Source organism: Symphalangus syndactylus, chromosome 7 (assembly GCF_028878055.3).
Source record: "Symphalangus syndactylus isolate Jambi chromosome 7, NHGRI_mSymSyn1-v2.1_pri, whole genome shotgun sequence".
Classification (NCBI taxonomy): domain Eukaryota; kingdom Metazoa; phylum Chordata; class Mammalia; order Primates; family Hylobatidae; genus Symphalangus; species Symphalangus syndactylus.
In genome coordinates this window covers 80,352,292-80,496,470 of record NC_072429.2, presented here as the reverse complement: position 1 = coordinate 80,496,470, position 144,179 = coordinate 80,352,292, and the positions used below count along the sequence as shown (strand labels likewise).

At 36.7% G+C, this 144,179-nt stretch overlaps 1 long non-coding RNA gene across 2 annotated transcripts; it reads right to left on the bottom strand.

The window, feature by feature from the left end:
- Window positions 1-74,290: 74,290 nt before the first annotated feature.
- Window positions 74,291-135,503, bottom strand: LOC129486555 (uncharacterized). Of its 2 annotated transcripts, XR_008659018.2 has the most exons (4): window positions 135,423-135,503; window positions 133,958-134,041; window positions 92,333-92,440; window positions 74,291-74,493 (listed from the first exon to the last, which is right to left on the bottom strand). It is a non-coding gene; the product is annotated as an uncharacterized lncRNA (long non-coding RNA). The 2 variants fall into 2 exon arrangements; XR_010121911.1 differs by lacking the exon at window positions 92,333-92,440.
- Between the last annotated feature and the right edge of the window lie 8,676 nt (window positions 135,504-144,179).

The following is a 144,179-nucleotide window of genomic DNA, read 5'->3' as shown; positions in this document are numbered from 1 at the left end:
ATATCACATATGTTTATGTGATGTGTGCCTGTGAGAGAGTATTTAGATGAAATGAACATTTGAATCAGTAGACTGAGTAAAGAAAATTGCACTCCCCATTGTGGTGGGCCTCATCCAATCCTTTGAATACCTGAATAAAGCAAAAAGGTACAGTAGAGAGAGAAATGTCTCAGGGAAAGAAAATGGTAAGACGAAGTCTCTGAAGTAGGATAGTGAATGAGCTACTGCAGGAGCTGGAAAAGGTCCAGTGGAGCTGTTGCAGAAAATGCTGGGCAAGAAGAACACAGAGATGAGGCTGGAGGAGGCAACTGGAACCAGGCCATGACAGTAAACTGTTTTAATTGTAAGGAAGAGGAGAGCCATTCCTCCTGTTTTAATCAGCAGAGTGACATGATACAAATAACCCCACCTTTATCTGTATCTATGTAAAGTCAGGCAAACCAAATAGGATGATGTTGCAGTAAATGGGTAAATGATGATGGCCTAAGGATGGTTGGACTGTAGGGATGAAGACCAAGGAATAGATTCAGTTAAGAAGGTAGAATTCAGAAGATGCAGTCATTGGGTATGGGAGCTGCTTATGAAGAGGGAGGCATTTGGATGATTCCCAGTAAAAAAAGAAGCTACTACATGAGTGGTGGTGCCTCCTTTCATTAATAAAATATTTGTTTGAAGGAAAAATAACAAGCTCTGCTCTTCATAGCTATAATTTAAATGTCTGTAATGATGAGCAATAAGCAGTTTCGAATGCACCATAGAATTCAGGTGAAACATCTCAATTGGTTGTATAGATCAGGAACTCTGGAAGATTGCAGTTGTAGCCCTTGGTGAGAAAGAGATCTCTCCAGAGAGAGGACTCTTTTAGCATTCTTATATGGAAAATTGACTGAATACTGAAAAATGTAGAAGACTCAATAACACACTTCATATATTGGTTTTCCATTATTAATACTACATTGCTGGTAAGGAGAGGATTTTATAATAGGCTGGAATCAAATGCTGAAAGTAATTCTGTGACAACAGATCATATAGAAAAGAACAATTAGAGAAGGTAACAGCCAGCACTGATATAAGAAGATGTAAGTAATTGTTATAATATTACTTAAAGCAGGTGTTCAAGAATGCTGATATCAAACAAGATTCATTTTTGAAGAAAGTCCTAACCTGTTAACTTCATATAGTTTAACGAAAGCACAAGTGGTCATGGTTTATTCTATTTTCTTCAAAATTTATTTTGAACAATAAACCTACCCATCTCTACTAAAACATCACCACAATTTTTTTCTCCCCATAAAATCTGAAGTTCCAATTTCAAAACATTTCATATCATTCATAAAATAAAAACATATTTTGATGGTAATCACACAGTAGATTTATTGTATCATGTTACTTTCAAATATGATTAAATTGGTCAAATACAAATATGCACTATTAATATAATAGATTACTCAAAAGGCAAAATAATGAATCTAAAAATATCAATATCATAACAATTCATTAGAGCGTGTACATTGCTCTTCAAAAACTGTCTTTCTTAAATACTACTCAAATAAGACAAATGTAGCTTCATTTTTTGCCCTTCCAATTTTTCCTTGCTATTTAATTTGGTATTGTTTCTTCCACTTTACCTGCCTTTTACTTTTTACCTTTAGGAACTCAGCCTACTGAAAGGGACATCAAGAAAAGCTACTTCCTAGACAAGAATACTCCCAGTATTATACTTGGAAGAGAACGATAAATATAGTTTCTACTGAAAGCATAAAAAACTTCATGAGAAATGGAGTAAGAAAAAGTTGGGTGGAAAAGTTAAGGTCATAATTTTAATAATGACTAATAATTGCTAAATGATGCTATATTAATGACACTGTCAAATACTTTATTTGCTAACTCAAACCAAAAATTTGAATAATAATCCATATGTTACAGAAGAAATGGTGTTCAGAAATAAAGAGAAAGGAAATAACATTTGTTGTACAAAATTGTGCCAGAATCTTTGCCTATATTAGATTGGTGCAAAAGTCATTGTGGTTTGTCCCATTAAAAGTAATTGCAGAAACCGCAATTACTTTTGCACCAACCTATATTACTGAATTTATTCTCAACATTTTCAGGTGAAACTGGGATTCGAAGATGGATCTGTTTGGTCACCAAATTCTCATGCTTTTTCCAAAGTATGATACTTCTACCTGAGTCCTGTAGCCTCATGAGGGAAGGGGAGACCCTGGTCCTACCTAAGGTGACTGAAAATCATGCTCCTGGGAAAATAACCAAGAAACAAAAGAGGTTTTGAAATTAAAAAAGGGAGTGTGATTTTTTAAAATAAAGTAAATATATTAGAACTAATGGTTTACTTACTAAAGGAAAACAAAAATATGGCATGGCCAATGATATAGTCACTAGTTATCCAAACTACGAACCAATGAGAAATAATTTTCAATAGTAAAAAATGAGATGCTGTTTTGAACAGACAGAAAATATATTCATGTAACTTGGACATGGAAAGTCATCTTTTTTGAGAAAATCAGGGTTTATAAAAGGAAAATACCTAGGATGCACATTCCTAGCTAGCCACTTTCTAAAAAAGTAAAATATTGTTGATATTATGAAATACTGAACTTTTCAACAAAATCTTCCATAGAGATTTTTAATGATCTGGTTTTTGTTTGAAACATAAACATGCTTATGTCTAGTTGCATTTAAAGACTAAATTATTAGAGAGCTTGGCCTAAAATTTTAAATGTCAGGGAAAGGCCACGTCTTGTCTTACACTCATTCAGAATAGCTATAATTCCAGGATTCTGGGGAAACAGGCCAAATCATAGGATCACTTCTGTTCCATAGATCAAGAAAAACTCAAACCTGAGATCTACTATGTTGTGGTATGACCTCTTAAGAGTATAAATTATACCGATTCTATTAAATGTCATTGGATTTTTTAACAATATTTCATGGCATAAAAGTAGAGGCCAAGACTTCTTCCATAACAAATGTACACAGAAAGTGGTATTGAACATCAGGGCTAGGAAAAGAGAAAATCAGCTCTTCTCATTAATGTTGGATACACAAGTCTGAAATGTTTGTTAGGGTATGTCATTGAAACACAGGCACATTAATGGCATTATTTTTTTCATTTGGCAAGAAACTAAATTGTAAGACTAAACTGCATGTCTCCCATTCCACCCAAAATAGGATTGTCATTGGGATTTAATTTTAAAGGAATAGATATTGACAGATGAAAGGATGAGAAAAGAAATCCTGCTAGCCGTAACATTGAGCTGTAGCACAATGTTAAAGAAGAATCAAAACACAAGACCAGTATGAACTGTTTCTCTCCATTGACTTGTTGGCAAAGACAAAAATCATAGTCACACAGCAATCTGCTACCCCAGATATGTTTGGTTGAAGAAAAGGACGAATGGTGATACCATTAAATTGCAATATACTCTTTTATTATTCCATTAATTTCCCTTAAATTTGTAGGAGTTTAATGTTGCTATCCTTAAATTTATAATCTTATTGAATACTAAAGTTATTTAAAATGCAAAAATAAAGCTCATCTATTTTTTCCAAGGTTACTATCACTTTTTTCTTTAAAGAAACACCAAGGAGAAAGTTACTGAAAATAGAGAACAGAATTTGAATAGCCATACCTATCCACATTTGCACATATCCAGAGCTGCATATATTTTATATAACAAATTGATGTTCACTCTAGCTCTCCCTTGTCTTAATGCTTTTCATGTCTCTTCCGCATCAGCTAATTTGAATGCCCAGACTTCTACTGTTTTTGCAGAAGATCTCTTGATATTGTGCCTTTGGCTGAATGACATGTAAAGCACACACTCATAAAAAAAAAAAAAAAGATGTCAGAGAACATGATATGAAAAAATCAAACAAAGCTTAACATCCTTCTGATAATTTCAAAATTTTAAGCCCCCCAGAATTTCCGTGCCTCTGACAGTTTGACCATGTTAACCAGAGCCTGGTTTCTTTTTTTTTTTTTTTAATGGAAATTTTCAAACTTATACAAATTTAGAAGAAAATAGCATAATGAATACCCATTTTATTTACTACCTTTCTTACAACTGCTAAAATTTGCATTCTGAGAATGTCTTTTAAAGTTGTCTGCTTTTATAAAGGAAAGTAAAACCTGAGCCACAATATAATAAAACCACTACTACATATTACATTATAATTTAGTTTAACTTGAATTCCATAAACCCAGGTGTTTCATGAAAGGAAAATCACATATACATATAAAATTATATATACAATGTATATATATGTATGTATATGTGTGGGTGCATATTATGTATACTATATGTACACAACATGTATTATGTTGTATTATTAATGTATGTGTGTATTTTGTATATATACATTATATATACATATACACACGTACACATTATATATGTATTATATTATATATAGTTATATACATACACACACACATATTCCCTATCCTCTTTCTTAAATAAACTACTTAGCAAATGCTGACTTTCACTGGAAGACGTAATACTGAACTTGTAGTTATAAGCCCACTATCTTGATGTGTACCAAAATTATCAGTATCATTTGAGATCTTGCTCTAGAAATACTGACTTTTTTGTTAAAAGATGGAAACTTAAATTGTTCTTATGTCTATAATGTATGTTAAACTAAAAGCAAAACTTGGTGATAACCAGAAAATATATTGTATACTGCATCAGACATTAAATTTTTTTAAAAAAATTTCAGGGTGTTGTAAGGAGATTTCTTCAGGAATGTGGTAAAAATTTCTGATAAGTCTTTTATTAGTAGTATGGGACTGGAAAGCATATATGAATAAGTAAGCTTGAGATTCAGGCCATGAAAGAAAACATGGAGTGAATGTTCCCAAATGTAAGGACAGTAAAGAGCATTCTCCCCAGATTAAAAGAAAAGACTTCAACTTCAAAGTTCCCATTACGGTATGTTGCAGTAACCATAAATTTAGTGGTTTAAAACAATACAAACTTATAATCTTACAGTTCTGTAGGTAGAAGACTGACATGAATTTCACAGGGCTAATATCACGGTGTCCACAGGGCTTCCAACTCTGTCTTACAAGTCAGAAAGTTTCTCTGATTCTCTGACTCATGTGATAGGATTTGATCCTCCCTGGATAATCCAGGATAATTTTCCCTATCTCAAGGTCCATAACCTTAATCATGTGTGCAAAATCTCTTTTCCTATGGAAGGTAACATATTGACAGGTTTCAGGTATTAGGGTGTGGACAACTTTGGGTGGAGGGCATTGTTCAGCCAACTACAGAATTGCATCTTCAAAAGCAGTAAAATTGCCTGCTCCCCAAATTTTGAACACTGTGGGAGGCTATTTTTAATTTGTGTGACACCTTGCGTTGCAGACAAATTAAAAATAACACGTCCAACGCTTGGGTCTCCAAAGCTTAGAAAATACAAATCGAGAAAAATTCTGATTTCATGGAGAGACTTTCACACATTCACTTGTCTATTTATTTGTTCATTTATTTATCTATTAAATGTTTATTATGTGCCAGCCACTGTACCAGATGATAAAGAAGGAACTAGAAATAAAACAGGCATCATTCCGACTGCCATGAAACTTAAGTATAGTGTTTGGTACATGTGTTAGACAAATAACTATATAAAGTTAAGTGCTAGGAGAATGTGCAATTAAGAAAAATATACTGGGATTTTCTTGAGGCCTGTACAGAAGAAACTAACATAGAATGTGCTTCAAGAAAAGCCTCCTTGCTTAAACAACTCTGTAGGAAAAAAGCTAATAATCCAATCAAAAGATGGGCAAGTGATTTGAATAGACATTTTTCTAAAGAGAACATACAAATGGCAAACAGGCATATGAAAAGGTGTTCAACATCACTGATCATCAGATAAATGAAAATCAAAACTACAATGAGATATCATCTCACCCCAGTTAAAATGGCTTTTATCCAAAAGATAGGCAATAACAAAGCTGGTGAGGATGTGGAGAAAAGGGAACCCTTTACGCTGTTGGTGGGAATGTAAATTAGTACAACCACTATAGAGAAGAGCTTAGAGGTTCCTCAAAAAAAAACAAAAAATTGAGTTACCATATGATACAGCAATCTCGGTGCTGGGTATATACCCAAAAGAAAGAAAATTAGTATATTGAAGAGATATCTACACTCCTGTGTATGTTGCAGCACTATTTATGATAGCTAAGATTTGGAAGCAATCTAAGTGTCCATCAACAGATGAATGGATAAAGAAAACATAGTTCATATGCACAATGGAGTACTATTCAGCCATGAGAAAAATGAGATCCAGTCATTTGCAGCAACAGAGATGGAATTGGTGATCATTATGTTAAGCGAAGTAAGCCAGGCACAGCAAGACAAGCATCACATGTTCTCACTTATTTGTGGGATCTATAAATCAAATCAATTGAACTCATGCACATAGAGAGTAGAAGGATGGTTCCAGAGGCTGGGAAGGGTAGCGAAATTTTAGGGGCAATGTGGGGATGGTTAATGGTCAATCACAAAAAAAAATAGAATGAATAAGACCTACTATTTGATAGCACAATAGGGCAACTATAGTCAATAATAAATTAATTGTGTATTCTAAGATAACTTAGAGTATAATTGGATTGTTTGCCACACAAAGGATAAATGCTTTAGGGGATGGATAACTCATTCTCCATAATGTGCTTATTCCACATTGCATACCTGTCTCAAAACAACTTGGGTAACTTATAAATATTTATATCTACTATGTAACCACAATTTTTTTTGGCGGGGGGATGGAGTCTTGCTCTGTCACCCAAGCTGGAGTGAAATGGTGCATTCTCAGCTCACTGCTACCTCCACCTACCAGGTTCAAGTGATTCTCCTGCCTCAGCCTACTGAGTAGCTGGGATTACAGGCACCCACCACCATGTCCAACTAATTTTTGTATTTTTAGTAGAGATGGGGTTTCACCAGGTTGGCCAGAATGGTTTCTAACTTCTGACCTCGTGATCCGCCCACCTTGGCCTCCCTAAGTGCTGGGATTACAAGCGTGAGCCAAAAGTGTGCTGGGCGGGATTACCACGCCTAGCCAAAAAATTTTTTAATTAAAAAAATTGTTTAATTAAAAATTTTTTAATTAAAAAATTTTAAAAAAGGAAAGCCTCTTTGAGGAGGCAGCATTAAGTTAGGAAATGAAAGATGAGAATTCACCCAAAAGATTGGTGACAGGGGAATTAAGAAATTGATGATAAAAAGCAGCCAAAGAGAACAGCACGTGAACAGGCTCTAAGATGTGAAGAAACATTGCCTATTACAAGAATAAATAAAGGATAAGAGAAAGAATATAAAGACAAAGCCTCCCCTACTATTTGAAGAGTCCAGGGAAAAGTACCAACGCAGACCCGCAATCACCTCTCCCTGACCCTGAACCCATCATCTCCTTTGCAGACCTCACACACATGTGTTGTGGAGACCACAGTCTACCTGTCAAGTTCCATCAACATCCCCCAAACAGCCACTCTTGGCCAACTAGGGCAGAGAGCTGCACCACTGGGTACTTGACCAGTCACCAAAGACAGACTTGGGAATGAGTTCCCAAAAGGAACTTAGAAGTGGGCCTCAGAGAATTTTGGAATCCTAGAAGGAGTACAGTTTCCATATGGGTGCATCCTCTTGTCCCTGAAGATTCTTCACTGCATGAGGAGGGGTAAGGCTAAAGCAAAGTCATCATTTATAATGCACATCACAACACTTGCAAATGAGGAGAATAAGTTTTGAAGAACACATTTAGCATTTTGCTGTTTTCATAAAATGTGATTTCAATAAGCAAAACTTCTATTCTCAACATTGAACATGAAAGACTAAGTTGCTAAATCAAAATTTTACTTCAAATTAATAATAATTTTCTGTGCCAGAGTATATGCTTACTAAATAGCTAGTGATGGATAGTTGATTAATGAAAATAAAATAGACATACGTGAGACTGCATGAAGATAGTATGTTATTATAGTTACTAAGGGGTATGTATCATGTCCTGGCAACCTCTGTATTACCTTAGTACCTAGAAGTGTCTCCAGCAGGCAATATACAAATAATAAATATATGTCAAATACAATTGACTTAAACGATTCAACCAAAGGCAATATTTTCTTTTTTTTTGTTAGTTATTCAACGAAAACTGCTAGATTTAAGTATAGAATCATGACATTTCGAGTTTGCAGTATCTTCTTGCAGTACAGGAATCTCTTCTGCAGCATCACCTGGTTCTAAGTTTTCACTTGTATCATACCTTCATTTTGTCCCTAAAAGCCTCACTGTCAGCTGATTTTACCCTGACCCAACGGCCATACCTTCCTCTTGGTGCTTGAATTCACACAAATTTCCTACTGATAATTCTAAAAATTATTTAATCTTATAGAAAACAGAAAGATGTATGTGAATACTGTCATTATATAACCTGAATTTACTATTCATTCACATTATTATCTACTATCATCTACCTCACATGCTCTTTTCCATAGTTTAAACATGTTTATCCTGAGTCATCTTCACTAGCCATTGTCATGAGGACATTTAGAAATGTTAAGTCTTAATGTGTAACAAGGATTCTATATTTCTTCAACCATGTTAAGCGCCATTTTTCTTATTTCAATCACTTTTCATGAAAATCATCTATGATACATGTTTGTATTTCTCATCATAAAGAATACCACTTGATGTTTTTAAAAAAACACATAAAATAGATAAATATGAATAGTGACTATGACCTATAATAAAATGACATCATCAAAAAAGCTTTTGTTAAACTTTTTAAATATCCTTTCAGAACTTTTCCTTTGCAATTTAAGATAATAGGTTTTATTTTGTTTTAATCAAAATAAGATTATATTAAACATATTTTCCAGGAAGTTGTTTTGCTCCCCTCATCGCCTATGTTAACATATACGAGATTTTTTAGATGCATGTGTATTTATATGTACCTAGAGGTAATATATTTCCACATCAATATGCATAACTTTATCAACACTAATATCTATGATTCATTATTACAAACAATGCTGTTACAAATAATTTTATACAATATAGTAAATAGTTGGGAGCACGAACTCTAAGGTCAGACTCCTTGGATTTAAACATGGTCCTGTTAAATACTAGCTTTGTGGTGCTAGGCATGTTACTCCACATTTCTCTGCATCAATTTCCTTATCTGTGAAATTTGGGTAATTATAGTACCTGCCTCAAAGTTATTATTATGAGAAAGTTATTAATATAGAAAGCATTTTAAAAGTGTGTGGCACATGGTAACACTTTTGCTATCATTTTTTCATCTCCTGGTGTATCCAAGAGTGGAATCGCTGGATCATATGTTATGGACAGCTTCACTTCTATTAGACATGTAAACTTGCTCCCCAAAGCATGTTATAACAATCACGTGCCCACCAGTGGTACATGAGCATTTCTATTGTTCCTCATCTCTGCATATATTTGGTATTATCAGACTTTGAACTTTTGCCAACGTAATGATTTTATTATGTTTGGTATTATTTGCATATACCAGACTATTTGTGCAATGTAGTTGCCTTTTGGATATTTAGACATTTTATTGCCCTTCTTACAAATTATTTTTCTATTATTTGCCCTTTTGTAGGTTGAAGAGAATGAGAACCTCTGGGAAATGACTGATATGTCTCTCAAATTAATACACTGAAAAGGTGGAAAGCCAGGACATTCATCCACTGGTACCTGCCCTCCACTAGTTGAGAGTTGTCAGGACATTACTTCCATGACCTAATTCCCCTGCATCCCTGCACTTCTAAACTGCCTTTTAGAAGCACAAATGCACTTGGGTAGGTAATGCAGTTTGCATGAGCTTGAGCTCACAGTGAACATCCACTATAATTGTGGCTAAAATCAGAGATGCTTGAGGTGCATAATGTAAACTATTAAAAATATTTAATTAAAGAAGGTCCCAGATTTCTAGAATGGCAGCATAAGGAGCTCTATGGAGCCATGCGAAACAGCTATAACTGGTGAAAATTACTTTTAAAAATAAAATCATCATGTAAAATATCTAGAAATAATTCTAAGGGCATATAACAAATGAAGAAACATTTGTTCAAGAAAATCTGCTGCTTCTTGGTAAGAAAAGCAAGAGTCTATGTCATCTGAGTCTCAACCCACTCCTTTCCTCCCACTTTCAGCCTTCAGTACAGGTGAGTGCAGCCCAACAAAGTTTTCCCTATCCCCTTTGCTCCCAGTCAAGGGCTACTGTCCCTCCTGGGGAGGGGTAAGACACCAGCATTTCTCATCTCTCCTGGCACCATATTGCAGAGGTTCTATTCCAGGCAAGAATGGCTCAGAGCTCTAGGGCACTCCTCCTCCACCCAGCCCCATCTTGTGGAGCGGAAGTTCTACACAAGGATCAGCAGGCTTCCAGCTCACTAGTAGGGAAGAAGTTTTACACAGGGTAAAACAAGCCAAGACCAGAGACTGTTGTCAAAATTTACACTCTTCTTGGATAGTGTGAGGCTATCATTCTAAGAGGAGTGGGTCACTCTCCCTTACCCCAGCTCTAGAGAAGTGGCTCAGAGACCTTTTTCCCATGGAAAGAGGCAGGCCATAAGAGCCAAGTTCCATAGCTCTCAGTAAAGGAACTGGCTTTATTTGGAAAACAAAATGTGACAAATTTCAAGCTTAAGGACACTCTTCAAAACAGTAGAGATTGTGGTGGTAAGCAATTAGGAATAGTATGGTAGCTCTATGAAGTAACAAGTTAAACTGTGTAACACCTAGAAGTTTACAAGAGAAAACCACAAAAAGAGACAGTTAAGAAAAGTTCCCCTGGTGTCAGAGCAAACCTGAAAGATTGGTCTCAGAGATTAACCCTGTGAAAAAAAAAATTTGTGTTTAATTTCATAAGACTGTGGAGTATTTTCTATCTTACGGCATTATTAAAAACAACAGAGAAATTAGCCTGCATGTTATCCTAACATTCTAACATCCTCTAATAGCTAGATGTGATACCAACAGAAGTAGGCAGCTTAACAGAAAGATCAGAGAGAGGGACAGTAAAAGACAGCACTGCTAAATTGATTGTTATCTCAGGTGACTGTGCATGTGCCCAAGGATGCACTCTTTGAGGAGGGACATCAGTAACTTCATGTTGTAGGAGAAATAGATCCCATTGACATAGTCTAAGTAACAAATAAATAGACAAATAGCAATAAGCCATGAGGGTTGTGATGGTTAATTTTATGTGTCAACTTGGCCACCGAGTGCCCAGATATTTGGTCAAACATTATTCTGGGTGTTTCTGTAGGATGTTTTTGGATGATTTAATGTTTAAGCCAGTGGACTTTAAGCAGATTACCCTCCACAACATGAGTGGGCCTCATTCAATCAGTTGAGAATCTGAATAGAACTAAAAGACTGGCCTTCCCCAAGCAATAGACAATCCTCCTGAAGCAGATTGCTTTCAGATTTCATCTGCAACATTGGATCTTTCTGAATCTATACCAGACAGCTTTTATACTCTAACCAGAAGGATCTTTCTGAATCTATACCAGACAGCTTTTATACTCTAACCAGAATATCAGCTCTCCTAGGTCTTTAGCCTGCCAGCACACCTTGCAGATTTTGGACTTGCCTTTCCCAATAATCATATGTGCCAATTCCTTTTAATAAATATCTTTCTCTATGTGTATATGTATACACATCCTATTGATTGTGGTTTTTTTAAGAATGCTGACCAACATACAGGTGAAGGTATTTCAGTATCTATGAGTGCTACAGTACATTACCTAAAATGCCCAGTTTTCATCAAAAAATAAACGAAAGGAAAGTATAACCCATTTACAGTGAAAACACAACTTTTTAAAGCAGCCATCAGAAACTACCTTTGAAAGGTCCTATATGTCAAACATAGCAGCAAAGACTTAGAAGAAGACACTAGTATGAACATGTACAAAGAACCAAAACAAGAAACTCTTAGGAAGTAAAGGAAGATATGATGAAAAGTTTCATCAAATAGATAATATTAATAAAGAAATAAAACTGTTTTAAAAAAAGCTGAATGGAAATTTTTAAGTTTAAAAATATTAATAACTAAAGGAGGTCACAAGAGAGACAAAATAGTAGATAGGAGCTGGCAGAAGAAAGAATCCACAAACTTAGAGATCAAAGAGTAGAGGTAAGGCAATCCGAAAAACAGAGAGAACAAAGAATTAAGAAAAATAAACAGAGACTGAGAAAATGCAGAACACCATTAAAGACAGCATCATATACATAATGAGTGTATCAGAAGCAGATGAGAGAGATAAAGGAGCAGAAAACAATATGTGAATAAATAATGGCAATACATTTTAAATTATTTTTAATTCTATTTTTAAAAAAGTAATCTGCATATCAAAAAATCTTAATGAACTCTAAGATAAGTGCAAAGAGATCTATACTCTGACAAATCTCACTAAAATGTTTAAAACTAAAGAAAAATAGAAAATGTTGAAGGCACACGCATAGGAACCACAATAAACTTAATGTCAGAAGCAACTGACATCAGAAGGCAATAAGACAACATTTACAAAATGCTGAAAGAAAAACTTGCAACCAAGAATCTCATATCTGGTACAACTATATTTCAAAAAATGAAGAAAATATAAAAATACAGATAAACAAAAATAAAGTACCCATTGCTAGCAAACTTGCCATACAAAAAATAGTAATAAAAGCAAGTGACCTCAGACAGTAATGCAAATCCACATAAAAAAGAATGCCAGTTCTTTTTATGTTGCTAAGTGATTTTAAAGATAATACGAATGCAAATTTCTTTTCCTTCCTTCACTCGATTGATTTAAAGACAAATTGTATAAAACAACATGTATATAAATGCATTATAGGGTCTATAATGCATAGAAATGTAATATATTTTAAAACAACACAAAGGAGGCAGATGGAACCAACGTTATACCAAAGTAAAAAATGAAAGCAGATCTGAACTCAAGTTCACAAAAATAATAAAAAGGATTAGAAATGGTAAGTAAAAAGTTTCATATAACAAACTCTATAAATACATACTTTCCCTCATTTCTTCTCTCAGCTTCTTTAGTTTGTGCATTAAAACATACATAGGTGTAATATATTTTATAGTAATAGCCCTGGAATTATTTTCTGTAAATATAAAGTAGATTATGACAAGTCATAAAACAAAACAACTATACATGCATACATATATATACATACATATATACTGAAACAGCCATTAAAACCCTCTATATGCTGAGATAGATTGCTAGGCACATGCAGAAGAGTGAAACTTAGACCCCTAACTTTCATCATATACAGAAGTTAACTGAAGATGGATTAAAGATTACAATGTTACATTAGAAAATATTCATTTAATCCCAAAGAAAGTAGTTTAAGAAGAACAGAATAACAAAAAAGATAAGAAATATATAAAACAAAATATAAATGGCAAAGACCTAAAGCCAACTATATCAATAAATGACCAGATTAAGAAAACAATAAGCATTGTCAAGACGGATAAGAAAACAAAATCAAAATATATGTGGTCTATAGAAGACAAACTTTAGATTTAAAGACAAATAGTTTGAAAGTAATAAAATGAAAAACCATTTATTATAAAAACAAAAAAACACAGAAAGCTGAAGTGGCTATAATATCAGGCAAAATACTTAAAACAGAAAAAAAGTCATTAGTGTTAAACATAAAAATTCTTAAATAAGAAAAGTTTTAATCTATTAGGACAACATAACAATATACATTTTATACACCTAGCAACAATATATCAATATACACATATATGTAGCTACCAATAGAGACTTACTATACCTGAAGAAAAATTTGAGAGAAGTGAAGGGAGAATAAACAACTCAACAATAATTAATGAAATAGAGAATGTAAAAATAATAAAGAATATCAATGAAACCAAAAGCTGGCTCTTTAAAAAGATCAACAAAAATGACAAAACTTGAAGTAGACTGATCAAGAAAAAAAGACAGCTGAAATCACTAAAATCAGTAACACAAGAGGGGACAACTTTATGACTTTACAACACTGACCAAAGCAATCCACAGAGTCGACACTACTCCTATCAAGCTACCAACATCATTATTCACAGAACTAAAAAATAAGTGTTCAAAAATTAGTATGAAACCAAAAAGGAGCCAAATAGACAAAACAATCTTAGGCACAAAGCTGCAGGCTTCACATTACGTAACTTCAAACTATACTATAAGGCTATAGTAACCAAAACAGTATGGTACTGATACAAAAATAGACATATAGGCCAATGGAAAAGAATAGAGAACCTAGAAATAAAGCAGCACACCTGCAGCAATCTTATCTCTGACAAAGCCAACAAAAATAAACAAGAGAGAAAAATCCTCTACTAAGTAAATGATGCAGAGATAGACTGCTAGCCACATGCGAAAGAATGAAACTTGGACCCCTACCTTTCACCATACACAGAAGTTAACTCAAGACGGATTAAAGATTTAAATGTAAGACCTCAGCCTATAAGAACTGTAGGAGATAACCTAGGAGATACCACTCTGGACACTGACATTGGCAAATAATTTATGACTAACTCTTCAAAGGGAACTGCAACAAAAATTGACAAATGGGACCTAATTAAACTAAGGAGCTCCTGAACAGCAAAAGAAATTATCAACAGAGTAAACAGACAACATACAGAATGGGAGAAAATATTTGCAAACTGCATCTGACAAAGGTCGAATATCCAGAACCTATAAAATAAAAATATTTGCAAACCACATCTGACAAAGGTCGAATATCCAGAACCTATAAATTCAACAAGCAAAAAACAAATAATGGTGTGTAATTCTTTTCATATCCAGTTTCTGAAAGCTGGATTCAGTTTGCTAACAACTTTTTGAGGACATTTATATATTTGTTTAAGAGAAATATTGATGTGTAATTTTCTTTTCCTGAGATATCTTTGTTTTTTGTATCAGGATAATTCTGACTTCAGGCAATGAAGTGATCCCCCCTCTTCTATTTTTTTTAAATAATTCATTAAAATATTGCTATTCTTTCTTGAATAGAAACAGAAAAAGCATTTCACAAACTTTAACACAAAAACTTTCTCAACCTGAAATGTACCCAAAATAATTTAAACAACCACACCCAAACAGCATCCTTTTTTTTTTTTTCCTTAAGAGACAGGGTCTCTCTCTGTTGCCCAAGCTGGAGTGCAGTACTGCAATGAAAGCTCAGTGCAGCCTAGAACTCTTGCAATCAAGGGATCCTCCTGCCTCAGCCTCTCTGAATAGCTGAAACTACAAGTGTACATCAGCACACCCAGCTTATTATATTTATGTTTTATTTTTTAGAGATGGGATCTCACTATGTTGCAGGCTGATCTCAAACTCCTGGCCACAAGCAATCCTCATGGTTGAGCCTCCCAAGTAGCTAGGATTATAGGCGAGAACCACTGCAACCTGCTATAATTAACATCACATTTAATAGTGAAAGACTGAATGCCTTCTCCCTGTGATTGGAAGCAAAAAAAAAAAAATCTGCTCTCACTACAGAACAGAACAGCGGAGCTTCCACATTGTACCATATATTCTAACTAGAATAATTGAGTAAAAAAGAGAAATTTAAAATACCCAGAGTAGAAAGGAAAAAAGTAAAAAAGTCACCATGTTCTTAGATATAGAAATCTTGAGGAATCCAATACAAATTATTAGAAATAATAAATGAGGTTGGGGGCGGTGGTTCACGCCTGTAATCCCAGCACTTTGGGAGGCCAAGGCGGGTGGATCACAAGGTCAGGAGTTTGAGACCAGCCTGGCCAATATGGTGAAACCCTGTCTCTACTAAAAATACAAAAATTAGCTGGCCATGGTGGCATGCAGCTGTAGTCCCAGCTACTCCAGAGGCTGAGGCAGAAGAATCGCTTGAACCTGGGAGGCAAAGGTTACAGTGAACCGAGATCATGCCACTGCACTCCAGCCTGGATGACAGAGTGAGACTCCATCTTAAAAAAAAAAAAGAAATAATAAATGAGGCCAGGCGCAGTGGCTCATGCCTGTAATCCCAGCATTTTGGGAGGCCAAGGCGGGCTCATCACGAGGTCAGGAGATCGAGACCACCCTGGCCAAAATGGTGAAACCCCGCCTCTATTTAAAAATACAAAAAATTAGCCAGGTGTGGTGGCACCTGCCTGTAGTCCGAGCTGCTAGGGAGGCTGAGGCAGAAGAATCGCTTGAACCTGGGAGGCAGAGGTTGCAGTTAGCTGAGATCACGCCACTGACTGCGTTCCAGCCTGGTGACAGGGCGAGACTCCATCTCAAAAAAAAAAAAAAAAAAAAAAAAAAAAGAAGAGAAAAAAATGAATTAATTGGGTTTACAGGACAAAAGATCAAATTAAAAATCAATTGTATTTATATACACAAGCAATAGAGAATTCAAGAGTGAAATTAAGAAAACATTTCCATTAACAACAGCATCAAAAACTAAAATACTTAGGAATAAATTTAATAAAAAAATGCAAACTCATACTCTGAAAGCTATAAGACATAGAAGAAATAAAGACAATATAAATAAATTAAAAGATATCCATGTCTAATGATCACAAAGAAAACTTAACGTTATTAAATGACAGTGCTCCCCACATTGATCTTTAAATTTAATATAATCCATATCAAAATGCCAACTGGCAGTTTTTACAGGAATTAGCAAGTTGATACTAAAATTTACATGGAAATTCAAGGGTACAGAATAGCCAAATCAAAAAGGAAAAGTTAGAGGACTCACACGTCCAAATTTCACAATTTTCAACAAAGCTTCAGTTATCAAGATACTGTGGTATTGCCATAAGGTAGACATTTAGATCAATGAAAAAATTGTAAGTCCAGAAATAAACCCACACATTTATGGTCAACTGATTTTTGAAAATGATGCCAGAACAATTTGATGTCTTTTAAATAAATGGTGCTGGGACAACTGGATATCCATATGCAAAATAATGACTTTGGACACCTCCCTCACACCATATACAAAAATTAACTCAAAATGAATCATAGAACTAACTGTGAGAGCTAAAACATTTAAAATTCTTAGAAGAAAACATTGAAGTAAATATTCATGACTTTGAATTAGGCAATAGGTTTTCAGAATGACCCAGAAACCCAGCCACAAAAAAGTAAATAAACTGGATTTTCTGGCTGGGCATGGTGGCTCACACCTGTAATCCTAGCACTTTGGGAAGCCAACGTGGGCAGATCATCTGATGTCAGGAGTTCGAGACCAGCCTGGCCAATATAGTGAAACCTGTCTCTACTAAATATACAAAAATTAGCCGGGCATGGTGGTGTGTGCTTTTACTCCCAGCTACTTAGCAGGCTGAGGCAGGAGAATTGCTTAAACCAGGAGACAGGCTGCAGTGAGCCAAGATGGCACCACTGTACTCCAGCTTGGATGACAGAGCAAGATGTCATCTCAAAAAAAAAAAAAAAAGGACTTTCAACATTTTTAAATTTTTTTACCTTTAAGGAACACCATCAAGACAGTGAAAGTACAACACCAACACACAGGATGAGAGAAAATATTTGCAAATCATACATCAGATAAAGGACTTGTATCCAGAATATATAAAGAACTCAATAACATTTAAAAACCCATTTATAATAAATAAAAATTATCCATTTACCAGGTACAATTGACCATATACAAAATGGCCAGTAGGTACGGGAAAAGATGTGTCACCATTATTAGTCATCAGAGAAATACAAATCAAAACCAAAACAAGGCTCCATTTCACATCTACTAGATAAACTGCGATTAAAAAGACAGATAATTACAAGTGCTGGTGAGAATGTATAGAAATTGGAAACCTCATATATTGATGATGGGTATGTAAAACATTTCAGCCACTTTGGTAAACAGTCTGGCAGTTCCTCAAATGGTTAAACCATTTGCATTAAAGTAATCACAGAATTACCAAACAGAGTAACCTTATGACTCAGTAATTGCACTGCTAGCCAAAAGAAATAAATGCATGCATCTATAAAAATACTTGTACATGAATGTTCACAGCAACATTATTCATAATGGCCAACATGTTGAAACAATTCAGATGTCCATCAACTAATGAATAGGCTATAAAATATGGCTTATCCATGTAATAAAATATTATTTTCCAATAAAAAGTTATGATGTATTGATATATACTACTGCACAGATGAAGCTCAAAAACATTACCCTTAGTGGAAGAAGTGACTGTGACTTCTTCTTCTATTGTGACTACAATAGACAACATATTGTACAATTCCATTTACATGAAATGCCCATAATAGGTAAATTTTAAAAACAAAAATATGTTAATGGTTGCCTAAGGCTAATGGTATATGAGATGATGGTGACTATTAATGGTGTAAGGTTTCTTTTTGGACAAAAGAAAATGTTCTAAAATTAAATTATGATGATAGTTGCACAACTATGTATATACTAAAATTAATGGAATTGTACATTTTAACAGGTGAATTGTATGACATGTAAATTGTCTTATTAAAGCTATTTCAAAAAATGTCTACTCCAGATTAATGTCCAGCAACATGGCTTTTTTGTATATTGCTTTCTAATTCTAATTCCTTTTATTACTTTTATCTTACTATGTTTGCTAGGATTACTAGCCTGATGTTAAATAATGGCGTGATGGGCATACCAGTTTCATTCCACACTTTAAAGGAAAGTTTCTAACACTTCATCATTAAGTATTACATCTGCCATAGATTTGGGGACATATCTAACTCATGTATTACCAACTCCATAAAGCATTTTTATACCACCCAGCCTTGAATCATGTTTTTCTCTTGGAGTGCCTTTAGTATTTACTGTCCGCCTCAGCAATGCAAAAAGAATAATTTTTGTTGTTGTTGTTCTAGCATTGCTTAACACTAAACAACTTTCAAAGAGTAAACTGAATGCCCAGAAAAATTATCAGGACACAAGAACATAGAAATACCCACACCAGTCATTTAGCTATCATTTTTGTATGGCTATCAATAGCTATAAAACAACTTTTGCATGATTATTAGTTTATATTTTATGTATCTTTTGTGACCAGATCTTATTTATCTGACTAATCTCTCAATGGACATGAAACATGTTTATTTGTATTTCCATGAAGTTTTATAAGTAAGTCCTCAATAAATATAGGTCAGATTAAGCCCTTTCAAGGCTTTTACTATCATTACCACCCATGTTTTACATTGTATCTAGCACTTCTTTTGGATCTCTATAGAACATAAATCATTTGCAAAGGTGAAGGAATATGAATGGAGAGCACTGGATTAGTTAGCATGAGCTTGAGATGGGAGATTCTACTGTACTTACAAATTAGTACAACTGCAAAGTTAGCAGCAAAGTAGTCTAGGGAGTGAGGGCATGCAGAACACCAGGCCATCTGGGAATGAGGCATGTCCTTACATCCTTTGTTTTCTTTCCATTTTTTCTTAATTTGACCATTCTGTTTTAACGGCCGACTGCTTCAGCTCCAATTTTGTGCAACTACAGAATCAAAGCAATTTTTAGAAGCTATTCTTGAGGTAATTCAGGACTACACTTCTCATTTTGAAGGTGAACAAAGAAAAGAGTAAATCATCCACCAAGTTATCGTAGTGAACTGGTGTTAGTACAGTAGTTAAACCTTCCCAATTGTGTTCTATTGATTCGGCAAAGGAACTATGAGCTACTCGCTTTCCTTTTCCTTTCTCACCCAAAACTTTCATTTAATGAACTGGTCCGTGAGACTTGAATTGTTAGCATTCTGTGGGCTGCTGAGTTAAAAATATCCAGGCTTTATCAATAGGAATTATAGGGCTAGATTTTTTCAAATCTGTCAGTGTCATCATAAAAATGTGAATAACATCTTTAGATCAAAAAGTACATAAAAGAAGCTTTGGCAATAAAAAATTAATAGTATATCCGTTTACTGCCTTATGGTCTGCTGCTTATTGAATTAGTCCAGTTGCCGAGAGTAAAATCATAAAGCTTACTAAAGAAAAATAACATGAAAACGTATTTGTTTATGATCTTTCAATACCAAGAGAGGAATCAAAGCCGTGATTTAAAAACCGTTTTTCAAAAATATAACAGAATACACAATAAAAAACAACTTACCTTTACTCAGCAGGATATGTTAAGACTGCAGGAATAAGGCAAAGAAACTCTTGACTATGTGCAGTTTTTCAAGGTAAAAGAAAAGCCTTGACAATCCCAGCAGTGAAGGGAAATGAGGAAGGATGATTAATAACTCTGCTGGCAGGACAAAATAAATCTTGAAATCTAAACAATCTTCCATCACACAGGAAGAATATGAATCTATTATCTCTCTGCATTTTAATTGTCAGTTTGTTATTTTATAAGTACTGAGGAACTCTGCTCAAATGTGTGAATACTTTTTAATATTAACGTAGAATTATGGAAATCTTTAGTAAGTCATATAAATACCTAATATCTCCTATTGCTCATAAGTACGTATAAATCTTTAAGCTTCCCCACTAGACATTTAGCAATTCCACATTGCTCACATACTGTGTTGTATAGTTGTAGGTATAAGTAAAGTTTCTTGCTCTTAATATATAAATTAAATATCATTGCTGCTTGGAATGCCTATCTTGGATTATTATGCCTGTCCTTAAACCAACAACAACCAAACAAAATCACATATATCCTCCCCTGGAATTTTTCACCTGATAACAAACTCTTAAGTATATTTTTCTTTTTTATCTTTGATTTGTTGGTTTGGGGGATGATAAATTATGTTCCCTCTGCAATAGGATACTTCTGTTCTGTTGGGATTGCTCAAATTTGAACATTCATTTTTCTTAATAAGAAAATTATATTAGCATTAAGAGAGAACTTTTACCCTGCTTGATTGTACAAATGAAAGTGACACGAGTTATTATTAACAAATGATCCAATCATATTAGATTATTTTGTTTTTCAAACAGTATTATTGGACAGGTGAATGTGTTGGCAGAGTAACTCTCATTCATGCAAGGAACCCAGGCTCATAGCAGCTCTGCAACCTCAAAGGTCACCATTGATTGTCTCAACCCCAGCCAGCCTGAAGGGGAATAAAACCTCGAAGACTGCATACAAGAGGTTGTTAGAAACTTGGACTAGAAGTGGCATTCAATGCTTCCTCTCATGTTACACTGGATGTAGTCACTGGCTACAAGAACCCCTAAGGGAGGCTGGGAAATAAAGTCTTGCTCTATACTCAGAAGGCAAAGGGAATACCTATTTTAATGAACAATTAGTTAATTCTCCCACAGTTATACTTAAAATTTGATTATTTTCTAGCTTGATGAAAAATTACTGTTTATATTCTATTAAAGTCTAATTTAGTCATTTACGAATTAGGCATAAATTCAGAATACTTTATCTGTTGTAATGTATTTTTATGATGCATTATACCCATATTTTAGGTAAGAGAATTTGAGCACAAGTACGTCATGACTTCATCTAAAGTCACAAGTTTACCACATCTTTAAGTCTAGCCTTTCCATGAAAAGATTTTAACTTCCTCAGTGAAATAGAAAACTAACAAAGTAGTGTCTATTTTACATCAAATCTACTAATTGATCTTTCCTCCCATCAATATCTTATGCTAACCTAAGTCAAAATTTTTTGTAGAAATAGTAAATATATTATGAAAATAATTGAGAAAATGTGTGAGAAAGTGGCCTATACCTCAGATACATAATAGTTACTCAATTATATTCTTTAAACATTACTCTGACATTTAACAAACAAAAGTGCAAGCTCAAATGTATCAATGGTGAACTTTTTCAAACATTTAAGGAAAAATGATACCAATTATACACAATATCTTTCCAAAAAAACTATAAGAGAGGACACTTTCCATCTCATATTTTGAAGTCAGCAATGACAAAAGCAGACACTACAAGAATAGTAAACTACGAACCAATATCCCTCACGAACACAGACACAAAAGTTATCAACAAAATATAACAAATAATATACAGCAATATATTAAAAAGATAACACCTTACAACCAAGTGGGTTTATCTTAGAACTGTAAGTCTGGCTTAACGTTTGAAAATCAATACAATTCCTCAAATAAACAGACTAAACAAGAAAAAACACAGGATCTTTCAAAAGATGCAGAAAGAAAGCATTTAAAAAGATTCCACATCCATTCATATTTTTTAAAATTCAGCAAACTAGGAACAGAAAAGAAACTTTCATTAGCCAGATAAGTAGCATTTTTTGAACACTGCAGCAAGTATCACAGTTAACGGTGAAAGATCAGATGTTCCCCCTGTAACTGGGGAAAAGCAAGGATGTTCACTTGCACCATTCCTATTCAGCATCATACAGATAAGGCAAGGAAAAGAAATAGGCATACAGATTGGAAAGAAAGAAATAAAATGATCACTTTTCATAAGCTACATAATTGTCTACTTAGAGAATCCTATGGTATGGAAAATAAAATGGGGAAAGGGATTCTAGAACCATAAGTGAGTTTACAAAGTCACAGGTTATAGGGTCAATGTATAAAATTCAAATATTTTCCTATGTGCTAACAATAAACTATTGGACATTGATACTTAGAAAGCAATACTGTTTACAATAGAAACAATGAAACACATAGACATGTACTTAACAAAATATATGTAGGATCTATATGATGAAAACACAAAAAATGAATGAAAGAAATGAAAGGGAACATAAATAAAGTGATAAAATATGTTCATGAATTAGAAAACTTTATATTATAAAAATGTCGATTATCCAAAATAGATTCAAAGACTCAATACAATCCCAATCAAAATTCCAGAATTTTTGTCAACATGCTAATTCATAAATTTGTATGAAAAAACAGAGTAATTTAAATTGCCAAAACAATTTTGAAAAGAGCATAGTTGGAGTACTCATACTACCTCATTGCAAGGCTTACTATAAAGCTACACTATTCAGGAAATGTGGTACTCAAGAAAAGAAAGACATACAGAACAATGGAACAGAATACAGTCCAGAAATGGGCCCACACAAAGGTGGTTAATTTATATTTTATAAAGATGCAAGGACAATTCAATAGAGAAATAATAGTCTTTTCAACAAATGGTTAAGAAACAATGAGACATTTATTTATCTGTCTATCTATCTAGCTATCTATCTACCTTCAACCTATATCTCACATCTTTCATAAAGATTAACTCAAAATGTTTCATAGACCTAAATGTAAAATTATAGAATTTCTAAAATGAACCATAAAAGAAAATCTGCATGACTTTAGGCTAGCCAAAGAGATTTTAGGTAAAACACCACAAAAAAGTGACCCATAAAAATAAATAATTAGATTTTATCAAAATTTCAAACATTTGCTCTGTCAAAGATACTCTAAAGAGAATGAAAACCCAAGGCACACCCTAGGAGAAAACATCTGGAAATCACATATCTGACAAAGGATTTATATCCAGAATGTAGAAAGAACTCTCAAAACTCAGCAAGAAGAAATCAAACAACCCAGTTTTTAATAAATGAGTAAAATGTTTGAACAGAAATACCTTCCCCAGTGAAGATACAAGGGTGGTAAATAAGTAGGTGGAAAAATATGTTCTGCATCATCACTCATTATAGAAACATAAATTACATCATAATGAGATACCACTATATACCTATTAGAATAGCTCAAGTCAGAGAAGCTGACAGCACTAATTGCTATTGAGGGAGTGGGCCACTGGAACTCTCTGAGGTTGCTAGTGAGAATGCAAAATGGTACAACTACTTTAAAAACAGTTTGGCATTTTCTCATGGAGTTAAATACATGCTTACCATATTATCCAATAATACAATCAATCTTTATTATTCATAAATTCCATATTAGTGAATTTGCCTACTTGCTAAAATTTATTCGTGACCCCCAAAATCAACAGTCACCAGCAGTTTTGCAGTGGCTCACCAACATGTGCAGAGCGGCCAAAAATTTCAGTCATGCAACATGCTCTTTCCCAGCTGGGACTGAACAAGGTGTTGCTCTGACTTTGAGTTTTAGTTCTTATACCGTAAATAAGTGTGCTTTCTGTAGTCTAGTTAGTTTTTGGCATTTTTGTGCTTTCAGTGAGTGATTCTGAAGTTTAAAATGGCCCCCATGTGTGTAGCGCTGGAGTGCTGTCTAGTGTTTCTAAGCACAAGAAGGCTATGCTGTGCCTTACAGAGAAAATTTGTGTGTTGGGTAAGTTTTGTTCAGATGTGAGTTACAGTGCAGTTGGCTGTGAGTTAAATGTTAATTAACCAATAATATATATTAAATAAGGCATCGTTAAACAGAAACACAGAAAACAGTTATGTATCAGTTGACAAAAACATTGTCACCAAAGGCTCACAGGAACTTGACCCCATATTTCCCCCAGGAGCAATGTCTCATTACTCACCGATTTAGTCTTCAAGAAGACCTCACAGTACATAACTACCACAAATAATGAAAATTGACTGTGACACTCCTAGGTATTTACTCAAGATTAATGAAAACTTATATTTAAATAAAGGCATTTATATTTGGCTTCATAGCAGGTTTTTTCATAATTGTCCAAAACTGAAACCTATCTAGTTTTCTATTAGTGTCACAACAAATTACCATAAAGGTAGCCACTTTAAACAACACAAAACTATTATCTCACAATTTCCTTAGGCCAGAAGTTTGACAAGCTCAGCTTAGTTTCTACTCAAACTCTCACAAGGCTGAAATCAAGGTGTTAATATGGCTATGTTCCTTTCTGGAGGCCCTAGGGAAGAATCCATGTTTCTGCTCATTCAGGTTGTTGGCAGAATTTTCATTGCAACTGTAGGACTGAGAGTTTTGTCTTCTTTTTGACTGTCAGCTGAGAGCTCTTATCAGAATCTAGAGGCTACCACATTCCCTGGCTTGCATCCCCTGTCCTCCATCTTCAAAGCCAACACAGCCAGTTGCTTTCTTCTCATATTGCCTCTCTTCCACAGACTCTTCTGTCCTCCTCATCTCCCACCCTTCAGTCCCATGCTATGCCTTCCTAACAAACTGTTCACATTTTTTTTGAGATAGAGTCTCGCACTGTCACCTGGGCTGGAGTGCAATGGTGCGATCTCGGCTCACTGCAACCTTCGCCTTCTGGGTTCAAGTGATTCCCCTGCCTCAGCCTCCGGAGTAGCTGGGATTACAGGTGCCCGCCACCACGCCCAGCTAATTTTTTGTATTTTTAGTAGAGACGGGGTTTCACTATGTTGGCCAGGCTGGTCTCAAACTCCTTACCTCCTGATCTGCCCGCCTTGGCCTCCCAAAGTGCTGGGATTACAGGCGTGAGCCACTGTGCCCGGCCCAAACTGTTCACATTTTAATGCCAAGGTCCTGCCAACAATCTGCATAAAATTTTAATTCTAATCAACTTTGGTCTTCTCTACTTTTCCTTCTTTTTGACCCAAACAACACTTACCTATGCTTGACCAGGAATGATACTTTGCGACCAGTCTGCAAGTACTTCCTGAAACTCAGAAGAAGTATGTAGCAGCCTAGCTGACAGTGTGTTGAAGTCCACAGCCACCAATGAGAGGTGACAGCATGCTGGCAGTCCTCACAGCCCTCACTTGCTCTCGGAGCCTCCTCTGCCTGGGCTCCCACTTTGGCGGCACTTGAGGAGCCCTTCAGCCCACCGCTGCATTGTGGAGCCCCTTTCTGGGCTGGCCAAGGCGGGAGCCGGCTCCCTCAGCTTGCAGGGAGGTGTGGAGGGAGAGGCACCAGCGGGAACCCGGGCTGCCTACAGCGCTTGCGGGCCGGCTGGAGTTCCTGGTGGGCGTGGGCTTGGCAGGCTCCCCGCCCCCCTTCTCAGAGCAGCCGGCCGGCCCGGGCAATGAGGGGCTTAGCACCCGGACCAACGGCTGTGGAGGGTGTACTGGGTCCCTCAGCAGTGCCAGCCCACCGGCACTGCGCTCAATTTCTCACGGGGCCTTAGCTGCCTTCCCGCGGGGCAGGGCTTGGGACCTGCAGCCCGCCATGCCTGAGCCTCCCACCCCCTCCATGGGCTCCTGTGCGGCCGGAGCCTCCCTGACGAACGCCACCCCCTGCTCCACGGTGCCCAGTCCCATCGACCACCCAAGGGCTGGGGAGTGTGAGCGCACGGCAGGGGACTGGCAGGCAGCTCCACCTGCAGCCCCGGTGCGGGATCCACTGGGTGAAGCCAGCTGGGCTCCTGAGTCTGGTGGAGATGTGGAGAACCTTTATGTCTAGCTCAGGGATTGTAAACACACCAATCAGCACCATGTGTCTTGCTCTAGGTTTGTGGATGCTCCAGTCGACACTCTTGTCTGGCTGCTCTGGTGGGGCCTTGGAGAACCTTTGTGTCGATACTCTGTATCTAACTGATCTGATGGGGACGTGGAGAACATTTATGTGTAGCTCAGGGATGGTAAACGCACCAGTCAGCGCCCTGTCAAAACAGACCACTTGGCTCTACCAATCAGCAGGACGTGGGTGGGGCCAGACAAGAGAATAAAAGCAGGCTGCCCGAGCCCGCAGTGGCAACCCCTCAGTCCCCTTCCACACTGTGGAAGCTTTGTTCTTTCGCTCTTTGCAATAAATCTTGCTACTGCTCACTCTTTGGGTCCACACTGCTTTTATGAGCTGTAACACTCACCACGAAGGTCTGCAGCTTCACTCCTGAAGCCAGCGAGACCACGAGCCCACCGGGAGGAACGAACAACTCCAGACGCGCCGCCTTAAGAACTGTAACACCTCGAAGGTCTGCAGCTTCACTCCTGAGCCAGCGAGACCACGAACCCACCAGAAGGAAGAAACTCAGAACACATCCGAACATCAGAAGGAACAAACTCCAGACGCGCCACCTTTAGAACTATAACACTCACCGCAAGGGTCCGCGGCTTCATTCTTGAAGTCAGTGAGACCAAGAACCCACCAATTCCGGACACACCAAGAACCTTTCTGAAAAGTTTCTTCTAAAAGTAAATAAGTCCTTGAGATAATTTTTTAAATCAGTTCTGAAAATTCCCATGCTGGGTTATTCTCCAGGTCTATAACAGATAGGGTGACTACTGAGACGCAGACGTTGTCAAATTTTGGTCAAGAATTAAAACAAATTTCTATGATGTGATCCAACAGTTAACTCAGATTCTCACTGGGTAAGGAGGGCACCGCTACCCTGACAGCACAAACTTCTATGTGGGTGGTGTATGCTATTTGCTAGAGACAGGATTTCTATTCTCGATGTCATTTGAGAAATCATGTTTGACTTAATGAGGAAAATAAACATATAAATAAAATACTCAGTTACAAAGCGCCATGATTGAAATGTCATTGTTATTAAAAATCCTCACGAGGAGAGGGAGCTGAAATAGAGTTCTGGGGTTACAGTGTGTACATATTTTTGGCTGCCAGAGGAAGTTTATCTGAAACCTCCTAAATCTTGGGTGTAATATTCCTCCATTCAAAGTTGATTAACTCATTTTAAAATTTTTTATATTTTCCCTAGCACTTTCTGTACTAATATAAGAGACAGAGATATTGGGTCTCTAATTAGCTGCTGCTTCAAAATTCATACTGGGAACTTGAAAGATCCAGACTGGTTTCTAGCTTCCACATTCCTCCTCATTCCCAAATGAGAGGCCAAAGCTTCTGCCGAGGAACAGTCTTTAATTAGCTCCAGCTTCATTACTTAGGTGTTAGCATCATCATTGTTGCTCTTGAAATAACCTAAATGCTACAGCTCAGTTCTGATCACTATGTGTCTCTTTTGTTCCTAAACATCATTTTAATTAGTTTGTCTGCACTTTGTATCTATGTCTTTTTATCTTGATTGCTATTCCTGGATTCTTCTTCTGGTTATCTGCCCCATATCCTAATAATCAACTAAGATAAGGGTATTTTCATCAGAGTCAGTCTGGTGTTAGAGAACTCTTTAGCCAGTGACATATTTTTGGATGGTGTTGCAAGGACTTCTGGATATTGGTCTTGCCAGGTTTTCATCTCTAAAACTTACCATCCCTCCTAATGGACTATCCCTGTTCTTCATTGTGCTCCCTTTTCTATTTCCTTTTCCAACTGCTTATCTGAAATTTACTATTATCATTACACTTTTTCCAAGGGAAAATTAGGGCAGCTTAAAATTGGCATTCGTTGAGAATCCATGGGATATTATGAACCCAATAAGGTCACTAAGAGAGTGAAGATGGGCCTCTATGTGCCGAGTCTGGATGAGATGGTGACCAAAGTGCAGAAAGTTGACATGACACTGAGCTAAGAATCCAATCAGAAGACATGGATAAGGCAGCTTTTCCTCTGGCCCCAGGAAATTTCATACATAGCTGCAGCTCCCAGTTCGGTAGAAAACAACTGAGAACAATGAGATCTCACCTCTCTCTTCTTAAGTTCCTTTCCATCTCTTAAAAACATTAACATAAAAACACCCCTTTTCCTATCCCTTTTTCTCCAAATCCTCTAAACTTCTGTACGAACTTAGTATCTACTTAGACAATTCCATTTTCCCCACTCTAAAGAAAAAGAAAAGAAGCACTGTAGAATTGCAGTTTTTCCTTCTCTTATAGATCTGTTTTACTAAACAAACTCCAGGAGCTCAGAAAGGGAAGTGCTCAATCCAAACTCTGGGAGGGGTAGAAACTTTGCCTCTTAGGTAAGATAAACCTTTGCCTCATACCTGCAAGCATAGCAAACTTGACCTCCAAGTATGGTACTAAAATAAATCATAGAAAACTAAAGTGAAAGGTTCATGTGATGGTATATATCCATTTATGTGTATGTAAAGTACTAAACCCTGGTAGCCTCACTAAATTTCCAGATAATTACCACAATATGATAATAGTTGTGATACAGTAGTTCTTGAATATAGGATACTTCATTAAAAATTCATGCTTATCAACTAGAACTAGGTAGAAAATATTCAATTTTCCTGCCCTCTTTCTTCCTCTATACAACTAGGCAATCCCCTGGCTATTGTATCAATCTGCCTGTTCCTCTGCATAGCCCCAACTGCCAACCAACATGTTCAACTGAAAGTCTACTCCATAAGCTCCATATTTTTAGAAATCAAAATTTTGGCCTTTCCCACTGACTATTTGCCCCTTTGGAATATATTATTTCTAGCAATGTTACAATTATTCATTTAATGAGACAACTTAAAATTCTTTGTAGGGGGATTATTCATTTCAACTATTATTTCGATAGTTTTTCAGGAACAGGTGGTGTTTTGTTACATTTTTAAGTTCTTTAGGTGTGATTTCTGAGATTTTGGTGCACTCGTCACCCGAGCAGTGTACACTGACCCCAATGTGTATTCTTTTATCCCTCACCCCGGTCCTACCTGTCCCCTCAAGTCTACAGAGTCCATTACATCATTCTTATGCTTTTGCATCCTCATAGCTTAGCTTCCACTTATAAATGAGAACATGCGATGTTTTCCATTGCTGAGTTACTTCACTTAGAATAATGGTCTCCAACTCCATCCAGGTTGCTGGAATGCCATTATTTCATTTCTTTTTATGGCTGAGTAATATTCCATGGCACATATATCTATATCTCTATATATATAGTATATCAAATTTTCTTTATCCATTCATTGGTTAATGGGCATTTAGACTGGTTCCATATTATTGCGATTCTGAATTGTGCTGCTATAAACATGCATGTGCAAGTGTCTTTTTCATATAATGACTTCTTCTCCTCTAGGTAGATACCCAGTGGTGGGATGGCAGGATCAAATGGTAGATCTACTTTCAGTTCTTAAAGGAATCTCCACACTGTTTTGCATAGTGGTTGTACCGGTTTACATTCCCACCAGCAGAGTTAAAAATGTTCCCTTTTCACAACATCCACATCAACACCTATTAGTCTTGGATTTTTTTTTTTTTTTTTTTTTTTTTTTTTTAAGACAGAGTCTTGCCCTTTGCTCTGTCGCCAGGCTGGAGTGCAGTGGTGCAATCTATGGTCACTGCAATCTCCACCTTCCTGGCTCAAGTGATTCTCCTGCCTCAGCCTCCCTAGTACCTGGGATTACAGGCACGCACCACAATGCGCAGGTAATTTTTGTATTTTTAGTAGAGACAGGGTTTCACCATGTTGGCCAGGATGGTCTCAATCTCCTGACCTCGTGATCCACCCGCCTCGACCTCCCAAAGTGCTGGGATTACAGGCATGAGCCACCGCGTCTGGCCTGGATTTTTAAATTATTGCTATTCTTGCAGGCATAAGGTGGTATTGCATTGCAATTTTGATTTGCATTTCCCTGATAATTAGTGACGTTGAGTATTTTTTCATATGTTTGTTGGCCATTTGTATATCTACTTTTGAGAATTGTTTATCCATGTTCTTAGTCAACTTTTTTATGGGATTATTTGTTTTTTTCTTGCCAATTTGTTTGAGTTTGTTGTAGATTCTGGATATTAGTCCGTTGTCAGATGTATAGATTATGAAGATTTTCTCCCATTCTGTGGGCTGTTTGTTTACTCTGCTGACTGTTCCTTTTCCCACACGACAGCTCCTTAATTAAGTCCCACCTATTTATCTTTGTTTTTGGGTTTTGTTTTTCTTTGTTTTGTTTGTGTGTTTTTGAGACAGAGTCTCACTCTGTAGCCCAGGCTGGAGTGCAGTGCTGTGATCTCAGCTCACTGCAACCTCCACCTCCTGGGTAAAAGTGATTCTCCTGCCTCAACCTCCCAAGCAGCTGGGATTACAGTTGCACACCACCATGCCTGGCTAATTTTTGTAGCTTTTAGTAGAGACGTGGTTTCGCCGTGTTGCCCAGGCTGGTCTCAACTCATGGGCCCAAGTGATCTGCCTGCCTCAGCCTCCCAAAGTGCTGGTATTACAGGCATGAGCCACCACACCCAGCTTATCTTTGTTTTTATTTCATTTGTTTCAGGGTTCTTGGTCATGAAATCTTTGCCTAAGCCAATGTCTAGAATGGTTTTCCCAATGTTATCTTCTAGAATTTTTAGTTTCAGGTCTTAGATTTAAGTCCTTGATCCATCTTGAGTTGATTTTTTTTTTTTTTTTTTTTTTTTTGAGATGGAGTCTCGCTCTTTCACCCAGGCTGGAGTGCAGTGGCACGATCTCGGCTCACTGCAGGCTCCGCCGCCCGGGGTTCCGCCATTCTCCTGCCTCAGCCTCCCACGTAGCTGGGACTACAGGCGCCTGCCACCTCGCCCGGCTAATTTTTTTGTGTTTTTAGTAGAGACAGGGTTTCACCGTGTTAGCCAGGATGGTCTCGATCTCCTGACCTCGTGATCCACCCGCCTCGGCCTCCCAAAGTGCTGGGATTACAGGCGTGAGCCACCGCGCCCGGCCTGATTTTTATATAAGATGAGAGATGAAGATCCAGTTTCATTCTTCTACAGGTAGCTTGCCAATTTTCCCAGCATCATTTGTTGAATAGGCTGTCCTTTCCCCACTTTATGTTTTTGTTTGCTTTGTCAAAGATCAGTTGGCTGTAATTATTCGGCTTTATTACTAGGTTCTCTATTCTGTTCCATTGGTCTATATGCCTGTTTTTATACCAGTACCATGCTGTTCTGGTGACTGTAGCCTTGTAGTATAGTTTGAAGTTGCATAATGTGATGTCTCCAGATTTGTTTTATTTGCTTAGTCTTTCTTTGGCTATATGGGCTCTTTTTTGGTTCCATATGAATTTTAGGATTGTTTTTTCTAGTTCTGTGAAGAATGATGGTGGTATTTTGATAGGAATTGTATTGAATTTGTAAATTACTTTTGACAGTATGGTCATGTTCACAATATTGATTTTGCCCATCCATGAGCATAGGACATGTTTCCATTTTTTTGTGTTGTCTATGATTTCTTTCAGCAGTGTTTTGTAATTTTCCTTATAGAAGACTTTCACGTCCTTGGTTAGGTATATTCCTAAATATTTTATTTTATTTTATTTTATTTTGTAGTTATCATAAAAGGGGTTGAGTTCTTGATTTGATTCTCAGCTTGGTTGCTACTGGTGTATAGCAGTGCTACTAATTTGTGTATATTAATTTTGTATCTTGAAACTTTACTGAATTCATTTATCAGATTTAGGAGCTTTTTTCTTTTGCCTATCCCACCTAAAAACTCTCAGTCAACTTTTAAAAAATGTTTCTCCATCTATCACGTTATTTTTATTCCTATTGTCACTGCCCTGGTCTAGGTGCTTTCCATTACATTCTTCGGCTACTGAACTACCTCCAAATAAATCTCCCTGGCTGCAGTTTTATTTTACTCCCCCATCAATCATCCTAATTTATCACAGTCAGAATGGCCTTCCTAAAAATAGAAGAGTTTTAGACTTTACCACAAAGCTTTTCCAGTGCTTCACACACTGCATTTTCACAATAGAAACTGTTCAACATATACTTGTAAAACAAAAAAATGCATGTTATTCAGAATATCTTTTTCACATGAGAGACACTTTTCACATGAGAGGCACTCAATAATTAGAATAAATTTTCTAGTTGATGTTAATTTTTAATAGATCTTGAAGTAGAAGGCCTGAAAACTGAGAAATATGAATATATTGCTCATAAAGACGGTAATCAGATTTAGCTTCCAAAATGTACCTGAACAATGTTCCAGCAATGCTCCTGGGATGCTAAAAGGGTCCTTTTATCAGCTTAAGTTCTAACTTCATCATTTTCAATTAGTTAATTATTTGTTTAGTTTCATCTAAGTGAAGTTTCCCATAGATCCAAATGTCTCCTCCAAATTCCTGATATTTTTCTGTAATATTTTAGGTATGTCACTGTCATTGTCTTTGTTAAATAGAAATACACACATGTATGCACATACACATATGGGCACACATACACACATACATTTAACAAATGAATTAATTTCAAAAACACAAAATCAAGCTTTATGCTCATTATAATATTTTATTTCTTAAGATGCATATTTCTAAAAATTCAAGAAGTAGAATGTCCTTGAGTAGCTTCACTTGTTTTCAGTGTAAATTAGAACAACTAAAATCCCCTCTTAGAATTCTAAACACCCTAAAGTCAAACCATAGAAAAATGACTCTAAACAATTTTACCTAGTAGGCAATTTGATACCCAAAGGAAATTAGACAGCCAGTTACTCGAGTTATATAAACCCCTGCTGCAAAGAAGAAAAATCCAAAAAAGCTAGTCTCAAATAAAATAGAGGAAACGATAATATTACATAACAAGGATGAAGGTGATGTTTTTTAATTCCTTTTTCTTTTTTTGTGGTTCAAGCTATACCAGTCATGTATGACAGTTGCATAATTTTATCTCTCTAATCAGCAATGACCACTTTTGCAAAGGAGAATGACTTCTATACCAGGTCAAAAACAGTGTGAATGGTTCTATAGGAAAAAATTCTTTGAAAAAAAGTTCATTTAAGACTGTTTACTATCACAGAGGCAGAAAACTGTTTCTATTATCCACATGAACCAGCATTACTGCTTTAAGTCCAAAGCACAGTTGCCAAGAGTGATGTGAGTCATTAAGCTGCAAGCAGATACTAAGACTTGAAAGGTCCAAGGCATTGCACACCATTCCAGTATACTGCAGCCCATAATGTCTAGGCAATCAAAGGTCAAATGAAGACAGCACAAGTCTACTATTACGGAAGATTATTTGGCACACACTCTCAATTTCACTGTCTTCCCTGGTGGTCAACAGTATTAACCTGAAATGCTATAAATTTTATACAAAACTTGCCACAGGAAGCATGATCCCTTTAGATAAAACTTGAAAGTGAATTGCCTATAACATGAGTAACTTGTTATTGCATGCCAATTCACTCCTTTTGGACACCCTATTTTGAGTGAAAAGAGACCTAACAATGTCACTACTTCCAATTTTTACATCCCCACACTCTGATCTCTGGACAATCAAATCAAAGTCCAGTCAGGAAGAAGCACAGCACCTAGCATCATCTCCTCATGCACACAGCCAGAAGGAATGGGATACAAAAGAGAGAACCACATCTTATTATATATGAGCCAGAGGAATGCATATTTATTGCTCTAACTTTCAAAAGGAAATATTTAAAAATTAGGAAGAAATAGACCTGTGAATATACTAAAATTCCTCACATAATTTAATGGTTTTCTAGTATCCTCAGTCTCTCCCTTTATAACTTCCTCTCCCATTAGGCCTTCAAACTTGTTAGTTACTACATTATTTTTTAATCAAGTCATGCTACCAGTAGTACAAACCACTGTTCTCTCTGTTTCCAACACTCAAATTTCAGCTTCTTTTATACCTTCATCCCTTACTGTTCACTCTTGGAACTCTATGCTCCAGTTGTCCCCAATTTGGGCCAATTTCCCAATGGAAACTATTTATTCATTCATTCATTCATTTCATCATTCCTGGACTTTGCAAATGCTGCTTTTCACCTGAAAAGTCTTCATGTTTGCCCTTATTACTTAACTAACCCTTAATCTAATTACTTTCTCTTCCAGATCTATTGATATCCAGTTAGGTGCAACTTCTGTATGCTCTTGTTGTACCTTATTCTTATTTCTATATTATCACGTTTTATGTTCTATTTTGTCACATTATTTGACTGAAGTCCACACTCTCCTTAAAGAAAGGGACTGTTTTTTACTTCTCTATCCCTGGCCTAGGCAGTCCCCAGCACACAACAGGTACTGAATAAAAAGTTATTGAATAAATAAGTCCAAATAAATAAGATGTATTTTTAAAAATTATTTAACTGTGCTTTCGACCCAGAAATTCATTCTCCAGGAATGAGGTAGTGCATTAGACAATCAGGTGTGTGTTCTGTTTCTTTTCTAAAATGGCAGAATAGAGGATTTTCAGCATGCTTCTGCCACTTGGGAATAGCAAGACAGTGCATAAAGATCAACTCTGTGAGCTTTAAATCAAGAAGGAAAATGTGAATCCACTGGAATCATGGACACTCCAGTTGCCAGGGAGAACACTGACAGCTCCTGTGACACCATCCAACTCATAAAAGTGAGTGAAGCCCCAGGAAAAGCTGCAGGCATTTTCCCAGACCTGGGACCTAGGCATTGAGGGAACATACCTCAAAATAATAAAAGCCATCTATGACAAACATACAGCCAATATCCTACTAAATAGGCAAAAGCTGGAAGCATTGCCCTTGACAATGCCAAGACAAGGATGCCTATTCTCATCTCTCCTATTCAGCATAGTACTGGAAGTCCTAGCCAGAGCAATTGGGCAAGAGAAAAAACTAAAAGGCATCCAAATAGGAAAAGAAGAAGTCAAACTATCTCTCTTCACTGACAATATGAGTCTGTACTTAGAAAAGTCCATAGTTTCCATCCAAAGACTGATAGATCTAGTAAACAACTTCAGCAAAGTTTCAGGATACAAAATCAATGTCCGAAAATCAGTAGCATTTCTATACACCAATAATTTTCAAGCTGAGAGCCAAATCAAGAACATAATCCCAGTTACAATAGTCACACACAAAAATAAAATACATCAAAATACATCCAACCCAAGGAGGTGAAAGATCTCTACAAGGAGAACTTCAAAACGCTGCTCAAAGAAACCATCATAGATGGGCCGGGTGGGGTGGCTCAGGCCTGTAATCCTAGCACTTTGGGATGACAAGGCAGGTGGAGTGCTAGAGGCCAGAAGTTCAAAAACCAGCCTGGCCAACATGGTGAAACCTCGTCTCTACAAAAAATTAGCTGGACGTGGTGGCAGGCACCTGTAATCCCAGCTACTTGGGAGGCTGAGACAGGAGAATCACTTGAACCCGGGAGGTGGAGGTTGCAGTGAGTAGAGATCGCACCACTGCACTCCAGCCTGGGCAACAAGAGTGAAACTCTGTCTCAAAATAAATAAATAAATAAGGAATTATCATAGACAACAAAAATAAATGAAAAACATTCCATGCTCATGTATTGAAAGAATCAATATCACTAAAATGGCCATATTGCCCAAAACAATCTACAGATTCAATGCTATTCTCATCAAACTACGAATGTAAATTTTCACAAAATTAGAAAAAACCTGTTCTATTAATAAATTTCACGTGGAACCACAAAATAGCCCGAATAGCAAAAACAATTCTAAGCAAAAAGAGCAAAATTGGAGATACCACATTACCTGACTTCAAACTATACTGTAAGGCTACATTGACCAAAATAGCATGAAACTGGTACAAAAATAGACCCGTAGACCAATGAAACAGGACAGCGAACCAAAATATAAAGCCACACATCTACAACCATCTGATATTTGACAAAGTCAACAATGAGGAAAGATGTCTACTAAATAAACGATGCTGAGAGAGCTGGCTAGATTCATTCAAAAGAATGAAACTAGACCCCTACCTTTCATCATATACAAAAATTAACTCAAGAGGGATTAAAGATTTAAATTCAAACTATAAGAATCCTAGAAAAAAAAATGTAGGAAAAATTATTCTGGATCTGGGCCTTGGCAAATAATTTGTGACTCAGTCCCCAAAAGCAATCGCAACAAAAACAAAAATCGACAAATGGGACCTAATTAAACTAAAGAGCTTCTGCACAGCAAAAGAAACTATCAACAGCATAAACAGACAACCCACAGAATGGAAGAAAATATTTGCAAACTACACATTTTCCCTTCCATGGAAAATTAAGGTACACGTTTTATTATGACCTTAATTATGTGAAATTATGTGTTTATATGAAAGATTTACCTTAAAAATGTTTTCTAAAAGGTTCATTGTGATTAATTCTGTGAGACAAGATTTTAGGATCTATATTTATTCTACTTTTCATATGATTTAAATGTTTTTTTATTTATTATTTTAATTTTTTAATGTTTGTATTGAAAAGCTATTTCCTCAAAATATTAATTATTCTTATATTTCTTTTCAAGATCAAAAGAAATGCAGAGGGTATTATGTTGCTGTTTTTATTTATTGTGATTTTTTCTTTGCTTTAAAATAGCTAATGACCTATAGGTAAATAATAAACCAAGGAATACATAACACAAAAACTTTATAATTTAAAGTAAAACATAAATTTCTCATTCTTTTCTTTTAATGATATGATCAGAAAGCAAAGACTGTCTATGCTCTTACAGATTTGCTTCCTAACCATATTAGGAAGGAGAAAAAAAAGTGAAGAGAAAAGCAAAAAAAAAAATGAAGAATTGATGAGACAAAAATAAGGCTGACATATAAAGATGGAACAAGTGCTTTCAAATTTATTCAATCTCATTCCTCTTTGAAAACCTATCGAAAAATATGGATAGTTGCCAGAAAAGAAAAATGTTTATTAATACAGCATCTGCAAACTTTAGTAAGTTTATAGATTCCATGAAACACATGCATAGTATTAAAGAAAAACATATTCAATGACACTTGACAAAGTATAGTAAGGCAGACTTTATTCAAGTTCATTTTAATAGGTATAGGAACCTCTGCAATGAGATTTTTCATCAGAGAGAGATACTGGGTTTGAACTCAAATACAGCACGAGCAAGTGAAAATGTATAAACAAGAAGTAGGGCAGGCGTAAGTTAATGGAAAATTACTAAAAGGAAACATCAGGGAGACGGGAGATTCTGGCTAAGCTGACCTAACAGAATTCTTGCTGAAAACAGGCCCGGGTGATAAGATATCACCTGAGGGATGGTAGAGGAAGGAACCTGACCAGATATTTGGGGTGATCAGATATTGAGGGTGGGAGGTTCTTGCTAAAATGACTTGGCAAGTTTTTTGCAAAAACTAGATTTTAGAAGTAAGTGCACAGATGGGTTTATAAGGTTCAGGAGCCTGACTAAAATTTGGTCAAGCACAGAATCTGTGTCAATACATCAGAACAAAAACAACCAAAGATCTAAAGGACAAAAGAACTGATAACTACACAGAGTTAGACACAAAAATAAGAAGAAACAGAACCCAGTTGCAGATTGCCTGTAACAAATCTTTCATGTATCCTTTAAATATAGTTACTACCAACAGATTTTTAAACCAAGAAAGTCTTTACAACTTCAGACAGGATTAGGAAGTAACATTTCTTTCCACTTGCCTAGGAAGAATATTAAAAAAAAAAAAAAAGTGAACTCCACATCCAGATGTAAAAATGCAGATGTGAATTCCTGTGCCTATGCCTTAACATTTACAAAAGATAACAACCCATTTATTTCACAACAGGTGAAGTACTTTGAATGGTATGTCTTAAAGCCAAGCATTGTGATTTTGGAAGCATAGTTCCCTTAATTCAGTGCTATAAACTTTGGAAGGTTGGGAGGTAAACAAAATATAGAGAAACAAAGGAAAAAGCTCTCATCAAAATTTAATTTTTTTAAGTTAAAAGAGAAACTAGAAAATTTTGCAGAATGACATCTGAGAACTAACTTAAATCATTTATATCTGAAGAGCAGTTTGCCAATTTTTACTTATGCTGTAACCCAAAAAACTAAGTTTGTTATATAACCAACTTTTACAGAGAGAGTTTGTTATTTTGTCTGTAACTAATCTGTTCTTCCTACTGTGCCCCCCACTATTTGTATAAGTAAATACCCAATCTAATCTAAAGTTTAGTCTCCAAAAATGAGACCTTCAGGATATGTCTGGTTTCTGAGATAAAAATTCTGTCACAGATAACTTTCCTCCAGCAGCTTCTCTCCTTAGGATGGAAGCAGTAGTGCTGCTCACATGCTCTAGACTAGAAACAGAGGCAAACAATTTAGGGTTTTTGAATGCTAATTCCTTGACAATCCCGGTCTCCAGTAGGTAAGTCTCCCCTTGGTAAGCTTTTGGTCCATTCTTCTTCAGTTGAAGCCATGTTTCTGCTCAGAGTCCAGGCCTAGAAGGTCTTGCTGTGTTTCCCACTGATACTACAGATTACTTGTAAGTTCTGACTTTGATTCTACTCCTTCCTGGAACAGATAATCCATCTGTGGCTGCTAAACAGCCAGACTGCTAATAGTGCTTTCTGTCAGGTTCTTTCTGTCAAATGCTTTCTCTCACACATATTATTGGGGATGTGGTAATGTCCCCAGCTGGTATGAATCATTCTGCAGGGTCCAAATCTAGCTTCCTCCTGGCGTCTCAAACAGAAGTATGAGGAGGACTCCTCTCTGCACTTCATGATACTCTCGTTTATTGGACACACTATCTCTCCAAGTTGAAGTGTGAGGAACAGAAGTTGAGACCCCTGCATTTGATCACTTTACACATCACTTTCTGTTTCTCCTTTCTATAATCCCTCAAGAGTGGAAAGGGGAGTTTTCCCTTTTTGTTCTCCCCTTCTATCTCCCTAGAGTTCCCCTACTTAGAAATTCAGTGATCTAGCCTGGTGAGCAAGATTTCTCCAAATAGGCATAAAGTAAACCTTCAGCAAACAATAACCTGGCTTGCAAAGGTAAAGTATAGATGCAAAAGCTCTCCTTTTAAATTTCAGAATCTGAAGCCTCTTTGTGTGTTCATGGATTCCTAGGAGGACAAGAATGAATAAAGGCTCAGAAGGTCAAAAAGACAATCACATTTCTAAAATTAAGCACTTAACATTGTTCTATTTGTTCTCTATCCTATGTCAACTCTTCTTGTCCCTGTGCATAAAGCAATTAGGCACCCCTTAACAGTAAACATTATAGGAAACATTGACAAAAGGCTATAGATAGAAATGATATCAATGCCTGCCTCCTTCTCTACTTTCCTACTCCTAACTTCAGTGCATGCTAGGATGGCTGCAATGCACAGCTAAAGCAAAGTTCATTGTTTTTCCTCAACCAGAGTGCAGCTTCTAACACCTCTATTCGGATGCTGGAGGTGAGATTCAGTGGAATTGTGTTGAGTCTCAGGGCATCACCTTGACTGGTAGCAGGAGAGCGACTAACACTATTTGAATTAGCTCAGACAATGTACAAAATTGTATAGGTCCTCTCTCAATGTTTGCCAATCAGACAGCAGAACCAGTTTTTATACTTCTCTTTCTCTCAAGGCTCCTAGATTTCCTTCTGAGATTCAAGAAGAGGAGACACAGGTTGTCTATTAGCTCAACTACACTATTTTACTTTAAATGGCAAGTTTAACAAATCAGAATATTCTATTTGAATCCTGTCTACCAATACTAGGTTGTCTTTAATTCATGAGTATATATGCTATCTAAATTTTGAACAGTAGCATGGCCTTGCCTCTTTTTTTTTAAGCTCTAGGGCAGGGGTGTCCAATCTTGGTATTTTTTTTTTTTTTGAGACAGAGTCTCGCTCTGTTGCCAGGTTGGAGCGCAGTGGCACGATCTCGGCTCACTGCAACCTCTGCCTCCCGTGTTCAAGCAATCCTCCTGCCTCAGCCTCCCAAGTAGTTAGGACTACAGGTTTGTGCCACCACACCCAGCTAATTTTTGTATTTTAGTTGAGATGAGGTTTCACCATGTTGGCCAGGATGGTCTCAATCTCTTGACCTTGTGATCCAACTGCCTCGGTCTCCCAAAGTGCTGGGATTACAGGCATGAGCCATCGCACCCGGCCTGGGGTGTCCAATCTTTTGGCCTCCTTGGGCCATATTGGAAGAAGAATAATTTTCTTGGGCCACATGTACAATACACTAACACTAACAATAGCTGATAAGCGAAAAAGAAAGAGAATATCATAATGTTTCAAGGAAGATTATGAATTTGTGTTGGGCTGTATTCAAAGCTGCCCTGGGCTGCATGCGACCCATGCAGGTTGGACAAAGTTGCCCTAGGGGAAAATTCCCATACACAAATGAAACTCTTATTTTTCTTTTTTCATCCCAACTCTCAAGTTGGGAGTCTTTAGAAATTAAAGATGGTAAAGAGATTAATGGTGGGAAGCAGCAGAAAAGAGGGCAAAGTCCAAGTCTAATTTTCTAACCTCCTTGGAAAAACAAGATGTTCTATTAGGGATGACATTTGAGAGCATAGTGAGAATTAAATAACAGTTTGCAGCTGTGGAGGATTGGGATTCCTAGATGTTCCTATATATAGTGAATAGTGAATTGAAAGAAGTTTATCCCTGGTCAGAGTATACTGGAAAGAACTTCCAGCAGATATTTGGAGAAAAGAGATCCAATCTGCTAGGACAGGGTTTGCAAAGTCATTGTCATGCCAAGAGGTTTGCTCCACAGTAATCACAGTAATAGGGCTGTCACATGGTAAGGCAAGTTGCCAATGCTACTGTAGAAGTTGTCAAAACATTTCAGCTTCTTGACAACTTTCTCACTAAATCCTTGTGAGAATTAGTGCAAAGTATTATTTCATAAAAGTTCTGAAAACACAAAATACTTCAATGGCAAATTTTACTTTACATTCTAAGCATTCCCCACTGAGGCTCATTTAAGGTGCATACAAGGGTTTGTTCATCTCTGGCCAACCCCAAGTGTTACACCAGATGGATGAATGGAAGGAAGGAAGGAAGAAAGGAAGGAAGGAAGGAAGGAAGGAAGGAAGGAAGGAAGGAAGGAAGGAAGGGAGGGAGGGAGGAAGGAAGGAACGGAAGGAGGGAGGGAGGGAGGGAGGGAGGATGAGTATGCAATGTTAGACATAGCACTGCCGTTTTCTTGACTGATATAAAATATAATAATAAATCATATCAATCACTAACAGAGAACTCCCAAAGGAGTAAATGATGGAAAGATGAAACAAAATAAGTATTTGGTTACAAATCCCATAATAGAATTAAGAAGTACATATTAGTAAGCCTAGAATTAACCATAATTATTTCTAGCCCTAAGACCCACTTTTGTTCCTCATTCTGTGTATGTGTTTTCTCTATTTTAGTTGATTTTTAATTATGAAGCTTTGTCTATTTTGTTAGATTTTTTTTATAAAAGCAATTTTTCATATTAATCTATCACTTATATGTATGTTTCTCAAGTTACTCAATTCTGCCTTTACCTTACTATTTATGCCTATGTTCTTCTTAATTTTGATTTTCTGGACATTTCAGAAGATATTTTCAATAGAACCATAAAATAGCAGCCTGCTTGGTTTGCAACTTTATCAAGTTCCTTTCTGTGCTGGACATTACACTGGTAGCTCCTAATGAATCATGTCTCCCCATATTCATGCCTTGGGTAGTTCTCTCTCATATTAATTCTAGGCTTGGACAGAGGGCTTGCCTTGGCCATGGATGACCAGATATGAAGTCAGCAGAGGACTGGTAAGCATTTGGAGGTTATTCTCTTGGAAGCCAGGCTCCATGTTGTAAAGAATTGTAGGCTCTTTTCTTGCAGATAAAGTGTATGTGGAAAGACCCTGAAGGACAAGATGCCACATGGAGAAGCAAGGTGCCCTGGCCAAGCTCCTGCCCTTACACAGTCACCTGAGTGACCCCCAGATGGCAAGACATGAAGAAGGAAAACATGCAATAACCTACAGCATCATGAGAAATAATAAATATCATTTTTACGGCACTGAGTCTTGGAAATGTTTGCTATGCAACAAAAGAAAACTGAGAAGTTTTCTGTTTCAACTTGGTTTGATTCAATGATTTTTCTATTTAGCCAAGTTTCAGAGAAAGCTATCGAGCAGAAAGATATTTAATTCCCCATGTATCAAATATGTTAACTCACAAATAAGGCAGGAATGGCTCTAACCAAATGTGGATTCAAATAACATTCTTTTCTCTTTTTTCCCCCAACAATAATGAATTATTGCATCATTTCAGTATCCTTTTTTAGTGCTTCAATAGAAACTTAGGGGATGATTTATCAGCTATAAACAGTCTCAAAGTTCTTCTATGTCATTTCTAAATCAGATCTGCTTTTGAAAATTCAAGCTGTCACATGTAACCTATGACTGATGGTGATTAATTCATTATGACTTACAAACTTTTTAAATAAATAAAAAATGTGTGTGTGTATCTTCTCCTCAGAAAAATATCACTACATGAAGAAACAAATTATCACACACAATTTCAGCAGTTTCATGAATCATCTGAAGCAAATTCATGGACTTATTAAGGATAATATGTAGTAAACTTGGAACACATTTTAGCCAACTAATCTGTTCCAAGATAAAAGCTTCTTGGGAAAAATAAAAATAAATAAAATAAATAAAACAGAGCTGCCATAGTTGAAGCAAAGGCAGAGCTTGAAAACCCACACTTTGCCTCCAGCCCTTCTTTAACCAGCCCTCACATCACACCTCTCCACAGAATCGCTTGTTAATCACTGCTTTAAAATGACACGATAAATTTATACACATAGAGAAAAAGAAAGACAAAGTGAGGGAACTGGAGTCAGAAAAGTGCTAACCTAAGCTAAGAGTAGATATATAATAGAACAAAGGAAGATGGGATTCAGGCAAGTAAGGTACAAGAAAACAACAGATCAATCAATGTGGATGGAGGTTCAACGTGAGACAGCAAATGATCTGCTGCTTTGAAATAAGTTGGATGACCATACATCCCAGTGTGTCGAGAACAGACCAGGTTTATGCCTGTGGCCCAGTTGTAATTATTAAAAGCTCCCCCTTTTACTCTCAAAAAGATCCCAGTGCAGGAGATAAAGTATATGTTCCTCCAAAGAGGGCCCCAGTTCTCACCATGTTTGTTTGTGGGCACAGCAGTATTGAGATGTCCTTGTTTATCCTAAAGTAGGGACTTTCCATCTTAATCAGTCCCTGCAGTACCAGCAACCCAAGAAAAGAGCCACCAGTGTGATGAATATATGTTACTTAAATAAGCAAAAAAGGCCGGGCGTGGTGGCTCACGCCTGTAATCCCAGCACTTTGGGAGGCCGAGGCGGGCGGATCACTAGGTCAGGAGATGGAGACCATCTTGGCTCACACGGTGAAACTCCGTCTCTACTAAAAATACAGAAAATTAGCCGGGCATGGGGGCAGGCGCCTGTAGTCCCAGCTTCTCGGGAGGCTGAGGCAGGAGAATGGCGTGAACCCGGGAGGCAGAGCTTGCAGTGAGCCGAGATCGCGCCACTGCACTCCAGCCTGGACGACAGAGTGAGACTCCGTCTCAAAAAAAAAAAAAAAAAAGCAAAAAAGAAGTATTAAATCAAGAGAAGAATTCTTGCTAAATTGACAAAGTTTTCAAAAATTATTGCTTTCTCAATGTTAGGTTACCATAGCAGTTTAATAGAAATGCTTTACCTTAGACGGAGGAAAAAACAAATTATGTTTCACATTCACCTTTTCTTCCACATAAGTGAATTGAAAGTTCTAAAGCCTTAAAATATATCACCATTTTAAGTTCCATCCTATAGGATTATATCTTCACACTTTGGTTCTTTTTTCAATTAATGATCCATTTGTGGAATGCATATGTAGTTATTTCAGTTCTATATGGCTCATTAGAGAGCCTTCTCAGTGACGTGTTTCATTCCTCTTGGTCTAATATGAATGTATTCACTAGGAATATACTATAAAATAACTAATAAAGCAATTTTTGAACATTTAAGAAGAAGTAATAAAGCACAACTTATCTTCCTTAAAAATAATTTAATCTGTTGTGGCTGTTTTAAAGATTTGAAATCAGGAGAAAATCCTTTACAAGTAGTTTTTATTATAACCTGGAACCTGACACCTCATTCAAATGTGCATATTAATGTATAATATATATCAGAGTGACTCCAGTGGGAAGAATAAATGTGTTAGATCGTGCAAGTATAAAGAATGTAAGAATAAACATGAAAACTGTCAGTGGGTCAGATAAGAGGAACCTCCATTCTATTTATCCTTTCCTGAGTAATTTCCAAGTTTGCATAAAACCATGGTCCCATTTAAATAGTGGAGCTGATTGTGATTTAATCTGACTTGTGGATAAAATCCTTTGTAAATGTGTTGCTCTTGCTATTCTATTTAATTATGTTTTACTTGTCCTTTTCTATTGCTTCAAGGAGGGTCCAGATTGCACCTTCTTGATTAAGAAGCAATTTCTTCAGCAAAACTCTACTACTTCAGAAATAGTGACAGTTTTACATTGAGAAACCAAATCCTGAATTTTTCATTGGCAAGAAAAACCAAAATTTTTTTCTGTAGGAATGTGAGTTATTGCTAATATTATCAACTATTCCTATGGAATATATCAGAAATAAATCATGTAAATAAAATATTAGATGAAAAAGTTTACAAGTCAAAAAACAGATATTTTTCTCTTCTGCTGACTTAAAAGGAAATCAACAGTAATTAACAAGAAAGTATTGAATAGAAAAATAAATATTCTAGATGCAACCTATAAATGTGAATTATAATATGACATACATGAAAAGCAAGACAAAGTACTTTGTTCATTGACAAATTGTGAGACTTCATTTGATCATCAGCACGATCACTTATAAGGACATACTTCAACTGTTTACTAAGATCTAGAGCTCCCCTTCACTGCTTTAGACCAAACACATGTCACTTGTGGGGTAAGTTCCCTCAAATTCACATACATGCTGTTAGATCCAGCTCTATTTTAATCTAGTTACATATCATATTTAATATTCAAGTTCAAAAATCATATAGGCAACAGTAAATAAAGCCTTCACTTGCAATGCTAACAACCTTTTGAGGAAACACCATTTTCAATTTATCTCTTACTGGTGTATTTCCACTGAGTTAAGGTACATATAGTTAAATGAATATTTGGGTATTGATGGCTCTCTTGTTTTCAATATTGCTCAACTCATACGTAATTGAAAGACAGACATCAGACATGCATAAAAAATATTATTCTTAGCCATATATTATGATTATATATAACTGTAATAACAAAATCTCAAAACATATTAAGAGTTCCACGCTTTTTATAAACTATACATCCAAACTTGACTTCAAAAGGACTGAAACAGAGTCTAAATAAATGACATAAAACATTTTAATAAGGAACATTTAAATTTGGTTAAATTAGATTAGGTCTCTAATTGTCAGGATGGAGAGTTATAAAGTCCATATAGGATGGAGGCAAATCAGCCATTTAAGACCTTTCTCATTCTTTTGAATCTCTAAGACTGTGAGTTCTTTCTGTCTCACCTCCCCCTTCTCTTCCTTCAGCAGCTGTTTACAGTAGGCACCCAGCCTTAAACAGGCTGGCCTGTTATGAATAAATCATACTCCCAGAAATGCATTACATGACTCTTGTATGGAGCCATACTTGTTAAATATTTAAGACGTTTATATTCTTTTCCAGAAAGAAGGCCAATTCATGGATATAAGGGTTGAATTACTTCTTGAAATGAGGTCATTCCTATCGTTAGCCAGCTGAGACAACTCAAATGCAATGGAAAGGGCCTTTGTTAAAATATTAAGATACTACATACTAAGTTACTTTGCTTGTAGAAGCAGGAAGAGAGTGGCAAAAAATAAAAAGGAAAATAGGCAAAGAAAAGGATAGGAAATGAAAGAAAAAAGTAAGGAAAGAAAAGAAAAAGGAAAGGAAAGAAAGAAAAAAGGGAAAGTAAGGAGAAAAGGGAAAGAAAAAAAGAAGAAAGAAATGGGAGAGAAAAAAGGAAAGAAAATAGAAAAGGAAAGGAAAGGAAAGTGAAGGGGAGATGGGGGAAGGGCGATTTTTAAAAAAGAAAACAGAAAGAAAAGTGAAGGGAGGTGAGGGGAGGGAAGGGAAGGGAGAGAAAGGAAGGGGATGGAAGAGATGGGATGAAGAATTTGGCTTTGGAGTGGAACAAACAGGATACCTCATGTGGCTTCATTGTCTGCAAGCTGTGTGACATCTCAAAGCTTCCTTTTTATATAAAATGTGCCTACCAAATGGGTATATAGCTACTAATAACCAAGCTTACCCTTGTTAAGTTATTAATATTAAATGAGGTAAGACAAGTGTGATATTTCACATTGATCCCACCAGAGAAAGTCTCAAGGTGATTCTATTTAAGTGTCCCAAGCAGAGAGATATGGCTAGGGATATGGCTAGCCTAGATATGGCTAGGTTTGAATCCTAACATTTTTTACTTACAAATGCCATGGGGATTTGCACCAGGCAGAGTCAGGGAGGGCAAGAATAAATACTCAAACAGGAGCAAAGCAAGTCTTTGGGCAAGGTCAGGTATGTTTCCTACTGGGCAAAAACCCCAAAGGACCCTGAAGGATGAAGAAGTGAGGTCCTTAAAGACACTGACAGGAGGAACTGCTAGGACAGATTCTAGGTGGATGCAGTCCATGCAAGGTGTGTGCTCAACTGAAGGTGGGGCAGTCGGCAACGGCTCAGTTCCTGCGTGGAGCCAGGAAACCCAACAATGACTCTGCATTGATCATTTGCAAGTCCTCACATTTGGCTCTTCCCAGACACCAGCCTTTCCTTCCTGGGAAACTTTCCTGAGATCAGCTATTAGAGAATATGCTCTTTCTGAAAACCATCTTTTTTATCTCTCCTTTTTATTTCTTCTTATCAAGGCTTTTTTTATTTCTTTTTAATTTCAGGGTTTATTTCCGATACAGGTGGTACATGTGCAAGTTTATTACATGGGAATACTGTGTGATGCTGAGGTTTGGGGTATGGGTCCCATCACCCAAGTAGTGAGCATAGTACCCAGTAGGTAGTTTTACAAGCCATGCTCCCCCGCTCCCTCTCCCTTTTAGTAATCCACAGTGTCCATGTGTGCTGTTGTTCTCATGTTCATGTCCATGTGTGTTCATTGTTTAGTTCCCACTTATAAGTGAGAACAAAAGTTATTTGGTTTTCTGTTCCTCCTGCATTAATTCACTTAGGATTATGGCCTTCAACTGCATCCATGTTGCAGCAAAGAACATGATTGCATTCTCTTTTATGGCTGCATAGTATTCAATGGCATATACATATCGCATTTTCTTTAGCCAATCTATCATTGTTGGGCACCTGAGTTAATTCCATGTCTTTGCTATTGGGCATAGCAAATAGTGCTGTGATGAACAGATGAGTGCATGTGTCTTTTTAGTAAAATAATTTATTTTCCTTTGGCTATATATCCAGGGATAAGGATTGCTGGGTCAAATGGTAGCTCTGTTTCCTTCTCTATGTATATGTGAGAAAATATTTTCTTCTGCCAAAGAAATGTACTATCTTCTGTCTCTTCAGAAAACCTCTTCTCTTTTCTAATATCTAAGCAAAACTTTTCTTATATCCTTTAATGACAGTGATTAGTGGCTTTTAAAAATTGAGGATGTAAATGAAGGAAAATAAATTTCCTTTTGGCTTAATCTTCAAATCCAACTAGATAGTGAGGTGAAGAAGTCGTATTATTTTAATGCAATCAAAAAGAAGATGGAGAGAAAAAAATTAAACACCTATATCCTGCTACTTATTTAGGGAATTCTCCATGGTACCTGTAAATTTATTAAGCATTCAAAAAATATTAAAATATTAGGTAATAATTCCATGTTTGTGAACTCAAGCCTTGTTTCACTGGGCTGTCATGTAGAATAGAGTAGTGCTTAAAGATTTGAAGAGTAAGTCTTGGGTAAGTGAACAATGTTAATTTCAGATTACTATTGTTCATAAGTAAATATATGTTTCTCTGTTTGCATATCTTTTATCTCTCCATCTGTTCCATATCCGCTGTAACAAAGTGAACCACACTTCAAACATTACATTGTAATTGTAAGAACTAAAAGTGTCCTTGAGTCCTTCACATAGAGTTGTAGAGACAATGATAATTCAGGATTTTAAAACCTGCACAGGGCAAATGAAACATAGCGGCCTCAAGTAGGGACTGCTGGAGTCCCTCTAACCTGTGCTTTGACTCTATGCATTTGTTTCTTAGCCAAAGTCAAAGAGATGCCACTAAGACAACTTACCAAAGCCTTTGATATGGTTTGGCTGTGTCCCCACCCAAATCTCACCTTGAATTGTAGCTCCCATAATTCCTGTGCGTTGTGGGAGATACAGGTGAGAGATGATTTAATCATGGGGTCAGTTTCCCCTATACTGTTCTCCTGGTAGTAAGTCTCATAAGATCTGACAGTTTTATAAGGAGAAACCCCTTTCACTTGGCTCTCATTCTCTCTTGTCTGCCACCACATAAGAAGTGCCTTTCGCCTTCTGCCATGATTGTGAGGCCTCCCCAGCCATGTGGAACTGCAAATCCATTAAACCTCTTTTCCTTTATAAATTACCTAGTCTCAGGTATGTCTTTATCAGTAGTGTGAAAATGTACTAATACAGCCTTGCATCAACAAATGGCAAGTTTGGGGAAAACCTTTGTGTCTCCAAGATACTATTCCTCTAAATATCTAAACCCATTTGTATGGGGAAGGCATCACTTATTTGATTCCTACTTTCTATGCTTCCTAGATTTTCAAGGCTTTTTTTTTTTTTTTTTTTTTGACCCTCAGCAGCTTGAACTGCTAATGCTCTGTGTCTCTACTAGTGGCTGAAGCCAATTTGCTGTAAATTTCATTTCTCCTACCATATCATCTTCGATGAATTTTCCTAGATTTAAAAAGCTTTGTCATCTTACAGAGCTGTATTATTTTCTGTCCTACCTATTGCATCCCTCTGGAATGTCAATATCCAGAAGAAAAGACCTAGTTTTGAGAAACCACTGACAACTTGGTCTGTGAAAATTTTGGCTGATGAAGAATGCTGCTTCTCCCTATCTCTCTTGTATAATTTCTGTTGCTTTCCATTAACTCTCATACCTTACTTAGTCCACATTTGTTTCCACAACAGGAGTTAGTCCTGACATAATGTCTCACTAATAAAAGAGATGTAACAGAGCTGACAGTTCTTTGGTTTATATTTATGCTTTCTTCTCTCCAGTGGTTTAGTTGTGTCTGAAAATACTTCTTCAAAACCTAAAACTCACACCTATAGTCTGAATGCCTGGGACACTTGAAAAATATATGAAAATTAAAATCCAAAATATATGATCCATAGATTAATGCTTAACCAGTTTTCCATATCAACTTATTACAAATATTTTTATTGACTTATTTTTTTAACAATTTATTGACAAAAGTATTCCCTTTTTATTCACCATGAATCCTACCTTTGTATAAGTGTTCTCCTACATTTTAACAGAGTTACCTTTTCTTCAGGAACCTGTGGCTTTATGTCCCTTTTACAGATAGTTTTCTGTCAATAAATATACCTTGTGGGTGTTCTTTAAGCTCTATGATGTTGCTATTCTAAGAGAGATTAAGAATATGAATATGCAATTATAAAGACGGTTATAGATAAAGGCAAGTATCGTAAAGAAAACCAAAAAGACTAAGAATATATTAGAAGGCAACAGTGGCTCAAGAGAAGCAAGGTGCAAAAACATCGTGGGGGAAGGTCTCCCTTCGGTACTGAAATTAAAGCTGCAGCATTAATTTGGAGGACATAGCCATGCAAATATGCAGAAGAATAGATTTCAAGGCAGACAGAAGGCTTTGAGGAGGAAAGGAGTTTGTTGCATTCCAGGACAATTGAGTCATAGTGCATGATAAGGAAAGTAGTAAATCATTACACGGATGGAGGCAAGGAGCCTAGTTAGGAGACTAATCAAATATTCCATGAGAAAGGATGGTGATGGGCTCAGATCACAGCTGTGGAGATGTCAGGACGTATCTATAATAGAGTCAGGATCTCTTCTAGAGGTAGAGCTGATAGCACTCCTGAGTGGATTAAATTTGGAATGCAAGAGAATGAGAGGTGTCAAAAATGACAACTAGATTTTGCTCTAACTAGGTGGATGGATTATAGCACCATTTACTGACATGAGAAAAGCGTATTTGGGGGTGAAAAACAAAAATCTGTTTGGTTTTGCAACATTTTGATATCTGAGACATCTGGTAGACATCTAAGTGAAGGCTGCCAGGAAAACAAATCTGAGCTATGAAGACAGTAAAGAATAAGATGAGCTGGCCGTTCTCTGCTGCAAGTACCCCTTTCTGTACCTGGCTCTGTGAGGCCAGGACTAGTTTTCTATACATTACATTTTCCATTTGCCCTTGCATTCTGGCTTTCATTTAGGTTGTATTTTTTATTTTAAAGAGATTGGAAAGAAAAATAAAGGTATGAGGGACTATTTTCATGTTTTCTAGTTGCTTCCAGGATTATTCTAGCAGCAGCAGAATAGTGGCCTCCAGCTTCAAGCTTCTTCTGCAAAAGAAACATCCCCCTGCTTCCTCACACCCCTCGGAAGTACCCAAGACCCCAGGCCTCACTCTCTCGGAGCCAGAGCACCAGCCACTTGCCTGAGTCCCTGGGAGCTGCAAGCATGTACTAGGCCACACTTCCACCTCAGAGGCCTGAGCATCAGCCCTGCAGGGACCATTCTTTCAATCTTCCAGTTTCTAGTAGCATACCCTCTTTTCTAAGGGTAGTTGTTCCTTCCTACAGTTACAAATTTATGGGATACCACAGCTTTCTCTCTTTACTCTTTGAGCCCTATAATATATGTGTACACAATTCCATAAATTAGGTCATCTTTATTGGAAATTCTAAATGTAGTTTTTGTTTTCTTGACAAGACCCTGACAGATCCATGAGATAGATCATAGATTATATTGACGATAGATATGGTAGATGATAGAGATGAGAGAGAGTGAGAGAGATAGACCAGATAGATAGGTAGGTAGGTGGGTAGATAGATAGATAGATAGATAGATAGATAGATAGATAGATAGATGATAGATAGGCCAGATAGATAGATAGATAGATAGATGATAGATGATAGATAGATAGATAGACAGAGAGACAGACAGACAGACATATATTTTTTTTCCTTTCTCTCAATACTGATTGTCTATCATCCCTGAATTGGCTGCTTAAACTAATCAGGAGAGTCTTAGATTGCCACTCTTGGATCACAGCTAGGAAACATACTAACAACAAATTATCTCTATTACCTATTCACATCTCCTTCTTCTAATACTTTTTTCTTGTTCATCAATGAGTATATATCAAAACAGCTTACTGTTAAGCTAGAAAATTATTCTTCCCTTGCAAGAAAGTTTCTCTGCCATTTTATATCTGCAATTTTGGATGCAGAGGAGAAGACACAAGACTCACTTAAATAATTAATTAAAGATATCTTAAGTGATGTACCTTATCCATAAGAAAAATATAATATTTAAATAACTATACTTATAGCAGTGCCTCATTTGTCTTCATTTGTCACTGAAAATGCAAGATTTGGGAGGAAATAATATTTGGCATATTTAAATTATTTTCAAGTTCCACTTAAGAAACCATTACAATCATCACTAGTGTAATATAAAATTTAAAGCTACATAAACATACAACACATGCCACAGTGGAAAGTATAAAGAGTGCATAATCAAAATATAAATGATAAATTTAAAATAATTTTTTCAGGATCTAATCATTAAAATAATCCTGAAGCACGATTTTTCTACTTTTGTCTTCCAGCTGATTTATATACATATACACAAACACACACATACATATACACATAAAAAGGGAAGTTAAAGTTCTTTTATAACATATTTTTGTTTTTATTGTTAACATTCTCTACCCTATAGGATTATGCTCAGAAAACTGTAAAGTACAATCAGGATATACTTAAGTTTTTAAAAACTATCACCATACTTCCCTTTTGATGAGGGATTGAATAGAGAGTTTGGCAATTTGACAGCCACAAACAATTGTCATAAAAACACAGATGTTACCAAACATTAGTGCTGCAAAATCATTTTTTATTAGTATCACTTGCAGCCCTATGAGTGATATCACTTCCTAGTAAGCAAATATTTTTCAGTTAATCCCATATTGGATCATACCTCTGTCAATGTTTGTAGTGAAGGTAAGCAGTTAGTTTTTGGCCCCAGGACATGCTGTTAGAAATAAAATGTGCATCTTCCACTGTGCCTTGGGAAAGGGTTTAGATATTGGTACATTTTACATAGTCTTCCCCACACTGGCACAGAAAGCATCATCTTTTCTTCTTTGGCAGCTCTGGGGTAACATATAAAGCTGGTTGGTACCGAGCTATGGGATGCCAACTGAAGACACCACAAAAAAGTGTTCTGAGGCACAATTCATTTCCTTTGGAAATAAGAATTGTCAGTTCTTCCAAAATGTGATTTAATTATGCACTTACATAAAATGTCATCATCCTAGTACACTTGACATTTTGGTACATATTCTGTTCCTGTCATCTATATCAATGACAAATGACAGAATAAAAGCCTAGTTAAAAATTATATCATCCAAGAAATTTTATATAATTGTGGGCAATTAGAATTTGTAAAACATTTAAATGAATTTAGCTTTTCTTTTAAAAATCAGTCAGCTCATAAGAAAGCTTAAACAAGCACTCAATACTAAACCTATCGATCAAGAGACATGGTAGAGAACCAGGCACCAGGCTGAGTCATGGCAGCAGCACTACCTTGCCTTTGACCTTGGATGAGCACCTCATCCTCCCCCAGATTTCTTCATCACTAGAGGACAAAAAGTAGAAGCTTTCTAAAATTATTCCAAGCAACAAATTCATAGTCTTTTAATATTTTGAGAGTATCCATACTTGCTAGATGCTGTAAGAGATCTAGACATAGTTTTTTAACCTAAGACGCATATAGTCTATTTTTGTAAGACAGGGAAAACGTTTAGGGCAAAATAAAAGACAATTAAGAAACACTTACCAGGTTATTTACCAGATACCCTGTGGCAGCTAACCAGCATTATAGGAACAGGAGAAAAGAAGAGGTAAGTAATGGAAATCTCTGTTTAAGTTTAACAAGAATATCCAGATTATCTTCAGGTTGACTACAACTTACTTTCCTTAGAAAACCTACCATTCAATGGAATTACATACAAAGGAATGTATATTTATTGTATACTTTCTATATAACTAGTTAACAATGTATTTTACCACATGATTTTCCATTCCTATTTCATTCCATCACTGTTGGCTCTTCTTCCAAGCTTTGAATCTCTAAACTCTTTGGAATTCTTTTTAATCATTGGTCCAGGAAGTCACTCAATGTTACCCAGCAACAGAGTGGGATAGGGAAAGTTAGAATGCAGGTTTGCTGACTATTAGTTCAATTCTTCGCTATGCCAATTGCTTCAATTACAGCACTCTTCCTGGGTGAGCTCCCTCTCAGCAGTGTATCCTGCACACACTGCCAGATTAAGTTTCATATCACGCTCTTCTAAAGACCCCATTAGACTATACTAAGCAACACAGGCAGTAGGAAACCTTAGAAATCATCTAGTCCTATTTCTCTATACCACCCACAGACATACCCTTTAGCAACTACAGAATGATCTGGTCCAGTGCTGCAAGGTGATTACTTAGTGCAGTAATAATGCATGTCTTACCATACCTGATTAAAGCAAACCCTGGGTACCCTTAAAACAAATACATACTGGTTTTCTGTTTCATGAGCCTCTCCAAAGGATGGATATCATATCTTTAAACTTCAGCATTCCCAACTGTGACTCCTAGAATTCTCTCCAGCCTAGTGAACTGACAACCAAGATATATTATGTTTTATTTACCTATTGCCTGGCTTTCTGCCCTGTCCCTTTTGCAATATATACATTCAGTCTTGAATAGAGTTCCACATTTGCAAATGCTTTTGCTATATCTCAAGTCCTTTCTCTCCTTGGCCTGATGTTCTAGCCTACTTTCTGGCTTTTTTCATGTGTGTGTATGTGTGTTTTCTGGAATAAGTAAAACTTGGCTTTGGTCTCAAGTCTAGAAATTTTAACTATATAGCTACTCCAGAACCCTTAGCTTTCCAAATCTAACCTGTCAACACACCCAAATATGATGAGGAACAATTGTGTTGAGTGAGAACGATGGATTAAGAAATATTTGATTTTAAAAATAACTCTGACACTATCTGCAGGTTTTGAACAAATTGCTTAACTTCTATGAGCCTCAATTTTTATCTATAAAGTGGAAATCATAATTATGCCTATATTATAGCTATAAAGATTAAATGAGATTATACATATAAAGTATCTGATATGTAATATGCCCTAAAAGTGGTAGCTATTTTTGCTGTGATTTCAAATGTGGTTGTAAGGATGGTGATGTTGGTAGAAATGGTTAGTTTTTTTTAATGAAAGATAATCTCCAAAAATAAACTTTTGAGCACCTTTAAAATGTTTATATGTGTCACCTGTGTAAGAGTTAGGATTATGTTAAGGTTAGGTCACCTTGGAAAATTATGTTTCAATATTTGTTTTTAAAACAATGTAAATTTTTTGCATATCTCCATATATATTTAAAGGCAAGTCCAACTATTTAAATACCTATGATTTCAGAGACAATTTTTATTTATGAAACTTGTTTTTAAAGGAATGAACATCCATTCATCAGAGACATATGCTGAATGTGAATTTTCTTAAAACATGCCTACCTGCAATTATATAAAAATATACATATATATATATTAAGCATACATTTATGTAACTCTGCATAGCTTAATTTTTGTCATGGATTGCCATTTAATCCTCTTAGAAATCTAGTGATATGAGCACAAAAAGCATGATACAGACATAAAAGCATTACTATCACCATTTTACACATTAAGAAACTGAGGAAGGGAAAAGTAATTAAAATTAGAATGCCTAACTTCATATATTAATAAGTTTCACAATAACCCTGGCAACCTTCCTAAAACTACTTTTGTCAAGGCCACTTAATAATTCCAAATTACCAAACTCAGCACTCAGTTTTTTGTCTTTTATTTTACTAAGACATTCGACAAAGTTGATCATTTGCCCCTTCTTAAAATATTTCTTGCACTTAGCTTCTTTGACACTGAATTACCTGATTTTTGCTTAGTTCAATCTAACTACTTCTTCTGGATCTCCCTTTGCTAGATGCATCTCCTACTCCTAATGTTAAAATTATGGAGTAGCTCACAATTTTCTCTACTCTTTCAGTGCTTTCCCCTCAGATGATGTCTTGCAGTCCCACTGCCTTACATATCATCTGAATGTTGGTGACACCCTATTACACAATAGCCTCAGCCCTTAACCCCATGAACTCCAGAATTGATTATTTACTATTGATAGTACATCTCCACAGATCTCTGCAGACACCTCAAAATTTAACCTTTCCAAAACAAATATAATTATTTCTGACCCCAATTCTAAAACACTCTTCTCTCTCAATCTCCTTCATCTCTAAAATGGCTCCTGTCATCTGGCCAAAATCAGAAACAGAGTCCTTATCTTTCCTAACTTCACAAAGCCAATTCAGAAAATCTTGCCTGCTTAAACTGCTAAATATGCCTTCAATCTACAACCTCATCTTTTTTCACAGCTGCCTATCAAGTTCAAGTTTTATTATTTCCTACCTGGACAGCAGAAATGGCCTTTTAACTGGTATTCCAGCTTCTATTATTGCTCTTCTACATGGCATTCTCTACAAAAAAGCTAGAGTAATCTTTATAAAACATATGTGGATTGTATCCCTTATCTGCTTAAACTTTCTAAGGCTTCCCATTCCATGCAGAATAAAACTAAATTCGTTATTGTGCCCCAAAAGCCCCTGAATAGTCAGCTTCTTGCCTGCCTCTCTGATCACTTCGGGATGATGCACCTTCACATTTACAATGTTCCAACCGCATTGCCCATCTTCTTCAGTTCCTTGATCTTCTCTAGATATTTTTTTACCTCAGGGATCTTTTTAATAGAGTGTACATTTTTCCTGAAATGGTATTGCTCCATATTTTCAAATAGTTGGGTCTCTCTCATCATTCAGGTTTTTGCTCAAATGTATCCCCAGGACCTAGTAAGAGCTCAATAAATATGGGCTGAATCAATAGAAAGAAATAATGAAATTCCATGTCCTCAGAGAGACCTTCCCTAAGTATCTGAAGCATAGTCATCTAAGTCCCCGGCTCAGTCATTATCCTCATTACTCTGTTTCATTTTTTCATAGAACTTATCACTGTCTTGCAGAATTATTTTTTGATTGCCTGTTGATTATCTGTGTAAAGAAATGAAGGGTCAGGAGAGCAAGAATCTTACTTGTCTTGTACTCCACTGCATTCCCAGTACCTGGAACAGTGCCCCGTCTTGAGTAAGGTCTCAATGACAGATATTTTATTGAATCATAACAAGTGAATGAATAAATAAGTTAATTCTATTTTACAGATGAGGAAAAGGAGGCTTAAAGAAGTTACATAAATTTCTTACAAGTCATACAGATTAGTGGATGAACCAGCATTCCAAGCTGGTTTGACCTCAAATTCCCTTCTTTTTTCGATATGACATGGCAGATGACAAACTGAGGTCTAGACAAGATGCCAGAGACTCATTTCTCCCACTCCTCCCCACTTAGTATAACTATAAACCCTGGAAATAGCATAAAAGGCAACATAGAAAAACTCTGAAATATGATAAAGGGGAGGAAAGATGATTTGAGACACTAAGACTAGAAAAATATCACGAGGTCAAGAGATCGAGACCACGGTGAAACCCCGTCTCTACTAAAAATACAAAAAATTAGCCGGGCGCGGTGGCGGGCGTCTGTAGTCCCAGCTACTCGGAGAGGCTGAGGCAGGAGAATGGCGTGAACCCGGGAGGCGGAGCTTGCAGTGAGCCGAGATTGCGCCACTGCACTCCAGCCTGGGCGACAGAGCGAGACTCCGTCTCAGGAAAAAAAAAAAAAAAAAAAAAAAAAAAAAAAAAAAAAAAGAAAAATAACACAATAGGGTATTGTACACGTCCTCCCTTCCCAATGCACAGAGAAAGGCAACCCTGGTTCCCTGACCCTCAACCTAGCAACAGAAGGCAGCTGAGAGAGGTTATTACTTTCCCTGGAAAGAATCGTAGTTCCCCTGACAATGCCAGGTGAGCTCAGCACCACTAGCAAAGGGAAAAGATAGGAAACCAACTCCACTACTGATAATCTGTCATAGAAAGTTCTCTCCTTTTACTTAGGGCCTGAAACTCCCCTCCTCCATCAAAAGGTACCAGGCAGCTGGGTGACACTGCAAGTGGGATCTTGCCACAAACCCACCTGGCCTGGAAAGCCTCATAGTCCCAGTGGGCTGAGACCTCTCCCCTGCACCTGGAGATATGGGTTCCCTAGCTTCATGAAACCCCTTATCTCCCCTAGGTCAGCATTAATGGGGACCAGTAACAGCGACACTAGCACTTGACAGAAGTGCAGGAAGACCAAAATAACTTTGCAAATGCTCTGAAAATTAAGCTGTTTTTGGAACCACAGCTCAAAACAATAGGTCAGAACCTGTGTACTAAACCTAAGCAGAAAAACTATCTGCTAAATATATGATTTAAATAGATTCCAGAGTCCCCTATGATAATAAATATTTAGGATAAAATAAAAAAAAACACCTATCATGCCAAGAATCAAGAAATTACAACTTGAATAAGAAAAGACAATGGATGCTAACAATAAGATCAAACAGATATTGAAATTATCTGACAAGGATTTTAAAGCAGCCTTCATAAAAATGGTTAAAAATCAGTTACAAATTCTCTTGAAACAAATGAAAAAAATAGAAAATCTCAGCCAAGAAATGGAAATAATAACAGTAAACTAAATAAAAATCACAGAAGTTAAAAATATAATAATAGAAATAATAAATTTGCTGAATGGTCTCAATAGTGGTGAAGATAACAGAGAAATGAATCAGAAAGCTTGAGGAAAGGTCTATAGAATTTACTCAGTCTGAAAAATAGAGGCAAATCGATGGGGAAAAAGTGAACAGAGACTCAGAGACCTATGGGATGAAAACAAAAAGATTAAACATTCATATCATAGGAGTTCCAGAAAGCAAGGAAAAAGAGTGGGACTGAAAGGGTCTTCCAAGACATAATGGCTGAAAACATCCAAATTTGGCAAAAGACACAAACCTACAGATTCAAAAAACTAAGTGCACCTTGAACAGGATGAACCCAAATAAATCCTTCCAAAATTCATCATAATTAAACTTCTGAAAATCAAGAAAAAGAAAAACTCTTGAAAGCCATCAGAAAAAAAGTGATGTATCACTTACAGAACACCCAATCTCTTAACAGTGGATTGCTCATATGAAACGGTAAAGGCTGCAAGAAAGTAGTTAAATAAATCAATATTATAATTTTTTCCCAATAAACAGGAAGAATCATTAACCGTCACTAAATAAACAGTAAATCCCTGATGCTACTTACCTAGAAGCAAACTGGATGCAGTTGCAATGTGAGAGCAGCTCTATGCAGATCAATGCTTTAAATTCCACTGAAGGCACCTCTTTAAGGGGTTTCCTGGGTCTTCTCTAAGTGAATTTCTTACTTGATAAATAGCCTACATTTTAAATCAAATTATCCTAAGAAGGCTTCCTAAATTTAAGAGCAGCTATGCAGTCATTTTTACTAGATGCAGCAACTATCAACGAGAAACTTAACTTTATTTATGTAGATTAGTCAGAAAAGCAAATTAAGCTTGATGTTCAATGCATTTTATAGACGCATGTTCAGTTTTCATTGTTGCACTAAAATCTTAAGCTTAGGTTTACCAGGCATTGCTTCTAAAAAAGGACAGTCATGCTGAAACATGCTCAGTATTTTCTTTTTGCGGATATACATCAAATATAGGTTTCAGACTTCCTTATAAGATTAAAATCCCCACTGAAAGACAGCAAATGTTCAGCATTTAAATGGTAGGGAACTATGTGGAGAGACTGGGGAGAAAGTAAGATTGCTGATTATAGCATCTTTAAAAGTTACTGCCATTATTTGATCTTGGCATTTCATTTTATTTAAAATATGCTTATTTCATACATACAAAAATGTTTAAATGATTATTAAGCAGTTGATAAGTCTTTTGAGGACCAAAGGCAGTCTTTTAAGTATGTAAGGCATTCCAGCTTTGCCTCTGATAGCATACTCTCAAATAAATGTATAACTCGAAAATGGATTTTCTTATCATCATGAAAAAGTATAAACTTAATCTAGTTTCTATTTCTTTATCTCAATACCCTTTTAATTGACACTTTGCCTCACCTAATGAAAAACCACCCTCTCCACAATCACAACTATTAGAATCTTATTCTGGCCTTGTCAGACTAACTGACAGCAAGTTAAAGCTTAAACATTGATAGTTGAAAATCTTCTAATCCAAAAGCCAGTAAAAATCTTCAGTATCCTGACTGAATACATATCTATTATTCTCTATAGCTAACTTCAAGAGGATTTAGAATGACAGATAACAAGATTTAAGAAAGCCTTAACGCACTTTAATTCTAGCTTTAAAAGTATTAGGTACTATGATTTTTTCTCTAAAATATATTTAAATATAGAAAAAGAGCTAAAGGTAAGTTATACAGACTTCTTAAAGTATACCATTTCCTTCCTTTTCTAAAATAATTCTATTTATCCACCAAACATGAAAAAAATTATGAGCCCAAAGCTATGCTTTACTATATCAAAATCCCATATCAAAGAGAATCTGTACTCAAAATATGAAGTATATTCAGTGGGCTATAGCTGATCATAACTCTACATTAGCAGCCGAAAGCAAAGTGAATCCACAAATGAGTGAGTCTACGCGTTTCTGAAATTCTCAACCCTACTTTAACTAGCAGAAAACTGTGATACTGGTAGTGATATCAGGGTTCTATTAGAGATTGGAGAATTTATTAAATAACTCATGACTCATTCATATAAAGTAATACCATACAAATATTGCAAATCAGGTCCTCACAGTACATACAAAGGTAGGAAAATGTTTATTCTATATTTTTAAGAAAAAAAATTATGTAATTGTAATCACAAAAATATCCAGTTAACTGATTTTTGACAAGGATGCCAAAAAGACATAATGGGGAAAAGCTAGTCTCTTCAATAAATGATGCTGAGAAGTCTATATATAGATATGCAAAAAAATGAAATTGGACCCTTGACCTTACTCCATACACAAAAATCAACTCGAAACGTATAAAACATCTAAATGTAAGACCCAAAACTGTAAAAGTCTTAGGAAAAAACACAGAAAAAAAAGTGCCTTGACATAGGCCTTGGCAATGATTTTTTTGGATATCACACCAAAAGTTCAGGCTACAAAAGAAAAATAAATAAATGGGAACATATCACACACACCAAAAAGCTTCTGCACAGAAAGGAAACAACCAAAAAGATAAAAAGACAGCCTATATATTAGTAGAAAATTTGCAAGCCATTTATGTGATAAGGGTTAATATTCAAAATTTATAGAGAACTCACAAAATTCAATGGCAGAAAAACAAATAACCCAAAGAAAAAATGGGTGAAGGACCTGAATAGACATTTCTTCAAAGAATACATAAAAATGGCCAACAGGTGTATGAAAAGTGCCCAATATCACTAATTACCAAGGAATTACAAATCGAAACCACAATAACGCTTCACAACTGTTAGGATGCTATTCCCTAACAAGAGATCAGTGTTGGCAAGGGTGTGGAGGAAAGGGAAACCTTTTATGCTATTGGTGGAAATGTAGATGGGTGCAGCCACTGAGGAAAACAGTATGGAGGTTCCTAAAGAAATTAAAAATAAAACTATCATATGATCCAGCTGGGCGTGGTGGCTCACACCTGTAATCCCAGCACTTTGGGAGGCCGAGGTGGGTGGATCATGAGGTCAGGAGTTCGAGACAAGCCTGGCCAACATGGTGAAACCCCATCTCTACTAAAAATACAAAAATTAGCTGGGCATGGTAGTGGGCACCTGTAATCCCAGCTACTCAGGAGGCTGAGACAGGAGAATCGCTTGAACCTGGGAGGCGAAGGTTGCAGTGAGCCAAGATCACCCCACTGCACCCCAGCCTGGGGGACAGAGAGAGACTCCATCTCAAAAAAAAGAAAAAGAAATTAAAAATAGAACTATCATACAATCCAACAATAACTCTTCTGTGTATACCCAAAGGAAATGAAATTACCACCTTGTAAAGATATCTGCACTCACAGCAGCATTATTCACGACAGCCAAGATAAAGGAACAACCAAAGTGTTCCTCAACAAGAAACTGCATTAAAAAATGTGTTTAAAAAACAAAAATAAAACGTAAATTAGCCAGATGAGGTGGCATGTGCATGTAGTCCCAGCTACTCAGGAGGCTGAGGTGGGAGAATCACTTTGGCCCAGAAAGTTGAGGCTGCAGTAAGCTTGATCCCACCACTGCACTCCGCCCTGGGCAACATAAAAAGACCTTGTCTCAAGAAGAAAAAACAAAGCAAAAAAAATGTGATGTCTATGTGTATATACATATATATATATATATATATATATATACATTTTTTTCTTTTTACACCCATACACATAGATATAAATATAGATATAATGGAATATTATTTAGCCTTAAAAAAGGAGAGCCTGCCATTTGCTACAACATGAGTAAACCTGGAGGACATTACGCTAAGTGAAATAAGCCAGACATGAAAAGAAAAATACTGCATGATCTCATTATATGTGGAATCAAAAACATTTAAAACAGAAATAGAGAATGAAACAGTGGTTACTGGGGTGGGTGTGGAGGGATGGGTGAAAATGGGCAAAAATTACACAGTAGCAGATATGCAGGAGGAACAAGTCTAGAGATCTAAGGTACAACATAAGGACTACAGTTAATACTGTATTCAGAATTTTTGCTAAAAGAGTAGATTTTGGATGCTCCTGACACACACAAAAGATTCGGGTAACTGTGATATAATGGATATGTTACTTTGTTTGACTATAGTAACCATTTCACTACTTATATGTATATCAAAACATCATGTCATACACCTTAAAAAACAGAATAGGCCAGGCACAGTGGCTCACCCCTGTAATCCCAGCCCTTTGGGAGGCCAAGGCGGGTGGATCACGAGGTCAGGAGTTTGAAACCAGCCTGACCAACATGGTGAAACCCCATCTCCACTAAAAATACAAAAAAATTAGCCAGGCATGGCAGCACATGCTTGTAATCCCAGCTACTCAGGAGGCTGAGGCAGGAGAATCACTTGAACCCAGGAGGAGGAGGTTGCAGTGAGCCAAGATTGCACCACTGCACTCCAGCCTAGGCGACAGAGCGAGACTCCATCTCAAAAAAATAAAAATAAAAATAAAAATAAAATTTTAATGAGTTATAGAGATGGTCATATAGTGGTGTTGGTTGTACAATATTATAAATGTATTTAATACCACAGAACTATATATGTAAAAATGGTAAATTTTACTTTATGTGTATTTTAACACAATTTTAAAAATTGTGAAAAGAAACTATTTCTAGTAGCATCTAGACTTGTATATCTCTCATTCTGGTTTATTACTTTGTATTTACATATGATTCAAACATACATATGTAAACATACATGTAAACTTTGATAGTGAGTCATAGCTGAGTTTTCATCAGTTTACCCAATTGACCAGCTGTCTCATTTTCATGGAGCTTATCTGACACTACTTTGGCCTCTAGGTGTGATAATTTGCTTTTAGGCAATTAAGAAGACACATAGCCTTTCAAGGTCAGAAGAATAATATAGTTTGTCCAGTATGATCATGATGCTGTGAGTTAATAAACTAGAGAAATGATTGGTCCTGCAAAGTAAATTCAAATGGTAATTATAGTTCAGGATAGGTCTATCTTCAGATAGATGGAAAGAACTTCAGAGTCCTCCATCATTTCAGATAAAATTCACTAAAATGACTATAAGTGATAACCATGATTAGTGGTACCTAATCATGAGAATTGTATTCTGTGGTGACAGAATAGAATATCGTTGGGAAATGTTTGGATTTTTATGTAAAGACTTAGACTCTTTTTCTGTACAGCCCCCTCCTATGCACATTCATGATCTCATCCAATGCTGAGATTACAAATTAGAAATTTGACATTACAAAATCTTGCAAATTTCCCAACAGCCCAAAGCTGGTGGGGGGCAGAGCTTAGATGTTTTTAAAACTTTTTTCACTATATGAGACTGATTGTGGGGTCTCACATAAAAACACCTGAGAAAATTATAAAGGACAAGTAGGGAGGTGATAGGTTGTTGCCCAGTCATGCACCTCCAAGTAAATAGCACTACTATTCCCTCAGTTACTCAAGACCTACTTTTGTGGGCTTCTCATTCTCTCAATATCCTTACGAATCTATAAGTAAGTCTTGTGCACCCTACCTTGAAATCACATTTCAAAATCCTTACACTTCTTTCTGTCTCTACTAACATCACTCAAATCCAAGGCACAACCATGCCTTGCTTTGCCAATGCAATAGGCTCCCATCTGAGTTTTCTAATTTCACTTTGGCCCCTTTTAGTACGTTCCTCACATGGCACTCAAAAATGCAAACTAAATAAAATAATGTCACTATCTTCTTTTGGCTTATACATAACCCTTTCAGCACCTTACAAGATTTAGCTGCTGTTCTGCTACTTCCCAATACTCTCTCCTATAATCCACTACTCTCCTAACACATTGGCCTTGTTCTGGCTCCTCAAAGGAACCAAGCTTGTCCTCAGATTTAAGATCTCTACACTAAGCTTCTCCTTTTTCTTGGAATATTTTCCCCCGATCTTTGCATAGTTGCCTCTGATCACTCAATTTCATGCTTAAATGTTATCTTTTCAGAGAGGACCCATTCCTAGCCTCATAATACAAAGTAACCACATAGTTACTTTCCATCACACCAGCCCATTAAAATTTTCTTTGTACCACTTATCATTATTTAAATATTAGCATTTACTTAATAAATTATCAATTGATTATTGATTGTCTCTCTGTCTCCCCACCAATACAATTCTAATATAGATGAGCAAGGATGTTGTCTGTTATTCACCCCTGCATCACCAGGACAGTCTGATATAGAATAAGTACACCATAAAAAACTGATAAGTTATTCAATGGCCCCCATTACCCGTCAACAACAATGCCTTCTTTTCTTCTCATTCTGTAGTCCTCTTAAAACATGCAAAATTCAGAGGCAATTCTTTCTGACTTCAAATATTTTATCTGTCATGGTGTTTCCTGTTGTTAGAGTGAGCCAATCTACAATAGTTTTATTCCTTTTTAGCATTTGTAAACCAAAGGTATCTGAGACAGGTTTCAATCAATTTAGAGGCTTATTTTGCAAAAGTTAAGGATCATGGCCCATGACACAGTCTCAGGAGGTCTTGGGAACATGTGCCCAAAGTGGTTGGGTTACAGCTTGATTTTATACATTTTAGGAAGACAAAAGTTACAGGCAAAGACATAAATCAATACATGCAAGGTATACATTGGTTGAGTCAGGTTAGAGTTTTATCTTATTGCTCCAAACAGTCTGTTCTGTCAGTTTCAGGATCTCTATTTTAATGTTAATGTTAGTCAGTTTTGTCTAGCCTCCAAAAGAAAGGGGGTACAATAAGGCCTATTGGACCTGCCCTTCCTGTCATGGCATGCACTAGTTTTTCAGGTTTCTTTGGAATGCCCTTGGCCAAGAAGGGAATCCAGTTAGCTGGGGGCTTAGAATTTTAATTTTAGTTTATACATTTTAGTAATCTGTCTTCTATATTTGTTCAGGAAATTCATTCAATTTGTGTTACGAAAAAAAGTCCAGATCAAAGTAGATATAGCTAATAATTCAAGCACAGAAATTAAATAAAGAGTTACAATAGGCCGGGCGTGGTGGCTCATGCCTGTAATCCCAGCACTTTGGGAGGCCGAGGCGGGCAGATCACAAGGTTAAGAGATGGAGACCATCCTGGCCAACATGGTGAAACCCCGTCTCTACTAAAAATACAAAAATTAGCCAGACGTGGTGGTGGATGCCTGTAGTCCCAGCTATTCAGGAGGCTGAGGCAGGAGAATCACTTGAACCCGGGAGGCGGAAGTTGCAGTGAGCCGAGATTGCGCCACTGCACTCCAGCCTGGCAACAGAGCAAGACTCCGTCTCAAAAAAAAAAAAAAAAAAAAAAAAAAAGAAGAGTTACAACAGAGTTGCAAAAGTGGGAAGCAGACATATGGTAAAATAACTCAAGGCATAACACATGCTATCAATATACTAACACTGCATTTCTGACTTAAAATAAATTAGCAAGCTGAACAAATAGCAAGCAAAATGCAAACTAATGAGGTGCGGGGCGGGAAGTGCAGAGAAAAAGGAAGCAAGGTATCCCAAAAAACTCAAATGTAGATGAAAAAATTTCATCATGGGCACTTGTATGTGTAAAAGTATCATAATTCCTGTTCCAATGGTTCCCAAGTCCCAATCACCTGGGAAGCATGTCAGGAATACATTGTCTTGGGTCTGAGGCCCTGAAATTTCAAAATCCTGGAGTGGAGACTTTGAATCTGTATTTTTAACAATGTCTTGTACTATTGTGAGTTTAAAAACCTCCAGTATAGTATCACGACCTTCATTTTACAGATAAGGAAGCAAAGATCCACAAAAATTCTTTAATACCCAACCCAATAACCAGAGAAGATTAAGTTTCCATGGATTTTTTTTCAGACACTAAAAGATCTCTTTAGAAGAATTTTAACTACTTTAGAAAAACAGATAAGAAAAATGGGCTGCAGTGAAATTAATAAGGAAGCCTGAGCGTGTCCGATGGATCTATTCCCCCAGGGGTATTTCAGTGTTTAAAGCACTTCCTATCAACCAACTGCCATTACATAACTTAAATTTTTGTCTACTTTCTTGAATGTGAAGTAGAAAACCAAGTAGAGGGAATTAATAGAGACCAGTTATGGCACTATTGTAGAAATTAAGAAGTAGCCAAATCTGGGATTCATGGGACTGCTGGGGACGGGGCAGTCCACAATGGTTGAGCACAGCATAACTCCTGGGGGACACAGTCACATAAACCACAGTAGAAATCACCTGAGTAGTGCAATAAGATGAATCTATGAGTTAAGGTGGTATAGAGAAGGAAGGAAGAAAGGAGGGAAAGAGAGACAGAGAGAGAAAGAGAGAGGAAAACAGCTGAAATTAAGATATATTTAGGACATAAAATGTGTATAATTTAGATATACAAGTGAACAATGAATTTATGTGAATTTGTAGTTACATAGCTGTTTTAATATTGTATTTTCTTAGAATTACATTCTTTATATTTTCATTGAAATTTATGTTAACCTTTATACAGATCATATCCTATACACCTAATCCATATGATGAAAATAAAGAAGGAAGAAATCTTCTACTTATTAAAAAAAATACTGTGCTCCTTTTTAATGTGTCGCCCTATACATTTTCCAGGGATTCCTACAGAAATAAATAAAGATAACCAAAAGAACCCATAGTCTATCTCCTTAAATTCTAAAATAGCTCAAAAAAATTAAAAAAGCTCTTGGTAATTAACTAATAAATTAATGAATAGATAATATGATCAAATATTTTAAATATTTTAAAGACTCTTTCTCAAAACAGAAGTATTTGCCATTTAGTCTCTTTGCTTAATTCCAAATCACTACGGGTATTTTTCTACTTAACAAAGGAAAATAATACTAATAATGTGAAACTAATAATGTGAATAACAGTCTCCCTTTTAAAGAAATATTTCAGAATATGTTTTCAGTGTGCAAAATGTCAGAAAAGCAAGAGAAAAGTTGTTACATTGAAGTTGTCACCATTAAATTGGTTTATGATCCATCTATTCACGTAGACTAGCTCCAAATTTAGTATACACAATGCAGTCTTGCAGTCTCTAATTTAGTATCTCAAGGATAAACAACCATCAGGTCTGCATGCATTGATTTTTTTTTCCACTAGAATCTCTTAGTTTATTGTTCATGACTTAATTATCCATAGTTCTATAACTTTAATAAAACCTAATTCAATTAAGGAAGTTTACATTTATTCCAAAGCAGCCTGCAACAATTGCAAAAAGAAGAAAAAAGTTTAGTAGAAAAAACGCTTAACAGGGCAAAAGTTATGCTGTAAGAAGACCTTCTGGTAGTTCACTTAAAATTTTTAAAGAGGTACATTAAAGGTCATTTGGAAAATAAATGACCAAGTAAAACTTTTTTATGCTTGTGAGAATTAGCATGCCATATAAGAAGACACACAAGCAGCCAACAAATGTATGAAATGCTCATCATCACTTATCAGAGAAATGCAAATCAAAACCACAATGAGATACCATCTCATATCAGTGAGAATGGCTTTTGTTAAAAATTCAAAAACTAACAGATGTTGGTGAGGCTGCAGAGAAAAGGGGACGCTAATACACTGTTGGTGGGAATGTAAATTAATCCAGCCACTGTGGAGAGCAGTTTAGAGATTTCTCAGGGGACAGTTGAACTACTATTAGACTCAGCAATCCCATGACTTGGCATATATCCAAAGGAAAATAAATCATCCTACCAAAAGGACACATGCATTGTGTGTTCATCACAGTGTTATTCACAATAGCAAAAATATGAAATCAACCCAGGTGCCCATCATTGGTGGATTGGATAAAGAAAAATGTTTACATATATACCATGTACACATACAACCACAAAAAAAGAATGAAATCATGTCCTTTGCAGAAACACAGATATAGCTGGAGGCCATTATACTTGGCGAGTTAATGCCATGACAGAAAACCAAATACTTCATGTTCTCACTTATAAGTGGGAGCTAACCCTAGTATACACATGGACATAATGATGGAAACAATGAACACTGGGGACTTCCAGAGGGAGAAGAGAGGGCAACGGGCAAGGATTGAATACCTGTTTGGCACGATGCTTACTACCTGGGTGACAGCTTCAGTTACACCACAAGCCTCAGCATCACTGAATATATCTTTGTAACAAAAATGCACAAGTATCTCCTGATTCTAAAATAGAAGGTGAAAAAGATAAAAAGGGACTCTGGTCTGGTGCAGTGGCTCACGCCTATAATCCCAACACTTTGGGAGGGCAAGGTGGGCAGATCACTTGAGGCCAGAATGTTCGAAACCAGCCTGGCCAACATGATGAAACCCTGTCTCTACTAAAAATACAAAAATTAGTCGGTGTGGTGGTGCCTGCCTGCAGTCCCAGCTACTCGAGAGGCTGAGCCATGAGAATCGCTTGAACCCAGCAGGCAGAGGTTGCAGTGAGCCAAGATTAAAGCCACTGCACTCTAGCCTGGGAGACAGAGCAAGACTCTGTGAAAGAAAGAAAGAAAAGAAAAGAAGAGAAGAGAAGAGAAGAGAAGAGAAGAGAAGAGAAGAGAAGAGAAGAGAAGAGAAGAGTAGAGAAGAGAAAAGAGAAAAGAAAAGAGAAAAGAAAGAAGAGAGAAAAAAGAAAGAAAGAAAGAAAGAAAGAAAGAAAGAAAGAAGAAAGAAAGAAAGAAAGAAAGAAAGAAAGAAAGAAAGAAAGAAAGAAAGAAAGAAAGAGAAAGAAAGAAACTCATGGAACATGAATTGACTTACCCTTTCCTCCAGATCCCATCGGTATTAGGATGCTAGGGCTGCTAACTAAGTACCACAGACTGGATATCTTAAACATCAAGAATTTATTTCCTCATAATTCTGGTGGCTGGAATCCAAGACTAAGGAGTCAATGGCTTGGTGTCATTCTGAGGCCGCCTTCCTTGGCCTCTAGATGGCTGTCTTCTGGTGTCCTTATGTGGTCTTCCTTCTGTATGTGTCTGTGTCCTAATTTGCTTTTCTTATGTGGACATCAGTCATATTGGATTAGGGGCCACCCCAATGACCTCATTTAACCTTAATTATCTTGTTAAAGATCCTATCTCTGAATATAGTCACACTCTGAGATACTGGGAGTTAGGATTTCAACATATGAATTTTGGAAGAAACACAATTCAGCCATAACACTGTCTGATCCTCTCTTCCACATTCTTACTTCCTCAGTCCTAGTTGAGAATCTGTCTCATCATGTCTGTCTTGAATTTCAATCCCGGTCTAACTACTTCCACCCTCTCCTCTATACTGCCCTCATACCTGCCTCATATCTACCAGGATTGTAAAACAGGAGAAAACTTAGAGCCCTTAGAATATTCTGCCCAAGTGTAAGCTCCTGCTTCGAAAATAAATAGGTTGATAAACCATGCTATGAAAGCTTATAAATGTCCACCAGCCAAAACCAAACAAAATCTTTAGTACTAGGGGTTCAGGAAAACATAATAAATTTACTTTTATTAAATGCTAGTTGAATCACTGGAAAGCTTTCATATATACGAAAGACCACACGAATTTTCCCAAGTGCTTATGTTGGTACTTTGTGCTCAGAAGACATTTCATTTCTTACTTATCCAATTTGTAAAACTTTAAACAAATTATATTTCCTGATACAGTTAAAACTGCAGCTCCTCTATTTTCCTTACTCCTATATCCCAGGGCTCAGAATCTATATAAGCTTATCAAATGCTCTTATACATTCCTGATGGAAGTGGTAATGATATAGCCCTTTAAAAAGTAATTTCCTAACATAAATTCAAAGCTTTAAAAATGTCCATTGAGCCAGTAATTCCAGGAGGATTCTAATCTAAGGACATTATTCTAAATATGGAAAGCTTTTGTATAAAGATACTTTTTGCTGCAGAAAAGTATAACTCTGAAGAAAGAGTTTACCTGTGTTTATAAGCAGGTCAAATACTGTATAAAATAACAATTAAAACAACAATTTAATAATGGACTACTTACTATATGTCAGACATTAAGCTAAGTATGTTACCTGATTTAATCATCACAACAACACCATGAATTAAATATTATTATTCCTCTCTTATAGATGGGGAATCTGAGAGTTAGAAAGATCAAGAAACTGATCCAAATTTAAGACACTGTTAATTAATGGAGCCAGTTTGCATACTGCAAATGAAATTAATATTGATTCATTGCCCCCATGTTCCATACTCTCCAAGGCCACATTCCCTTCAAGTCTACATTGCTTTTATCCTTTCCATCTCTCCCACTCAGAAGGACTCAGGAATTTAATAAATTCACCCCAAGTTGTTGAGTAAATATACCTTGCTTACCAAGGGTCTTTGAATTCAAAAAATACAGCTGAAAGCAACAATGATTAACCTATATCAGTGCTTCTCAAAATGTGGGCCAGGAACCCACAAGAGACCCTGAAATATTTTCAGGAAGCTCATGAGGTCAAGATTTATTTCATAACAAATCTAAGACATCAATTTCCTTTTTCACTCTCATACTTTTATAAGTATATAGTAGAGTTTTCCAGGGCTACATGACAGGTGATATCGCAACAGATTGAATGCAGAGGCAAATATGAAAATCTAGCTGTCTTAAGTCAAACTTTAGTCAAATTGGCAAAAATGGGGGATTGGGGGAAATACCACTCTTCTTATTTTGTTTTTAGTTTTGAAAAATGTAGTTCTTTTTTATGAAAATATTATTTATCTTAACAGGTAATGGTCTAATTATAATACTTTTTGTTTCTCAGTTCTAGTTTTAATACAGCAATTTCAATAGATATAATCAAATAAGAGTTCTGGGGTCATCAGTTATTATTAAGACAAAAAAACTTTAGGAATTACTAACCAAAGTAAATTATTAAGTAACAATGAAGTTTCTATTAGTGGCTGCAGGTCGGCTTAAAAAATTTTTTTGGAGAATGTGATCATATATTCGAGGCAGGGCCTTGCTCTCTCGCCCAGGCTAAAGTGCAGTGGCATGATCATGGCTCACTACAGCCTCAACCTCCTGGGCTCCAGTGATCCTCACCTCAGCCTCCTGAATAGCTGGGACTACAAGGGAAAGTCACCACCCCTGGTTAATATTTTCTTTTAATTTCTTGCAGAGATAGGGTCTTGCTTTCTTGTCCAGGCTGGTCCCAAACTTCTGGGATCAACCAATCCTCCCTTCTCAATCTCCAAAGAAGTGCGGGGATTATAGACAAGAGCCACTGCACCTGACCTGGAAGATGTGACATTTTTATCAGCCTCCATCAGTTTCACAGACATGGACACCCACTTGACCTCAGCTTATTTTCAGGTTCTCATCACTCTGTCATGATCTTTAAAAGAGGCAAATATTGTAGCCCACTGAAGTTACATCCAACCCTGATATTCCAGGACTAACAACTCATTTGTCTTTAAATCTAAAAAACAGTTGTTAGGCACCTATGCAAATCAAGTATTTAATATAATCAAAGTTGACAGTGCTGAGATAGAAACCTAAGTTTTCTTGTTCCAAGTTCATTGCTCTTTGCATTACACTGCCACTAAAGAATGTTTAAATAGTCCATTTAAGAATACCCGAGATGGAACACATCACTACCCACTCTGCCAGTTCTTTCTCTCTCTCCTTAACACACACACACACCTTTCTAATAACACAAACTGATAGAGCTTCACATTTTCTGAAATACAAAAGAAATCACTATTTTGAACTTTGCTCCATTATGCCAAAATAGTCCCTTGATTATAACAATGACAGAAAAAATGTTCTTGTTTGGTTTCCATTGACAATAGCATTACTGAGTTATTGAGCTATCATCGTGTGCCATTTATTATTTCTGATGTTCTACATTCAGTGTCTCGGTTGTAAATAACTTGTTCCAAGTCACATAGTCATTAGATTACAGAGCTGGGATTCATACCCAAATTTCTCTATGTGCAAATCCTCATGTTCTTAACCATTTCAGTATCCTCTTTTGTAATGTTTAATTCTAATTAATTCTCTATGTGGTATGTGGAATGTAATTACTTGCTTGGTTATTACATGATTTGATGACCTACTTGAAAGACAGTGCCTAGCTGTGGTGCATGAAGGCATGGAAAAAAATCAAGTTTTATTCCTATTACCTACTAGCTGACTTTTCTTTCAAGACAGTTTTAGTTTCTACTGTGTTATGGTTCCTCAAAAGTTTAAACAACAGGTCACGAAGCAAATGAAATGATTAGTAGTGGTATTTATTCACTAGCTGTTCTAAGTTCAGTAAAAAATAATAAATTGGGTCTCTTTTCTTAATGTTAACTGAGCCATGGGAGAGACCTCATGCAATCTAAAGTATATGAAAAGAAATATGGACAGTGGCAAGTACAATTAATTGAACATTTTATAGAACATTGAGAGAGTTCAGGGAAAGTGCATTTCCCATTTTTTATCTTCCCATGTTTAATGAAAATCCACCTATTATGACTGCATAGAAAAAGAAGAAATAAAAGAGAATTATCATTTTTATTTCTACTTAGCAGTTCATCCAAGCATTTGAGTTTGCTGGGTCTAGAGGCAAAACATGTGGAGAATTGGTTGAAAGAGATAAGACAGAGCAGAGATAATTGTCTTCAACCTCTCTCTCCAAAACTAAAACCTTAATTAAAACATTCACACTGCTATAAAGACATACCTGAGACTGGGTAATTTATAAAGAAAATAGGTTTGTTTGACTCACAGTTCTGCACGGCTGGGGAAGCCTCAGGAAACTTATAATCATGACAGAAGTGGAAGAGCCACGTCTTACATGTCAACAGGTGAGAAAGAGCATCTGAAAGAAGCTAAGGGGGAGCAGCCCCTTATAAAGCCATCAAAACTCATGAGTACTCACTCACTATCATGAGAACAGCACAGGCGAAACTGCCCCCATGATCCTATCACCTCCCACCAGGTCTCTCCCTCAACACTTGGGGATTACAATTCAAGATGACATTTGGGTGGGGACACAAAGCCTAATCACATGATCCAGTCATAGTTACTATCTTTTTAACTTAACCATTACTTCTTAAAGCCAAATTATCAGTACGGAAGTGTGTATAAATCCTATTACTGATTTCATTTTCGACATATTCACTTGCTCGTAAAAGATACCTCTTTCATGAAACCTTTTAGAGGACATTTTATTTAAATTATTTTCATAACGCATACATATTAGACTCTAAAAACATATTAGCAAGGAAAAAGAGAGGAAGGGAGGAACAAGAGGAGTTGTGATGGAAGAAGAAAGAAAATACGAGCTTTTGAAAATAAATGATGCTTCCAAGGGATTTCACTTTTAAAAATACTCAAAGCTACCACCCTCTCCCCAGGAGTTCCAAGTCTTATAAGAATAACAAGGGCAAATTCCCAACAGGCAGAGCTCCTTTTGGCTATAATCAATTTCTGGAAGTCAGACCATAAAGCAGAGGCATATGGATAAAACCGTGGAAAAGACATATTTTCCTGAAAACATAGGTTATGTTGCCTTTAAAGTAAATTTTGAAATAGACAAATGCACTTTGGAGTATTTGTCTCATGGGTCTTCCTCTAAAATAATGAATATTCATGCCATGAGATTTAAAGAAGGTGTTCTGGAACAATTGAAATGCCCTGAAGTCCAGAAAACAAAGATAAGACCTGCAAACCAGAATCCCAACACCCCATTAGAAACGTGCTTCCTCCTCACACAGGAGGCAGTCAGAAGATAGAATTCATCTTCCCACTACAATAAATCTCTGGAAACCCTCACAAAACTTTTGTCAAGTCTGATGAATCTGCATTAATTTACTGAGAGTATCAGAAATAAATAAGGGGAGGAGGCAGTATATGGAAATGTAGACCACTTACTTTTACCTCTCTCTTGGCTCTGCTGAGAAGTGAGCAGCATTGCATCCTATTGAGTGACTTTATCCAGGAATATTCAGCAAGGAACAGCACCAAGGTAAACAGGCTCAAAGTAGGGCTGGGAAAGACTCCAGGGAGTAGCTTCAGTGGGAATGACTCCAAACAGGACAAGACCTTTTCTCCCAATAAATCCTAAAGCATAGTAAGCTGCAGAAGTCTGAGGGGAGAGGAAACAGAAGAGAGAATAGGGTAGGAAGGCTGGCAATTGAGTGACATTAGGTTTTATCATATTTGTGCATAAACATATTCTATCTACAGTATTCTATTTTTCCATACTGAGCAATCCATGATTTTCCATGAAAACAGTTTGTAGTAGAATATTTTCAAGTGTAATAAATGACTATAAATTGCTGTCCATTTCCTTTATGAGAAAAATTAAAGGTATGCCTATTTGAGATATGTTCAAAAGGGAAAGAGCCATGGCTGGCAGAACACATTATTCTAATGTCACTGGGCCAGTAGAGGAGATGAGCTTGTGGTATTATGACTCACAAGTCTGTGGAGACATGCAGAGTTGTATGTTCTTTTCTCCTCTTCTTTTTTTTTTTAATGATTTTGTAACATTATGGACTACACAGTGTTTAATAGTTTGAAATTCACACACACACACACACACACACACACACACAAATTGACTTCTATAAATCAATTTTCATCAGTTCAACTCTCTGATAAAATTGGCCTAGATAAAATTTGATTTATAAAATACAAGAACATATAATTTTATCTCTTATTGCTTTTACTTCTCTGCCAATATTTAAGTACTAAAAATTCTGATTTGGGTTATTTCTGTATCATTTTTTATTTACTTTACAAAGGTTAATAACTTTATTAAAGTACCTTCAAACAGACAGATGCAGTGCTAAAAATAGCTAAGTTAGAGAGCCATCTTGGAACATAAAGATATTCATGATGATGACAGAAATTCATTCATTATTTGGTTTTATCCCTGTAGCTCCATCAAATAAACTTAACAGCAAAAGTGATAATCATCCTAACCCAACCACAATTTGCAAATTAGTAGTAAGTAAATTTAAGCCTAGTAGAATATCCACACATGCTTATTTATGGAACTGGTTTTATTGCCAGGGCAGGTCAAATGATCCTAAATCTCGTTGTATCTTTTATGTAAACGTCCTGCACCATAACTTCAGGTGGCCACCTTACATCATTTAAAATCTAATATTAAGGAAATTTTTAAATCAAATCACCAGAGTACTGATTTGACAAGCTATGGACTAAGAAGGGGAGGGGTTGTGGAATAATATAATGAAAATTACAGTCAAGTAAATACAGTTGCTTAAAGTTTCCTTCAAAGTCAACTTCGAAATTATCTTGGAAAGTAAAACTCATGTGGAAGGAGACAACAGAGTGAAGATCTCAGATGAGGAATAGCCAACTGTGTACATCACGGTACACTATTTCTCTTGTTGATGTCTATGATCTATGAATATGTGTAGAATGTTAAAGTGATTAATGATAACATAACTGTTGAACAAGTTTTTAACAATCTACCTGAGGGTTTTTATAAGAAGAAATTCTATTGACTGGAATAAAATAAGTGAATGGGTGAATATGAATGGAGTCAAATGTTGACAGTAACAAGCACAGGGAAGTTAGCTTGCACCAAATTAATCAGACCTTCAGCAGCTATAAGAACTACAAAGAATTTAACTCAAATGATATGCTTCTAGATCATCTCAGTGTGTTCAATAGGTATTAGAGATGGTAAATATGAGAATAAAGAATTGGTTTATCCACCTGAAAAGAAGCCTAGGAAAAAAACATACAATAAAAAAATTTAAAAAAATAGTTTAAATACTGTATGAATGCTAATCTATATATAAAACATAATCACATGAAAGATAAATATGAAGGATTATTCTACTACACAGATTTTTTTCTGTGAATGTGAGTTTTACTGTCCTTTGACAAGTTTTCCAAATTAGTAAAAGACCCAGAGCTCAGATAATCTTTCAGCACACTTGATGAAAAGTGGCTTGCTATCTCAATAAGATGATAAGTATACAGAAATTTTCACCTAGGTTAGCTTAAAAATTTTGCACCATACAACTTTACAGTAGCATTTGGGTACCTCTGTTCAGTGACTGAAGAAGTCAACCCTGCTGTTATTTATATTTATGCCCCAATGGGAGCCTGAATTAATATAAAAAAGAAATTACCTCAATGCTCAATTTAAAATATGGCTTCATTTCTTTGCAATTTAGTCTAACAATGGTAATATGATAGACTCATCTTAGAATAACATTTACAGTTAACTATTAAGTCCAGGTAAAAGATTACTATTTTTCATAATGGAGAATAAAAAATATTGCTTTATATTAAAATACATATGACTACATATTTGAGTAGAACTAAACTAATGACACAATATGGAATATGGAAGTACTTTAAATGAGTATTGTGCTGGTATTGGACTATTTCAAGCTAAACCAGCAGACACTGCTCTTCATCTATTTTCTTTGGCCATAAGGAAATACTTTTGTCAAAACTTGTGAACATAAGTGAAGTCGATATAAATTTGAGTTATTCTATCTATGTTATTGACTAGTCTGTGACTTTGAAAATATTAACTTCTCTGAATCACAATTTCTTAATTTTCATAAATTAAGAACATCAAGTTCATCAATTATTTTGATGATTAATTGTAATGGTGATATAAAAGTCAAGACTTGTTCTCTATTCTTATCAACAGCCAACTGTGGGAGACAAAAATGGAGGCACATATGCCCATAGAGCATGGTGAGCGCTGGATCACATAGCTCTAAAACTCTAGACAGTACCCAGGAGAGATGGATGGATTGTTGATGGGGATAAAGGAGAAGTTACACAAAAGGCACTACACATAATAAAGCATGTGGCCAGAGAAGTAGAGTAAGAGTATTAGAGCAACCAAATAAAGGCAGCCACATAATGGGAGTAAGAAGTAGATTTTCAGGAGGTGATGGGATCAAAAGGGCAGATGAGGATTACACATGAAGGTTAGGGCTAAATTACAGAGGGCCCAATGTGTCTTCTAAGGTCTTTGACTTTACATCATATAGAATGGAGAGTCAGTGGATACACTTAATTAGAAAAAATAGAGTGTATTGCTTTTTAAAAGGTCCTCCTAGCAGCAGTCCAGAGCACAGTGTGACAGGGAGACTCACAGATAAAGAAACTTCCACAGTAACCAAGAGCCAAGACAAGAAATAATGAGAAAATTGTAAACAGCAGTATAAAACATTAGGACAAAAAAAAAAAACACTTTTAAAATTTATGAGCATATGAGAAAATGACAGAAAAAAATTAATTTATAGCAAGATGTACTAAATGCAAGCAAAGCAATATTCAGAGGCAAATTTATGATGAAAACAGTGTCATAATACTCACAATAATTACTTGAGCTAGTCAATTATCTGCAGAAACTTAAAAAATAATTAAGTTTTAAAAATAAGAGTAAAAATAAAATTGAAACAGAGAAAACAATCAAATAAATCCAGGAACTTATATTTTTTTAAATAATAATGTTAATAAATCTCTAGAAAACCTAGCCAAGAATAAAAGATTAAATAATGGGCAAATAAAATTAAATATAAAAAGTGGCTCTAGCCAGGCGCAGTGGCTCACGCCTGTAATCCCAGCACTTTGGGAGGCCAAGGCAGGTAGATCACCTGAGGTTGGGAGTTCGAGATCAGCCTGACCAACATGGAGAAACCCCATCTCTACTAAAAATACAAACTTAGCTGGGTGTGCTGGTGCATGCCTGTAATCCCAGCTACTCAGGAGGCTGAGGCAGGAGAATTGCTTGAACCTGAGAGGCAGAGGTTGCGGTGAGCCAAGACGGCACCATTACACTCCAGCCTGGACAACAAGAGTGAAACTCCGTCTCAAAAAAAAAAAAAAGTAGCTCTGATAACAAATAATTTTTCACTACCTGTGCATTAAATGCAAAATTGTACGTTAAGATATTTGAAAAAATTGATGAAATAGATGATTTTCTGGAAAAACACATGTGAAATCGAAAATTGACTCAAAGGAAAACAGAAATCTAAAAATAACAATAATCAGGTTAAAAAAGGCTAAAATCTATAAAAATATTAATTTTTGAAAGGACTAGAAACAGACTATTTTACCAAGAGGCTCCTTATGTCATTAAAGCAATATTCAATTTCAAGTATTACTAAAAGTTTAGCAAATTGCTGGATAGGATCAATTTCTAGAAATCAATAACTGGCTTACAAACAACAAGCAATTGGAAAATGCAATAAAGAGATACGCGGTGGTTCACGCCTGTAATCCCAGCACTTTGGGAGGCCGAGGCGGGCGGATCATGACGTCAGGAGATCGAGACCACCCTGGCCAAGACGGTGAAACCCCATCTCTACTAAAAATACAAAAAAATTAGCCGGGAGTGGTGGCAGGTGCCTGTAGTCCCAGTTACTCGGGAGGCTGAAGCAGAAGAATGGCGTGAACCCAGGAGGCGGAGTTTGCGGTGAGCCGAGATCACGCCACTGCACTCCAGCCTGGGCGAGAGTGCGAGACTCCATCTCAAAAAAAAAAAAAAAAAAAGGTAATATTTCATTCAGAATAGCCACCAAATATAATATAAAGCATTTAACAATAACTTTAACAATAAATATGTGGCCCCATAGAAAATAAACTCCCAAACCTTTCTAATATAGAATTAAAGATGTAAATAAATTATTCTAGAGGCATCTTGTATGATGAAGGACTATAGGAAATAAGTTAATTTTGCTAATTTAAGTAGAAATATGCAAAATGTATAAATTACTGAAAATAGAAAATAATTGGAAATATCATAGTTAATTTGTATGTAGTGCTAACTATGTGCTATGACACCTTTACATACATTAACCATTTAAGCCTCATATCTATTCCATGAGGTGCAAACTGTGCTTTTCTGCATCTTATGCAGGGGGAAACAAAAGCTCAGAAAAAGAAATTGTCCAAGATCATGTGGTTAGTAGATTTTGGAAATAAGACTTAAAATCCAGATAGCATGATTTCAAAACCTGACTCTTTGCTCCTATGGTATTTAGCTTCTCAATCCCAAATGTCCAAAAATTAGAAACCAGTCAAATAAATTAGGATACATACGTATGTCTTCGAAAAGAGGAAATGCTTAAATATAATGTTAAGTTAAAAAGGAATAAATAAAACATTATAAATAATACAATCCTAATTTTATTATTTTTGCCTGTGGGTATATGTGTGTCTGTGTGTATAAAGAGTGCTTTAAAAAATGGACAGAAATATAAAAAAAAATGTTAACTGTGGTTTAAGGTAATATTACATATAATTTTGATTTTTTATACATTCCAAGTTTTCTGTATGCAACAGATATTATAACAACAAACAGATAATAAAAGCTAATTTTTTTTTTTTTTTTTTTTAGACGGAGTCTCGCTCTGTCGCCCAGGCTGGAGTGCAGTGGCGCGATCTTGGCTCACTGCAAGCTCCGGCTCCCGGGTTCACGCCATTCTCCTGCCTCAGCCTCCCGAGTAGCTGGGACTACAGGCGCCCGCCAACACGCCCGGCTAATTTTTTGTATTTTTAGTAGAGACGGGGTTTCACCGTGTTAGCCAGGATGGTCTCGATCTCCTGACCTCGTGATCCGCCCGCCTCGGCCTCCCAAAGTGCTGGGATTACAGGCTTGAGCCACCGCACCCGGCCATAAAAGCTAATTTTTAAAAAGTATGAGTTAAGTTAGTGATCACAAGATAGAAAGTTATTTAAAATAATATTTTATTCAAGTGAAATATAGTAAAATATTCAGACTCAGAAAATGCTCTTCCTTTAATCTTCCAAAAATATATGAAATCAATGAAGGGTTAATTATGGAGCAAAGCTAAAATACCCTCCTATGAATCCAACTCCCTGATGTATCTTTCCTGTTTCCCAAAACACGTAATACTATGAGCTAATAGGAATTAAAAATTGGCTATCCAGGCCAGACATGGTGGCTCACGCCTGTAATCCCAACACTTTGGGAGGCCAAGGTGGGTGGATCACCTGAGGTCAGGAGTTCCAGGCCAGGCTGGCCAACATGGTGAAACCCTGTCTCTACTAAAAATACAGAAATCAGCCTGGTGAGGCGGCATGTGCCTATTATCCCAGCTACTCGGGAGGCTGAGGCAGGAGAGTCGGCTTGAACCCAGGAGGCGGAGGTTGTAGTGAGCCGAGATCGCGTCATTGCACTCCAGCCTGGGTGACAGAGTGAGACTCTGTCTCAAAAAAAAAAAAAAAAAAAAAAAAAAAAAAAAAAAAAAAAAAAAAAAAAAAATTGGATATCTAACATTTATTTTTAAAGGAAAATCCCAGAAAGTCACATATTTGCACATTTCATATAGTATGAAACGTTTATTTTAGTCTTTTATTATTCAGTTAGTATGCAAGAATCAGCAAACTGTACACCACTCTGTCCAATTACAGACTATATAATCCTAGGCTCCATGGCAGGCTTTTTCTAGCACATTTCTCTAATGCAAGAAATAAAGGAAAATAAAGCCAAAACTTTTAAATTATTTTATACCAAAATGAAAATAACAAATAAGCTAGAATATTTTATCAATTTGTTTAAATACTTGAATCTTTTATTTGTATTGTTAAAAATGCATTATTACTGAAATTTTTTATCTAGTGAACCTATCACTACAAAAAGAATTGATCTAAGATCTCCTTCAGTACCTCTCTTGCCTCAAAAACAAAGACCCCCAAAAAACACGGATGTTTAACTGCATAATTGTCTGCTTGAGTAGCTTTGCCAAGATCCACTTCTCTTAACTCACAGGTCTCAAATTGAACCCATCAACCACAAATTTTCCTGTAGTAATAGTATCCTCCATAGTGAACATGTCAGTGCCAGCCTCTATCTGCAACCGCAGCCACTTTCAGCTTTCAGTTTTTATTTAAAAGACTTAATTGGAAGTTTTTATTACTCCCAATTAGGCTTTTTAATTAAAAGGAAAAGTTGAAAGAGGCTGCAGGCAAATACTGCTGAAACCCATATCAGCATAAAATCGAAGGAAATAAAAACAAAATTACGCTACTGTAAAACAGCAGTAACAGGCTCAGCTTTCAATAATGTTTACCTCTGGTCATATTTAATGTTATGGTAGCACATTGACAGTGATGAAGTGGACATGACTGATTGGAAAAACCAGACTGCCTCTAATGTAACAATAAAATTCATCAAAATGATACTTAAAAGACCACATTAGCATTCAAGGCAAAAATCTACCAAAATGCACAGTTGACAATTCAAGCAGTTAGCAACTCTAATTCACCAACACGGCACTAACTCTACACACTAATGCAGACTCTTAAAGCCTCTTTGACAAGCAGAATACTACATATAAAAAATGTGGGTAAGTGCTTATTGTTGTAAGATGATTGGCTTTTTAATTCCTTGAAGAATTTTTTTTCTGTATAAAGCCTTAACTTGTCATCATTGTCAAGTTTTGCACTAGAACTACTGATGGTTTTTTAATTTAAAATGAAATTAGAAGAAATTTAAATTCCATGTAATGTCTTCAGAGCAAAATAGAGCTTCTTATATAAAGGTGAGATCATCATCAAAGGTAATAGGAATATGTAGAGATACTAGATCTATACCGGAGATAATTTCATACCCAATAAGCTTGGCTATTTATCTTGAATTTTATTTATTATACTGAGAGTCAGAAGATGTTTAAAATGGCTCACATGTAAATTGTGATGCTAAAGAAGTTATTCGTTTGTATCTTCACTTTCCATCTCACATACTTAATTGATATTTGCCCCCAAATCATACTACCAAATTTGGGGTAAAAACACAGAGGTCTATGTAGAGATGATAAATTTCAGTAGGACCAGGCTGCAAAAATCTTTGTTGTTTATGTCCAGTCATGTGAGGAGTTCATATTTTGCAATTTGCATTCTTGATAAAAGATAATACAAATATATGCAGCCCCTCTGTCGTTTTCTAAAGACAATAATCTGGCATTTTCTCTTTCAAAAGGAGACACTCACTACAGTGCAGACTAGGGGGACAGGGGCAGGTTGGAAATCCTTTTATGTCATGGATTACAGTCTTTTTAGTCTCCTTGCCTTGACTCCTGACTCTACAATTCATTCGCTGCATAACAAGCTTTCATAAGGCATAAATCAATTCGCATCATTCCCTTGCTTTACAAACCCTATTACGGCTTCTTACTGTGACTAGAATAAAACCTGAACTCTTATGCATGGCCTATCAAAGCACTGCCTGGTCTAGCTCATGACTCCAACCTCATCTTGAGTCCTCTCCCTAGCTCACTCTCTCCAGCAACTAGGATCTGTGGACACATTAATATGCCCTTGCCTGCATTGGGGCATTTGCAAATGCCCTATTCTGTGTCTAACACTCTTCCTACTTTCCCAGAGGCCCACTTTTTCTATGCTTCTCAATTTAAACATAGTATCAATGTAAACATTACCTCTTCAGAGACGCCTTCCCTAACCACTTAAAGTGTGTTCATCACAGTTAACATCATAAGTCTACCACAATTCATAAATGTATATGCCCCATAACCCTTAACACAATCATAATTACAATACTTAGGTGACCATTTATATGTTTTCTTTTTTTTAGAATGTCTTCAACAAGAGTACATCCCTCAGCCAAAAAAAATCAAGAACCACGACTGTTTGTTTCAACATATTCCACCATGTACCCAACACCTAGCTTCATACTGGGCAGACAGTAGGCAATCAATAAATTTTTTATGAATAAATGAATAAATAAAGAATATATGAATGCAAGTGTTAAAGAATTCCTTTCAAGTTGCTAGTACCAAAGGCACCTCATGTGTTATAAAATTATTATAATAAGGTAGTAGGGAATAGAAACACCGTTCAGTTGTATTAAGATCAGCCAAGAATGTATTCGTGACCCCTCTAGCCAGACCCATCTCAATCTAAACAAGAAGTGAGCTCTTGTACCTTCTGTGTGGTTTGGGATTTGGTTGAGGGGGGGGGGTTTGTTTTTGCTGTTTGTTTATTTCCTAATCATACAGTATTTTTTCCCCCTTCTCCCACCTCCCACTTAAAAGGTCAGCCCATAGGTTTACTCTGAGGTGTAAGTATAAGAAGTGTCACTTATTTCCATAGAGTATATGTCCCACAGTTAAAAGTATGGTAGTATTCCACTTATCAAAGCTAATTTCCCACCAACTCACATTATGAAATGTGAAACAAAGTAGAAGAAAGTAGGAATTTTATAATAATATCAAGAGAAAAATGTAGAAGGAAAAAGAGTTGGAGGAGAGGAAGGAACCAAGTCAATATTGTAGCCCTTGAGATAAACAACTGGGGGTGAAAGTGTTAGGGAGCATATTGCTCATCAACTATCTTCACTTAAAGTTCACTTAGGAAGAAGAAAGAAAAAAGACAAGTTTCATGGCACCACCAGCCTATGCTTTCATACCTCCAGGTGGTGGGTGTATAGAAACTATCTGGAGATGCATCCAAGCACCTGCAGCCTCTAGGAAGATTGCTTTCCAAAATGGAAAGGTGAGCTGGGATTAGACCTAGGAGACTGAAAGAAGCACAGAACTAAACATTAAAGCTTGAACAATCATATAAATATTCTCCTACCTTAGGAGAGAAAGCCGAAAGAAAGAAAAATATAACCAGGCATGTGCAGCATTTTTGTCATCTTAGTCATTACATAAAACTACATGGTAACATCTGTATCATTTTCTTTATTTTGAACAGAATAGACAGCTCAGATAGGATAAATGATTTGCCATGAGCAAGACAGTTAATAAGGGTCATAGCCTGGATGAACACAGACTTCTCTGTCTCCAAAGCCTAATGAGTTATCTTCAATTCAGGCAGAAAGACCCTTCAGACCATTTGCTTTTTACTTGTTCCTTTGGTTTGCAATGTTTCATTTTCTGTTTTGTTTTACTTTGTTTCATGTTTCAACCGACATGCCTGTGCCACCTACTTCAGAATACTTGCAGATTTTCCAGAGCCAAACTTTAACATCATTGCTTATGTTTAAAGGGACCTGGAACTTTTGTTGCAATTCTAGGTTCTACACTGTGTTTGAAGAAGAGAGAAATCATGGGTAGTTTCACAAGAAGAAAATTTCACAGAGGTAAAGGGCTCTATCTTCTGAGCCAGTTAAATCTGAGCTTTTTTCATAGCTCTGCCACCAGGTATCTGTACTCTGAAATAAAGACCATTGCTGCATTATTTTTATTGTTGTCATAAGAAATTATTATAAATGTAGTGGTTGAAAACAACACATATTTATTATCTTACAGTTCTGGAGGTCAGAAGTCAGACATGGGTCTCACTGAACACAAATCAAGGTGTTTGCAGGGCTGTATTCCTTTCTGAAGGCTCTAAAATAGAATTCATTTTCTTGCCTTTTTCAGCTTCTAGAGGCTTCCTGCATTCCTCGGCCCTGGCCCCATTTCTCCATCTTCATAACCAGCAACATTGCATCTTTCTCACTTTTTTCCATCATCACATCTGTATCACTGATCATAGACAGGAATGATTCTCCTCCTTTTAATGACCCATGTGATTCAATGAAACCCACCCACATAAGCCAAGATAATCCCCTCACCACAAAGTCCTTAAACTTAATCACATCTGCCAATTCCCCATTGCTAGGTAAGATAACATGTTCACAGATTCCAGGGATTAGAATATGAATATCTTTGGAGAGGTTATTATTTTGCCTATCACAGTTATCTGAGTCTCAATTCTCCCACCAGTGTAACAGGAAAAATAGCTCCTACTTTATAGAATTTTGAGGTTGATAAGTGAGTATACACACAAAATGGTTAGCTTAGTATCTAACATATAATTATGGGCCTGAAAATGTTGGCTATTGTCATAAGTAATAACCTGTTCTTGCTCTTCTCATTTGCTTCTAGCAAAACCCACTTCCTACTACCACAAAACCATCAGGGTCATTGATTTCAAACCATCCTCTATCCCAGATTCTTCTCTATATTTCTTGGAGGACAATGTTTTCTTAAACCTTTCATAAGCATTTGTCTCCCCTTCGAATAAGCTGGAGAGGTGACACGAGGGGTTATTCCTGTACACTTGAAATTTTCAAAACTGCCACTCAATAATGGGCCCTAAATCCCTGCAAAACTTCTCTTATGACCATGCATGTTACTTTTCAATCTAAATAAACCCCTCACTGAAATTCATTATAAACACTCCCATGTCTCTCTCTCTGAGGCCCAGGGCTGCAAGTGGTGAGGAAGCCAGCCAATCACCTGCTACTTTCAGAGGTCCTGGCGTCACAGTATAACCAGATTGTCAAGGTACACCTGGAGGATTACCTGCTAAATCACAAGTTTAAAGAAAACAATTTGGAGTTACCCAAGAGGAAACAACACACTTACTTATCTCCAGACTCTCCACACAGACTGTATTAAATTTTCCATAACCAAATTTACTGCAGGGCTGAGAACAAGCATGAGATATTTCTGCTGAAAGTTTTTGATATTTCAAACTGCCTTTTAAAAAGAAGCTTAAAACGCAAGTGCAATTCCTCTCTTCAGCAAAACTCCTATTTTTTTTCATTTGGGAAAATGCTTGGCTGTCTAATTGTTCCATAGTACAAAGTAAAAACAAGTTCAAAACACAGGACATAAATTAAACCAGGTAATAATGCCCTTCACTGTCAAGATTTTGTAAACACCATATTTGACATCATCAAACTGTCCAGAAGTTCTTTCAGCACCCATTTCTGTGACATTTATAAATCAATAAAACACAAGTATTCACACTAGTGGAGGGAAAAAGAAATGAAAGATGGCAGAAAAGTTACTTTTTAAATTTCTAAACTAAATGTATATTCAAGTATAGCAACTCTTGAGCCAAACAGGTAATGAACTCTTAGAGAACTATTTAGCATTTTTCCCAATGCTTGGTAGTCACTGCATTAAGTGTACAATGTAGGAATATAGAAAACAAGTAGAATTCAGCCAAATAGATTTGTTGTAGTCAATATTCAGCAATACTAAAAGGAAAGGCATGTTTTGTTTGAAAAGAGCACCTCAATTCCCATCCCTGCCCATCAAGTGAAAAGGAAAATATATGAGGATATCAACTGTGAAATGTCAGCATACTAAGTAGGGTATATAGCTTGTGTTTCCTGATATGAAAGGGAAAGATCTTGGTGAATGCTATTTGAAAGTCCATCTGCCACAGAGCTATACGATGCTTTCTCGTGTTCTATAAAGCTGCTCAGAAGGGATGCTCAGAGTGCTGAAGCACTATCTCAGTACATCGCCCCATCACCACCCACAGCTGTTCATGGGAGTGCCGGAGAGAATTGGATGTACTAAAGAAAATGAATTTGGAAATAAAATAGAAGAGCCTCAGAATTTAAACAAGAAAAGGAAAAGAACTGAAGCAAATGATACGGTTACCTTATCCCATGAGACAAGCATGTGTGAATGAATGTTATAAGATTTTTTACTAAGCCTAAACATAACTATGAAATATAAAAAGGGCCTAGGTCTTTTGTTGTCGCTATCAAAGGGGGGGAAATGAGCTAGTCCAGAGTGACAGTGCTGGAGGCAGATAATGAAAGCTTGAAATTGAAATGGTGATAAACTCTGTGTACAAGTCCTGCAGATTAGATGAATATTTATTAGAGTTACATTTCACATTCTCTTATAGAGTATGTAGCATCTTAAAGAATAATTTTAAAAGCTCTCATCTCTATTTCAAAAAAAAAGGGTGGGGGGAAGAAAAAAGGGTGCAATCTACATGGAGTAATGTGAATTCACAAATGGCAATGCTCACAATATCTTAACATGTTTCTCAAACCAAAGAACCCCATAATCACTTCTCAGATTTAACAAGCTGACATCAAACTATAAACAGGATCATTTCACACCAACGATAACATAGTCACCTCTCAAGAGAAAGGGAAGCCACATTTCACAGTTTAAAAGTGCATATGAAAAGCAAAAGTGCAACCAAACTACCCAGAGTCTATGAGGGAACATCGTCAGATTAATAATGTGTGAAATGTAGTCAAAACCCTGCTGCCCATAGCAGGTATTTCAGCTTTTCTTAGACTGTTAAGATAACTGGAAACTTTTATAGACAGGATACTGTCATTTAAAATGGATTCTGCTTTTAAAGAGATAGTTTTGATATATCACTACACAGCTTCAGAAGTAAATGGGCACCGAAGTGCAACAAGGGCTCTCAGGAAGACACATTTCAGTACTCACCTGGCCAAGTGCAAGACAGTGGAAGATATATTGGGGTTTGATTTTGTGTCCGGAATTGGTGGGTTCTTGGTCTCACTGACTTCAAGAATGAAGCCGCGGACCCCCGCGGTGAGTGTTACAGTTCTAAAGGCGGCGTGTCCACAGTTTGTTCCTTCTGATGTTCGGATGTGTTCTGAGTTTCTTCCTTCCGGTGGGTTCGTGGTCTCGCTGGCTCAGGAGTGAAGCTGCCGACCTTCGCAGTGAGTGTTACAGTTCTTAAGGCGGTACGTCTGGAGTTGTTCGTTCCTCCCGGTGGGCTCGTGGGCTCGCTGTCTTCAGGAGTGAAGCTGTAGACCTTCGCGGTGACTGTTACAGCTCATAAAAACAGTGTGAACCCAAAGAGTGAGCAGTAGCAAGATTTATTGCAAAGAGCGAAAGAACAAAGCTTCCACAGTGTGGAAGGGGACCGAGGTGTTGCCACTGCTGGCTCGGGCAGCCTGCTTTTATTCTTATCTGGCCCCACCCACGTCCTGCTGATTGGTAGATCCCAGTGGTCTGTTTTGACAGGGCGCTGACTGGTGAGTTTACCATCCCTGAGCTAGACATAAAAGTTCTCCACGTCCCCATCAGATCAGTTAGATACAGAGTATCCACACAAAGGTTCTCCAAGGCCCCACCAGAGCAGCCAGACAGAGTGTCGGCTGGAGCATCCACAAACCTCGAGCTAGACACAGGGTGCTGATTGGTGTGTTTACAATCCCTGAGCTAGACATAAAGGTTCTCCACATCTCCACCAGACTCAGGAGCCCAGCTGGCTTCACCCAGTGGATCCCGCACCGGGGCTGCAGGTGGAGCTGCTTGCCAGTCCCCCGCCGTGCGCTCGCACTCCTCAGCCCTTGGGTGGTTGAAGGGACTGGGCGCCGTGGAGCAGGGGGCGGCGCTCGTCCGGGAGGCTCCGGCGGCACAGGAGCCCATGGAGGAGGGTGGGAGGCTCAGGCATGGCGGGCTGCAGGTCCCGAGCCCTGCCCCGCGGGAAGGCAGCTAAGGTCCAGTGAGAAATCGAGCGCAGTGCCGGTGGGTTGGCACTGCTGGGGGACCCACTATACCCTCTGCAGCTGCTGGCCTGGGTACTAAGCCCCTCATTGCCCGGGCGGCAGGGCCAGCCGACTGCTCTGAGTGGGGGGGACCCGCCAAGCCCACCCCCACCCAGAACTCCAGCTGGCCCGCAAGCGCCGCGCGCAGCCCCGGTTCCGGCTCGCGCCTCTCCCTCCACACCTCCCTGCAAGCTGAGGGAGCCGACTCCCGCCTTCGCCAGCCCAAAAAGGGGCTCCCACAATGCAGTGGTGGGCTGAAGGGCTCCTCAAGTGCCACCAAAGTGGGAGCCCAGGCAGAGGAGGCTCCGAGAGCAAGCGAGGGCCGTGAGGACCGCCAGCAGACTGTCACCTCTCAATTTGATGGTTGTCTCAAAAAAGAAAAAAGAAACAAAACAAAATCCTCTCCCGTTGTATCAATAACAAGATAGGGACATTTGTTTTCACATACCCAAGGAAGAAATTACTTGTATTGTAGCATATATATCATTAATTTTTTTTTTTTTTTTTGGACAGAATCTCACTCTGTGCCCAGGCTGGAGTGCAGTGGCATGATCTCAGCTCACTGGAACCTCCACCGCTGAAGTTGAAGCAATTCCACCGCTGAAGTTGAAGCAATTCTCCTGCCTCAGCCTCCCAAGTAGCTAGGATTACAGGCAAGCACTACACGCCTGGCTAATTCTTGTATTTTTAGTAGAGACAGGGGGTTTTGCCATTTTGACCAGGCTGGTCTCAAACTACTGACCTTAAGTGATCCACCAGACTCAGACACCCAAAGTGTCATTAATCTCTTTTATTAGACCAATTATAATTTGGACTAAAATTTACAGACCACAAGGTATGGTGATTTAAAACAGTATTAAAAATCCACCTAGTTAATGAAATCCAAAATTTTCATTTGTTTTCCCTTAATCATCTGAATAATTTGTCAAAAATATTGCCCCCATCTACTACGTCTTTTTAAAAAATTCAAATGAATAAAGTTGATTCATTTTAAAATTGTGCCTCCTCCACCATGACACATTAATATATCATCCTATTTATCAGAACAAAGACATTAAAATGACATACCACATTTTAATATAAAATGATAGTAGAAAATATCAGAAGACAAAATATACTTTTCTTTTATTTTAGCTAGTTTAGGGAAAGAAAACAAAATATATCTGTCTTGCTTGAGCTTTTAATTAGTTAATCCTCCAAACAGGTAAGTCAGTGCTGTGAAGTGCTCCTCTGGTTTCAAATAATTACCTGAAAATGAGTGCCTGGAGTTGCATTAACTATTGCCTCATCAGCATTCATCACTATTGCTATAGCATGAAGAGAATAAAAAAATAAAATAAATGAAGAGAGGAAATAAAACTATGACAAAAAAGGACAATTTTTTTTTAATCTTGCCATTGATCATATCTCCATAAGTGTTATTTCACTGTACATGTCGTGATGGTTGCATAACAGCCACATTCTTGAAGCACATAACTTACCTGAAACAAATTTTGTAGTTTCTTCTGCTTTCCAGGCAGAGACTTTCACACTTAGTTGGCACCAGAACCACTTGGGAGCTTGTTAAAAGTTGAGATTCCCAGGACTCTATATATAAAGATTCTGAGGCAGCCAGTATAGTTTGGGGCCTGGGCATTTTCAAGCACTCCAGGTTGATTATCATGCAGTAGGTTTACGGATCATACCTGGAGAAACATCGCCCTGCACATTGTGTTCTACATCCCTTCCACATCCCCAAAGAAAACAAGATTCCCTGCATATGCTCTGCACCCTAAGGAGGCAGAAAATCACCACATTTCTGTCTCATTGCCCATGGTATGAATGAGGCTGTTGCCACTTATTAGTCAGCTGTTCCAAACTGAACCTCTGGCAACAGGTCCTCGTATCTTCACAAGTACATCATTCCATCTTTGAACAACTCTGACTTTTCTCTTCTTATATTTGAATACAAGTTTTTTTTCTAACCTTTGGAACCATATTCTGTAACCGCTGTTTTGCTCCCTCATACCGACAGTGTAGGCACGGGTAGATGGTTCCACCCAAAGATTGGCAGGGGGAACAAATTCAGTGAAAATGCACTGGAGCTCATATGACATGACATTCTTAGAAAGGGCTGGGGGAATTTAAGTGATTTGAGATTTTGGTAAAGCTGTAAATGATTATAAAAGGTATAGATGATGAGAACAGAGAATGGAATTGCCAAAGGAGAGATTATTTTCCTTCCAGCAATATAGGATACACATGAAAAATATAAATTTAAACAATATGGAAGTTTAGATTAAAAAGGTAAAATCTCTTTTCCCCAAGCTGACCCTTCTAGTCTCCTAAAACAAGTATCTCAACATCTTTTATTTTCAGTTATTTTACTGGCTTTCATTACCACAATATATTTATATCTCTCTTTACCTGACAGTGCCCATTGCCTTCTCACCTAGAGAGATTAGGAGTTTATGAACATGCTCTACCCTCTTCCTCTTCTCTCTCCTCTACCTTGTATTATTAATTTAAGCTATTCTAGTGGTTGCCTTTATGACTAACTTTTGTGGTTAAGTTTCTAGCTCTGAATTAGTCATCTTGGGCAGCATATAAAGATGCTATAAAAAATAGGATATTCACACATTTATGCTTTCTAAAGGTAAAATGTTAAAAATGCTTTCTTAATCACTAACCTATGTGTTAGATGACTGACTTAAGGCAAAGCTACTGAAATCATTCTCTCTTCTATCCATAGTCAGTAGTATTGTTGACACGTATACTGTAGAGAATTGTTTGAAACTTTCTAAAGCCTTGTGTTCAACATAAATACAAATTTGTGTAACATATACACTAGATTGACTGTCCCCATGCACCTTCTTATAACTTTGATACATGATTTTAACTCATGTTAAAAAAAAAAAAAAAAAAAAAACATTGGGAGCAGTGGCTCATGCCTTTAATCATAGCACTTTGGGAGGCCGAGGAGGGTGGATCACTGGAGGTTAGGAGTTGGACACCAGCCTGGCCAACATAGCAAGACCCTGTCTCTACGAAAAATACAAAAATTAGCCTGGCAGGGTGGCACATGCCTGTAATCCAGGCTATTCGGGAGGCTGAGGTAGAAGAATCACTTGAACCTGAGAGGCAAAGTTTGCAGTGAGCCAAAACTGTGCCACCGCACTCCAGCCTCCAGCCTGGGTGACAGAGTAAGACACCATCTCAAAGAAAAACAAACAACAACAACAAAAGAAACACATATTTTTAACTAGTACAACATAATTTGTCCCAGAAGAGTTGATCCTCTATCTTGAGGATTCTTTAGTTCCACACTCTATTTCAGCCCCATAAAAAAAACCCTTCTTTATTTGACAGGCCCCTGGATTTCTAATCAAGCTACATTTGCATTATCCAAGAGTAATAAAACATCTACTGACAAAAAAAAAAAAAGTCACTAACTAATATCCTAGAACAAAGCTAAGCTATCAGTTCTGAAAGAACGTTGCTTCCAAACAACCTCACTGTGTTAGTCTTGGCTGGAGAACAAACGACAGAAAGTTATTTAAAAGCTGACATACAAAGAAAGAAATGGCAGTGCCATAAACAGGTAGTTAATGAATCACAAAAGTAAAAGATAATGGCATTGTTGTGACATGGTAACAAACCACAATGGCCAACTCACTTGTCCATCAGAGTACAATTATGCTCAGTGGGAATATGGCTGTTTTTGTTGTTGTTTTGAACAATGATATAGACAGTGAATCAAAGACGCAGAGAAATAATGCTGCAACTGCAAACCAAAAAACAACTTTTATGAGATTTCTATGTCCTACATAACCAGAGATGTAAATGTTGATTTTTCTATGACATTACTACTACACAGGAAATTAGCGCTTCCAATATCCTTGTGAAGGCTAACTTATGTAGGCCAATCCTTAATTTTGCTGGGATTGATTCTTTACTTTTTCTACTAGGAAGTTACTGTCTCTTGGAAAACATACAGCATTAACTCATTGCACAGTGCCTTTAAAGAACTAAAGGTAAGGTTTTTTGGGAAAGTGAAAACCTTTATACATATTTACAAAAATATGCAGTTACAATGATATCCATAAATAAATACATCCTAAAGGAATACACTATGCAATGTCAAAGTGATTGTTAAAAAATCAATATGATATAATGTAGCATGCTATTATAATATAAAACTTTAATAGATGTGCTTATTAACCAAGGAAAATTTGTCTACAGAATGCCCAGTGTGAGATTAAAAATAAAATCCAACAACAAAATTTAAAATTTCGTAAGAGCCCATCCAATGGGTATAGTAGAGAGAGGAAAAGATATTAACAAACAGCAACCAAGACATGTAGGGTAGGAAAGACTGAAGTAAAACTATTGTTTAATTTTAAAATCATAACAAAAAAGATAAATGCTTTTTAATAGACCAATTAGATGGAGTATGTTATACATACTATTTAATGGGAAACAAAGCAGAAATTAAGAAGCAGATTTAAAGTTTTCATAAATTGTTTGCTATGTAGGAATAACATGGGATTACAATAATCGAATTTTTGAAGTTAAATAATAGTGACTTTAAATGTGAAAATCCATTTTTAAAACCATACTCTACATCCTGATGGTTTGGAATCAGCTACTATGCACAGAAGAATGTCTTGATTATAGATAAAAGTTCTTAAATTCTAGCCTTTTCTTGGATTATAGATATTTCCAAAAGGGAGGAAAAATCATGGCCAACAAAATTCAAAATCCTAATCCTAATTAATTTTTTCACTTCCTAATCTATTCACAACTCAGAAATATATTTGAAGAATTTATTCCAGTAGAAAAATACTGCCTAGTTCCAAAGACTATTTAATACAGTGGTTTTTCATTATTCATAGCACCAACCAATACCAAGTGGTAAAGAATTCCACAGTGGCATATGTCATTATCAAATGTACCAAGAAATCACAGTTCATAAATATTAATGTTTGTGGCTGAGTCAATACTTTATCAGACCAATTATTATAAATGTGAAAGTGCTAACAATCCCCTTGTTTACCACAGCAGAATTTATACTAGTCCCTGGTGAACAACATTTAATTTTTTAAATGCTAATATTCTTGGCTTCAGCTATTTTCACTGCATATTCTATATACTTTTAATGTGTACAAAGTATGGTAACTGTAGCTACTGTTTACTGTGTAATATAACCCTAAAGATTAGGTTACAGTTACCACTTAGCAGTTACTACAAATATGTTCAAGTTAACGGTAATAAGGATTATCTATAACTGCTTTATGAGAATTGAAGTTCCCACAGAGGTAACTATTCCAATTGCTACAACTACTCAGATTCGATTTTCCAATTCTTACCATTTTCACTATAGACAGGAAAGCATACAAGAGCTAAAGAACAGAAGGAGAAAATCAGAATTATTAGAATGATGAAGGTGCTGAACTGAATTTCCTCACTCCAGCTCTGGAGGTGCACAATATGCAGCCCAAACTTATCCTAAGAAGAAAACCCAAGAATCAGACTAGTGTTCTAATCTGAGATGTGCCACTATCTCTGAGAATGCACATAATTAAGTTCTCTGAGCCTCAGATACTGCTGCATCTTTGTTATGCTATTTCCCTTTTGATCCACAGCCTGTCAAATTGTATCCATTTTTCATTGGTCAAAGAATATATGGATTTCCTCATTAAGTCCGTTTTTATTACTTAAGCCAATTAATATATCCTTATTTTGAATATTTAGAGCTTAGATAACCCAATTTAGTGCAGAATTATGTATATTCCACTTATTTTTTTTTTTAAATTATCTCCTTTGGGCCGGGCACAGTGGCTCACACCTGTAATCCCAGCACTTTGGGAGGCTGAGGAGGGTGGATCACCTGAGGTCAGGAGTTCGAGACCAGCCTGGCCAACATGGTGAAATCCCATTTCTACTAAAATACAAAAATTAGCCGGGCATGGTGGTGCATGCCTGTAATTCCAGCTACTTGGGAGGCTGAGGCAGGAGAATCACTTGAACCCTAGAGGCGGAGGTTGCAGTGAGTGGAGATTGCGCCATTACACTCCAGCCTAGGCAACAAGAGCAAAACTCCATCTCAAAAAAAAAAAAAGAAAAAATTACCTCCTTTGTACACAATAATAATAATAATAATAATAATAGCTTCCTGTTTTGATTACCTACTATATGCCAAAAATCATAATTGAACATTTGGATACACTATGACTTCTTTGCTCAACTAGGGAACTCCATTCAGTCATTTATTAACACAGTGTAAACATGTAGCTCAGTCACATGGCAGTGAGTTCACTAAACAAATGTATAGTTCATGGCAGAAAAAGAAAACAATGCATTTATCAGCAAGAATGAAATAAAGGTATGATAGCAAGATTTCCACTTATTTTTATGAATGCTCTAAATCTCCAATTGCTAAAAGGCAAAGCTTAGTTTTAATTAGAAGGGCTGCTCTATGAGTTAACTAGTTGGTAAATGTGGAAAGAATGACAGGACATGCTCTGCTTAACCCCACTCACTTCCTCTAGAGAGGGAGCTTTCCTGCAGAGAACACAAATTTTCTTCTCTTTCATGCTGTACATCTTACCCAGGCAGGCTTCTGGCATAGGCAAGCCCTGGTTTAGAGCCACCTAGAAGTAGATGGGGCAGTTTCTGTGATTCTGGAGTTTTTTATTTGCAATCCTATAAGGCAAACAGATAAAAAGCTACTCTCTACCTAACCTCTGTTAGTGATAAAGGTGGTATTTTGGCCCCTACATTTTTTGGCTCTTGTTGTTTTCTAATTTTTCAGATGTAGAAAGAGGGTGCTGTTTATTGGTATTTCCTTGAAAAACTCATAAACCCAATTTTGTAAAATTCTGCATGTATGCTTACTTAAAAATCTGAAAAATAATTAAACCAAAGTGATACAATGGAAGACAATTTTTTTATCTTTGCATATTCTACATTTTTACTTTATGAAGATATACCATAGCTAGGAAAATGGTTAAATATACATTATATATATATACATATATTCATACAAACAGGCATATATATGTTTTTAAATAGAATGCTAATTTCTCAGAAAAAAAAGAATATTGGTTATGTGTAGTCCTCACAATAGGTGTTGTCTTAAAATGCTCAATATTCATATCATAAGTATTTAACAGTATTTTAATGATAAGCCCCCAAATGGATTGCACAGTTGGGATAAGCTTGCAGGAAGTCTTGAGCCTCCTATATTATTAAGAACTCTTTCTAATCAGTTAACAGACCCTTGGAGCAATCAAAGAAAATTACCTCCTTTTAGCCGTTACAGATCCACATGGCTTTTCAAAAACATATCACTGCATTACACGCCCATGGTAGACACAGAATCCCTTTCGTCCAGTAGAAGCTATAGTATGCTTTTATGGTGACATTTTCCTCCAAATATCACTAACTTTCATAGAAGCCAGCAGTTTCAAAGTGCTGGAGGCAGCAGGCTTGTAATTAGGAGACATTTATTCCCTCCTCTGTCACTATATTTCTGCTCACTTAGCCTCGCTTCATTTTGCCCATGCACAAAATAAGAAAAACAACTTTTGCTTTTTTCTTAATAGTGCTAGTTAAGAAAATAAATGGACATATCTTCATGAATGCTATAACTCTATATTCTTACAAAGAAAGCTATATACATATATACATTCTTTAATTAACTTTATTACAGTAATTGCTATTACCATAATTAACTTTAGCAGTCCATCAATGATGAGGCTATGTAATTTTTCTTTTGTTCCTTAACTCAAGATGCATTTAAGTATGTGACATTTTTTCTCCCGATACCACTATTATCACAAAAGTCCATCACTTCAAGGTGCTAGAGGCTGGGAAGGTATCAAAACGGCAGAGGAACAAGCTTTGTCTGTAGGAGGAAAGCTGGTATTCTCCGAATCGACAAGAAAAATATCACCCTTGAGAGTTGCTTTCCCCAATCAAGATATGAAAAATCACTTGTATGTGGCAAGTTAACCAAATAATAGTGGAAGAATGCCAGTTTCAGGAAAAGTCATTTTGATGGATGTGAAAGGAATGAAATGAGATGCCTGCTTTATTAAACAGCAGCTGATCTGTTTTCTGCCCACAAGAGGAAGTTTACAAAAGAGTTGGACAGTTGTGTCAGGGAACTGAAGCCCACAATCACCCGTGGTAGTTTGAAAAGGACAAAAGCACAAAGTACATCCAAAGAATAAAGACAAGTGACATCTGATAAAACACAAGAGACTCAGTGGAACGGCATTACAGCTTGAAGATAGAAAGCAGCAAATTAGGGTCAAAGAAAAAGCTTGTTTTTATGAATCTGAAAACACTGAAAAGACTAAGGAGACAGAGAAAATCCCTTACAACCTAGCAGGGCTATAGATGTCAAATAGCCAGGAAAGGTCATCTTAAGTAGTTCCACTGCCAGAGTTTTGTTTTGTTTTGCTTTTTAATGAACTGAATTAATGAGCTGGATTTCACTGCCCTTTTAAAAAGAAGGCAAAGGAAATAAGCCAGTGTTGACAAACAGCATTAAAAGATGGCTAAAATATTCTGCAATAGTTATGCTTGCAGCCTGCAGCTAAACCCAGCTGTTGACTAAGGGTGACAGCTGCAGAAAACACTGAGGATTAAAAGTATCACTTGAAATTGGGGTGATAGGTTTTGAGGTTTGTTGTTCTCTTTTCGAAGTGATGATTTTGCCTGATTACATCAGAGGCTTAAAAGAGATCAAAAGCTCCAGATGTTGTAACCTGCTTTGTTGGAAAGACTTCTAATTTAATCAAACATAAACAGAATATAATTACATAAAAAGTAATAAAGTCTCTGATCAAGGTTTGAAGTTGCAATGTTTGGACTGCTCAAATACCCTTACTAACTCTTTTTAAGAGACATTGGTAATTAGAGATATGCATTATTTCTAAAAATCCAATAACTCCTGTTTGGTATGGGAGAAAAGATCACAAAAAAATCTTAGAGACTATTAATGTTTTTGATATGAAAATTATATGCACATTAGTAAAAAGTGGGTAGAGCATGGATATATGGTTATAACGAAGAGGGATAAACACGGCTTCATATCTGAAATTATAACGGAGCACTTGGGCAGAGCTGGCAAAGTCTAATCCCCAACAAAACCAGATGGATCAACATATCACAGAGAGAAACTCAGAATTCAAAAACAAATACCTATTCCTGAATATGTTTTAGACAGTATGTCTACATATTTGTTCTTCATATCTTGGCCAACACTCTCCAGGTAACTTCTGTGCTCCAATTTTGAAAAACATAAAACGATAAAGCGGGTGGGATGTTTACTTCCAACTCAGTATTGACAGTCAAAAATACTCCTTAATACTCACAAGGCTTTTAACATTACAGTGAGTACATGGAGGTACACATTAAAGAAGTTAGATAACGTTTTTGAACCAAAGAAAATGTACAATAATGATTTCAATGATACAGGGCATGTATGTTCTGGGATTCAAACTAGAAACTGGCATTAGAGAAAGAAACCAAATGCAGAAGATGCAAGAAGACATTTCTGACAGGAAACTGATTTTTTTTTTTCCTTTTTACTTTTTGTTGTTGTTCAGAGGTCCTCCTATGCAGTAACTAGCACAGCCAGCCTCTCCTTACTTCATACTGCCACCTAAAGGATAGCAGGCAATTGCTACATAATAATGTGTTTTCTTTCTCATGGCTGAAAATAAATGTCCTAATTAATTTCATGATGCCCCTATTTTTCATGCAGTATTAAAGTTAAGTACGCAAGTGCACATTGGATCTTATGTCTATAATCATAAAATAAAAATGCTGCCTGGAGTTCGAGATTAGTTTAGGGAAGCTGAAAAAGTCCCTCCCTGCCCATGACATTTAATAGCAAGGCACATTTTCATTCCTGTTCCATTTCATTTCAGAAAGGAAGCAGATTATCAGGATAGGTGGTCAAAAGATTCTAAATAAGGATCCCAGTTCTGCTAATGGAGATAAATGTAATGTTCATATGCAGTGTTTAACGAATGCTTTTGGTGGCAGTTGTGGTTGGCTACATGTTTCATTAACTGTGATACAACTAGCCACTCTTTCTCAAAGAATACACTTCCAAAATTTATATTTTAAAATGATTTGGATTTTTTAAAATAACCTTTCTGAGAAGCATAAAACAATTGAAATTAAAAGTAAAATGAAATTTAGTGACATGAATAATGTCATGACAGGAATAAATAAATTCAAGTATTAGTGTCCAGTGAATGTAAATAAAAGGACCAAAATATCATGGTTATTAGAAAGAGACCATTATGAATTAAAAGAAACAATTTGGTTCTTTCAATTTCGTAACAAGAACATTATGACATTTTCTGTCTGAAAAGAATTATCAAATTACTTGCTTGAAAAAAATTGATCAAACCAGGCCAGAAGAGCAGCTTCCATGGCAACCAATGCATTAGAAGATCATGGATGTTCTATATCCTCATTTAGCATCTTGACTGATAAAATTCAGAGAAATTCAGTAGGCCCTAGATGAACTGAAAGATAAATTTGACTATGCTGATTGGTGAAAGCTACAATAAGATTACCGGTGAAAGTAATCAACAGATTCCCAAGATGGATTCAGATATTTGCTAAATGATTTAAATTCCTCCTGCACACAAATGAATCAGAAACAGCCTTATATTGAAAAAAATCTCTCTTTTTGTTCTATGATAGATGTGTAACTGAAAAGTTCTGCACATGTCATGTTTCTGTTATTCAATTCAGTCTCTTAAATGAACTGAAGAAGCTCCCTGATTGAAGGAATCATATGTTGCATCATTTTGTAAAATAGAATCCTTTTATAGTACAAATAGTAACAATTTTCTCTCCTCCATGTATTTCGTAAATAACAATCCTCAGATATTGAATTTTCTTAAAGTAATACAGTCATAATTTGCAAATAACAAAATGCCAGGAGATACAGAAATTACTCCTGGAGAGTTCAGAATTCAAAGGCACAGCATTACCAGAAGAAGTTTTGAAAGATGATTATCATTTATTTTCATGTACTACAGGTAGTAAGCATTTGTGAATTAATCAAGACTATTGTCAAACAAGTTTCCTGCAATTCAGGGTCTCAGGTTGAGTTTAACTCGGTTGCCCCAAAAGAGAGAAAATAATATATCAATGTTTTTCTTAGTTAATAAACTTCATGATAGCTAAATTAATTTAGTTTTCTCTTTAATACTAATTCAAACCTGCAATGTGATGTATCATTTGGATTGGTATATATATTTTTGTGTGACGCTTTTTGCAGTTAACCATAGACCGTCTGAAAATCTTTCAAAAGAAACAAAGACCTCATTTTAAAAACTGCAGATTGAGAGTTCATTTTGGGATAAAGATGTTTCTGTATACATTTTCAAAATTTGTTTTTGAACAAATTTTGGGAGGCCAAGGAGGGTAGATCACTTGAGGTCAGGAGTACAAGAACAGCCTGGCTAACATGATGAAACTCCATCTCTACTATATATATATAGTGTATGTGTGTATACATATATACTATATATATATATAAAATTTGTGTGTATACATACTGTGTGTGTGTGTGTGTGTGTGTGTGTATACACTCCCAAAAAATTAGCCGGGCATGGTGGCAGGTGCCTGTAATCCCAGCTACTTAGGAGGCTGAGGCAGGAGAATCACTTGAACCCAGGAGGTGGAGGCTGCAGTGAGCCAAGAGGGTGCCACTGCACCCCAGCCTGGGTGACAGAGCAAGATTCAAAAAAATAAAAAATAAAAAATAAAGCTAACCTGGATTGTTTATTCCTTCAATACTACTGTGTGAACTTAAGAAGGGCCAAAAACTTCTCTATTCTATTTCTTAAGAGGGTAATGCTGTTTTACCCAAAATTATTTTAAATATTTAAAAATATTATATGTAAGACTTTGCAAGCCAAAAACCATTTTTGCTTGAAATACAGCCATAAAGGGAGAAAAGGATTTGACCCCTTTTTGCATTAATTAGCAAATTATTTCCATTTTTCCACTTAGGTTCATATTTGTAAGAAAAGCCTCATAATCATTGTGATTGCATTAGAAACTTTTATACTTATGTTACAAGGGGAAAATATACACAGTTTGTGTGATAACATCGGATAATTACCATGCCTATGACAGGCTTTTCATATTGTAATAAGATATTTATATATCACATTACTTTTGAATAGATCACAGGGCTACAAAAATCATCTCCCTAATTTTCACTTCATCCATTTGGCAGATAGGATCTCCATCAGAAGCTAGTAGGTAAGAGGTAAGGGAAAATGGAATGATGGCTGGAGGTCAGGTCTGTTCTAAGACGAATAATTACTATAAGCTCCTTGAGGGTGAGCATAATATCTGATGGTCTCATTTCCCCGACTGAGGACATTGCTTTGTACAAGTTTTAAAAACTAAAATGAATTTGTGCCCTTTGTGCTACCATAACCCCTTTTTCTTTGTACAGCATCACCTAATTCCACTATAATACAACCCATTTTCACATATTTGCTTACAGGTAAATTTCTGAAATAGAATGAAATGTGGTGAAGATCATATACATCAGTTTATCTTCCAGGTGGCAATTCTCTATATTTAACATGAGAAATAATTCTCCTTAATCTTTGAAAAGTATGAGATGAAATAATTTGGAAACTAAGGTACAATTTAGATCACCATCTGAAAGTTATTATAAGGCTAATTAGAGTATGCTAAATTAATGATAATTTATCTGAAATTAGCCAGAGGACTTATAAAGGCTCATATTCCCAGTCCACTACCACTACTTAATTAATTTATGTGGAAATTACTAATTCCCTGGGAAGAATCCTAAAATGCTTCCATTTGAAGACTAGGATGGGAAACGGAAAGCATTGGACAATGGTAACTAGTCTTCAAGATGGCCTCAATGATCTGCACCTCTTGTGTTTCGCTTTCTTGTATAGTCTCCTCCCACTTTGTACCAGGGATGATCTGGTACAAAGTGATCAATACCATGTGGCAGAAATAATGGTGTCACTTCTGAGATTAGGTTATTGATAACTGCTGCTTCCATCCTCAGTACTCACTCCTTCGTGCGCTCTCTCTTCCTCTCTCAATCTCTCTTTCTTTCCTTTTTTTTTTCTCTCTCTCTCTCTCCTTAAAGTCTCCAACTAAAAGCTAGTAAGGAACCAAAGTTTCTCAAGTGAGTTAGCTTCAAAGTGATTCTGTAGCCCTAATAGAGCCTTGAGATGACTTCAGCCAAGCCTACACATTGGCTGCAACTTGAGAGACCCTCATCCAGAATCACTCAGCTAGGCTGCCAAGTTCCTGACCCTCAGAAACTGTGTGAGATAATAAATACTTGTTTTAGACTGCTATGTTTGGAGGTAATTTGTTGCACAGAATAGATAACTAGTATAGGCCTGGAGACATATACAGAGATTTCATATTTTCTCAAGTTGAAGAGTATGACTATAGAAGTAAAATCTTAAAAATACAGAAAGTGAACAACTAACTACCTAAAAGATGATTACTATGATTTGGTTTTCCAGATGGAGGTTTATTGACTCCTAAATCATGGGCTATTTGGAAAAGAGATAAATTGTTAAAAGCCTGTGAAGAATATATTTTGCTATGATGAAGATTTGTAAGACATGAGGAAGGAAAGATAGTGACCAGTTTAAAAGATTAAACAATACAAAAATAAATTCAACCTAAAAAGGGTAATGATGAAAGTGATGTTTATTGATTCACAGGAGACAAGTTTGGTAATAAAACCAAGGCCTTATGTGTTTGGTTATGGTCTGTATCTAGAATAGTTAAGAATATGGGTGCTTTACAAAACAAAATTTAAAATGCCACCTAAAGAAGTAAGTTGATGTTGCAGATATCAGGGACAACTAGTGGGAGATGGAACACACGCCCAAAAAAGCAACAGATCTATACCACAGATACCGTCGAAGAGGAGAGTAGGGTCATATTTAAAGAATATATACCTTCCTGTGATACAGGATGGGGGCAAGGAAGTGCTGAGTAGAGATGGGTGGGTTCCTGGCGAGGGCTCCACCCCCCGGTCTGTGCCCATGGACCTAGGTGAGGACAGGCATTTCTGCTTTCATGCCCAAATGTTGAATTTCCCAGGACCAACCTGGCCTGCCAAACCCCCATCCTGTGCGTATCAAAACCCAAGACCCTAGCAGGCAGGGACACAAGCAGCTGGACATTGAGAGGAACACACTGGTGGAAGAGCACACTGACAGGCCCCAGCAGACACCGACAGGCCAGTAGGCCATCGACCAGCAGAACAATGGGGAGTTTGGCCCCGGGCGGTGGGAGGGGAGCCTGGCTGCTGAGCAGCCCGACTCTGGGAGAAAACTACCTTCCCACTCCATCTCCCTTCTGGCTTCCCCATCTGCTGAGAGCTACTTCCACTCAATAAAACCTTGCACTCATTCTCCAGGCCCCATGTGATCCAATTCTTCAAGTACACCAAGGCAAGAAGCCCCAGGATACAGAAAGCCCTCTGTCTTTGTGATAAGGTAGGGGATCTACTTGAGCTGAATAACACGAGCCACCTATGGACAGCTACACTGAAAGATCACATAGCAACAAACACCCACTGGGGCCTCGGGAGCTGTAAACATTCACCCCTAGATGCTACCATGGGGTTGCAGCCCCACAACCTGCCCATTCCCATGCTCTCCCTAGAGGCTTAAGCAGTGGGGCACTGAAGAAGCAAGCCACACCCCCATCACACACTGCAAGGGGGACAAGGGAAATTTTCCCATTTCACCTGTAGAAAAATCCACAGACCTAAAAGCAGAAACACAACTGGGTATCAAGAGGCAAGATTAGGAAGAAAGTGTAAAAGAAACAACATTGTGGAGTCCGTTCCAAGATGGCCGACTACGAACAGCTCCAGTCTGCAGCTCCCAGCATGATCAACGCAGAAGACGGGTGATTTCTGCATTTCCAACTGAGGTGCCTGGTTTATCTCATTGGGACTGATCAGAAAGTGGGTGCAGCCCACAGAGGATGAGCTGAAGCAGGGCGGGGCATCGCCTCACCTGGGAAGTGCAAGGGGTTGGGGGATTTCCCTTTCCTAGCCAAGGGAAGTCGTGACAGACTGTACCGGGAAAATTGGGACACTGCCACCTAAACACTGCACTTTTCCAACAGTCTTAGCAAACAGCACACCAGGAAATAGTATCCCGTGCCTGGCTCAGTGGGTTGCACGCCCATGGAGCCTTGCTCACTGCTAGTCTGAGATCGAACCATGAGGCCGCAAGCCTGGCTGGGGGAGGGGCGTCTGCCATTGCTGAGGCTCGAATAGGTAAAGCGGCTAGGAAGCTGGAACTGGGTGTAGCCCACCACAGCTCAACAAGGCCCACCTGTCTCTGTAGACACCACCTCTGGGGGCAGGGCATTGCAGAACAAAAGGCAGCAGAAACTTCTGCAGGCTTAAATGTCCCTGTCTGACAGCTCTGAAGAGAGCAGTGGTTCTCCCAGCATGGTGTTTAAGTTCTGAAAATGGACAGACTGCCTCCTCAAGTGGGTCCCTGACCCCCGTGTAGCCTAACTTGGAGATACCTCCCAGTAGGGGCCAACTGATGCCTCATGCAGCTGGATGCCCCTCTGACACGAAGCTTCCAGAGGAAGGATCAGGCAGCAATATTTGCTATTCTGCAATATTTGCTATTCTAGCAGCCTCCACTGGTGATACCCAGACAAACAGGTTCTGGAGTGCACCTCCAGCAAACTCCAATAGACCCGCAGCTAAGGGACCTGACTGTTAGAAGGAAAACTAACAAACAGAAAGGAATAGCATCAACATCAATAAAAAGGACATCCACACCAAAACCCTATCTGTAGGTCACCATCATCAAAGACCAAAGGTAGATAAAACCACAAAGATGGGGAGAAACCAAAGCTGATAATTCTAAAAACCAGAGCACCCCTTCTTCTCCAAAGGATCACAGCTCCTCACCAGCAATGGAACAAAACATGATGGAGAATGACTTTGACAAGTTGACAGAAGTAGGCTTCAGAAAGTCGGTAATAACAAACTTCTCCGAGCTAAAGGAGGATGTTTGAACCCTTTGCAAGGAAGCTAAAAACTTTGAAAAAAGACTAGACGAATGGCTAACTAGAATAAACAGTGTAGAGAAGTCCTTAAATGACCTGATGCAGCTGCAAATCATGGCACGAGAACTACGTGATGCATGCACAAGTTTCAGTACCTGATTCGATCAAGTGGAAGAAAGGATATCAGTGATTGAAGATCAAATTAATGAAATGAAGTGAGAAGAGAAGTTTAGAGGAAAAAGGCTAAAAAGAAGCGAACAAATCCTCCAAGAAACATGGGACTATGTGAAAAGACCAAATCTATGTCTGATTGGTGTGCCTGAGGGTGAAAAGGAGAATGGAACAAAGTTGGAAAACACTCTGCAGGATATTATCCAGGAAAGCTTCTCCAACCTAGCAAGGCAGGCCAACATTCAAATTCAGGAAATACAGAGAACACCACAAAGATACTCCTCGAGAAGAGCAACTCCAAGACACACAATTGTCAGATTCACCAATGTTGAAATGAAGGAAAAAATGTTAAGAGCAGCCAGAGAGAAAGGTCAGGTTACCGACAAAGGGAAGCCCGTAAGACTAACAGTGGATCTCTCGGCAGAAACTCTACAAGCCAGAAGAGAGTGGGGCCAATATTCAACATTCTTAAAGAAAAGAATTTTCAACCCAGAATTTCATATCCAGCCAAAATAAGCTTCATAAGTGAAGGAGAAAAAAATCCTTTACAGACAAGCAAATGCTGAGAGATTTTGTCACCACCAGGCCTGCCCTAAAAGAGCTCCTGAAGGAAGCAGTAAACAGGGAAAGGAACAACTGGTAACAGACACTGCAAAAACATACCAAATTGTAAAGACCGTCAGTGCTAGGAAGAAACTGCATCAAATAATGGACAAAATAACCAGCTAACATCATAATGACAGGATCAAATTCACACATAACAATATTAACCTTAAATGTAAATGGGCTAAATGCCCCCAATTAAAAGACACAGACTGGCAAATTGGATAAAGAGTCAAGACCCATCAGTGTGCTGTACTCAGGAGACCCATCTCATGTGCAGAGAAACACATAGGCTCAAAACAGAGGGATGAAGGAAGATCTACCAAGAAAATGGAAAGCAAAAAAAAGCAGGGGTTGCAATCCTAGTCTCTGATAAAACAGACGTTAAACCAACAAAGATCAAAAGAGACAAAGAAGGCCATTACATAATGGTAAAGGGATCAATTCAACAAGAAGAGCTAACAATCCTAAATATATATGCACCCAACACAGGAGCACCCAGATTCATAAAGCAAGTCCTGAGAGACCTACAAAGACACGTAGACTCCCACACAATAATAATAGGCATCTTTAACACCCCACTGTCAATATTAGACAGATCAATGAGACAGAAAGTTAACAAGGATATACAGGAATTGAACTCAGCTCTGCACCAAGCAGACCTAATAGACACCTACAGAAATCTCCACCCCAAATCAACAGAATATACATTCTTCTCAGCACCACATCACACTTATTCCAAAATTGACCACATAGTTGCAAGTAAAGCACTCCTCAGCAAATGTAAATGAACAGAAATCATAACAAACTGTCTCTCAGACCACAGTGCAATCAAACTAGAACTCAGGATTCAGAAACTCACTCAAAACCGCTCAACTACATGGAAACTGAACAACCTGCTTCTGAATGACTACTGGGTACATAACAAAATGAAGGCAGAAATGAAGATGTTCTTTGAAACCAATGAGAACAAAGACACAATGTACCAGAATCTCTGGGACACCTTTAAAGCAGTGTGTAGAGGGAAATTTATAGCACTAAATGCCCACAAGAGAAAGCAGGAAAGATCTAAAATCGACACCCTAGCATCACAATTAAAAGAACTAGAGAAGCAAGAGCAAACAAATTCAAAAGCTAGCAGAAGGCAAGAAATACTAAGATCAGAGGAGTACTGAAGGAGATAGAGACACAAAAATCCTTTCAAAAAATTAATGAATCCAGGAGATGGATTTTGAAAAGATCAACAAAATTGATAGACCACTAGCAAGACTAATAAAGAAGAAAAGAGAGAAGAATCAAATAGATACAATAAAAAATGATAAAGGGGATATCACCACTGACCCTACAGAAATACAAACTACCATCAGAGAATACTATAAACACCTCTACGCAAATAAACTAGAAAATCTAGAAGAAATGGATAAATTCCTGGACACATACACCCTCCCAAGACAAAACCAGGAAGAAGTTGAATTGCTGAGTTGACCAATAACAGGCTCTGAAATTGATGCAATAATTAATAGCCTACCAACCAGAAAAAGTCCAGGACCAGACGGATTCACAGCCAAATTCTGCCAGAGGTACATGGAGGGGCTGGTACCATTCCTTCTGAAACTATTCCAATCAATAGAAAAAGAGGGAATCCCCTCTAACTCATTTTATGAGGCCAGCATCATCCTGATACCAAAGCTGGGCAGAGACACAACAAAAAAAAAAAAAGGGAATTTTAGACCAATATCCCTGATGAACATCAACGCGAAAATCCTCAATAAAATACTGGCAAAACGAATCCAGCAGCACATCAAAAAGCTTATCCACCAAGATCAAGTTGGCTTCATCCCTGGGATGCAAGACTGGTTCAACACATGCAAATCAATAAATATAATCCATCACATAAACAGAACCAAAGACAAAAACCACATGATTATCTCAATAGATGCAGAAAAGGCATTCGACAAAATTCAACAGCCCTTCATGCTAAAAACTTTCAATAGGCTAGGTATTGATGGAACGTATCTCAAAATAATAAGAGCTGTTTATGACAAACCCACAGCCAATATCATACTGAATGGGCAAAAACTGGAAGCATTCCCTTTGAAAACTGGCACAAGACAGGGAGGCCCTCTCTCACCACTCCCATTCAACATAGTGTTGGAAGTTCTGACCAGGACAATCAGGCAAGAGAAAGAAAGAAAGGGTGTTCAATTAGGAAAAGAAGAAGTCAAATTGTTCCTGTTTGCAGATGACATGATTGTATATTTAGAAAATCCCATTGTCTCGGCTCAAAATCTCCTTAAGCTGATAAGCAACTTCAACAAAGTCTCAGGATACAAAATCAATGTGCAAAAATTGGTGCATTCTTATACACCAATAACAGACAAACAGAGAGCCAAATCATGAGTGAATTACCATTCACAATTGCTACAAAGAGAATAAAATACCTAGGAATCCAACTTACAAGGGATGTGAAGGACCTCTTTAAGCAGAACTACAAACCACCACTCAACAAAATAAAAGAGAACACAAACAAATGGAAGAACATTCTATGCTCATGGATAGGAAGAATCAGTATCGTGAAAATGACCATACTGCCCAAGGTAATTTATAGATTCAGTGCCATCCCCATCAAGCTACCAATGACTTTCTTCACAGAATTGGAAAAAACTACTTTAAAGTTCATATGGAACCAAAAAGGAGCCCACATTGCCAAGTCAATCCTAAGCCAAAAGAACAAAGCTGGAGGCATCATGCTACCTGACTTCAAACTAACTACTAGGCTACAGTAACCAAAACAGCATGGTACTGGTACCAAAACACAGATATAGACCAATGGAGCAGAAAAGAGCCCTCAGAAGTAACACCACACACCTATATCCATCTGATCTTTGACAAACCTGCCAAAAACAAGAAATGGGGACAGGATTCCCTATTTAATAAATGGTGCTGGGAAAACTGGCTAGCCATATGTAGAAAGCTGAAACTGAATCCCTTCCTTACACCTTATACAAAAAAATTAATTCAAGATGGATTAAAGACTTAAATGTTAGACCTAAAACCATAAAAACTCTAGAAGAAAACCCAGGCAATACCATTCAGGACATAGGCATGGGCAAGGACTTCATGTCTAAAACACCAAAAGCAATGGCAATAAAAGCCAAAGTTGACAAATGGTATCTAATTAAACTAAAGAGCTTCTGCACAGCAAAAGAAACTACCATCAGAGTGAACAGGCAACCTACACAATGGGAGAAAATTTTTGCAATCCACCCATCTGACAAAGTGCTAATATCCAGAATCTACAAATAACTTAAACAAATTTACAAGAAAAAATCAAACCACACCATCAAACAGTGGGCAAAGGATATGAACAGACACTTTTCAAAAGAAGACATTTATGCAGCCAATAGACACATGAAAAAATGCTTGTCATCACTGGTCATCAGAGAAATGCAAATCAAAACCACAATGAGATAAGATCTCACACCAGTTAGAATGGCGATCATTAAAATGTCAGGAAACAACAGATGCTTGAGAGGATGTGGAGAAATAGGAATGCTTTTACACTGTTGGTGAGAGTGTAAACTACTTCAACCATTGTGGAAGACAGTATGGTGATTCCTCAAGGAACTAGAACTAGAAATTCCATTTGACCCAGCCATCCCATTACTGGGTATATAGCCAAAGGATTATAAATCATTCTACTATAAAGACACATGCACATATATATTTATTGCAGCACTATTCACAATAGCAAAGACTTGGAACCAACCCAAATGTCCATCAGTGATAGATTTGATTAAGAAAATGTGGCACCTATACACCATGGAATACTATGCAACCATAAAAAAGAATGAGTTCATGTCCTTTGTAGCAACATGGATGAAGCTGGAAACCATCATTCTGAGCAAACTATCTCAAGGACAGAAAACCAAACACCACATGTTCTCACTCATAGGTGGGAATTGAACAATGAGAATGCTTGGACACAGGGCAGGGAACATCACACACCGGGGCCTGTCATGGGGTAGGGATATGGGGGAGGGATAGCATTAGGAGAAATACTTAATGTAAATGACGAGCTAATGGGTGCAGCAAACAAACATGGCACTTGTATACATATGTAACAAACCTGCACGTTGTGCACATGTACCCTAGAACTTAAAGTATAATAATAATAAAAAAAAATTGTTAGGCATGTGACTTACAGAGCAACTAGCCACATCAAAGTTAGAGATTCAAAACTGCATAGGTAACAAAAGAGAAAAGGTAAAAGTACTTCCGGTATAACGATATCTTGTAAAGCTTTTTTTCTTTTAAACCAAAGTGCAGAATATCTGATGATAAATTCTAGGCATTCTTTGTTGAAAATGTCATGTTTCATGCTTCACAATACCCAGAGCACTGAAAAGATTAAGAAAGGTCCCCATTCTAGAATCTTGAAGAAATTGATGGAGGGGAAGAAATTCTAGCATATATACTAGTTCCCAAACTATTAAAGATAGATATCGCCAGTTATTTTCCAAACAGAGGGAAAATATTATTCAATGAATAAACTAATGGCACAAATCCCTGTAAGAATTTTAGAATCATGTATAAATACTTTAAAAAGCAAAGAAGTTATCTCCAGAAACCAGCCCAGTCACCAAGAACAGATTCTAACACCCTAATCTCCTTATCTGATAGACTTACAAGACAAATAATTTTGATGTTACTTTTTAAAGAGTATATTTTGATTTAACATATGTTTTGATAAAGCCTCAACTGAAATACTTGTGAAAACACTAAAGAACAGAGAACAGCATAATTAGGTGAGATGTTAATTATAACTAAAATATGTTGATTGTTAGATTGATGAAAAATTACAATAAGTTTCTAGTGATCTATTGTCCTCTCATTTGGAGGGATAGATTAAAGATGGGTTTACACTATTTATTGATAACAAATAGCCAGGAAAAATAAATTTGATGGCAGAACTATAATTTTGTATAAGAAGTGTAAATTTAACAGAAAGCATTTAAGGTCTTAGATTTAATCAATTGCATACATAGAAATTGGGAGACAAAGGCTAATGGCTAATTTGGAAAACATTCTGGTGTATTTAATGGACTATAATCTCAATGTTAGCCCATAGAGTAAAATATAAAAAAAAAAACTTATAATCCAATATTAAGTCTAAAATGTGTATTGTCCAGATCTAAAATGTAATAATAACTCTGTATTCTGTATTGACCAGATAATTTTAGGGCTATGATATGTAGTTTTGGGCAATACTCTCAATAGAAATATTGAAAAACTATAGAAAGTTCAATGCTGGCTGGTTATTCATTCTTTTAACAGACAAATCTTATACTATTTGGAAATTAATTTTTAATTTTCTATTCTGTTTCCGGCATTATCTGACACTGGTAAAAGAAAAAAAATTTAAATACCCTGTCCCTGTCCACAAAGAGCAGATGACACAGTAAAGGAATAAAACAAATACACAAGACGGTGTGTATCTGCAAACTCTGTGATGTAAGAGATATTTGAGATAATTGGAATGCTCTGCCTGGAGGACAGACTTGGGGAAATATGATGGATGTCTGCAAACGGCTGAAGGGAAGCATTAGATGCGTGTCTAGATGTATCGTATCATACCAGAAAGTAAGGAGGAAAATTACGGGAAGGCAAGTCTTGGCCTAAGAACTTGACAACATTTAGAAATGCAGAGCAAGAGACTTAATCATGAAGTAGTGAGCCCTATTTTAGAAATGTCTGATCATAGGGTAGATGAAACCTGGAAGAAGTACTGTAAGAAGGATTTTCGCTTTGAGGTATGGCTGCGGCTGCCCCTACTGTTCCTAGTGTGAAGGGGATGGGGTGTTCAAATGTGTTTAACAAGGAACAGAGAAGTGGGGTAAAAATGTTTGCTCTGTCTCCAATATTTATGATTCCATGTTTCACATTCGTCCATGTGAAGAGACCACCAAACAGGCTTTGTGTGAGCAATAGAGCTTTTTAATCATCTTGGTGCAGGCGGGCTTAGTCCGAAAAGAGAGTCAGTGAAGGGAGATAGGGGTGGGGCTGTTTTATAGGATTTGGGTAGGTAGCGGAAAATTACAATCAAAGGGGGTTGTTCTCTGGCTGGCAGGGGTGGGGGTCGCAAGGTGCTCAGTGGGGGAGTTTTTGAGCCAGGATAAGCCAGGAGAAGGAATTTCACAAGGTAATGTCATCAGTTAAGGCAGGAACTGACCATTTTCACTTCTTTTATGATTCTTCACTTGCTTCAGGCCATCTGGATGAATACTTGCAAGCTTGGGGTCAGAGGCCTGACACCGTGCATAATAACTATCATTCTCTATCTTCATGAACACGATTTTTTTTTTTTTTTTTTTTGGAGACAGTGTTCCGCTTTGCCGCCCAGGCTGGAGTGCAGTGGTGTGAACAGAGCTCACTTGCAGCCTTGAGCTCCCAGGCTCATGTGGTCCTCCCACATCAGCCTCTCAAGTAGACAAGACTACAGGCGCATACCACCACATCTGACTAATTTTTTTCAATTAGGTTCTTGCCATGTTGCCCAGTCCGGTCTGGAATTCCTAGGCTCAGGCAATCTTCCTGACTCAGCCTCCCAAAGTGCTAGAATTACAGGCGTGATCCACTGCACCTGGCCAAAACACTGTTTTTATTTTAGATCCCATGTCAAAATTTGTCATGCTTCAAGAACCAACATAATTAGGCAGCACATTTATCTTAAGAAAAAGATTGTCCCCTGATCAAGAGATTAATTCTAGTGTGCCATGCCTAATGTGTTTGAGAACATAGAGCAACTTTTAGAAAACACGTAGTTAATAGATCCACATGCAGGAGGCTTAAACACTTAACTTAGATTTAGGATTATTTGGCTTCATATTTATATAAAAATTGAAAGAAGTTATGCTATCTAGGAAACATTCGTTCTTTTGTATAACTCTTTTCAGAATTTCTTTCAAAAGAGTTCCTTTAGCACAAAGCACACTCTTTTCATCTTATTCTCTGATTCTTAATACTGCCTGAGTTGTAAGAAGGTGACTGATATTTTCTTTTGAGGATGGTTCAAACATCTCAGGGGATCAATAACACAAATTCTAAGAAATTTAGTACCCATCACCTACCAAGTATTGCTAGATATGTTAAAGGACCTAAAATCTTCAAAACACATGACTCCTTTTTATATTATCAAACACATTACTTTGAACCACAGTTTTAAAAAGACACTAGCTCATTTATATCTTGGACAATATAACCAGGTTACAGAATAAATAAAAGAACACTAAATATTCCAAGTCAACCAAAATAAAGCTTAAAACTAATTAGTATATTAATTTTAAAATGGCTAAGTAGGAGGTATTTGTTAACTTGACTTTTAAAATAATATTTTAAATAATTTTTTCTATTCTCTGTGGAACTCCACAGGCAATTCATATCAGTGCTTTCTGTGGGAATTTTTTCATGTGGCCTCTTTCAATTTCATAAGAACAAATCATATCCTATATTCAGCATATTTATTGATAGCAAAGAGCCAGGATAATAAATACATTGAACGACAAAACCAAATTTTCTTTTTTAAAAAATACATTTAACAGGAAGCATTTAAGGTCAAATTACATGGTTGCCACTTGAATTAGCAAAGTGTAATTTCTGCAATCCAGATTTTTGGCAAATAGCAGAATCATAAATACTAGCTATTCTTACATAAGCCTCAATTGTGATGAGTCACATATATGGAAAACTGCCAATTACTCCTCTAAATCAATATTTCTCAAATTTTAATCTATAGTCCATGAGCATCAGAATGAACTAGGGGCTTTTGAATGACACAGGTTCCTGAACCCCACCCTTTATCTGCTGAGTCAGGCTCTCCCTAAGTAATCCTTGTGCCACCTAAAAATTGAGAACTTATTTTAGATTGCTTCATCTTTTTTTTTTTAGAGACAGAGTCTCGGTTTGTCACCCAAGCTGGAGTACAGTGGGGCAATCTCAGATCACTGCAACCTCTGCCTGCTGGGTTCAAGCGATTCTCCTGCTTCAGCCTCCTGAGTAGCTGGGACTATAGGCATATATCACTCAGCTAATTTTTATATTTTTAGTAGAGGCAGGGTTTCGCCATGTTGGCCAGGCTGGTCTCAAACTCCTAACCTCAAGTGATCTACCCACCTCAGCCTTCAAAAGTGCTGGGATTACAGGTGTGAGCACCATGCCCAGCCAGATGTGCTTCATTATATCACCAGAAAGCTACAGTAAGAAAAAAAAAAAAAAAAAAAATATATATATATATATATATATATATATATATACTCAACATTGTATTGATTTTACATGTTTATTAGTGGACATTGATGACATCACACAATTCCTTTTCTATAAGAACATAGAAAGTATGACACTTTCAGGAAAAAGTTTTACTTTTCCTGGAAAACAGCTTTACTTTTATTTTATCCATGATTCTTATTTCTGTCTTTGTTCTCACCACTGGATGGTTCAAAAACAAATTTTAGACCTGTCTTTTTTAATACTAAAGTATATAATAAAATTTATTGAACATGTTTCAACAGTTTAATGTTATTTCTTAAAATATTTAGGTAGCAAATGGACTCAAATCCAGAAGAGTGAAATATAGATTGATTGATAGGTAAGTCAATAAATCTCCTAATAATCCAGTCTAATATTACTTTCATTGATAGCCATATTACACATTTAACTCTGGCAATTGAAATATAAATATCTTATCGCACATTTTACATACATGTCTTCCCTTTTTTTTCTGTAAATTATTTAAAAATAGTTTTATTTAATTATTCCTGTTCTCTACATCTCAGAACTGGTGCAAAGGTGCCACCAGAAAAGTGAGAATGGCAAATGTAGGAAGGAGCTAGGACTCAGCCACCAAAGGTGAGATAGAGTGTACAGGAAATAATGGAGTAGTAACTGGAGCGGTATTCACTGACTCATAAACCAGATCTTTGGACATAATTATTTAATCAATAATCTACTTAATAAGGCCAGCACTTAGCCCATAGTTTAACACCTTTTCCAAAAAACATATTGTGAGGGAACTTATCATGTGCCAAAATCCATATAGAGATGCTCCTTGACCTTTGATGGAATGACATCTCAATAAACTCATAATAAACCGAAGATATCATTAAGTCAAAAGTGCATTTAATACACCTAATCTACTGAAAATTGTTTTGCCTAACCTGTCTTTAACATGCTCAGAAAACTTTCATTAGCCTACAGTTGGGCAAAAGTTATCTAACACAAAGACCGTTTATAATAAAGTGTTGACTATCTCATGCAATTTGACTACTATACTAAAAAGAGAAAAAACAGAATGGTTGTATGAGCACTTGAAGTATGGTTTCTACTGAATATGCATCACTTTCACATCACCGTAAAGTGGAAAAATTGTCTGTACACTAGATACACTATGTTTTCCTGGTATTTCTAGATTAGTCAGTTGTTAAAAAGATAAATAAATGTAGTCTGATATTAGTTGTTCTCTTAATATCAACCCATGCTAATTCCCAGTGATCACTTTTTTTTTCATTTTCTTCAGTAAATGCTCAAATCAGTGCTTCACAATCTGGTAATGAACAAGTTTTGTTCTTTGTAATTTTCAAGCTATCAAGAATTAAATTTTCATAAAATAAAATGATTGTTATAAAAATAGAACAAAAAACCCAAAGACATACAGAGTACAGTGCATTTTTAATATTTTAATTTTTAAAACATCATTTCAAATTATTATTAAATTCAATAGTCATAAAATTCTCTAACAAAATGTCTACAAAATTTCTAAATGCTTACTCTGTCTTTCTTATTTTATCACATGGAGCAGTAATAAACAGTCTACAGATAAGCATCTGTCTGTGGACTATACTTTCCACAACTTTTCATGAACAATCCATCCAATACTCCACTGATTTTTCATCTGCAGAAATCCACTTTCTATAAATGTTTAGAAAATGGATTATACCTTCTCCTCTCAACTTTTCTTAACCTTCTTCCGCTCTGCGCAATTATTCAATAATCACTGAAAATGGATTAGCAATCCCAATGGCAAATCTTTTTAGCAGTTGTGTGGTATAATTAGACCAAAGCTAATTGGAATAGCTAAAAGTGCTTTTTCAATTTTGACAATAATTTGGGGCTTTATTTCCCTCTTACCATTGTTTCTTCTAATGTTTTCAATTCAAAGGTGATTACCTTTGTTCACCAATGGCAAGTTCTCTTCCCTTAGGGGCACATGGAAAACTGTATTTCTCAATCCCATTCCAATTAAGCAGTACTATGTGGCTAGTTCTAGCCAGTGAACAGTGGGAAGCCCTCAGGTGATTTTTCCAGTCTCTCTACTCCTGACCAAGAAAAGAAAGAGAAAAAAAAAGGAAAGAAAACCCACACACAAAGGAAAGAAAAAAAGAAAACACTTATTCTTTATAATGGAGCCTGTCTGAATTATCCTAAGTCCTTGAATAATCATGTAATGCTGAATCTGCAGCTGACCTGCACTAAAAACAAAGCATGAACAATAAACAAACCTTTTTTTTTTAAGTACTTGAAATTTCAGAATTAATAAACTGCCTATCCTGACCAATAGAGTCTTTTTAGAAAGGAGGAAAAATAGTCATCAAACAAGTATTTAGAAATGAGATAATTTTAGTAAAATTGAAATGACAAAGGAAACAAAGGGTGCCATTCTCATATATCAGAAGGACCTAATTCAGTTTAGGTAAGGCTAGAGGTTCAAGGAAGGCTTCCCAGAAGGTGTGAAACTTAAATTGAGACCTTAATCATAACAGGGAATTTGGAAAAAGAGGGAAAATGAGAACTCCAGGTAAAAGAAATTGTGTGTGAAGACCTCACTGCTAGGTGTGATGACAAAAATGTAGAAAGGGACCAAGCTTCCAGAAGTCAACTTCAGGCCCATCAGCTCCTACCTTGACAATTTTGTTTACCTCTTGCTCCTAGGTCACACTGGAGACTCCTCCCTATAGTTTTGATTCTCTCAAAACACCTGATCCATGTTCTGGAGGGCACAAATTTTTCTGTAGTAGTTTTGCACTCACTTATTACTTAAAGAACTTCGTGTTTATTGCATGCCTAGCACATAGAAATGCCTACTAAATAACTGATAACTGACTAAATGAATCAATAATTAAAGTATGATTAAAAGGAATAGTTTGCACGGATCCACAAGGTCTGTGTAGTCTATTCTCAAGCAGAAACAAAAAGCAAAAATCATATTAGAGCTATCTTAAATATTATGATTTTCTAAATTGTGTTCATATTGCTTCTTTCCCAAGCATAGAGGAAAACTGTATTGATTCTAATCAAATGTGGAGAAAGCCCACATGAATTAATGAGAAAAAATATTAATTTTAAAGCATAAAAGACATGCCATTTTATTACTTCCAAATACAATAACACAAGTTAATGGAATAATAACAATGCTAAAAAGGCATTCTATAATTTCTTTTTTAATGAATCAGCCTGCCAACAAGTATTTAATGGATACCACCTCTGTACCTAGTAAACAGTCTTTAGAGTCTGTGCTACAAATCTCAAAGAACACACAATTATAAGAAATCACTGTTTTTAATATGCTTAGCTGCTAGGCAAGAAATTATTAAAGATTGCCACTGAGTCAAAACAATGTATACTGTCAAAAGTTATCACAGTTGTTGTTAGTCCATTTGGGCTGCTATAAAAAAGAATATCCCACAAAATGGGTAGCTTATCAACAATGGAAATTTATGCCTCCCAGTTCTGGAGGCTGAGAAGTCCAAAACCAAGGCTCTCACAGATTCAGTGTCTAGTGAGGGTTTATTCTCTAGTTCATAGATGGCATTTTTTCACTGTGTCCTCACATGGCAGAGGGAGTAAACGAGCTCTCTGGGGTCTCTTTTATAAGGGTACTAATTTCATTTGTGAGGGCTCTGCTCTCGTGACCTAATCACTTTCCAAAGGCCCCACCTCCTAACATTATCAGCTTGAAGGTGAGTATTTCAACATATGAAATTTTAGGGGATGTAAACATTCAGTCCATTGCATTTTCATTAGCATACTCATTTGTTTCTTTCAAATACATATAAAATATTGAAAATACTTTATTGTCTGTAATTTATATATTCCCAAATATTTTTAAAAGTCCCAAAACAAGCAAAGAAGATAGGACCTTTCTTCTAGAAGTGCTTTAAAATTTCTACTTTTCGCAAACTAGTCTTGGTGACCTTTCAGATTCCCTTTATTCATTAAACAGTCATCATTTATGAAATAACTGCCTTAACATTCCATCCACCTCTGATTTAAGAACTATCTCCAGTTTAAGGAAGGTCCTAGTATAGTGGTTGATATCCTTAGGCTTTGTGTCCCCACCCAAATTTCATTTTGAATTGTGATCCAAATTGCAGTCCCCATGTATAGAGGGACGGACCTTGTGGCAGGTGATTAGATCATGGGAGTGGTTCCCACATGCTATTCTCATGATAGCAAGTGAACTCTCATGAGATCTGATGGTTTTATAAGGGGCTCTTCCCTTTCACTTTGCACTTCTCTCTGCTGCCACCTTGTAAAGAACGATGTGTTTGCTTCCCCTTCTGCCATGATTGTCAGTTTCCTAAGGCCTCTCCAGCCATGCAGAACTGTGAGTTAATTAAACCACTTTCCTTTATAAATTACCCAGTCTCGGGTATTTCTTTACAACAGTGTGGAAACGAAGTAACACGGTGGTTACAGAACAGATCCCAACTGCTTCTTTTTATAGCACTGTCACACTTGTCATTCCCAATGAACTATCTTTTTTTTGCTCTCCATGTTATTTTATACATAGACAACTAACAATGCAATCTGTTTTCAATCTTTAACGTTAGTCATTTAATTTGATATTTATCCTAGATATTACATTCTGATCCTTTTTGCCAATAATTGGCAAGATTATTTCCACAATTATATTTTGCTTTGAAATACTTCATATTTCAATACAATGAAAAGTCATCCTCACTATATGATATTGGTCCTTTATAAATCAGTATCAATTAATCAGGTATGTAGTCTTCAAGATCAAGCCAATGCTGCTTGTTGCAACATCTAATCCATCATAAACATGATCCTCTGAAACAAAAATCACATGGAATACTTATAATAACTATGTCTGTTTTCACCAAAATCAATAAGTTTGCACTTCTACTTGATAGTTTTAGTAATACTGAGTCATATTCTGATCAATTATTTTTAACCTGCATACTTTGCTCTTCATGGCTAGATTCTAGTTGCACGAAGGCAAGAACGGATTTGTGTATTATCCAGCATGAAATATGTCAGGAGCCCTAGTAGGAAAACACTATGTCCATTATCACTTAAAGCTCAGTCACTGCTTGCCTGTATAGGCTTGTAGGGTGTGGGGGTGAGGGGGGTCAAATACATTATTACCCTCAGGCTTTCGGTTATTACCCATGTCAGTGAATCATCTCATAAAACATTGCCGAAAACTTACCAGAATTCCATCTCTAAAAATCTGTCATATTTAATAGCATGCCATTCATTTATTTCAGTAATGGAGATTTATATCCTGTCTGTATTCAAGGTACAATATTAGAAATCAGTTGATACAAACAGATTCTCACAGTAATATTCAATGTTTCAAAATTCTACTCTTTCTAAAAGAAACATCCTTAAATGTTAGGGGACAGAGTTAATTAAAAAATCATAAGAAATCACATTATGCAAAGATAGCTTTTACTCAAAGTCCTCAAGGGTCTTTTCATATTTCATATGAATTGCAATTTAAACAGATAAATAGATGGGTTCTGTCTCAACTTGAAAACTTATAATTTTCTCTTGTTTAGAGAAGTTAACTTAAGCAAAAACACTTTTCATCACCATTTTATTCTCATCATATTCACTCATCAATAATGCGAGAGATTGAGGAGAGTAGAAAGGTAAATGCATATTTGATAATGGAGTGGATATTATACCTTTTAAGAGTAGGTCACTGGTGTCTTTCCAAAGTCTATTGAATGGTCAATGGTGAACTTAAATGAGTATTGTTGCCTTATATAATAGAGGTCAATAATTTAAGGTCATATTTATCCAGAACTAAGTGTGACTTTAAAGTCTAAAGATCAAGGCATTCCTGTAAGTGCAAAGAAAGAGAACATCTTACTTCATTTTTCATCCTGAGTTAAACACGAAACTTAGGGGAGAAAGAATTTTAAGGATGCTTCTTATTTTGCACCATGACTATAGAAAGAACCGTCTTATCACAAGTAAACTTTGGCCCCTACCCTTCTTATTTCTAGCTCTATAAATGAGAGAGGTAGATAGAGAAACTTAGATTTTATTTAAAATTAGATATCAATGTCTAAAATTATATAGTGACTTTCATTTGCAAAATGATTTAACACATATCTCACAGAAGATAGATTTAAAATACTAGCAAACACACTCAAAACTTGCATAAGTTGTTAGCAATTTGAAAGAACTTGTTGTAACTGTAAGATGTTTTATATAAGCCTCATGGTAACCACAAAGCAAACATCTATAGTAGACACACAAAAAATGAAAATTAGGGACTCAAAGCCTACCACTAGAGAAAAATTACCTAATCACAAAGGAAAACAGCAACAGAGGAAGAAAGGAATAAACCTTCTAGAAAACAAACAGAAAACAATGAACAAAATGGCAGTAGTAAGCCCTTAAAGATCAATAATTACAGGCCGGGTGCAGTGGTTCACGCCTGTAATCCCAGTACTCTGGGAGGCCGAGGCAGGTGGGTCACCTGAGGTTGGGAGTTCAAGACGAGCCTGACCAACATGGAGAAACCCTGTCTCTACTAACAATACAAAATTAGCCGGGCAAGGTGGTGCATGCCTGTAATCCCACCTACTCAGGAGGCTGAGGCAGGAGAATCCCTTGAACCTAGGAGGTGGAGGTTGCAGTGAGCCAAGTTCATGCCATTGCACTCCAGCCTGGGCAATAAGAGCAAGACTGTCTCAAAAAAAAAAAAAAAAAGATCAGTAATTACAGATATCTTGGAGATATTGCAGGTTCAGTTCCAGATCACCACAATAAAGTGAATATTTCAATAAAGCAAGTCACATACAGTTTTTTTGGTTTCTCAATGCATGTAAAAGTCATGTAAGCACTATATTTTACTACATTAAGTAGGCAATAACATTATGTCAAATAAAAAAATAATTTATACTCCTTAAAAATACTTTATTGTTAAAAAAAAAGTGCTAACAATCATCTGAGCCCTCAGCAAGTTGTAATCTTGCTAATGGGGGGTCTCTCCTCCACGCTGATGGCATCTGATTGATCAGGGTGGTGGTTGCTGAAGGTTAGGGTGGCTGTGGCAATTTCTTAAGGTAACAATAAAGTATGTCACAACAGTTGACTTTTCCTTTCACAAAAGGTTTCTCTTAGCATGTGATGCTGTTTGATAGCACTTTACCTTCAGTAAAACTTCTTTCAAAATTGGAGTCCATCCTCTCAAACCCTGCCAATGCTATATCAATTAAGTTTACGGAATATTCTAAATCCCTTGTTGTGGTTTTAACAATGTTCACAGCATCTTCACCAGGAGCAGTTTCCATTTCAACAAGCCACTTTCTTTGTTCACCCATAATAAACAACTCTTTAATTGTTAAAGTTTATTATAAGACTTCAGCAATTAAGTAAAGAACCAAAGTATTTTCTGCCTCACCAGCCATACTGTCACTGTCACAACTGCTCAACTCCTCTGCTGTGTTGTAGCGTGAAAGCAGCCATAGACATTGTGGTGAATAAATGGGCATGGCTGTATTGTTACAGCAAAACAGACAAGAGTCAGATCTGGCCTGCAGGCTGGAGTTACCAAAGCCTCATCTTAAATTCAGTTTGGAAGTTATCTTTTCTGATTCCTTTCATGAAACTTTTTTCACTTTTACCCCCATTGAGCAAAAATAGAATTTCTCCTTTCGTGCTCACCTAGAATTTGTATGTATTTTTATTATAGCACTTCTCTCATTGTACTATGTAAATTTTTTACATATTTTGTTGTCCCTTTAGACAGTGAATCCATCAAAAATAAAAACCATGTTTTATTAATCGGTATATAAGAAAATGGCTAGTATCCTGTAGGTGTTCAATAAATGTTGACTGTTGAATGAATAAATAAATGAATGAACAGATGATGAACATACATGTTAATTTGAAGTGGATCTTGAAAAATGGGTAAGATTTAGCAGATGACTCTTTAAATAAAAGTGTAAAATACTTTTAAATCTAAAGGAAAATGGTTTATTTTTCTCCCTGAACAATCTTCTTTATTCATTCTACAAATATTGATTGAAGAGCACCTGCTAAGGGCAAGGCCCTTGAGAATTAACATTCTATAAAGCAGTGCTTCCCAGAGTTGAAGACTATAAAGTACACTAAGTCATTGTGCCCACTAAATGTGCCTATTATCGTCTGTGCATGAAAGTCCTTTTAAAAGTTAATGGGATCCGAATGCATATAGCAGAATAAAAGAGAGGAATACCCAGACCAAATTACACAAGAATTTATGACATTCTGTCCCTGTACGTTGAGTCAAGGGATTTGGGTTATTGAAGATAGCATTCTAATGAAGTCTTTTCATCTGTTCTGCACATCACTGTCCTTTCATTAGCTGCACAAGAAGAGGAGAGCATGGCATAGCACCAACATGTTAATTCTTTGTTTGAGAAGGTCCCTAGGTCTTTATGTCCCTTTTAAGTACTCCTTATCTTCTTTAATTAACTATGAATTTCTTAATTTGTATTGTTTATTATTCTGTCCAATTGGCTCTCCTCATGGCCATCTGTTCTAATGTATCTTTTATAAGTGATCTTCAGATATTTTAGATGCCATATCACTCTAGGCAGTGGTTTATGCAATTACCGCAAAAATGACACAGCATCAATTTCTGCGGCCCAAAACTTTAGAATTTAAATGATGTAAATCTAAATTTTTTTCTTCAGACATCTGAGTATCTATTGCTAAGCTTTGAACAAACATATCTCATTGCATTAAATTCACTGCTCCAGGTTTTTGGCAAGTAGGATTCATGTATATATTAGTTGCCTGAGCTTTCACAATGTTCTAATCGGGTCTGATGAATTGTAAAAAAACAACAACAAAAACTGCAATTTTACTGGCTCAGAAACACTCACCAAGGCTGAACTTCAGCCCTGTGAAGTTTCCCTCAGTCACCCTCAAGTGTTTGAGGAATTTCCAGAAGATATTTTACATATTCTCAAGAAGAAATTAACTCCCACTGGTTGTTAATGGTGCTCCACCATTGCATGCTAGAAAGCAGGACCAATATATGGTGTCCTCGAAGTCTATTACTATGGTAATAGATCAAATAATATCAGACTTTTTGTTATATTTTACTGGTGGGGGTCAAGGTGGGATGCTTTATATCCCAACAGTTTATATATTTTAGTCAGATAAATCTATTACCACTTTATGAGCTGTATCTTACTCTGTTCCCCAGGTTGGAGTGCAGTGATGCAATCATAGCTCACTGCAGCCTTGAACTCCTGGGCCCCAGCAATCTTCCCACCTCAGCCTCCTGAGTAGCTGAACAAGTCTATTTTTCATTACTGTATGTTTTATTCTTAACACACAGGGATATGTCCATGGATCAGGAATGGGAACAAATGAAAATTGATACACTGTCTTCAGAATAAGTTATTTCCTCTAATGCCAAAGGTTTTGTTCTTGGAAAAATTTATTTCCCTGACACCTTCCTTCAGGGCCTGTTCTTTCCCAGGGATTACCTCACCTCCTCAATTAATAGAATCTGATGCCTCTCTCATTGGCCCCCACCCCCACTGCTGTTTGCCATATTGAAATGCCGACTGTGTGAAAGAAAGAATCCTTGCTGCATTTATAATGTTTTCATCCTGAATGCCTTCTTTCATTTAGTAAAGATTGCTTATAAAAATTAACAAAACACAGTTAATCTCCTTCTTTCTGACTGAAAAATATAGGTTACATGAATTAATATTACTCAAATCTTATCGGAAACAGCTGCCCTTAAGGAGAACGGCATTAATTACTTTGCCATTTCATTTTAGAGCTGGGAAAGATCTGGGATAATGTCTTTAGTAGCAATGTCCTGCAAAGGAGAGTATTTGGGTCCAGAAAAACCAAGAGAGCTTTTAAAAATCACACAGCTGGACATTTATTGTTGTAGTCATTTTGAAACACTAGACAAAGTAAACCATTGAAGAACAACCTAGGGAAAGTCCATCGTGAACTTCAAGGTCCTGGAAGACATTAGCACCCAGCCAGGTATGATAGCATGTTAGGCAAGCTGAAGACAAACCTAACATATACCACAGTTTATATATATATATATTTTTTTCCCTAAGGAAGATTTGTAGTGAGAAAACATTGCCCACCAAAAATTATGCTGAATCTTCCATGGTCTTATTTAAAGTTCTGCACCAAATTTTAAAAGATCTATGACAATACGGTTATTGTCATTCAGTATAATTTCTATGTGCCCACTCCCTTTCCTCCAAAATGTGATTTTAAGGAGGCAGGTTGTTTTTTCTGTATTTATTATATGGTGCCAAAAGACAAGTCAAAGGACATCTTAGACATTCTCATGAGCTAAGAAAAGAGAACATATTTCAGTGTCTCCTAAAAACAAAAGGACTTCAGGAATGGAAGCAATGAATTTGGTCTCTGACAGCTCCTCCGTTTGTGATGGTTATTGGTTACAGGGTTTTACTGCTACCTGGAAGTGTAAATTGCACCCCTGAGATTGTTCTGCACGTAACCTTTAACTCACACTTGATAGCAAACAAATGAAAGAGAGGCAATACCATCAGATGTGATGATTTATTTTTAAAGCATGAGTTTTTTTGTTTAATATAAATGTAAAAACATAACTTTCCCTTCAAGCCAGCCAGGTAGTTTAGGCAATTTATCAAACCAAAAGCACTGGAGCTCTGCAGTAAGAAAGGAACAAAATGCATTTGTGCCTAAGTAATTGTCTTTCTCTTCCTGAAATCTAGTAAGATGGATTCAGGGCATAGGTGATTCCAAATAATAATTATAGTCAAACAAAGAAACTTCTGCATGCAATTAGTCTAATTTTACTTCATCTCTAATTTTCAGAGGTGTTACCACACAATTTATATTAAATTTCCTTTTTGCCCTTTGAACTGTTTTGTGAATTTTTATTTCATCAAGAAGACTGTTGTCAGCTCCTCAGTCACATAATAAATACAGTCCTTTCAAAAGCCATTTTTCTCATTTTGTCTCCTTTGGTGAAAGCTATTTTATAACCTTTGCACTAATCATGCCCAAATGCAAAGCTGATTCAAGTACCACTACGTAAAGCATGAGTTGTATTGTGACTACTTTATCCATTCATCCACTCAAGTATTTATTCAACACTTACTATATGCTAGGAAGAATTCTCAAAGTTGGAAATACAAGGATTAACATAAATTACAAGGTCCTTGATATCATGGAACTTAAAATACAGTATAGAGAGAAGAGTGCAGAGAAGGGAATAAATAAAAAATATAATTTTAAATGGGTAAGGTGACCTAGGGTGGAGATGGCAATCATTTTAAGGTGAGTGGAGAATTAAAGCTTCTCTGAGAAAGTAATATTTGAGCTAAAACCTGAATGGGGAGAAAATCTGAGAGAAGATATTTTGGCTCAAGGGAATAACAAATACCAAGACCCCGAGTCAGAAAAGAGCTCAGCATGTTTAAGGAATAGAAGACGAATCAGTGTAGTGGAGCCCAGTGAGTGATGGGGGATCGTGGAGATGAGGTCTAAGGGGCCAGATCACATGGAACATTGGAGGTCATCTCAAAGGATTAGATTAATTCAAGGTGCAGTGGGCAGAGATTGGAAGATTTTAAACAAAAAAAGTGACATGGAAGTCTTCAAGAGGAAAGAAAAGAGACAGAATGCAATCATTTTACTACTAAGTTTTGTTTATGTATTTCCTTGTGTGGGCTAACATTTGAAAGCTTTAGAATTTAACAGAATAATAGTATAGCACGTTTTACAGTAACAATGCTTTCTTACAATTTTCAGCTAGTTCCTTGTTCTGTGATCTTGGTACAGAAAAGTGGAGAGAGTATGGCTACCTGGTAATACAGACACTCCCAAATGTGCTTATATGGGATTGATACTGAATAAAAGAGATAAGCTGAAACAAGAACCAGAACCCCAGGAACAGGGAAAAAGAAGGATAAATGCTACAAAACCTGAAGGATAGCTTGAATCATCGGAGAAATTTACTTGGTAAGTAAACCTTTCATTCTCTGACCAATACAGAAGCCTACATAGATCTTTATTCTCAATATAACAAACAAATTTCAGAGCAATATATACTTTAAGGTGTCTTGCCTTTACAACCTTCAAGAACACACTCACATAACAAGTCAACAGAGAGAATTACATTTGAATTAAAATTGTATACATCCCATTTCAAAATCAGAAATAGCTGTAACGCTAAGAGATTTCCAAGCACAAAAATATCAAGGAAACAAACTATACACTAAATCCTTTCATCCATTAAATTCTGCATCATTTTCCACATATTCTCAGAACAACAGGAAAAATACACAGGAACTTATTTCCAGAATTAGATCAGAAAAATTTAAGATCATTTTTATGCAATTTACTGTATGTTTTCAAAACAAAATTCTTAATATCAACGAAAGCCTCTAATAAACTTTGAGTTACATGTTATGAAGGTAAAAGCAAATTTCTACTGAAAGATGCAGCTGATCTGATACACGTTTTGAATATTGACTGTATCAAAAGAATTAGAATATGTAGAAGGACTAATTCAAAGTAAGCGGAACTAGTCTTTTGAATGAATGTTATGTTACATATCTCTGCAAATATGGTACCAGAAAATGTCTATTAAAAAAATAATTCATCTTGCCTGATTTTCTTATTGAAGCCCCCATATCCTATTTACACTCAGAATATACTGCCATTTTCTTTCTCTTTGGGTCTCTTCTTTTTCTCTTTTTTTAATTTGTATATATTTAAGGGGTACAAGTACAGTTTTGTTACATGAATATATTGCACAGTAGTGAAGTGTGGGCTTTTATTGTGGCCATCACCCGAATAGTGTACATTATACCCATTAACTAATTTTTCATCCTTCTCCCCACTCCCACCTTCCCACCTTTCCTTGTCTTCTATGACTATTATTCCACACTCTATGTCCATTGCCCATTTGTACTCATTATTTAGCTCCCAATTGTAAGTGGGAACATGAAAAATTTGATTTTATGTTTCTGAGTTGTTTCACTTAAGATAATGGGTCTTTTCAACTTTAAGACCCAAAGATCTTAATGGTTTAGATGAGTCTCTTGTCACACCACTGTCACTGGTGAGTTCAAGATTGTCAAGGACCTGACCCATTGATTCTGTCTTTCCAATACTACATTCTGTTGTTCCTTTTGATCTGAAAGATCGGAGACCTAGAAAAAGATGCAAATGCCAACTAGTAGCAATGCCCCAAAATTCCTCCATTGTTTTACCATTAGTTTTAGTCAAGACTAAGTAAATTTGAATTGAATTTGAATTCTTATTGAATTCTTATAATAAAAGATGTACTGTATATAATTTACAAACTACAGATGCAGAAGACTCAAAGCACTAAGGATAATTTAAAGATTTGTCAGTGTTTCAAAACTTCACTACTTAAATTCAGTTCATCTTCCACAGTGTTTCTCTGATAGGTCCTACTATTCTTCCTGGGAAATGGAGGCTGGCATTAAATTTATATATCTCTGAAGAGAGAACAATAAAGAATTGGTAACCAATTAATTAAGAAGAGGAAGAATAATATAGGAGTTTAAACATGTAGACTTTGGAAGCAGGTCACCTGACTTGATACAGGCCCTTCACTTAGTCATCATAAATTTCTATTGCTGCAGTTTTTTATTTGTAAAATAGTGTAATAGTACCTACATCATTAGATTTGGTAAATAATTAAATGAGAAGTTATATGTCAAATGTTGAAAGCTGTTCCTGGAATGTAGTAAAACCCATATATACTTATTAGCCATTATTTTTGAAGAAGTAATAGTTTACTTATGACCAGAAGTTGTTCAACATGATTAAAACTCAATCTGTGGAGTACACATTTTAGAAAGTATGAGTAAGTTACAAGAAAGGTTGCTTAAAAAGTCAATGTGATGCTGTATAAGGTAAAAAAGAAATCAGATTTTTTTTCATTCTAACTATAATTGGAGAAGAAATAAAAATAGTACATAAACCAAAAAAGGAATATTAGTAAATGTATTGATGTTTAGTAATTAATGAAACAGGATATGCATTCAGGAAAACACAACATGAAAAATTATGCATAGACTCAAAGGGAGCTGATTTTAAATCTAGTCTTCATTGTGTCTAAATTTTAGCCTTTTTTGCTGTAAAATTGAAATTTTTTAAAAAAATTCTTATGAGTTTGGAGTAAGAATTAATTGAGAGTACATCTGTAATAGCCTTTAGTGTCTAGTGCATAGCAGGTATTCAATAAGAAAATTCTTTTCTCCTCCTTTAAGGCTGATATTACCGAGATCAGGCCAACCTTCTCATGGGCACCTGTATGTGCTGCCACAGTCAGAAGAGGCTGAGTAGATGAGTGGCTGATCCTAGGAAAAGCATTGACTCTTCCAAACATTTATCTCATTAGATGAAGGCAATAGAGAAACATTTTGTGTCAAAAAAAAAGAAGAAGAAGATGAAAGAAAGAAGAGTCTTTTCTCTAAGGCCTAAGGTTTTTTATTGCCAAGATAATACAGATTGGTGTAACTTGCCCAAGATTCACAGAGTTCACTGAAATGTGATGGCCCCTAGCAGACTGAATCATCCTCAAGGATTATCACAGACCTCAAATGCATTGAGCTGAGACAGATCTGGCAAGACAGAGCACTCACAAGCCAATTAAAAATAAATCAGTAAGTGCTTTTAAAACGTAGGAACAGCTGCCTCTCCTCCCTGTGGTGTTTCTCTGTTTGGTGTTCATAGAAGTACACATTTATATTTACATCAAGCAGATGCTTTTGCTCTCTTATATAATGATATGGGGGATCACTAGGGTAGAAGTGTGGGAGGACAGATGTGGCCCCAACAAATATGGCATTTTACTGAGAACAGAGCCAAAGGAATTCCGGCAAATAGAATTTTCATAAGCCTACTCATCTGTGTAACTATTTGGAAGAACATTTAATCTAGAACAGTACTGTCTTATAAAAATAAGTGAGCTGCTTGCAGTGAGCCGAGATCACGCCACTGCACTCCAGCCTGGGCCACAGAGCGAGACTCCGTCTCCAAAAAAAAAAAATAAAGTAAGTGAGCCGCATGTTTAATTTTAGATTTTTTTCTAGTAACTACATAAAAAATAAATAGAATAATTTTAATAATATATTTTTGTTTAATTCGATATTTCAAAAATTGATTTCAAGATATTAATCAATATGAAAATTGTTGAGATAATTTATAGGAGTTTTTATGTACTAATTTTCAAAATCCAGTGCATATTTTACACAACAGCATACTTCAGGTCAGAATAGCAAATTTGGTTAGTGAACAACATATTGGCTCAGAGCCAGAGAGTTGATATGAAATAATAATAGTAGCCTGGGCTTTATCATTTCCCTTTAATGAATGTATGTCTGAGCTTAACAAGAAATACAGAAAAATACCACCACGTGCCATAACACGCTCCTTCTTATTTTTTAGACAGTTTTCTCATCTATGTCAATTCCTAGGTACAAATTAGGTGGTTTATGTGGCAATCATTGTCTTATCTAATATTACCAGTGAGAACCTCGAAGCAGTGGGCTCTTTAGGAAACTCAGAAGTGCCAGATCAAAACCCACAGTGATCTGTCTTTCAAGGTATCCTAAAATGCTTTATAAATGTTACTTACAAGTTTGTAAGAGGATAGATATTTGCTGAATTCATGTGAAAATGGATGATGATGAAAAATGTATAATTGGATAAAATTTACATTTTGTAATTTTATAATTTGTATTTTTTAATAAAGATTACATTATATTAAGCAATTTTATATCAATAGAAAAATGATGGATAGGTAGATATTACTATGAGTTACCTAAAACTCTTTCTAGTAAAAATGTTTGATTACAAAAATCTGCAGTTACTTCTACATCATTCAGTTAAGGGTAAGGACTGCACTGTCAAGACAGAATCATGGTATAAAGAAATCTAGGATGAACAATGAAGGTTGAAAATTAGAACCTTAAACTCATTCCTTAAGTTTTTTTCAAGACTGTCTGTATCTTTATGCTTTCCAATTGTTCAAAACCTGAGGGGGAAAAATTGTCATTTTTTACTTCTGATTGTATTCTGCTTAAGCAGGAAATCTTAAAACAATCATTAAAACCTCATTATCACATGTCAATCCTATGATTACTTGTTATTGCCTCCTATTTCTTCCCCATGTTAGCTTAACCAAGACACCACTTCAAGGTCTCCTGATAAGACATAGTTTTCATTACACTATTCCCATACTCAAGGACTCTCTCTCCACTATTAGGTTACCTCCAAACTCTTTGGCATCCTAAATCTTTCATCAGTTGTGCACACACCTAATAATGTCTCCTGACTCACTTTCTTATCAGCCACTCCTCTTTATACTTCTGCACATTCTGTACCTAACAAATTATTTATGCCTAGAGTCTATGGGAAATGGTGGAGAGAGACATGCCAAAGTGCTCTATGAAACTTCATTCTGCCCTTTCTGAGGCCAGCCCGGGTGCCCATGAATCAGCAGCAACAGAGATTTACCCAAATCTGGCCAGGGAACAGTGATAAATGTGAATGGAGAAATTATGGGATCAAAAACACAGGTATGGGCAATTTGATTTTATGGGATCAAAAACACAGAGAATGAAAAATCTGTTCAGCTGACATGTTAGAAACTCTTGCCAAAAATTGAATAAGTAGCTAAATCCTGAATCACGACTGGGCTGCCCAGTGCTAAGAATTTTTAGTGATATTTGAAGTTCTGTTATGTCAAGATCAGAGAAATACATCAAATTAAATAACCTATCCTGACAAATGAATTAGCCTTGGGAATTTTAAGAAAAGAGGTTTTTTGGCATACAAGGAGACTTAACTAAACTCACAGCTAAATGCTAATTCCTGTTGTTTTAATATGAAGACCTTGGCATTATTAAGATGAAATCAAAAATATAGACAATTGGCATTACAACTCATGGAGCTACCTTTATTCAGAGAGAAGGTCTAACGTCAGTTCTACAATTGAACAAAGGAGAAAACCTGTAAAATTGGTCTGGCTATACTACATGCTCTATCCCTGTTGTATCCCTGCTGGATTCCCAGTGCCAAAACTAAGAGACATCTTACAGATTTTTTTGTTTCCTTGTTTTTTCCATTCTCTCAGTCATTCATGACTGATTAGTGAACAATCTAGATGACAAAAAGTGAGATTTTGAGTCATAAGCCGTCTATAGAATTTACATTGCCCAATGCACTACTCTACTTTCTAAAAGTCAAGTGAACAATAGAAAAAAGGGACTGGAAACTTTTATTCACATAGCTACAGTTTTTGAAACTACAAAGGAGTACTGTTTATAGGGAATGCCAATATAATGTGTGCCTTCCAAAATTAAAAATATTATTTTGTAGTTTTCAGAATTTTAGGCTAGCTCTGGGTAACTACAGGCATTTGGATAATATGTAGTTTTCTCATTTAAATAAAAATTGAGGCTGGGCACAGTGGGTCATGTCTGTAATCCCAGCACTTTGGGAGGCCGAGGCAGGCAGATAACCTTGAGGTCAGGAGTTTGAGACCTACCTGGCCAACATGGCAAAACCCCATCTCTACTAAAAACACAAAAATTAGCTGGGTGTGGTGGCACGTGCCTGTAATCCCAGTTACTAAGGAGGCTGAGGTAGTAGAATCGTCTGAATCCAGGAGGCAGAAGTTGCAGTGAGCCAATATCTCACCACTACACTCCAGCCTCGGCAACAGTGAGACTTCGTCTCAAAAATAAATAAATAAATAAGAATTGAATTTGTCTGTCTTTTGAAAATATCAAAAAAAGTCATGTTCTTTACCAGGGTTAAATATATGAAAAATGCTATATAATTGCTCTGTTTTTTGAGACAGAGTCTTGCTCCGTGTCCCAGGCTGGAGTACAGTGGCCCGATCTCAGCTCACTGCAGCCTCTGCCTCCCAGGTTCAAGCAATTCTCCTGCCTCAGCCTCCTGAGTAGCTGGGACTACAGGCCTGTGCCATCACACCCAGCTAATTTTCCTGTATTTGTAGTAAAGATGAGGTTTCACTATGTTGGCTAGGCTGGTCTTGAACTCCAGACCTCAGGTGATCACCCACCTCGGCCTAACAAAGTGCTGGGATTACAGGCATGAGCCACCACACCCAGCCAAAAGGCTATACAACTTTTAGTTAGTATAATTATTGTTCTTTCCAAGTATAAAATTCTCTATAAAAGAGTTGTTCTTCTACCAAGGGCTTGGGGGAGCAATTTATAACAATGATGTCTTTAAGTCTACTATAAAAAGGTAATCATATTAGAATTTTCAGTGCCTGTGTATGTTCATTGCAGCACTATTCATGATAGCAAAGACATGGAATCAACCCAAATGCCTATCAATGGATAAAGAAAATGTGGTACATATATACCATGGAATACTATGCAGCCATAAAAAGGAATGAGATTATGTCCTTTGCAGGGACATGGATGAAGCTGGAAGCCATTATCCTTAGCAAACTAATGCAGGAGCAGAAAAACAAACACTGCATGTTCTCACTTATAAGTGGAAGTTGAACAATAAGAACACACGGGCACATGGAGGGGAACAACACACTGGGGCTTGTCAGGAAAGGGTGAGGGGGTGGGGAGGGCATCAGAAATAATAGCTAATGCATGCTGGGCTTAATACCTAAGTAATGGGTTTACAGTGTAGCAAACCACCATGGCACACGTTTACCTATGTAACAAACCTGTGCATCCTGCACATGTACCCCAGAACTTAAAATAAGAATTCTCAGTGCCAACAGTATAAGCATTAGTGTGTACGTTATATAATTGTATCTCAAAAATTATATCAAGCATTGTTGTAAACATTTTTCTCCACTGGTTTTCTATTCTTAATATGGATTACTGATCAACTCCACCAGAATTACATTTTATGAAATACTTATGAAAGTCAAATTGACATACCTGTCAAAACAATGTGATAAACATCCCCTGCCCCCCTTCTCCTATGTACACACATGCATACATGTGCACACAAAAACACATAGGAATTACAGGAAACCAAAGCCACCTATTAGTGGCTGAGTCCTACTATTATTAGACACAGATTATAGGATGTATTATCTCATTGACCCCTCCCATAAGTATCTACCTGTTACAAATGAGAAAAGTGGGTCTCAGAAACGTAAGGTGATTTTTCAAAGTTCACACACGTAGGAAGAAAAAATTAGGGTCTAATTCAAGTGCTTGGTTTCTACAAACTATATCTTCTACCCTACAATCCTGCTTTTTCTAGGCTTTTGTCCTTGAAACGACATTTTGGGGAATCATAACATTTTCCCTCAAATGGGTTTTGATATAGAAACATACATACACACACATAACCATATGTAAAAGATATTTAAATTAAATCATCTACTTAAAGCTTCTCCTGGGCCACTGCCCAAGTGTGATGCAATCCCAATGAGAAGATGCAATCCCAATGAGAAGATACAATGAGAGAGGTGTTAGATACTAGTGGTGGTTACAAACATGTTTTAGCATCGGAGAGACTCGATTCTTCCACTTCATGGTTGTGTGACCATGACCCAACTGTGCTTTCTCTATGTTGCAGATTCCTCGCCTATGAAATGGGTCTAAGAATACCATCTGCTTCATAAGGCTGTTCCATAGAACCCCTAGCCTACAGCCTGGCATTCAGAGCATAGTTAGACAGGCTGACAGCAGGTATAAAGAGAATGAGCAGAACTGCTTCCTGGCCCCTAGAACTGCTGTTGAATTTTTGAAGGTATGTTGCACACCACTAACTGTGGAGTGTTTTGAAAAGTGAACTTTACAGGTTTTTACAATAAGAAGTAATTAACTTGCATGCTGGGCTGTCGCATATTGGCTATTGCAAGAACTCCAAGGCTGAAGAAGCTAAGTTGGCAAAGTTCAAAAAGCAAGTTCCTCAGCTGAGCTACATAATAGACTAAAAGGTCACCTTTGACTCATTTTTGCTATTGGCTATCAAAGGTGACCAGTTTTTCACAGCATATACCCCATGTGCTTTAACAGACCCCTGATGGATGCTTTTGATAGAAGATGGGAAGGAAATGTTAAAGAAGTAAAATGTCAAAACCAACCTTTCTCTCTGCAAGAAGCTGTCTTCTATTGTGGCTACTTCTGGCTCCACCATGGGGCACTCTTGAAAAGAACCCCTTGAAAAGCTAAAAATAAAAATAAAGAACAAGAATGTATGCTACGACTCCCCATTAAAATGCTTTTGTATTTATTTTGAAGATTCTACAAACATTTAGAGACTCCGTTGGAATATTATGCAGGAAAGGAACCCCAGAGTCCAGATGAATGTTGATGAATGCACCTCGACTTGGCAGGGTACAAATAAACAATAATTCACAGTTATTAGCATTTACTTTCTATAAAATTTCAAAAGAATAGATGCAAGCAGGACTGAGTGTGCAGAATCTCCATAAACTAAAACATTGTCTGCATGAAGCCATGATAACCAATGAAATGAAAAAATACATAATCAATAAAAGTGTTTTTTGATTATGTATGAGGCCAAACAATTTCTTGGATCATATTGTTTTTCTGATTTTAATGAAATCAACCAGTTGCTGTCCTGTCATATAGAAAAAGCTAAATAGATAAATTTCAGTATTATAGAAACATCCAGATGTACAAAGACTTAGCAATTATGGTTGGGATGGAAGTCTAGAAAGCATGAAAAGATCCAACTTGAACACAGACAGTAATGTTTAAATTTATATTATTCCAAGAGAAATGCATATAAGTAATAGAAGTAGAAAATGTGCATTTGCACTTTCCAGTTGACTAAAAAACTTGGTGTCATCAGTAGCCTTTTCAAGCATGTATAAAGATCTGATATTTTGTGTTATGCAGTTCTTCATTTAGAAAGATTATTATCCACCAAGGGATAATACAGTTGGAATGCCTCCTTTGAAGCAGTGATAAATTGTTTCTCAACAGGAAAGTGGTTTGATACACTATTGTGGTAAATTAGATTCTTGTTCTTCATTCTTCATTCTTTCCTATTACAAAATTATGAATCTTTTCCCTTAGCCATGTAATTCTGCAGTTCTTCCCACTATGGGGATGCTTCCTCACCCCATTAGTATTGAGCTTAGACTTGTAGCTTTCTTTGTAATGTGTGTGGATATGACATGAGCAGAAGCATTAAAAAAAAGGCGTGTGATCTGATGGGGTTATCGCTGGTGGCCATGACAAAAGTACACTCCTAATGCACCCAAAATGAGATAAATGAACAGACATGAACCCAATCCAAAGCTGGAGTCTAGCCCTGCCGACCGACAGCCTGAAACAGTGCTCTCTTAGCAGACCCATGGACTACAGAATAAGAGAAAAAAAAAAAAAAAAAAAAAAAAATATATATATATATATGTTATTAAAAACCTCTGAATCCTGGGATAGTTAGCTATATAACATTACTAAATCAATAGCTTCTTAGCAAGTGTGAAGACAGTAGACTTTAAAGTCATGGAGGTCTAGATTTGAATAGCCACACTGCAGCTAGCTGTGTAATTGTGGGCAAGTTTGTCAACCTACCTGAGTTTCAGCTTCCTCGTTTGTAAATGAGGAACTGTAAAATATCAAATTGTACAGTGATGCCAATCTCTATAGTACTGCTGTAAAAATTAAAGAGCGCAATGTATATAAAACAAATTGAATAGGCCTGAGACATTAGTTCATAAAAGTTGCTGTCATCATCATCATTATCATCTTTATCATAAAGACCTTCTTTCTATATCCAGTCCTCAATGAGGAAATGGTAGCTTGTATCATGAAATAGCTTCTGTACAAATCTATAATAGTGTCTCATCCAGAGTAGACCCAATAATTTCTTTCCTAATCACATGTTCCCTATAGGCCCATTAAGACATGGGACTCATAAATTTTGTTTCAGTAGCATCCTATGCCAAATAACCAAAGTGATCAAAAATACAGTCCTTTTTTTTTAAAAAAAGCGATACATTTGAACCCACTCTTTTAGTCTATCCTAGACTGAGGCCAAAATCAAATCACTTTGATAATAAAAGTTTATACTTCTCTGATTCTCAAATCCATCTAATATTATGGACTCAATAGTATGCATGGCATACACATGCACACACATACACGCACACGCACAAACAAACACACACCCAAAGTACTGCTCTGAGTCCCCAGTGGGAATTTCATACAAAGCTAGGGATCTACTCTTAGTCTGTCCTGGCTGCTATAACAGAATGCTATAAACTTGGTGACTTAACAACAAACATTTATTTCCCACAATTCTGAAGTCTGGAAATCCGAGATCAGGGTGCCAGCATGGTCAGCTTCTTGGTGAAGGCCCTCTTTGTGGTTTATAGATGGCTGTCTTCTCTGTTTGTTCTCTCATGGAAGAGAAAGACCATCTCTCTTATGTGTCTTCTTATAAGGGCACTAATCCCATTCATGAGGGCCCCACCTTAATACCATGACCTAATTACCTCCCAAACACTCTGGCTCCTAATATCATATTAAGAGTTAGGATTTTAATATATTAATTTTGGGGAGACACAAACATGCAGTCACTAACACTCATCTTGTAACTAGGCACCACCATCTTTCCTAAGCCTTGCTATCACTTCCACTGGGTACCACCATACTATAATTCCCAGGTATCCCACACTTAACAATCCTGGCTTTTCCTGCATCACAGCCTTTTCCGGTGCTGCTAATATAATGAACACCAGGGCATTCAAATCTACTGAGTGTTCTATACCAATGTAGGGAGAGATGAATCCCTTCTTTCATCTGTAACAATCTGCAAGGAATTAACCAATGCAATAATCTCTTTTGTCCCAATGTAGTATAGAAATTTTAATGGAAGTAATTCTTTCACTTTGTACTCATAGCTTCTCTCTCATAATATCCAAAACTGAGCCTATCATGGAAACAAGTAGGAAGAGAAGGAGCTGGGCCTTGGACAAATCTGAGAGATGGTCACCATGCTGTGGCCCAAATTAGCCCTCTGATTTGACAACTAAAGCTGCTGCACTATTAGACCAAGCTTGTTTTCTTTGCCTTTCCCTTAAAATGAATTTATTTTTCATGCAGTCCTTCAATCTCTCTTTTGTAAATTATCTTTCAGCACACCTAGTCTTGCCAGTGCACAAAATATACCCACACAAGTTCAGGCTTATAATGATAATGCCCTGATCCCCCTGCTATAAATAGACAGTCATTAACAAAAGGGAATAAATGACAAAAATGTGAGTTTGGATAAATTATCCATACTCAGATCCTCAGGATTATTTTATTTTTTAACCACCTCACTATCTAAAAAGTAGCTCAAATTTAATATGTCAAAAATTGAACTCTTAACCCTCAGCCCACTCTCCAGACCTGTGGTTCTATAGTATTTTCTCTTTAGTAAAAAGCAATTCCATCTTACTACTTGCTCAGGCCAAGAACCTCAGTCACCTTTGACTCTTCTGATTCTCACATTTCACAACCAAGCCACCAGCAAATGCTTTTGGCTCTACTTCAAAACATATTAAAAGTCCAACTATTTCTCACCTCTCCAGCCAGTGCTATACTGATCTAAGCCCCCTTTATCTCTCACTTGGACAGTTTTAAAAGCCTCTTAAATGTTCTCTCTGCATCCACACTTCACTCTGGTCTATTCTCAGTACAGATGCCTGAATGATCCTTTAAAAATATGTCAGAAAAATTTTCTGCTCTGCCCTTAGCCTTTTACTGCTTCCTATCTCACTCACAGTAAGAGCTAAATTTCCTACAATACCCTCTAAGACCCTACATTGCTGAAGCCCTGGTGCCCCTCTTGCTCACTCTGTCCCAGCCCACTGGTCTGTCTCCTTGCTATATTTGCACTACCTCAGGTCTGCTCTCATTTTAGGGCCCTTGTTCTAGCTGATCCCTCTGCCTAGAACATTTTTCTTATAAATATCTTGGCTACTCCCTCATTTCCTACAAATATTTGCTCAGATCTCACTTTCGCAGAGGTCTGCCTTAATGCTACACCCCTCTCCTCCTCTCCTTCCCCTTCCTGAGCTAGTTCTGCATTTTTTAGAGAATTTGTCCGCACCTGTCATAGTAAATAATGTATTCATTTATTGTTCTGATTGCCTTTGCCTCTCTCTTTTCTTTCCCTATTTTCATTAGAATATAAGTTCCATGAGGGAAAGGGACTTTATCTGCTTTGTTCATTAAACAGCACTAGGTATATTAATGAACATATATTGAAAGGATAAACAAAATTATTTCATAAAGTAATTAATCTTTATTTATATTAAACAGGGCTTTCCACATTATTCGAGCTTTGCAGAGGGCCAAGGCACTTGTAGTTTAGGCACTTGTAGTTTGTTCAAATCTTACAAACTATGTTTTATTCTTCAAGTCTAGAGTTATTTTTTAAAATATTCTGAATACACATAATCCTTTTACACTCACACACAATGTAATTATGTTATCAATTTCAAATGCCTTACAGATCCAAACGTTATATTTGGTGATGCCCAGAATTGTCTATTGATATGTAAATGGTTTATTCTAAATGGTTACAACATTATATAATTGTTAGTAACAGAAAAATTCAAAGACAACTAATATGAAAATGACACAGATGACAGATGCTATGCAGAGAAAGTGGAAGACACTGTTGTACAAGTGAAATGAATGCTATGATCAGCTTCATAAACATGTTTTATTTGCATTTTCTCTAAAACAGCATGTACTTCGTCAGGTATACACAAACATCTCAAACATAAAACAACACGTGAAAAGGAAAAAGCTTCTCTTCAAATTCCCTAAACTTTCTTCTCCCTTAAGAACAAAAATGGCACTGACATCTATCCAGTTAATCCCTCATCTTCTGTATCCAATTAATACCAATAGCCAAGCTCTGCCAATTCTACTCTGTAAATGTCTCTCAAAACAACACCTTTTTCCCCATGAGGTTGTTCTTTGCTGCTGTCATTACAGTTGGCCATGATTTTTTTGCCTGGAGGAACAAACTCCTAAGTGGACATCCCCTTCAAGTCTTGCCTTTCTCAAATTCATCCGTCACAAAGCACATCTGATCTGGCCATTCCACTGCTAAACTTCTCAATGATTTCCTCTTGCCTTTATAGTTAAGTTAAAAACAAAATCTTAACATGACTTACCAAAATATCTTTGATAGTTTCATATTCCCTGCCTCTTAAAATTCAAGGAATGATTTTATATTTGTGTGCAAAGTATACAGCAGGATATTTTTAAAGGGGTGATTAAGGTTAGGTTTCCCCAGAAGCAAGCCGTGAGTCTAAGATCTGAGTCAAAGTAGATGATATGGGAGGTGACTCAGGTAATACCAGAAACAGGAAGCCCTTAGCTGGGAACTGCAGGTGCTTGCCATGGGATAGGAGTTGTGAGTGGGAACTACAAGTGCATAAGGCAGATGGTGGGGCACCAACAGCCTCTGCTGCAAGGGTTATAAATAAAATGAGACTTTCTCAGGGGAAAACAATCAGAGCAATGAAGGATCTTGAAACTGTATAGCATGAATAATGGTTGAAGAAATAAAGAATGTTCTGCCTAGAAAAAAAGAAATATGTAATCAGAAATTTCACTCTCCACTTAAGAACACAGTTAACCTTTATTGAAGAAAAATTGAAAAGCAAATCACTTGGACATAAAAGTTCTTCTATTTAGTCAATTTTTATATTGTAATGATTTTCCCTTTTTCTGATAAAAGGAAATCTGAGATCCAGAATATTTATGACCTAGGGAGCTACCCCAAAAAAGCTACACATATTTGCTAACTAATCAGGTTGAACTAAAGTCTAAAATAAAATTAAATTTGGATATAAGCTGTTCTCTGTATTAAATGACAAATTTCTCTGCTGTATTTTTCTGCCATTCAGTGTAAAATATAAAGACTGCTTTGTGATGAAGATAGATGGGTGAATAGATAGATGATAGATAGATAGATGATGATATAGATAGATAGATAGATAGATAGATAGATAGATGATAGATAGATAGATAGATCCGATGTGTTCTATGGAGGATGAGTTTGAGAAAGGCCATCTAACCAAATTATATATATATGATGTAAACTTTTTTTTTTGGAATTGTGGAACATACTTTAATTAATTATGAAATAAAGCATTACTAGATTACTAGTAAAAAGATACATATTTTTCAAATTGTAATTTTGAATCCCTTCAGATGTGTATGAGTTCATAATGCATGTTTTGGAAGTTCCTGTTCTTAAAGTTCTGCCTTTTCCTCCCTTACCCACAACCCACAACCCACAACCCACCAAAAAAAAAAAAAATTTAAATATCTAGGACAGCTTTGATTTCAGAGATGGCTGCCAAAACGCACCATCTTCTTTCTACAAAAGTTTGCAACCAGCATGATTAAAATTAACAGTACTTCTGACAGTTTCTAAAGCCTCCCCCAGGGGAGAGCATTTATACTTTGACACAGAATAACTGCCTACACATCTTGAAATCCTGACCTGTGGAAGAGGGATTTGATTTCTGTATGGCCCCAAGAGATAGACTTAAGATAAAAGCAGGAAAAGGATTTTAGCTCAAAGAAGATAGAGGAGGAGGAAGAGGATAAATAAATAGAAGACAAAATACTTTAAAATAGGTTTTGTTTTGTTTTGCTTTGCTTTGTTTTGTTTTGTTTTGTTTTGTTTTGTTGAGATGGTATCTTGCTCTGTCACCCAGGCTGGAGTGCAGTGGCACAATCTTGGCTCACTGCAACCTCCGCCTCCGGGGGTCAAGGAATTCTTCTGCCTCAGTCTCCCAAGTAGCTGGGACTACAGGCACCAGCCACCATGCCCAGCTAATTTTCTTGTATTTTTAGTAGAGATGGGGTTTCACCATGTTTTCCAGACTGGTCTTGAACTCCTGACCGCAGGTGATCCAACCTCCTCAGCCTTCCAAAGTGCTGAGATTACAGACGTGAGCCACTGTCCCTGGCCTAAAATACATTATTTTTAAAGATTAAGGCTAGCAATACAGTTCTTTAAGTATAGCTTTGGCTTGGGATATAGAAAGATTAAGGAACATCCAATTAACTAAACTAGGTCACTTTAAGTTCTGTTTGTAATGCCAACATCTATGATTCCATGATTCTAAGTTCCTAGGGTTCATCTGACAACAGTGTTAGAAGATTAGAGACCAGTGTGTAGATAGAGAAACCAGCTAAGAAGTTTCCCAATAGTACAGGTAAGAGGTAAAATCTAATTAAATAATAATTCTAGAAATGGAGAAGAGCAAATAAATATTAAAATATTGAGGACATATTTAATTGGATGAAGAGAACATGAGAGAGGAAGGACTCAAAGGTAACATGAATGTTTGGAGCCTCTGTGTAGGGAGGTTAGTAACCCCTAACAGAAATCGGAACCTGAAAAAGAAGAGCAGGTCTAGGAGCAAATAATACAAGGATTTCGAGTTTAAGTTAGTACTCAATATAGTTAGATATAACCAAGTCATTGCAAATATAGTACTGGAACTTGGAAGAGAGATCAGGACTGGGCATATAGAAGTGGAAACTGTCTGCACATCATTGATTGTCAAAGTCGTGACTATATATATATACATACACACACACACACACACACACACACACACGTATAGTCACAACTGACCATTGATGACTCACAGATATATTGAAAGAAACAATGGTTGACAAGTACTTGACTTGAGGATGTCTTCAGATCCTTGCTGGTGCATTTTTCCATAAAAATAATATGCCAAGTGCCTCTGGCATGTATATATATACACATATATATGTATATATGCATAATTTTTTGAGAGAGTCTTGCTCTGTCATCCAGGCAGGAGTGCAATGGTACAATCTTGGCTCACTGCAGCCTCCACCTCCCAGGTCCCACTGATCCTCCTGCCTCAGCCTCCCAAGTAGCTGGGAGTATAGGCACATGCCACCATGCCCATCTAATTTTTGTATTTTTAGTAGAGACAGGGTTTCACCATGTTGACAAGGCTGGTTTCGAACTCCTGAACTCCACCTCCCAAAATGATGGGATTACAGGTGTGAGCCACTGCACCTGGCTCAAAGTCATGACTTTATATGAGATAGTCTACCAAGAGAGTTGCTCTGGAGGGAAAATAAAATGGACAATAAAAGATCTTTCTGTGCTGTAAGTTTAAGAAACACAGGAGCATGGCTAAGGAGACAGAGAGAGGGAGAAGGAGGAGAAAGAGGAGAGGGAGGGAGAGGAGGGAGGAAGGGAACGAAGGAAGGGAGGGAGGAGGGGAGGGAGGGAAGCAGGGTGAGGGAAGAAGGAAGGGTGATGGAGGGAAGAAGGCAAGAAGGCAGGCAGGCAGGCAGGCTTTGTCAGCACAATCTTCAGATGATGAGTTAGTATGTAGTATGTTTTGTATGAAAGGGTAATATAACACTTTTGAAAATTGTATTTATGCAATAACTGAATATTGTAATTGGAAAAATTCTTACTGCAGGATTTTTTTCTATTATCCATATTAAAGCTTGTAGCAACCTCTTAGTTGCATAAGGAAACAATAAGCCTAAAAATAATAATATATCTCATTAATGAAGAAGTGTCTATTGCTCATTTCAAGTTAAAACTAGATGACAGAAATACTGTTGTTGCTATCCTTGTTTATTTGATTAATTCTTGGGATTCATAATTGTTGGATTGCTCTATTTCATTTAATAATATTAAATTACAATTATACAGTTTTATGATTTGAAAAGCATTTTCCCATGCTTCATCTCTTTCAGCTCTCATGAATACCCTGAGAACTAGACAAGGAAAGTCTAATTACTGAGATATTAAGAAACTTGTCCCAATGAGTAGATGACAAAGCCATTCTACTGCTCCTTTGCTCTATCCCCGGACCCTCTGTAGGAAACTGTGGGCACTTATTTGTAAATTAGATGGTTGTGCAGCTGTCAGACTCCTTTCTGAATATTTATACTCATAGAAACATGGAACGTTACAATAAGCTACCTTATACTAACTGATTTGCCTCTTCACTAGTAGAGGAGAGAATAAGACAATGAGATTCAGGGACTTGTCCCAGGCACAATCTATTAATTCATTATGACAGCAGTAAGTAGGCTATAAATAAACTGTTTTCTCTCTATCAGTAAAAGATAGATCAAGATGAGACTCATTTTTAATAAAATAACTTCAGTTTTTCTTTCTTTTCTACATACAAATGAAAACATCTAGTGGGAAAGGTGAATAAAATTAATAAGTTTTCAGAATCTTTATACTTACAAATTAAAAAAAATAACAGATATAGTGAGATTAAGTCTTCTGCTTCCTCTTTATATCACTCTCATTCTTTCCATTCTCCCTTTCTCTATCTTACAAATAACCTTGGGATAGAGAGCTGAAATGATTGGCATTTTAATGTATGTTCCAAATCTTTTAATTTTATTATTCCTGTTAATTATCTTACCTGCTGTGAGCTATGGAAGCTCACTCCCTGCCTTTAGTTATTCCTCAATAAATCTACATCTCAAAACTTTTGCTGTTTTCCTCTTCAACCAGAGACACTTGGCATATTATTTTTTATGGAAAAATGCACCAGCAAGGATCTGAAGACATCCTCAAGTCAAGCACTTCTCAATCAGTTTTCCTTTCAATAGATCTGTGAGTCACCAATGGTCAGTTGTGTAATATGTCATAAGTAATTTTAATAATAATAATACACAAAAATTTACTTATCCTCCTAAAAATAAATTGGATTACATTCAAGATTATTTCTAGAACATCACAATGGTACTTTTCTTGCATTCTGATATGCACTCTTAAATGGGAGATAACAGGATGGTAGACAAAGGTAGAAATTGCAGAAATTATATTTACACCTTAAAAGTGAGTTTCTGTGACTGTTATCTGAGCCATAAACCATGGTGGCAAGAAAGGTTGATAAGCACTGTAACCTATGCAGCAAATCATCTCACGAAATCCAAGAGGTTTTTTGTTTGTCGGGATGGAGGGGTACAATAATTGACAACAAATATTGAACATTTGCTCTATGTCCAAAACTGTACCGCAGCCTTGCAAACTTGGTCATACGGAACCCAATTTATAATTAAGAAAACTGAGGCTCAGTGAAGTTCACTGACTTATACAATATCACACAACTAATAAGCTGTATAACTGGGAATCAACTAGGACTATCTCACTCTAAAACTTATGCTCACTTCACAAGAATAATGATGTCTTGGCATCAAGACATCTTTCATACATCCATGGAAATACCCATAACTATTCTCAGCTCTCAAGCTGTGCAAAGACTAACTCAGAGTCAGGTCAGC